This window comes from Anabrus simplex, chromosome 1 (assembly GCF_040414725.1).
Source record: "Anabrus simplex isolate iqAnaSimp1 chromosome 1, ASM4041472v1, whole genome shotgun sequence".
Classification (NCBI taxonomy): Eukaryota; Metazoa; Arthropoda; class Insecta; order Orthoptera; family Tettigoniidae; genus Anabrus; species Anabrus simplex.
This window is the reverse complement of record NC_090265.1, coordinates 1,617,492,854-1,617,637,032: the sequence shown is the minus strand read 5'-3', so window position 1 is coordinate 1,617,637,032 and position 144,179 is coordinate 1,617,492,854.

Below are 144,179 nucleotides of genomic sequence, written 5' to 3'. Positions count from 1 at the left end.
CCGACACGTGATTTAGAAACTTGTGGCCATCTCGTGACACATGAGTAAGTGTGTAGATGACATGAAAATGAAATCTAGTTATGAATGAACACAAACCAAAACTCAGGTGAAATATGAGCCCAGAAATGTAAATTGATACACAAGACTGTGTCAGTATCCGGTAATTTATTTGGTTAGAATTGCTCATCAAAATCCAGATATGACCTAAATACTTTTATCTCTATTTAGTTGGCAAATTCTTAAGAATTATAATCTTACCATAATAAATGATTTGTAACAGTAAAGAGTTTTGTGTTTAATGATTTTCTCGATCCGTCTAACATACTCGTGTCTTCTTGCAGGAATCTTTGCAAGCAAAGCTGATGGTACATGTTGTACTAAGTGCACACCCGTCTAAGGGACACTTTATGGTACAGTGTCTGGATGGAATGCAGGTTCACCACTTGACTTCAAGCTGGTATTAAACAGCGAACGGGTAATTTACATTGCTTGGTATTGCACTAGCATTCCTTCACTGAGAAGTACGAGTATGTGCCGACAAGTTTATGAGCAGAGCCAACTTGTAAAGTTATGTTCTCCCTATATTATGCTTCCTTCCAGGATAAGACTACTTCCATACAGGGTCTGATGTTTCCTAGGCTCATTAAAAAGAAAAAGCTGGTACAGCACAAGAACATGTACAAGGCATAGTTATAAACATACAATCGGACTGAAGGGGTCAGATGGTTGAGGCACTGGCCTTTGGACCCCAACATGGCAGGTTCGAACCTGGCTCAGCCCGGTGGTATATGATGGTGTTCAGATATGTCAACCTCGTGTTCGACTTGTTGGATGAATGGTCAGCGTACTGGCCTTCAGTTAAGAGGGTCCCGGGTTCAATTGCCGGGGATTTTAATCGCTTCTGTTTCATTCTTCTGGCTCGGGGACTGGGTGTTTGTGTCCGTCTCAACACTCTCCTCTTCATATTCACAAAACACACTACACTACTAACCACAACCGAAAAAAGCAATATTGATTATATCCCTCCATATAGGGTTGGCGTCACGAAGGGCATCCGGCCGTAAAAGAGGGCCAAATCCACCTGTACGACCTAGTTCGCACCCGCAACCCCACCGGTGTAGGAGAAACGGTAGGAAAAGAAGAAGAAGATACGTCAGCCTCGGGTTGGTAGCTTTACTGGCTCGTAATAGAACTACTGCGGGACTAAATTCCGGTACATCGGTATCTCCAAAATCCCTAAAAGTAGTTATTGGGACGTAAAATCAATAAGATTATTATTTTACAAAGATACAAACACAGTTATAGACATAGTTACCTTAGAGGCGTCACTCACGACCTTCACGAACTTACAGCTACCACATAATTGTACAGTGAAACCTACCCACTGGGAAACCTGTATACATCCCAAACCTGGTGTGAACCATGAACCTCTAAGTATTAAAACAAATGCAAAAGTACCTGTACTTATCGGAACGTGCCCGACTCGGAAACAAAAATACAGGATGCGCTGATGTCAGTGCGTCATGGGTTCACGCATGTATTGGTGCTAACGGAGGGCATTTTGAACAGTTTATATAATAAAGCGTTTCATACGATATTCTAGTACGTTCTATTCCTGTGTGTTTCCCATCATTAATGTACACTGACTGACAGAGCAAATGCAACACCAAGAAGGAGTGGTCAGAACTTTATGACAATTGCAGGGTAGACTGACGTCACTGAGGTATGCTCATGATGTGAAATGCGCCGCTGTGCTGCGCACGTAGCGAACGATAAATGGGACACGGCGTTGGCGAATGGCCCACGTCGTACCGTGATTTCTCAGCCGACAGTCATTGTGGAACGTGTTGTCGTGTGCCACAGGATACGTGTATAGCTAAGAATGCCAGGCCGCCGTCAACAGAGGCATTTCCAGCAGACAGACGACTTTACGAGGGGTATGGTGATCTGGCTGAGAAGGGCAGGTTGGTCGCTTCGTCAAATCGCAGCCGATACCCATAGGGATGTGTCCACGGTGCAGCGCCTGTGGCGAAGATGGTTGGCGCAGGGACATGTGGCACGTGCGAGGGGTCCAGGCGCAGCCCGAGTGACGTCAGCACGCGAGGATCGGCGCATCCGCCGCCAAGCGGTGGCAGCCCCGCACGCCACGTCAACCGCCATTCTTCCAATATCGACCAGAACAATTTCCCGTTGATTGGTTGAAGGAGGCCTGCACTCTCGGCGTCCGCTCAGAAGACTACCATTGACTCCACAGCATAGACGTGCACGCCTGGCATGGTGCCGGGCTAGAGCGACTTGGATGAGGGAATGGCGGAACGTCGTGTTCTCCGATGAATCACGCTTCTGTTCTGTCAGTGATAGTCACCGCAGACGAGTGTGGCGTCGGCGTGGAGGAAGGTCAAATCCGGCAGTAACTGTGGAGCGCCCTACCGCTAGACAACGCGGCATTTTGGTTTGGGGCGCTATTGCGTATGATTCCACGTCACCTCTAGTGCGTATTCAAGGCACGTTAAATGCCCACCGCTACGTGCAGAATGTGCTGCGGCCGGTGGCACTCCCGTACCTTCAGGGGCTGCCAATGCTCTGTTTCAGCAGGATAATGCCCGCCCACACACTGCTCGCATCTCCCAACAGGCTCTACGAGGTGTACAGATGCTTCCGTGGCCAGCGTACTCTCCGGATCTCTCACCAATCGAACACGTGTGGGATCTCATTGGACGCCGTTTGCAAACTCTGCCCCAGCCTCGTACGGACGACCAACTGTGGCAAATGGTTGACAGAGAATGGAGAACCATCCCTCAGGACACCATCCGCACTCTTATTGACTCTGTACCTCGACGTGTTTCTACGTGCATCGCCGCTCGCGGTGGTCCTACATCCTACTGAGTCGATGCCATGCGCATTGTGTAACCTGCATATCGGTTTGAAATAAACATCAATTATTCGTCCGTGCCGTCTCTGTTTTTTCCCCAACTTTCATCCCTTTCGAACCACTCCTTCTTGGTGTTGCATTTGCTCTGTCAGTCAGTGTATAACGTCGAGTTGTAGAAAATGAGTTCTAACGTTGAAATAAACGTTTCCGGAATTCTTCTTCTAATTGTGCGGAATGTGTTCTGAAATTTCGCCCATACCTTACATAGCGTGAATACTAAGTAGCCTAACAATATAATTCTTTATTTCATGATGACAATGGTTTACATGTTTTGGGTTGGAAACCATATGAAAAGTAACACTATTAGAAGAAAATCGCGAGTTTAGTGCTTAATTTAATTTGATAGCGTGTGGCCTCCAAAGAGGTCTGTTGCAGTCGTTTCTAATTGAGACCTATAAGTGACCTGCGCGCTTGTGGGGATGAGACACTGTATATGATAAATTCTATTTATGGCAACGACACACACACCCAGCCCCCAAGCCGGAGGAATATACAAATTAAGGTTAAAATCCCCTACCCAACCGGGAATCAAACCCAGGACCTCTTGGAAGGAAGGACCACACGCTAACCATTTAGTCATTGAGCCGGACGCGACTAGTATTAAGAGTCATATCCAAAACTCAATTCTTGCATATTTAAAACATTAATTTACGCAACAATTTCCATTAACTGATATTTCCTTAGCTTAATTATCCATTCTTCACACGGGTTGTAGAGATGGATGAAACTCATAATTTTAACTACAGTAGTATGTAACCAGTGCTTACAAGCAGAAGATACTTTGTAAAAATAAATTGGAAAATCGTAGTGAACATGCAAATGTATCTTATAAATAAACCATTCACAGCGTCGACATTGTTATGATACACTGACTGACAGAGCAAATGCAGCACCAACAAGGAGTGGTTCGAAAGGGATGAAAGTTGGGGAAAAAACAGAGACGGCACGGACGAATAATTGATGTTTATTTCAAACCGATATGCAGGTTACACAATGCGCACGGCATCGACTCAGTAGGATGTAGGACCACCGCGAGCGGCGATGCACGCAGAAACACGTCGAGGTACAGAGTCAATAAGAGTGCGGATGGTGTCCTGAGAGATGGTTCTCCATTCTCTGTCAACCATTTGCCACAGTTGGTCGTCCGTACGAGGCTGGGGCAGAGTTTGCAAACGGCGTCCAATGAGATCCCACACGTGTTCGATTGGTGAGAGATCCGGAGAGTACGCTGGCCACGGAAGCATCTGTACACCTCGTAGAGCCTGTTGGGAGATGCGAGCAGTGTGTGTTCGGGCATTATCCTGCTGAAACGGAGCATTGGCAGCCCCTGAAGGTACGGGAGTGCCACCGGCCGCAGCACATGCTGCACGTAGCGGTGGGCATTTAACATGCCTTGAATACGCACTAGAGGTGACGTGGAATCATACGCAATAGCGCCCCAAACCATGATGCCGCGTTGTCTAGCGGTAGGGCGCTCCACAGTTACTGCCGGATTTGACCTTTCTCCACGCCGACGCCACACTCGTCTGCGGTGACTATCACTGACAGAACAGAAGCGTGACTCATCGGAGAACACGACGTTCCGCCATTCCCTCATCCATGTCGCTCTAGCCCGGCACCATGCCAGGCGTGCACGTCTATGCTGTGGAGTCAATGGTAGTCTTCTGAGCGGACGCCGGGAGTGCAGGCCTCCTTCAACCAATCGACGGGAAATTGTTCTGGTCGATATTGGAAGAATGGCGGTTGACGTGGCGTGCGGGGCTGCCACCGCTTGGCGGCGGATGCGCCGATCCTCGCGTGCTGACGTCACTCGGGCTGCGCCTGGACCCCTCGCACGTGTCACATGTTCCTGCGCCAAACATCTTCGCCACAGGCGCTGCACCGTGGACACATCCCTATGGGTATCGGCTGCGATTTGACGAAGCGACCAACCTGCCCTTCTCAGCCCGATCACCATACCCCTCGTAAAGTCGTCTGTCTGCTGGAAATGCCTCCGTTGACGGCGGCCTGGCATTTTTAGCTATACACGTGTCCTGTGGCACACGACAACGCGTTCTACAATGACTGTCGGCTGAGAAATCACGGTACGAAGTGGGCCATTCGCCAACGCCGTGTCCCATTTATCGTTCGCTACGTGCGCAGCACAGCGGCGCATTTCACATCATGAGCATACCTCAGTGACGTCAGTCTACCCTGCAATTGGCATAAAGTTCTGACTACTCCTTCTTGGTGTTGCATTTGCTCTGTCAGTCAGTGTATTTGTGTTGCGCCTTGCACCATACATGGCAGTCCCACCGTGCTGAATGACAGAAATGTTGCTGAGATATGACCTAGCATGCGGAATTTCACCTTGGCCATACCATATCTTTACCTTGGTAAAACCTAGAATTAAACATCCTAGAACAAAATTTGTTAGCTCTCACTTCCATACTTCAGCTGTTAAGAGTTCTAGTTGGAGGTAATACCACTTCATGCAAAAGAGGATACCTTCATTTCACTAAAAGAATGTACCTAGGCACTTTTCTAAAAACAGTTCATAATATATAATGGTAATAAATCACTTTGGGAGTGGCGACCCCATCGTACTAATAGCCTATATCTGCTTCATTCTTTCCATTCCTGACCAGGTCAATGACTGGAAAACAGGTTATAGGTTTTCATTTTCAATATATAATGCTTTTAATTGTATTGTTCTTGTAACCTTTATCTCGTGCCTATTTCAGGCTTCAAAATTCGGAGGACAACACGACAGAACTCAGAGAGGGACGTAGTTAGAACTCACGCCGAAAATGGAAGCATTCTGTATACATTTAAAAAGGTTAAAATATCGCAAATAGTGGATAACTTTGTCCCACCTTAGTAATTATGCAGTTAACGAATCCCGTTTTAGAAAATAAGGAATCGAAAGAAGATTTTTTTAAAATTTGGCTGAGTGCCGGCCACTGGACTGTGTACACCGGAGGGAGAACCAGTGAGAAGAATAACGAAAGCAGTCGGGTTCAAATAAATTAAAGCAATGCAGAGTCAGTGCACAATCACTTTGCGAAATAACGAATATCGTGTAATATAATTATTAACTTCAATGACAATCTTATTAAAGAATAGATAGAGCAATGTCTATCCATTTTCAACGTTAAAAATGATAGTTATTAAATCCATGTTTCTAACAAGATACTTCTAGCTCATCTACTTTTGTAACTCAAAGTTGAATATGATGAGGTTAGCAAAATTAATATTGTAGGCAGCCAGAGTCTAAAGTTTGTACTCTAAATCTTTCGTCAGCATATCCAGTAGTGAGGGAGCGAAAAGAGGAATTGCGCTGATGAGTTCCCTTTGTCGCAGAACATCAAAGTAATACAGTACCACAAATAGCGACTGGAGGAACGCCTCATATGCGCAACACGCAACGGATGAATCTTAATAGCCTCGTCTATGTGCCCCTAAAGCACATGACTGACGTATTTAAGATTGTTTCCGAGGCAGTAGCAGGAAACTGTTAAATATATTGTAGGAAGAGGAATCAGAAGGGGAAATGCGTGGTGATGATGATGATAATGATAATATTTTAAAGGGACGTAACATCTAGGTCATCGGCCCCTAATGGTACGAAATGTAATGACAATTTAAAATTCCAATATTCACCCACTGACCAGAATTCCAAACTTGATATAAAATAATCAGCGGATTCAACTCACAATATTCATAGTTTAAAATAATTCCAAAATCAATCCACTGACTAGAATTCAAAAAGACGATGAACAATGATTATGAACTTGAAACAATCAGTGGACTCGACCGGCGATCCAGGTCAACGGCCCCTCATCGCTAGTGAAGTAGAACCATGGTATTTCCCACGTAGCGGTATTAATCAGAAGTAACCGGGCGAGTTTACCGTGCGGTTAGGGCGCGCAGCTGTGAGCTCGCATCCTGGAGATAGTGGGTTTGAATCCCACTGTCGGTAGCCCTGAAGATGGTTTTCCGTGGTTTCCCATTTTCACACCAGGCAAGTGCTGGGGCTGTACTTTAATTAAGGCCACGGCCGCTTCCTTGCAATTCCTAGGCCTTTTCTATCCACTCGTCTCCATAAGACCTATCTGTGTCTGTGCGATGTAAAGCAAATAATAATAATAATAATAATAATAATAATAATAATAATAATAATAATAATAATAATAATAATAATAATAATAATAATAATAATAATAATAATAATCACAAACCAGAAGTAACATACACTCGCGGTGTTTCTCACCTTGTAATGTACTACATACATGTAACGAAGATCTATGGTGTTTCTCACATAATGGCGCCACTCATAGGCAACGCAAACCAATGGTTTTCCTCACTAATCACAGGGACCCGTACTATCCCGTGACGTTCCTCACTAATCTCAGGGACCCGTACTATCCCGTGGTGTTCCTCACTAATCTCAGGGACCCGTACTATCCCGTGGTGTTCCTCACTAATCTCAGGGACCCGTACTATCCCGTGGTGTTCCTCACTTAGCGGTTACTATTCACAGGCAACGCAGATCCACGGTGTCGCTCATATAGTGGCATTAATCACAGGCAATGCCTAGACCCGTGGTGTTGTTCAAAACGCAGACCCATGATGTCCACAACCAGATAATGAGACACTCCAGCCAGTGTAGACTCATTTTTTCTCTTTGGGGTGTTCCATCCGAACCTGGACAGAGGGGAGCCTCCGTCGCAGTGTCGGATACTATACACGGGTACTGCACACCCATATTGATCGACCCTCAGACTCACGGTATTTCTCACATAGTGGTACTAATCTCAAGCAAAGTCGACTCATGGCCTTCCTCACGTGATGGCAGTAATCACAGGTAATCTCATGGTTCAAAATTCAGCATTCGCTCCTTTTAGCCGCTTTTTACGACAGGCAGGGTATTCCGTGGGTGTATTCTTCGTGAAGGAATGACAGCGATAATATGTCATAAAAATTACAGGTTTAATATGCTTCTTCTTTTTATTGCCAGCCTTTTCTCAATTACCTGGAATCGGCATTTTTTATTGATTTAAAACATTTTTACGGCCGTGGGCCTTTCCTGACGCCAATCCTAAGTGGAGGTGTGTATTCGCTATTGAGTGTTTCTATAGTGGTTTGTGACGTGATGTGTTGTATGAAATGAATATGTGTATAATGTGCCATTTCACTGTTGTCAATGAAGTCTGATTGGAACGATAATGGAGTCTAAGCCGTGAGAACGTCAGTAATAAAACATCAAAGCATTCCTAAATGTCAAAGGAATAATGTTTTCGTCAGGTACTCGAGGAGATAGACGCATAGAAGGCGGTGACAAAGAAAGGCGCTAGATGATTGTTAAAATTTATTATTGGAAAATAACATTCGATTCGCACTGAAGGTATAGAAGTAGAACGTCACTCAAGACTGCTGAAGAGGAAGGATAATTTCAACGAAGCGAAAGTTAAAGACGCAAATATAATAAAAATAATTGTCTACGAGTTATTTGCGAGACACTGACGTTGAAGGATATTCAGATCAGTAAAAAATAAAATTATTCCAGCAGACAGAAAGACTTCCGCATTACTACGTCACATTATCCTCGCAAGACGACGTGTTAGCCGACGGAGCTTATTTTAGGAAACTAAATAATAATAATAATAATAATAATAATAATAATAATAATAATAATAATAATAATAATAATAATAATAATAATAACAACAAGAGCGCAAGACAGAGAAATCCTAATATCTTAGTCAAATTGAAATATTCACATACATACTGCAAATCCTAAAGCGTTATAAAAGATTATTTTAGAGAAGCGGTATTCTTATATTATCCATATATTATAGCAGGCTGTGTCCGTAAGATGACGAAACTAACTATGCTGACGTATTATTCTGTTCTAACTGCGCAAGAGGCCGAGGACATCATGCACTAAAGAAGTGGAGGCAGAGCTACCTAGGTTATGGCGACACGAGATGACAAAACCAGCCTATGATGACCGGCAACGACCCGAGATTGTCCCAGATGTTCCCAAAAGGATGAGGGAAATGCCGTGAACCAAGCCCGCATGTCTAACCACCAAGACATGTGATGACAACGAGGGAGAACGGAGAAATTAAGTCATTATAGTCATTAATGTAAACGATATTTGTTTTCTTTCGGAGAGTACTATGCTATATATTTATTGTCATTTATCAAAATGTGAACGAAGTGCTATCTTAAATATTACCAAATAAGTGATATTACATGAGAAAACAACTCACATAGGTATGTTAGAGGTTAGTAGGTATTCATCTGACATGAATATCAAATCCATTATGTAGGAAGCAGTTAACCAGTGATGATTTACTATTCCGTTCGCAATGCTGTTAGTATTGAGTAAGAGAAGGTTAAGATAATCTCAATGTGAATACAATATGACATTGCAGTAAATATCAGGTTTATTTTAGAACAGGTGACGTGAAGTTAAGAAGAAATGATATCGTATGTTGTATTTTGATAACTCACTAGAAAAATACGATGATATGTTATGGAATTGTTGAAAGATTGAGAACATAATAAGATAATCGAATGGATGATTAATGATGATAGTATGTTATACGTCAAGTTGAAATGTATTAATGTGTTTATGGTAATGAGAAGTGTAATATGAGATGAATAATGTGAAGTGAATTATTTATATGCGATTAATGGTATGAGAATATGATGAATAATGTTGTTGATGATTATTGCTTCGTTGTAGATGAAGTTATGGTTTAGTTTAGGGGCGATATTATTTCAATTTACGTATTTTGAGATGGAAGAAGGCTATGATTTGTTCTCAATTGCCCTTAATCTTTGGATAAGCCATATGTAGCGTTGATTATGATCTTAATAATGTTCCTATGTTGACGTTTACTTAGTACATCATCAAATAATTCCTGATAGGAGTGGCACAGAATTAGCCTATACTTATATGTTTCTTCTAACCACAAGTATTCTCACTTAGATTAGGAAAGCTAGGAAGCTTACTGTAGTACATTAATTGATACCACTGGTAACTGTTCTTCAAAATTGAAGGCTATTAGTAATTGACAGTATTTTCTTACAAGCTAGATCACCTGATATCCAGCATAACGGTGTTAAATGATCGTCAAATATGGATGATAGCACAGTATTACGACATGTATAATCACTATAAATTAATGTATAGCCACCTCAAGTGAACAATTTGAGTAAATATTAGTCATGATGTTTCAGTCATATCATTTTTAAGGATATAAGGACTTAATGATTTACCTTTCTTCCCGTACGAAATGCGACACCAAGAATTTTGAAAGAACGTTGGGAGAGTGTAGCACATGCGAACCATGTTAAATAATTTAATTTTTTTTTAGAAAACATTTTCTCATAACCAAGTTGTTGTCAACAACTGAGCATGAACAGCTACATCCAAGTGAGTCTATCGTACTGTGAGGTAATTAATGAATGTTCCAGAGAAAGTTAGTAAGATTTTAGGAACAATTTCATGCGATGATTGATAAGATGAAAGATGAGATTCTAATTTTATTTGTGATTTAATCAGACCTTGGAATCTGCGTCCGACACATTTAATAGCTCTCAGTCAATATTGTAAATATCATAATATGATGTAATTTTCTTTATTCAGTTAGAGATCTCTAATTTTAATGCATTTCGAAGATTAATTGATGAAGCACGAAGTCAACTATTCCTTATTTATCTTTTCAAGAAATAATTCACAACATACCAAGTATTTTCTTCAATTTCTAGTTTAGTTTTAAATAAATATTATATTGTAAAACTTTTTTTTTTTGCTAGTTGCTTTACGCCGCACCGACACAGACAGGTCTTATGGCGACGACGGGATAAGGAAGGGCTAGGAGTGGGAAGGAAGCGGCCGTGGCCTTAATTAAGGTACAGCCCCAGCATTTGCCTGGTGTGAAAATGGGAAACCACGGAAAACCATTTTCAGGGCTGTCGACAGTGGGGTTCGAACCTACTATCTCCCGAATACTAGATACTGACCGCACTTAAGCGACTGCAGCTATCGAGCTCGGTATTGTAAAACTTAATTCCTCTTTTAATGACTTCCTAGGATAAGGATCTACTTATAAGTGATGATTGTTTGAATATTATTGTAGTTGTAAGTGATGATTATTTGCATATTTTGTGAGTCGAATGCGAAAACTAATCGAATTACGGGTAGGAGACGCCCACTACGTAGGTTAGGGTTTTCTGCTACTATAATCTGGTGATCTTCTCTCGAATGCAGCACCCATAGCCCATAAAATTTGAAGTATCGAGAAGTTAATAGAATATTCGAACTGGCCTGGATCTCAAGCGACTCGACCTGGACGCGGGAACGGCGCAATAAAGACGTACACAAACACCTAGTTCCAGAGCTGGAGGAATTGACAGTACAAAGTTAAATCCACGACCTTTTCGGGAATCGAACCCGTATTCCTCTGAACCGAACACCAGTACGCTGACCATTCAACCAAGGAGCCAGACAAAAAACGAGACGTGTAATGAGCTTATTAATTTCATTACAGAATCTTATGTTCTCTTTTTAAGTGCTTCAATCTAAGATCAACATAGGCTATATTTACTTTTTATGACTTCGGAGTGACCAACTAGGCTACGTGAAACCAGCTGTAAAATAATGTCCTGGTCTCTAAATATTCACAGAATGTCAATATGAACATGGAAAAATAAAACCACACTATTTTGAACCCCACAAGACTACAGAGTTATATAATATAATTCCGTATGGCTATTTCTAGCCGAGTACAGCCCTTGTAAGGCAGACCCTCCGATAAGGATGGGCGGCATCTGCCATTTGTAGGTAACTGCGTGTTCTTTGTGGTGGAGGATAGTGTTATGTGTGGTGTGTGATTTGCAGGGATGTTGGGGACAGCACAAACACCCAGCCCCCGGGCCATTGGAATTAACCAATAGAGGTTAAAATCCCTGACCCGGCCGGGAATCGAACCCGGTACCCTCTGAACCGAAAGCCAGTACGCTGACCATTCAGCCAACGAGTCGGACACTACAGAGTTAAACAGCGCCGAGGAATTACCGGTCTGTAAAGAAATTGTTCTATTAGCCAAAACCAATATTGCGTATGTTACGGTGTTAATATGAAAGTTATATTGCTATGTCAAATGATATCGGAACCACGTGTTGTCATGAGATCCAAAATACAACAAACGAAGTAAGGGGATGTGTAACTGTCGTTCATTCATTCGAGAACCTAATTCTTGAAGCAAAGGTGCTTAATATAGTGTAATATAACACAAGTTAGCCGGAGAAACGAAAATTTTACGAGGAATCGAACCCCGTGAATATACGTTTATTCTTATCATAAGAAATTCTTATCATACAAACACGTTATAAAATGTTATTGATACATGGACAGCAACCGGTCGTAAAAATCGTGTTTTATACCATCATTACTTTATTTTTGTACGTTGCACTGATGCAGTTAGGCCTTAAGGTGATAATGTGACAGAAAAGAGCTAAGAGTGAGAAGGAAGTGATTTAGATACAGCCCGGCATTTGCCTAGTGTAAAATAGGGTTGCCAACAGTTCGAATCAGCTATATCCCGAATGCAAGCCGCTAACTACGTGACTCGCTCGGTGTTATATCACCATGTGCTGTGAACTGGATAAGAAACAAGTTCCCTGAACCTGATAAACCTCATATCGTTGCTCCTGCACCAAAACCGCGAATGTGACAATGTTCTTCCTCTCCATTATTTTCCTTAAGACTGGTCACGCCTCCTAGCCACATATTGATATATAGTCCATCAGAACAATTTTCGTAGAGTTCAGTTTGCTATGCGCGTGATAAAGGAAAATTAACCTTAAATAAATCATACTCTGGGAGTGGGTAAATATGTAATACACACATACATTCTTACAGTAGCCTACGGTACAGCATGGTTCATTTTCCTTTACACATTAGCATAGGAAAATGAACTCGACGGCAGTAGTTCTGGTGGGGTGTATATCAATATGTGGCTGGGAGGCTTGACCTGTCATAATATAAATAATGGATAGGAAGATTATTGTCACATTCGCGGTTTTGGCATAGGAGAGACGATATATTAAGAGCTGCTTTGTTGGCCGAAGTTGCCATTATTTTGTTTAGAATAATATTATACCTACATTATTCAGATTTGATAAGCCAACTGCATTTTACTGTCTTTCACATTTGAATGTACAATTAAAGGACTATACTGTAAAAGGTTTACGGGTAACAGAGAGAGGAGTAAGCGACGTCATATGTATTTTTTCCAAGTGTCTGATTACCGCTTCTCTTAATCGCATCGCGTTCGAACAAATGTTGGCTTCCTTGTAATTATTCTTCTAATTTGCATTCATTCATACCGACAAGTACGGGGCGAGTTGGCCGTGCAGTTAGGGCCGCGCAACTGTGACCTTGCATTCCGCAGATAGTGGGTTCGAAATCCACCGTCGGCAGCCCTGAAGATGGTTGTCTGTGGTTTTCCATTTTCACAACAAGCAAATGAATTATGGCCACGGACGCTACCTTCCCAATCCTAGCATTTTCAATCAATCAGTCAATACTGATCTGCATTTAGGGCAGTCGCCTAGGTGGCAGATTCTGTATCTGTTGTTTCCTAGCCTTTTCTTAAATGATTTCAAAGAAATTAGAAATTTATTGAACATCGTCCTTGGTAAGTTATTCCAGTCCGTAACTCCCCTTCCTATAAACGAATACTGGCACCGATTTGGCCTCTTTAATTCCAGATTGATCTTCATATTGTGATCTTTCCTACTTTTAAAGACACCACTCAAACTTATTCGTCTACTAATGCCATTCTACGCCATCTCTCCGTGTGTTGATCTCTGTGGTGTGGCAGTTTTTATTTCAGAAAATAATCTGCACTTCGTTTTAAAATATAGTACTTTAATAATGCCACGGTCATTGGAATTAAAAGTCCTCTAGTACATAGTAAAATTACTTGAACTGGGTAGTTTCGAGGTAATAACTTAGCAGCTATTGAACAACTAGTAATCTCGGTCGAAGGTTAGGAGCATTGTCACGACGTGTCAGGAAAGAGGAACATCCAGTTGTGTAGTGCTTGAATTAGTAACTCTGTCTATACCAATATTTTGCGGAAGAATAAAGGGGGAATATTCACGTATGTATAAAGCTGAGGATGGCTTGAAATAGGGGTAAATTTCGTGGAAATGTATTTTTTGTCCTTTTGGTCTGTGGGGGCTACAAACATATATTTACACATGGAGAGGAATCGATCTCATAATCCATTCTCTTTATAGGATGAACGTTGGTTGAAACATGAAAGCACTCTGGAAAATGGCCGAACAGTCAGTCAGAGTCCCGCAAATATGCAATGGGCCACTTGGTTATCGGCTGCGTATGCATGTCCAGGTGTTCACTCTTTGAGCGCTTCGTTTGACAAGTACGTCGCCTGATTCATGAGCAGCGTTATAACCTAATTTACGCTAGTCTATGTTAAACATTTACATTGTGCATGTAGTCATAACCTTGTCCACAGTGCACAAGTCAAACAAGCCAGCTTTATTCCAGAGCTACGCTAGCAGGCATACAGCACAGCACAGGTGTGGCCGACGAGAACTGCCTTCTCATTAACACACGCACACACACTGTGGTTTCATCATGGCGACACAGATGGCGCCTCAGTCATGCACACTACTACTCGTTCTTGTTCTCTATGTGCACAATACAGGCCTAATTGTGAGTTACTACACCGTTACTTCTTATCTAGCAGCACTCAGAAATTTTACTATGTAAAGCTGCTGAAATATATACCAAGCCATCAAGAACAAGTAATTCATTACCATTGTTGTTAAGTCGTTATATACAGTATACCGGGTGTTTCAAAAGATCGGACAGAAACTGAAGCAGCTCATAGAGGGGTCGAAGTAAAACTTTGAGATACTGTAAGTTCGTATACTCTTGTCTAGTGCCTGACACTCAGGAGCCAGCATCGGTTATATTCGGTGTCACTCGGCTGATAGTGCGGAACGCATCGTGTCGTCACCAGTCCCGCTCTCGTTTCATTCTTTGAGAATCTTTGAGTGAAATAATTAAGGTAGTGTATTATTTAATGCTATCGTGTCGTCACAAGGAATTTATTAAGGTAGTGTATTAAATTTAATTCTAAAATAGTGATAAATAACTTTGTGTGTGCAGTATGTTCTTTTATATCACTGAGCCTGTAATTCTGTTCACAATACACTCAACTCGAGGAAAGTGTTAAACCTTACTTTTAAAACGCTCAAGCAGATAGAGAATGTAGCTAAACATCGGACAACGACGACCATGCACGAACTTAGCCGATGATGGCTCCTGAGTGTCAGGCGCTAGAACCACAAAGTAGTTCGTATGATCTAAGAAGGAATCCCACGTCGAGGCTAGTCTGAGAGAGACAGTTCGAACGGTCTTCATAAATAACATTCGCCGTTGAGTGCCTAACTTTGTTGCGTGCACAAACGATTATAACTTCCTTGCTTTTGTCAGTTAGGAGTTGTTTAGAAATGTAAAGCATTTGGGGAAAATAAATAACATTTTTATGCAACAGTTACGGAGTGAGATGTTTAGAGACAAGTAAGGTAAACTTATCACTTTAGTGACTGTTGCGTAGGATATTTTATTTCATACTATAACGAATTTAATTATTTAAAATTAAATAGTTTATTTAAAATCATTTTGCGACCCGTCGCCACCCAAATCATGCACGATTGAGGTGGCCGTGGTTAACACATTAAGTACACTCGTACATGGAAAAATTATGAAGCGGCCAAATAGTGAACATGAAAGGAAATTCAGAAAACCAATACTCGAGAGGATATTCGAACCTATAAGAGGAGCTTATGGTAAGTAAACCAATCAGAGAAGCTTTTCTAAATAAAATTGTATGGAAAGTACGTACAGAAGCGCAAAGTCATTTATTAAGTACTATGACTTAATAGCCTTCTTCCTGGACACGTTTTACAACCCGGCACATTATCTTACCGTAATCTCTTTTCCCAATGTTTCATTAGAAATTAAATTGTCTCTGTGGATCAGTGGTAGAGTGTCGGCGACCGGATCCTGAGATAGTGGGTTCATACCCGGTAGAGGTTGTCGGATTTTTGAAGGGTGAAAAAAGTCCATTCGACACTCCATGTCGTATGATGTCGGCATATAGGCATCTCTGGTGATTCAATTTGGTGTTTAACCGACAACATTCAATAACACTCAGCCATAAACGCCCAAGAGGGATTCGGTTCACCCTGTCATCTAGAAGGCTTGGAGTAAAACTAACGTCGAAATTGACGAGCAGTAAGCCAGTTGGCGTCACATTTAAATGCCTGCGTGCGGTGCGGTGGACGAGGCAATACGTTATTATTATTATTATTATGATTATTATTATTATTATTATTATTATTATTATTATCTATATATTAAAAAAATTATGAAAACTTAAGTCAGTCCGGCCATTCTATCCGGTCGATTCCTTCATTTTTTTTTTACTGAAAGGTATTCATGCACAGATTTATCATCAGGTACTATCAATCTCTTAACTTCCGCCTTCCTCAAAGTATTTGATTTTTTCAACTTTTTGTATCTTTGAAGCAATCATATCTTTGGTTATAATTGAAGTACGGAGTTAGTTTTGGCCTAATAATACTCAGTGAATGAAGCTCTTTTATTTCAGCTCTTAACTATTCAAATTGGTTGATTCTGAGGAAAGTTATGAGTGCACATTCAATTTAACATCTCACTTCTTCAACTTATTTTTCTCATTGAAGCAATCATATCTTTCGTAGTTAATTGAGGTACGCAATTTGTTTTGGTCTAAAACCACTTGGTGGATCAAGCGCTTTCTTGTGAGGTAAAAACTACTTAAATTGGTAGATTCTGAGAGAAGTTATGAGTGCATTTGTCTCCATGACAAAGATCTTTGAATTACATTTTAACAGTTCGGCGCGTAGTGTTGTTCCAAGGAACATTTAATTCAATTTCTTTGTGTGATGTATTTTGAAGTGTTTTGTTGACATAATATTACATTCTATTACCACAGAAGATCATGTGCTTTATTTCATTAACTCGAAACTTTGCTAATACATCCGTGAAGATAGTAACGAACAACACCATACTTTGTACATTGCGGGCGGAGCCAGCCGGAAATTGCTAGTTATTATGATGATGATGATTATTATTATTATTATTATTATTATTATTATTATTATTATTATTATTATTATTATTATTAGAAATCCTCTCTGATGGGTTGAACTTTGCTTCACAGCAATGTGAACACCGATTATCAGAGAGATTATAAATCAGAGAACACCTGAATTGTTTCTCTGCCTGATTGCTACACTGAGGTTCCGTACAAATCTACAAAGAGAATAGCCTCTCTTATTTCCCAGTTCAAGTAATCTGCCGCAATCACCACGTTGACTAATGTGCCAGTTAATCCATTTCAGACAGAAAAATATCCCATAAATAACAGAATACCTTAAATTTCGTACTACCTCCATTAATCCATGACCGGATTACTATGTTTACGACTCTGGTAGCTTAGTGGACTGCTTACTGCTAAAAAATAACATTAATGTTGATGTTTTATATCCACATATGTACACCTCTTATATCTTCCTTACCGAGCTCGATAGCTGCAGTCGCTTAAGTGCGGCCAGTATCCAGTATTCGGGAGATAGTAGGTTCGAACCCCACTGTCGGCAGCCCTGAAAATGGTTTTCCGTGGTTTCCCATTTTCACACCAGGCTAATGCTGGGGCTGTACCTTAATTAAGGCCACGGCCGCTTCCTGCCCATTCCTAGCCCTTCCCTGTCCCATCGTCGCCATAAGACCTATCTGTGTCGGTGCGACGTAAAACAACTAGCAAAATGTATATATATATCTATATCTTCCTTAGCAACATACTCATAATAATAATAATGTTATTTGCTTTACGTCGCACTGACTACTTTTTCGGTCTTCGGAGACGCCGAGGTGCCGGAATTTAGTCCCGCGGGAGTTCTTTTACGTGCCAGTAAATCTACCGACACGAGGCTGACGTATTTGAGCACCTTCAAATACCACCGGACTGAGCCAGGATCGAACCTGCCACGTTGGGTTCAGAAGGCCAGCGCCTTAACCGTCTGAGCCACTCAGCCCGGCCATACTCACAACAACAACAAAACGTCAATGTATGAGTCAAACATTGATGATTTGCGTGACATGTTAAAATTATAAATAGGGACTAAATGGTTAATTCAAAATAAGAAAATTCACCATAGTATGAAATAAAATATGGAACGCAATAGTCACTAAAGTGATAAGTTTTCGTTAGCTGATTCAAAATTCGTGGAAGATCACATTCGGTGGCAGTTGCATAAATAACTATTTCCACATACTTTGATTGTGGAAAGAAGTGCAATTTATTTGTCTCTCTATGGTAGAAAATAATATCTCGTTCCTGTTCATAAAATAGGAAACGCCGGAAAACCACCCTTAGAACCTTACCTTTAGAAACTTACAATCTTCCATAGCTGCACGATGCCAATTGTATAACTGACTCGGTCAGTTAACCCATTTGAGGGGATTGTGGAACATTTTAAAACGGTTGTTTTCCTTAGAAAAGCACAAGTACGCACCACACTTTACACAGCGAATTTGATTCCACTTTGGCATCGATATATTGTGGGCCTAATGCCTGCTGGCCAACAACAACAACAAAAACAACAGCAGAACCATACCGTCTTTGTGATACGAGCTGATGTAGCAAAAGGAACTCGTCAGTGCGATCAGACTTTTTTTAAATATCTAAACCATGCGATTGCATCAGATAGGAAAAGGTTATTTCAATGAGAATGTTGCGTGTGCAAGACGTATGATAATATTATTGGAATATACCTTTCAACTCACCCATGGCTACATAATTAATTTTCTACCGAGCTACTGCATGATGTGTGTTAGGAGTAGACTCTGACAGCTGCGAGATGTATGGTTAATACCTGCTGAGCCGCCTCCTTACCAAAAGATCTATCCTCGTCTAGGGAAATTTCACCTCTATTTCTATGCTAAAAGGCAAGCACTTCGGTTCAGGTGAGTGGTTCTGCGAGCAGACAGGGAGTTGTACGAAACTGCAATTACTGCTCTAGATATAAAAGGAACACTCTGGAGGGTGACCAGGTCAACATATTACGAGAGATATTCTACCAGTTTAGCACTAAAACGAATACATAGGCTGCATTTATTCATTCATACCCCATTTACTCTCTCTCACTCTCCATCTTTCAGCCATCACAGCATCACAACTTTTAATCTTCACCGATTTAGGAATTCTGCCATCATCACGTCTCTTAAAAATACCCAGCGACCTGCTTCCTGGATGAATACAACAAATTAATTAAGAATTCATTTTCCATAGTACGTTCGCTAAATCGTCTAATTTCCCATAAGCCTTTGTTTTAATATTCCTGTTGTATTTAGTTTTAATATTAGTAATTTCAAGCCCCTGTAAATTTATTCCTCCCTTTCGGCAGCATTTCAGGTAATTACACTGACTCTTTGTTAATCAAGAGCACAGCTCCTTATTACAACCAAGTTAACCAATTTCATTATTTGTAATACTTAAGGTTATCCGCTGTATATTATTTTATGCACTGCAGTTTATAATGCTTGAGTATTAAGTTTTCAAACTTCAGATTTCAGTTTAATTTTCTCCCTCTTTCTTCTGTATCAATTGTTCTGCCTATTGTTTTCATTGTGGATACTCTATGAAGGTTGTCATTAACATCAGTGGCCAATTCTAACCAATAAATTCAATTCAATTCAGTATATTTGCAGCCGTGCTTAGTAGGGGAGAAAAAGTAAGTTGGTTTTCAGAGCCCTTGTTGACCAGCTCCATGGCCCTCGAGTTTGGTGACCCTTCATGTTCAGCTGAAGGGCAGTCTTTGCTCCTGAAGTCTCACTGCTACGGAGTACATGCCCATACCATCACAGGCGTGATTCACGCATTTTCTCTGTGATTGGAGCAACCTTGAATTTCTTCCGCACAGCATGGTTCCTGATTAGGTCTAGTCGAGTCAAGCCATTGGACCACGGCAGCAAATTCATTTCCTTTGCATGAAGTGCCTGTTCATGCTTCGATGTTGTAGGCCAGCATTAAGATCCATAAAGGGCCACTGGTCTGATCACTGTGAAGTAGACTTCAGATTTTAGGTGCAATGGAATTTTCTTACCACACAGGATTCCAGTTACTTGGCGCCAATTTATCCACGTGGCACTGACTCTTGTCTTGAGATCGGGAATCGTACTTCAATCCGAGGTGATGCATGACTCTAGATATTTGAAGATGGTCTCTTTAGTAAGTTGTACCCCGCACACAGTGATCGTACCATCAGTTTGGCTACCGCATTCCAGGTACTCAGTCTTCTTCAGATTTAATTTCACCCCAAATTCTTCAAGACGCACCTTCCACACACATATACTTGCTCTATGAGGCCCTCACGTATCTCGTTAGCTAGCATGACATCGCCTGCGTGTAATAAGGTCCACGGATGTCTCGTCCGTATGACATTTGTGATATCGTTCGTACAGAGTACATAGAGCAATTGGGAGAAGGCTGATAATTGATGGACACCAACGTTGATTTGGAAGGTATCGGACATTCCTGCTACACACTGTACTGAACGTGTGGACTTCCTGTACAGAAGGTTCACCAAGATGACATAGGTTTGAGGTACATTGTTTAGTCCCGTTGCCAGACAAATGATACTATGTGGTAGGGCCTACCCTATCGAACGCCTTTCCAAATAAAGAAAGGTCAGGTGGACTGTCTTCCTTTCCTTGCGGTGTCTTTTCGTCAACTGATGAAGTACATGAATGGCATCTCTTGTTCCTCTGTTGCTAACAAAGCCATACTGGTTAGATGAGACAGTAATGATGTTCCGTAACCTGGAATCAAGAACACGTTCAAATATTTTCATAGTATGGTACAAGAGGCGGATTGGCCTGTAATTTGAGCAATCATGTATGTCTCCTTTCCATTTCCAAATTGGAATTGTGATCCTGGTCTGCCAGACCTCGGATACCGTGTCCTCTCTAATAATCATGCTGAAGATCTATAAGTTATGCGAGTGTTACACCTTGTTCTTCAAGAAGATTCCATACTTCGTCCGGGATATCATCTGCACCAGGGGCAATCTGAGGCTTTATTTTTTGTTGATTGCAGGGGACCTTCTTCCGTAGTGATAAGGGCACTGGACCGTGAATGGCATGATCTGTATTATTATTATAATTATTGTTATTAGAGCCTAAATGGAGGCGTCGATCCCGTTTCAGTCCAATGGCATTTGAATGTGAACAAGTAGTTTAGCCTCGTGTTGGTAGATTTACTGGCACCTAAAAGAACTCCTATGTGATGAAATTTCGAAATTTCCAAAAACCGTAAGGGAAGTTTTTCAGCCAACATATTCGTCTAACCTCCATAGTTTCTTACCCTCTTAGTCTCCACTTTTAATCATTTAACATGCAATTTTGCCCGATTTTGCACACATAGTCTCAACCCAAATATAAATTAGACACCTTACGTATGGCTCATTTTTAAATACAACCTGCTTTACGTTGCACCGACACAGATCGATCTTATGACGACGATGGGATGGGAAAGGGACAGGGATGAGAACGAAACGACCAAGGCATTAATTAAGGTGCTTCCCCAGCATTTACCTGGTTTGAAAATGGAAAACCACGGTAAAAGGTTTTCTGGGTTGCCGAGAGTGCGGTTCAAACCCGCTATCTCCCGCATGCAAGCTGATAACTGCGTGACCCAAACAGCACAGCCACTTGCTCAGTACGTATGGGTCAAAGCTGCATTACTAGTACCCTCTGTGGGCGAGGGCGGCCAATACATCCACGATATGTCCTGTGTGTCGTGAGAGGCGATTAAAAGAAAGACCCGCAAACAGCGTGGATTGGCAACCATTGGCCAGTAGCTCAGCCTGGCATTGTTTCCTATTACTTATGCCGATCTCTTCAACTTCGTATTTCCTATCCGATACCTACTAGTCAACCCTTGTTCTCTTACAATACAGACGGTATTACATATGCGAGGGGGTCTTTCATTTTCATGCCGTTCGTGACCCTACTTGTTCTTTTGCCGATAACGTCATCCTTTGAAATGTCGGAACTCTTCCATTTTCCCTTTGATTTGTGTTAGGAGAGAATTGTTGCCCAGTTGTATTTCCTCTTCCAAATTAATACCACCGTCAATATTACAATAACATTCGGAATTAGTGAAAAGTACAGACACCGCATTATGTATCTCAGCAAGCTGATTCAGATGGACTAAGTTCATAGAGCTATTGAATTTAACTTCCCAAACCCTGAATTTTAATAAACTATTCTTCCGTTCTGACACTTGTGGAGCAACAAGTTTATATGGCACTGAATGTAATTATTCCTATATGCTTCTTCATCATCTTCTGCCAATTCTTCCACATCCTCGTGGTGACACGGGTTGGAACTGCGTCGCAAATGGCGACTTGGGCCTGTTTCAACACCCGGTTCCCTTCTTTACGTCAACCCTATGTGGGGAGATTATTCAGTACGGCATGTTTATGTAGGGGTTGGTACCGACTTGCGTTTTGTGTATATAAAGAGTAATATGTATGGGCAAATACAAACATCCAGTGTCCAAGTTTAAGCATTTAACTAGAGGCGATCGAAATCCATAAACCTACCGTGAATCAAACCAAGGATTTCCTGAAACGAAAGCCCTGACATTGACCAGTCATCCTAACTGTCGGACCTTCTTCTTCTTCTTCTTCTTCTTCGTCTTCTTCAGATTATTACTATTATTATTATTATTATTATTATTATTATGGGACAAAGTGTCAGAACCACTGGCTTATCCGCTCTTTGTGCCAGGCTATTATTGCCCGGATACAAATTCCGAAATTCTGAAAACTACAGAATGGATATCTCCCGAAGTCTCATTTTGATAATGCTTCGAATCTATTATTATTGTACTGATACTTGCACCCCTAATGTTCGAACTCTGTCCATCTCTTCATTGTAACGCATTTGTGAGTGTTTTGCTAATAAATGGGGACTTCCGAAAATATTGAGTTGAGTTAGTCCACATCACTCTCCATTATCATTACACTCACACATATTATATATATATCGTGTATAGATATATTATTCAGTACGACATGTTTATGTAGGGATTGGTAGAGTCTTGCGTTAATGATATATATATATCACAAAATTTCGTTTTACGTTCCTACTTTTGTGGGTTTCATACTGTATAATCCGAGTGATCGGAAATTTTGTCTCACAGGAATTTTTTTCCTTTGCCAGTACACCTATTAACTCGAGGATGGTGTATCCGAGCATCTTCAAGCACCAGGGGAGTGAGCTATGATCTAATCCACCGTCTTGAGCTCAGAAGCCAGCACTCCACCACTTCAGCAACTCAGCCCGACAGCGAAAAATAAAATAGACGAAATCATTGTTTTAAAGTTTTCATATGAATGTGAACATAAGCAAGGATTTTGTCAAAATATCACATTCCGCATAAAATTTTCACTAAGTCTAGGATTTTTAGAATATGACATGACATGACGGTAATGAAGACCATTTTGATAACTGAATGAGTTATGCAACAACATTGAAACATTGGCAATAAATACACGGCGTGGAACAGATCCATATATCTGGTGTGAGATTTAATTACAAGCAGAGAGCGTCACAATTGAAAAACGTAAATTGTGGAACAGTACAAATTACTAAGTTTGATCCATGCATACAGAGCAAAACGGCAATGGCCTCTACGTCTACTGAATGATTCACTATTCAGGCCTACAAGTAATCGAGATACCATTGATCGGAATTTTGATGATGCAGTTTTTCAAACCATTTCGTGTTCACCAGCGGTATAGACCTCACGGTCATCATCACAAGTCGTTTCACTCATTTCTAAACATCGTGACCGCATTAACAAGTTTCTCCGTCCTTCTTAAGATCTGTCGAAAATGTAAACCAGTGAGTTTCTTAATATGATTAGTAATCTGCATTTTGTCCTTTCCTATGGACTTGTAACTTTGAACTTTCATATTTTTTTTATATCTTTCTCCATTACTTCTCGAGATGTGATCAAGGAACTGAACGATTAATTGAGTGTAAAGTGATAAAAAGGCGTTTGGGGAGGTTAATATTTGGCTGATTATTAACACACTGGTTATTTTTCAGCTCATTGTACATTTAACATTTTATGCCAGCACCGCATCTCCAACGCACTGATACGTGTTTTTTTTTTTTTTTTTTTTGTTTTGTTTTTTTTGCTTTAGCATTCATATTTTACAACCATAAAGAAGGCAGGAATAAACAACAACTTCAGCGTAGTGAATATTGCTTTTTATTGCCGTGTTATTCCAGATACTGGTGAGTTCCTTCGAGGTAATACTTCACAAAATATGACAGACAGCTATGTACATTCAGATCTTTTAATAAATGGTGTACAGACCCCTTAGATATTAGCATTCTATCTCGTTCTGTTTTGTGTTTACTGGAAGGATATTTTCAGATTATTTTTGTTATTAGAGAGTTGAGCAATTTCTTGTCCAAAACGAACGCTAGATTTCACAAGGAGATCCAGGAATATTTTCAGTGCCGGTAAGTCACCTTGCAGATTGATTACGACCATTATGATTTACTGAAAATAAGTTTACTGTACTTTGTTTCTCATATTTCAGGGCTACAAAATGTGCCTTCCACAAAAAATAAGAATACTGTCAGAAACATGATGAAAAACAAAAATAAATTTGACCACAATATTGTTCTAACGGTTTTAAGTAAATATTTGGTAGCGTTCTCGTTTTTTTTCTTTTATTTTCTAGCATTCGATTCATGGACTCCACTAAATGTTCGCATATTACCTTTGGAATATTGTTCCAAACTTCCTGGATTATTTTCCACAACTGATTTTTATTGGTAACAATTTCAAATATTTTCAATGTGGTTTAAATTCGAGCGACTGTGCTCACCAAGACATAACAGCAACTTGTCTTGAAACCATTTTTGTATGCCAATTAAAAAGTGGGTTTAAGATCGTTGTCCTGCTGGGTGGCATGTTTTACTTGGCATATGGTAGCATGGTAAGCCCATTTAGAATTTCTCTAAAAATCTCCTTTGTAATCACGTTTTTCATCCAAGTATCCGTAATCTTACACCATTACGGGGAAAACATCCCTACACCAAAATGTTTCCTCCTTCAAATGTAACTGTCTTCTTTGTATGTTTGGGAACGTCTTCGGCATTTCAGATTTTCTCACGCTTGTTTTCCCGTCAGATTCAAATAAATTGACCTCGGACCCATCACTCCAATTAAACTGAAATTGCGAACACTGATAGTGTGTCTGTTATTTCTGCCACCATTTTATACATACATATAACTTTCATATTCTGTATAATTCCATTATAGGAAGATTCGATAGTACAGGGTCATTCTTTTAGCTCGCTCCGAGTGTCAGTGGATCATGCACGGAAGGCGAGAGCGCGTTTGGGCCTTTCGGTCAGAGGTCCCCGGGTTCGATTCCCGGTGGGGTCGAGAACTTTAATTGCGCCTGGTTAATTCCTCTGGCTCGGGGAGTGAGTACTTTCGTATGTCCCAATACCCCCTTCTCCATCCATTGGCAGTGCATTATACTACCAACTACGACAGAAACCCGTAGGATTAAATACTCCCTCCAGATAGCGTTAGCAACAGGAACAGTATATGGACCTAAAACAGGACCAAATCTACATGCAGACACATTTTGCACATGCGAACCCAACAGGGCGTTGCAAGAGCAGAAGTAAAATAAGGAGAAACATATTTTTTTCTAGAAAAGTGAATGTTGAAATTTTCATAAGATTCTTCTATTTTTATTGGTTTAACGTCGCACTAACACAGCGAATGATTTTGGCAACGCAATGATGCGAGAGGGATAGTATTCGGAAAATAGTTTCCGAGGCCTTAATGAAGGTACAGCCTCAGTATCTGCCTGGTGTGAAAATAGGAAACCACCAACTGCCGTATAAAAACATCTTCAGAGCGGCCGACTGTGAAATTCGAACCTACCATCTCACGAATGCAAGTACTCAGGTACGGATCCAAACCGCACGACCAATAAATACTTACTGCTTGAAATATCTTTTCTTGACATCCATAAATTTAGATTCAAACCATGAATATCCGAATAAAGTTCTATCGGCTGAACTATGGTATGAGTGAGGTCGTTTAAATGAAATCAAAAGTTTATGTCGATTAACACGTTTCAAATAATCTGTAGGAGAAATAAGTTTAGTGATGTAAACAAGCAGAATATAATCTTTGTATAAGGCGGAAGATCATTGAACAGTGATATTGTCTCGGCAGTATTTTAATCTAAAGGCTCCTTTAGCGACCCTTGTAATACAACATCCACGAGTAAAGCAAAACGGCGACGACTTGAAAAGAGATCACGTAACGGCAGTAATATCCCAGGAAAGCAGCTCGATAGAACAGCTCCCGGAAACAAAATCCAATTCTACGACGGTATTGCTCATGAGCTCGCTCTAATGGCCTTTCTAGAGGATGGAGGCACAGAGAATGCTCCGTATATAATACGCTTCTTCGCATGCCTTGCCTGCATTTTTAGTTAAAAAAAAATAGATTTGAAGTTTTTACAGCCAAAGGCTGAAAGCCACGTAAGTTTTGAGGTAGAGAATACTGCCTGTCTTGTACGTCTTCAGAGCAAAGTGAAATGAGCAATGGTAATGCAAAAGGTGTAAGGAAGTACAGAAGTAAGATCAATGGGAGAATAATTAACTGTAGGCGTAGATGCATTGAATGTTCATTTCGTCTCCTCGCCAATGGGAATTAATCTAGTCATGAAAGAGAAAACAATTCATTCGTATGATAATGCACCATCTCCGGACAGGGATATATTTTACTTCAGCTATGTCACGCCGCAAGAAATGATTGACTCAATAAAACACATCAGGACCAAGGCTAGGGGCGTAGACGAGGGAATGTTAATGAAAGCTCTGCATCACATCATTTATCCATTGGGGAATATATTTAGTTACTCACTTATACGGAAATGTGAAAAATTGCCATAGTTCTCCGGCTTCCGAATATAATACCAGCAAAGGACGTCCTGGACAATCAGCCGATTAGCATCATAATTACAGTATGTAATTAAACTGTTAAAAGCTTTAGAATCCATGGTTCACAAGAACATACAAACTATCTTATTTAACACAATCTCTTCAATATCCACCAGTCCGGCTTTAGACCAAGGTACAGTATTTGCAGTGCACTAACTTATGACTAGGGCTAGGAATTTTAGGTGAAAAATTGGTGTCATAAAGTTGCAAAAATAGGTGTAATAATTTTTAAAGATGTTAAAATATATGCAAAATTGAAATTTGAACATTCATCACAAATTGTACCAAAGTCGATAACATTACATATTAGGACAACATTTCACACATACTGTAGACTATTACATGTAATAAATATCATTTTTGGTCCGTTTTGATGATATTTGATTGGAATAATAACAGTAAGTTATTTATTAAATTTGTATTGTTTAGGTGGTCTATTTAATAAATAACTTACTGTTATTATTCCAATACTGTAGACTATATCAAAAAGGATGCCTAAAATAATTTGTTTTGGTAACACAAATGTTACTGCTATCTCGGTTACTTTAGCTGTAAACAAAGTTAAAAGCTTCTACTCGCGATGGTGAATACGGGCCTCATTGCGACGGCCTTCAAAGTATTAAGACCCAAAACTAATGAACAATAACGTTACACTGGCTGTTGTTGGTTGAGGAGCTCTCTCTCTCTCTCTTCCATTCATCGCTACTGTATGGCATTACTGCTGCAACTATACGAAAGATAACCCGTCAACAATGGGAAAACAACAGTTGTTTTAGAACAGAACTTCATGTCCCTATTATTAAGATGGACAGTTAGTTATGTAAAATAGAATTCCATTCATTTTTTTCAATTTTTGCTTTACACGTTCATAATACGACTAGCAGATTCCATCCGTCGTTGACGAGCCGGTAGCTTACTATTTCACTGACGGATGGCTCACCAGTCACCACCCTTGGCTCCGAGCAAATACACTTCAACTTCTTACCCCTCCCATAGTCATTCTGATATTCTAAAAATCATGGTATCAAAAACTTGCACTGAAGAAATTTTCCTTTGTATTTATCGTATTTAAACCCTTTTTTATTCAATATAACTTCTTCGCTAAACCAAATTCAGCGGAGATATTATTTCGCAAATTTTCTCCCGTATTTCCTGAAAATATCTAGTAGTTTCAGGAATTTTGAAATGGTATATACTTAAAGTGTATACTTGAGTAGGAAAATTCTAAATCTAAGTTTTAGTTAAAATACACCCAGTAATTTCGCGTTATAAGGGTACCAAGGGGCATATTTTTTCCTCTTGCTTGTTAGTCTTCAGACAGTCTGAAACGTATAAAGGAATACCAAATCCTGAGTCTATTCCCAAATGAACATCTTTTAATTGTGTTTATTTAGTTGTTTATTTCTTTACGGTTGTTTCTGTTGCTGTAAAGGTCTTGGGGTATCGTGTTCACAGTTTTGTGCATATTGTGCGTCTGTCAGAAGATGTGTATATCTGCCGTGCCTGTCCTGTCAATTGTAGTTAATTGCAGCTGGCATTGAAAATTATGGTGGTAGTTGTAATAATCATTATTATTATGATAATATTATCTTTATATCCCACTAACCTCCAAGTATTTTGGAGACACGAAAGTTCCCGGATTTGATCCCGAAAGCGTTCCTTTGTTTGACGGTAAATCTACCGCCAGACAGAAGCAGAATCGAACCCCTCGATGAAAAGAAACAGTTAGTGTCTTTGGATTAGGCATAGGTACCATAAAGGCAGTCCGCTGGAGGATGGCGGAGGGTGTGCTTTTAACCCGGGATTATTAAGGAGGGATGCAGTCAATTACTGCTACATTTTTCATCTTAGGTGCATTAAAGCTAGTAGTAACGTTTACTTGTCTAGCTAGAAAGTAGTCAATGCCACGGCGACATTGGTCTACGTGCATAGGCCTATCAGTTGCCGGGATCTTAAGCTTGGAAAACATCTCACTCTACCTTATTTATAGCGCTACTTTTATTCCTGTCGTACAATTTGAATGAACTGTTAAATTACAACAAAATTTTGTGGACTGTAATTACCTTACACTTACATAGGCTATTCCAATGGCCGTAGCGGTGTTGAAACACTGGTTCCCGTGAGATCTCCGAAGTTAAGCAACATTGGGCGTGGTCAGGAGTTGGATGGGTTGCCACGCGCTGTTGGTGGGGGGTAAGGGAATGGAGGAGCGGAAAGGAACTGGCCACACTACCGCACGTAAACTCTGGCTCAGGAATACCTCTGCGGAGGTTCGGACCTGCCTTCGGGCAGAACAGCCCTTACCTTACCTTACATAGGCTATTAATGTTTAATGGTGTTTTGGTTAACAATGCTGTCATTTGAGCTACGCAGTGGAGGTATATAGAGGTAAAAAATAACTCCGTGTCTCAGCCAGAAGCGAGTTATTGGCAGAAGAATCTGAAGATGGTGTTATTAGCTATTAACATGCTGAGATTAGAATTAATGAAATATAATCGCATACGAATTCAACTGATTAAGAACAGATGTGCCTGACAAATGATGAAGTTTCCAGCGCTGGTGATGGGACACGCCCACCGCGAAGGCAAAAATTATGCAGATCACTTACCATAGGAAGAAACTTCGTCATTAATTGCGCCTGCATCCGGTAATAAAAATATATTTTCCTAAATCAAAAGTAAAATGTACGTAGATAATCCAGCAGATCATCCTATAAATAATGTCGAACTCAGCGACGTACCTTGAATACTCAGGAATGTGTGAATGGCTACTTCGTCTTTCACCATACCCTATTTTCAGGAGGTCAAATGTCAGCAAGTAAAGACAAACCTTTTTAATATTGTAAGCGGAACTGATGCCTTTGCTGGCAGGATGTAGTATTTAGAGTTCACTATGTCTTCAGATATGGGCTACAATAAATTTGTTACTTTCATTGTCCTGCCTTAGTCTCATTCTTAGCTTTGACAATCTGACAGTGACCGAGGTATGAGTGATGCTATCAATACCAGCACTTATGCACCCAGTCCCTGTTATGACTGGTGTTAAAATATCGCTCATGGGGTCGGCTGTTTCATGCATTTCAGTGGACTTGGAAGACTGATATGTCTTATCAACGTCTGGCCTGGGTGAGGAAAGCAACGGGGAAACTACGTCACTCCTCATTTCCCTAGCATGCCTTCTCAGAGTGACACCTAGGCTATGTATAAAACTGTTGGCTGAGCTATGGAGGACCAAACTATCCTTCGGGCTGTATACGCATAAGCGCAACTGATGGTTGAATGAACTGGAGGAAGATTTCTGATTAAAACAATCTCAAGAAGTGACAAAACACCATTTGCTGTGCAGTTAGGGATGGAAGTTCCAATAAAAGCTCCACCCCTGTAGCCCTCTGGATCTCTGGTAGTTCCTATGCCTGTTCGAGAAGTAAATACTGCAACCAAGCTTCTCTGTGTTATTTGTCATAGACAAGTACCTATATCAAGAACACAAAATGATCGCCTGGAATGACTGCACTTGTTGAAACATGAGAAAAAAATTTTTAAAAATATTTTGTAGAGCATTTGTGACGGCTATACCTTTTCTTTATATTACGGCGAGAATTTTGGACGACAATGCTCTTCCTAGCATTAATTTCTTAGTATGATACTAGTCTGATAATTAAAATACGTAATTAAAATTTGAACATTATTTTTAATCTTCAGTGCGGCACTAGAATAATGGCGTGAGGCCTCGGAAGAGGATGGGCGCAGGTCTTTCATGTCGATGCCGTATAGAGGTGGAGTCGGAAAATACTATTTGCTGTTTGTTCGGGGCGTCGACCTACTTGCCACTACTTGTACCATATGTTATGAACCTGCGTGTATTTGGAATTTGTGGAAGTGTAAAGCGTTGAATGTGAGGAAAGGAAGGTTAAGGACGACACAAACATCCAGTCCCCAGGCCAGGGATATTAATCATTTACAATTAAAAACCCCTGACTTGGTCGGGAATCGAACCCGGGGCCGCTGGTTGACAGGCGGATGCGTTGCCCCCTACACCGCGGGGCCGGGCTGACAGCATCTTAGTAACTATGCCTTATTTATTCAGACTTAATCCAGTGTTATTCTTAGTTGAATTCCCAGAAATCAAAAATAAATAAGGTGACAGGCTGGATTCGAGCCAAGGTCAGCCTGGAAGCTTTTATGGTAATTGGTAGACCACGGTGGCGCCACATCTACAAACAACGCGGCAAACAAACGTTTCCTTTTTTCTTAAATGTTACCATAACTTCACCCCACACCTCACCCCACCCCCACCCGGAGGCCAAGTACACGAAGGTAAATGGGAAGCAGTTGACCTCGTAGATTTTGTCAAGTCGTAAGAAAATTGCAGGTGGTGTTGTGCTAACAAGGAAGCGGCTTTGTTTGTAGAACGTGCTTCTCTCCCCCAACCTGCAGAGCGGGATTATCGAGCGGTCGATATTAGCTGCTCAGTCGGTCTCCAGGCCAGGCAAGGTCACTGGAGGTCAACCTCCACGCGTACGAATGTAGGGTCAACAGTGCCATGGAGCAAGTGAGGAAGGTATGAGGATGGACCGTGCAAGGTAATCAGTCTTCATTTTACAGGATCGTGAGTGTGTGGTGGGATTCAAGTTATAACATCCGTAGTGGCTGTGCGACGAAATTAGTAGGTAGAAAGTTCTGCATGATTAAGGGCATTTGCAGTTTCTTCTCCTTGTGGTCTACCTGAAGTAACTTATTTAATGTCTACTTGTGTCTATATTGTTTAATACTGGTTTCAGGAAATTCAAAACGGAAGTGAACCGGGTGGGTTAAAATCACATCATCGGCGATCCTAGATGCTTTTCCCTTGGTTGCGCATAGTTACTTCACGTGAAGAAGAATGCAGGACATGAAATGTAAGTTAACATTAGCGAAAAATCCTTCATGGAAAAGGCTTATCACAAGCATTTCAGATTGACCTTTCTGAAAGTATTTATTTTGAACGTTTCGTTAATGACTGACTGTATATCTGTTGGAGTCCATACCTGACTGTACGCCAAGTACAGCTTCCAAAGAGTAAAACATCGTTGAACCTAGAAAAAGCGCTATGTGATATATTTCAGTTTTGAACGTTGACCAGAAAGCCTCATCTAAGGTTTAGTATTGCATGAACTAAACCAACGGAGTTTGGTTCTAAGTGATGCATGTGCTGCTGGTCAGTATATTTCCGAAACATTGTCACATAACGGTATTTTAAGTTGCAACAACAAAAAATTACCATGGGGAGATAAATAATAATTCTCCCACAAATCTGACCTTGGGATTTATTTGTAGCAAAAGAAAAGTTATAGAAGCCTTCGAAATGAGGTGTTTGAAGAGAATGCTTAAGGTGAAATGTGTCGATCGGATCACAAATGAATATTCATTGAATCGAGTAGGTGTTGAGAACAATTTTGTGATATTTGATTCAAAGGTAAGATAGTCATGTTCCTAGACATCCAGGATGTGTGTAATCCCATCTTCGGCCATACAATATGTATTTTACATGGTTGAGACAAGCAGGGCATAAACTGTAAATTAGCATCAGCAAAGAAATCCATCATCGAAAGGAACAAAACAGAATTAAAATGGCCAAGGGAGTCCTAGGGTTTAGTTGAATTAGGACGGTTGTAGAATGTGCTGATTGTGTGGCGGTGAATTGTTTGTCTAGGATAGGTTACCTTGGAAATTGCATCAAAGCAGGCCAAGTGCGCAATACCTTAACGTTAACGATATCTCCTCAGAAGGCTGGGGAATGACATACATGGACATTCATCTAAGTCATGGATGACGATGACCTAGGTGAACACGGAGATATGACTCAGTTTGCTAGAGAGACTGACAAGTAAAATCTACACGGCCGAGTGGTCTGTAGTGGGAAGATTAGCATGTAGATTCATTGGAGGATTGGGGTAGTGCAGACTAAATAGAGATGAAATAGAGAACTGAATCTGACTAGTCCAAGGACTTATGACAGAACAAAACTGGATTGTTAGGGAAACTACTAATTTATTGAGAATCTTTCAACATTTTTCAACGAAGAGAGCAACCAGTTCCTTAGTACTTGGAATGCATCCTAGGTGGTTGCATCTTACTGTAGCAGTATTTATATGTATGCAATATCCTTTCTATATGCTGCATCACCATCCCGGCCTCGCCCATTCGTTTCATTAATGACAATCTGTACATATGTTGGAGCCTAAACCTGACCACACGCCATATACGGCTTCCAACAAGTAAAATTATTGGCATTTTCTAAACGACTGGCCTTATAATTCTTTTAGTTATAGCATATGTTAATGGGAACTGAAAATTTCACATATAGAACAGCATATTTTGGTCGGCTGATATCAGTTCCCTTCTCGGTGTGGAAACGATATAACTTCTTCCAAGTCCTAAAAGAACTTTCAGTTTACCTGGGCTTTCCGGTAAATCACGGACAACTACATGGCCACCATTAGCGTTACGTTCCACTAACTACTTTTACGGTTTTTGAAGACGCCGAGGTGCCGGAATTTAGTCCCGCGTGAGTTCTTTTACGTGCCAGAAAATCTGCCGACACGAGGATGACGTATTTAAGCACCTTCACATACCACCAGACTGAGTCAGGTTCGATACTGCCAAGTTTGGGTAAGAAGGCCAGCGCCTCACCCGTCTGAGCCACTCAGACCGGCACTATTAACTAAAACTCAAGTTCATACATCCTATAATAATTACGCCAAACTGATTTCAAACCTGCAAACATCACACGATCCAGTGATTCCAGTTCGACAGTCACAGGAGTTGTTGAACTAACAAGTCAGACGAATTTTACAACCCAGTACTCGAGCTTAAAAGTATGCTTGAACTGCTACTGAAATTCAAGGTTTTTGTTGAAGGCATCAATAATGGAATTCAATTCAGTGGTTGTCACATATTTTATGTATTTAAGGAAAAATGGCATAAGGACTTCTTAATTTTTTACGAGGATTGACATCGAGACACATTGTCCTAAAGCGCGCAGCCTTGGACGGGACGGCGACCTATGCTGACGTTCTGTTTAGCAGGAAGGAGTATTCAGTGCCCGTTGTCTCCTCAAAATCATTGCCTTTGTGATATATTTTTTCCTACACTAATTAAGACAGGAGCAATTCTTTCGACAATGTTTGCTTAGAATATTATCTTCCAACACTAGTTTCATGTGAAATCTCCATTAGTGCCTGCTGAGGGTGCAGTGACTGCTTAGCAATATGTTGTCAGGATTGTCATTCCAGTGGTTGACTCTGTCTGCCTTATTTCAATTTCAACCTGTATACTGTAAGGTAGGGAGCTGAACGTAGTAACAGAATTCAATAAGAAATTCTCATAACTATTGTTATCAATAATTAAATGGTTGAGATAAGAACTTCTCACTCTTATTTGATTCCACCTGAATGTTCAATAATGGTTTTCCATGGTTTCCCATTTTCACAGCAGGCAAATGCTGGGGCTGTACCTTAATTAAGGCCACGGCCGCTTCCTTCCAACTCCTAGGCCTTTCCTATCCCATAGTCGCCATAAGACCTATCTGTGTCGGTGCGACGTAAAACCCCTAGCAAAAAAAGAATAAATGTTCAATATACACGAGAGAACATGGAAGTACGAGGATTGGGGCAAAAGTCATGGCAACTATTTATTTTTATGTAGATAAGTGAACGGATCACAAACGTATATGTGTCATGTGGAAGTTCTGCAGGTATAGTTTGTATGCAAAACAACAGATGGTTCTGTGATAGCTGGTAGTAGCGCAGCGAGGGCTGTGGAATCAGCCAGTTGGTGAGTGTCATGCGAGATGGGAGTAACCCGTGTTGAGCAGCGCGCTTACATCAAAATAGCCGTTCTCCGAGGGAGAAATGCGATGGAATGTCACAGTGAATTAGTGGAAGCCCTTGGAAATAATGCCCTACTATGCCGTACAGTAGCACGGTGGATTGGAAAGTTTCAGCAAGGACGTGTGTCAACCAGTGATGATCAACGTTCGGGACTACCTGTCAGTGTGCGGACCGAGCGGCACGTGCCATCATCGAGCAGCTCCTGTATGCGAAGTGCAGTAGAGCTTAGTTACATTGACGTGAAGTGTTTGCTCGTGAAAAGTGCCTCGTGGATGTGTACGAGTACTGCATCAACAATTGCTACTGATTGTGAGAGCCTAGACAATAACTGGTTGACCTGAGAGTGGGTAATCTGTGCGGGTGGTAGCTGTACAGTACGTTATGGTCGAAATGTGTCTACGGAACAAATGAAACAGTGGTCTAATGAACGGGCACATGCTTTGACACCGAGGACATGACCAACCTGGTGACGGACAACAGTGCGAGAGGATCACTATTATTGGGATGTCCCGGACACACCCCGAACAGCAACAGGGTAAATTTGAGTTACTGCTGCATCACATATTACTCAAATAACAATCAGTAATCCTTTGCGTGCAGCCAGATTATGATCCAATGTTTCTTGAGCAAGTGTTGCACTGACGCCGAGACATCGGTGTGTGAGGCTGTCTTGGTGTCGGGAATGGCGCCAGTACAGTAGGCCGAGAAATGACACAGCGTCGTCTTTAGTGACGAATCACACTTGATCGTTGCAATCGCGTTCGACAGTGTACCTGGGAGAGGGGCCAAACTGATCTTATTGTCGAGAGGCATACCGGACAAACTCCAGGCATTTTAATCTGCGGAGTTATTGGCTTTTATATGAAGTCACCATTAGTGAATGTTGAGAGTACAATGACTACTTGAGAGTATGTGGACATGATTGTCAATCCAGTTGTTATCTTCCTGATGGCGACAGTTGCATATACAATGTTCCTGCAGGACAATGCCCACGTTCACACTGCAGACATACTAAGGGAACTCTCTATGTAATTACACTTTTACAGTGGCTCAACAGGTCCACAGCTGTAAGCCCTATTGAAGATGTATGGGACACGAGAAGATATCTGCACAATTATTCTCCATTACCTCGAACTGTGAATAGGCTAACCATCACGATGCAGCTGTCGTGTGCCTCAATTCCGAAGAACGAAGTCCAAGGCCTTACTGACTCTACAGCGCTCAGGATTCAGGAATAAATTGCAAGTTAGTGTGGACACAGCTTGTGCTAACCTATGTCCACATGTGCATCAAAGGTACCTGAACGCATTAACATCACATCTCTGCCTCACATCCGTCCACCATGCACACTTAGGGCGTTGTAGGCACACCGTTTCATTGCGTTGCAATCAAACAGGTTTAGCTGTTTGATGTTGAATTGATTGTCTACAAGGACGTCTGTCGGACGACTGCGCTACTAACGATCCTGTTGATGACACCCTGAGCGCCCTGCACGTCATAACAGAAAGTGACTTAATTTTTTAACCATGTCATTAAAGTGATTGGTGCCGGGCTGAGTGGCTCAGACGATTGAGGCGCTGGCCTTCTGACCCCAGCTTGGCAGGTTCGATTCTGACTCAGTCCGATGGTATTTGAAGGTGCTAAAATATGTCAGCCTCGTGTCGGTAGGTTTACTGGCACATAAAAGAACTCCTGGGGGACTAAATTTCGGCACCTCGGCGTCTCCGAAAACCGTAAAAGTAGTTAGAGGTACATAAAGCAAATAACATTATTATTATTAAAGTTATTGTTTTTCCATCCCGTTAACTACAGTAAGTTTACGTAAATGAACATCTTCAAATATCGCCGAAGTGTGTCGGCGTGGAATCTGCCAACATAGATTCAGAAAATCAGCTCTCTATCATTTAAGTCACTCAGCTCAGTGAAACATGTGCAGGGCGCTCAGGGTGTCATCAGCAGGATCGTTAGTAGCGCAGTCGTCCGACAGACGTCCTTGCAGACAATCAATTCAACATCAAACAGCTAAACTTGTTTGCCTCAACACCATAGACTATTTGATTGCAACGCAATGAAACGGTGTGCCTACAACGTCCCAAGTGTGCATGATGGACGGATGTGCAAGTAAACCTACCGACATGAGGCTGACGTATTTGAGCACCTTCAAATACCACCGGACTGAGTCAGAATCGAACCTGCCAAGCTGGGGTCAGAAGGCCAGCGCCTCAATCACTGCAATAGCGGCAAACAGTAAATCTGCAATATGATGAAAGAATCAACAATCGGTATTCAACAAAAATTCACTGCTACAATATAACACCCAGTAATAACTAAATAACCGATTTTCGATATAATTATAATACATAGCAGATGTTAACTGTTATCTTTGTGGTTCCAAGAGCTGTATTTGAACACATCCCTTTGCTCTTCTTATTCTTGGCCAGCTGTGGAACACGTGAATAGGATTTAATTACTCTCCTTGACTCATTGCTTTCAGTACGTTACTCACTTCTTTGCTCCATCAGAGAGATTTTGCTTTTGATATCCTAACATCTCGTTTCTTGTAACACTCAGCTCAACCATATCCTGTTTAGCTTCGATGAACCATCAGATTCGTGTTGTTTTTTTCCATCGAAATAATAATGGCGTGTGGCCTCCGAAGAGGCGTGATGCAGGTCTTTGGACTTGACGCCGTATTGGCGATCAACGCATCATTGAGGATGAGGCCCTACCTATCATGAATTCTAAAGCTGAAGGCGGCACACACACCCAGCTCCCGAGCCATTTGAATGAGCCAATGAGGGTTAAAAATACCTGCCTGGAATCGAACCCAGGACCCTCTGTACCAAAGGTCAGCACGCTAACAATTTACCCATTTAGCCGGACATTATCGAAATGATCAAATATTCTCTTCGTTGGCCTCTCTGGATTCGTCCGGACCAAATGGTCATAACAGGTACTCCCCCATTTTCTAATACCATCTTAAAGCTCATAACCCATATTATTATTGACCAAAACTATGGCTTCCGGTTGAGATTTCCTGAATGTTGTTTAGCTATCTCAATCGGAAACCATATATTTGATCATACTAGCCCGGGCGGGCATATATAGCAAGTGGAGATGTAATTTTCCCCTAGTACGTCGGCACGAAGTGCTTATCACATGTTTAGCTAGCAGTGGTGTCGCTCCGGCCAGTGTTTGGGAAGGTGCAGTATCCAAATGATGAGCCCATGCCGCACTGGGGCGAAACACTGGTAATTTTTAGCGATTGGGTTTCCTGAATGTTATCCATTATATTATTATTATACATCAGTCTTCATTATAAACAGCCATGCCATTCAGTGTTCAGTCTAAAAGACTAATTATATAAGCGATTCCACAATCCTCTCTTTTCAGTGAGTTCTGTAGCCTCGTTTATTTCCAAAACACTTGTCATTAAAATAATCATTAACAACCGAACCTAACCATCATAGCTCTGGTTGGTCTCTACTTCTCTTAGCCTCCAAGGCCGAATCCATTAATATCCTAATTGTCATACACGCTATTCGCCTCTCATACCATACCATACGAAACTAGTTAGTACGTCCATTGAGTTTATTTCTAACTGCTTTAATCTCTTGATAAGTTTCTTAACATTTTACTCACGTATCACCTTTATCATCACCATGCAAGTATTTTAGTGTTTGAGAGGTGTTCAATTATATTGCACTCGCATTCTCACTGCGCCTAGTGATATTCTATTGACATTTCGATTTACGTTTGTCATGAGGACTTCAAATCTCTGTTCATAACATTCCGTATAATGCTGCTGATTACTGCAGACATTATCTCCTACCATCCAATGTAGATCAACTTCGTTAGGTTTAGATGATGAAGTGAATCATATACCAAGTGGGGAATTTGTCCAAGTGCTCTCACCACTGTTGAAATAGCAACTTAATTCCGATGCGAGATCTCTTACATTTCAGTGGCTAAGGTACTTGTGGACCTCTTCTCTGAGTAGCTTTTAGATGTTCTTGGAGCTGAGATTGTAAGGTAGACTAGAAATATAAACCTTGGCGCCTTGTCTATCAGTGCAATACTTAGTTAGTTGTGACGTCACATTCTGTATCAGATATAAGTTTGTATTATTATTATTATTATTATTATTATTATTATTATTATTATTATTATTATTATTATTATTATTATTATTATTAATATTATTGATTCGTTATGCCCAATTAAGTAGTGCGTATGAATTTATTAGAACAGTTTTGTTTTTCCTTCTTCTCTTCCCGATATCTCTTCATCCTTTTGCCGTGCTCCTTTTTACGTTCTTCAGTCCATTCCGTACTTAGTCGAGTGGGCTTTAAAGAAAATTCGTGTTTGTGAATTAAGGTTCTAAACTTTATTCTATACTGAATGCTTTTCATAAAGACATTTTAATTTAGGTCACTGATTTCTTTTAGCCAATTATTGTCATTTTTCATTGATAATGCTGTTTAAAATTTTCGTTGTGTGCCTGTTACAGTATTATCCATGCAGTATAAGAGACCATAAAATTGTAATCGCCGTTTCCTGATTGTATCTGTGACTTTCCTGTAATTTGATAGATGTCATGTGATTTTTTTCATCCAAATTCCATTCTCGCATTTTGGTCCTAATATTTTCCTAAGATTTTTCTTTTTCCGATCATCTGTTTTCGAAATTTGCTACCAATTATAATAGTTTCAGATGCATACAGTGCTCCTGTTTTTAAACTACTGTGTTATAAGAATGTAATTTTGCCTTTTTTATAGTAATTTTATTGTATCTCTCCCAAGTAATTCTGTATGATCTTTGAAATTTTGCAACTATTTATTAGCTTACTGATTTAATCCCGATGGTTCAATAATTTCACATAGATACTTAAATTTGTCTACTTGAGCGATTTTTCCATACTTGGTGATTAATGATTGACTGTTGAAATCCGATTTAATCCCTTCCATATACTTCGTCTTTTCATAATTACTATTATTATTTATTATTATTCGTGTCGGATGTACTTACAATGATTGAAGTAATATGGTAATAACAATGCATAATATCTACATGATACAATATAACGTTAAATTAACAGTTTGTTTACACTTTTGCCACCCAGAAGTTAGCAACATCGATTGCATTTGGTGTAGCACTAATCAGGCCCTCCAGAATACACGATGTAGGACACTGACTACACTGGAGCAGGTGGGAGGATGTCTGCACCTCGCCACACTCACATAGCGGCGACTCCGTACGAAACTCCAATTCACCAGGTCATTCTTGCATTTAGTAACACCTGATCTTAATCTATTGAGCAATCTACTGTACATGTGGTCCATTTCTCTGTGTATCCAGCGGGAAGTTTTTCATAGGGTGTGAGCCATTTCTCAGGGCTGTTAAACCTTGCACGCCAGAGATCAGTTCGGGAATGAAGTGGTGTCCCAATAAGAGCCTCTGTTGTTCCAAGAAAGCCGTTCCTTGATTTTAGTCGTAGGGTTTCTGGTTCATATCCATGTAAAGGATGTGATTAAGAAGTTTGCACCTTGTACATCTCACGTTTTGCCGCTACCTCTCTACGGATGTCAGGAGGTGAAATACCAGCAAGGCAATAAAGTTTGTCAAGCAGAGTGGGCTTTAAGCACCTGGTGATGATCCGTCATGTATCGTTAAGAGCAACATCTACTAATTTGGCATGACTAGATCGCGACACCACTAGACTTGCATATTCCCAGCAAAGTAAAAGAGTGCAAGGAAAGATGTTCTTACAGTGATAGGTTTAGCTCCCAATGTTGTGTCTGTTAATTTCCTTATAATGTTGTTTCTGGATGCCACGTTTTGTTTGGTATTTAGGCAATGCCTCCTGTAAGTTAGAGCACGATCGAGGGTGATTCATAGATATTTTGGAGTTGGGTGGTGTTCTAGTGTAATTCATTCCCAGGTCATATTAAGGGTTCTTGCTGCCTGCCTGTTTTTAATGTGGAAAGCGCAAGTCTGAGTTTTACTGGGATTTGGTCTCAGCTGGTCCTCCCTATAATAGACAGTTCTGTCAAAGCTCTAGTAAGTGTCTGTTCAACATTTTCAAAATAATGAGCTTGGACAAAGTATGGAACAATCATCTGCATAGATGAAACTCTGCGTTCCATCAGGTAATTATTGATCGTTGGTATAAACGTTGAATAGCGCTGGAGTAAGCACGCTACCCTGGGGTAATCCGTTCCTCGGCGATCTCCATCTGCTTCTTTGTCCTTGAAATTCAACAAAGAATCTTCTATTTTCAAGGACATTCTTTATGAAGCAAGTTAGTTGATAAAGTTATGTAGCATTATAAAGTTTCATAAGAAGTGGACTGCGATTTACTGTATCATAAGCCTCTGTTTGATCTATAAACACATCTCCTGTAAACTCTTTCCTTTCGAAATCATCTTCTATGAGCTGTGTTAGTTTCAACACCTGAGACGTGCAACTTTTCCCTTATCTGAATCTAGCCTGTTGTGGTAAGTAGACTGCCTCTAGCTTCTCCGTTATTCTGTTTGGAATGAGCCTTTCAAGTACTTTATACAAATGACAGAGGAGAGATACAGGATGATAACTTCTAGGACCATCCTTATTCTTTCCTAGTTTACGAATAGCTATAACTTTAGCTTTTCTTCAAAGTTTAGGAATCTTACAAGACTGGACACAGATGTTCATCAGATCTAGCAACCAACACTTACTTATCGGCCCAAAGTTCTTAATCTGCTCAATTCTTACATCATCAAGGCCTGCAGTCTGCCCATTTTGACATTTACTCAGGGCGAGATCTAACTCAGCCTGGGTAAAATGTCGTAGCAAGGTAGTAGTTTCTTGGTCGGGTTGTCTGTCAAATTTCTTCCTACCGGACTTGGTTGTAGAGGGTGGTTTCCCATTTTCTAGCAGTTGACGGGTAAATTATTATTATTATTATTATTATTATTATTATTATTATTATTATTATTATTATTATTATTATTATTATTATTATTATTATTATTATTATTATTATTATTATTGAAGCCTTTGATTAGTTCCGATACTATGATATTGCATTTCGAATTATTCAAGGGCTTTTGTGAGTTACAGAGTATAATTACCTGCGCTAGTCATTTACATACTAATTGATAACGAAATCTATTACAAATGTAATTTGTTGTTGTTATTATAGTAAAGCACACGAACTGCGCCGTAAACCCGTAATGAATAATCAGTGCCTAATCCAAACAATGTAGTAACTAGCATACATCCTCTGCAAATAGAAAATAAACACTGTATTTTTGCGTTGAATACTCCACGGACTGTTGAACTAAAAATTCATCATTGGAATTAGACATTTTAGTTCTACTTTTATGGAGGCTACGTATATAGCCCCTTCCGATCCAAAATGATCAGCCTTCAGAGAGTTAAAATTCACTAATCACTTTTGATCGAGTAGTCACCTTGGTGAAGAATATTGCAAAGTACTTCAATCGCTGGCAACCTATACCTAATGCACACTTTTGTGTGATAGTGTGGCCCACAGTCACAGCCGAAGAATCGGCTCTCTTGTGTGGCCCCGAAGTGGCTCGTGGATGATGGGACCGCCGAACTTGTGTGGTCCTGTATCCCATATCAACGGTGTGGTTTACTGCCTTGTTCAATTTGCTTCTAAAATTCGTCATTTGCGACGTTTCGACGTTGCGACTTTAAAAAACTATATTCCAGTACTTCTAGCATGCGAGAAGCGGAATAACTGGGGTGGGTATTGAAGAGTTTTTTAAAAGTGGTTGTGGCGAGTTGTAAATACAAAAAAGTGTTGGATGTGGTTTAGAAGGAGTTTGGTAAGGACCACTAATGACGAGGATGCTTTTGACTGTCCGGCATTCACTATTGTAGTGGGGGCGGCTTTGTATTTTGGAGTGGGGAAGGTGGAAATTGGGAACTTGACTTTTTTGGCTCGTCAATTGTAATCACTTAGGATGAGCGGACCTCCAAACAGCCCTCAGGTCCAGATAAAACTACCTTATCTGGACAGAAATCGAACCCGGGGATCCGTGTAAGAAGCAGACACGCTACCCTTGGACCGCGGTTAACTTCTCTTTACATGTTTTAAATTTTAATAGATAGTGTTGGACTTCCGCCCCGATCAGTTCTACAACATGCTGAAGCCCACGATAATACAACGTACGTTGGCCAGGCTGAAATCCGCTACAGTGAAACGACATCTTAAACATCGTTAGCATCGGCTGCAGCAGACAATTTAAAAATTTACGTACTCATTTCTGCTTCTGAATGCTAGCTTTTATATGCTAAATTTAGAAGAAATATAAGGAAAAATAAAAATGTTAGTTTTGTTATGACACGCGTATTCTTCCTCAGCGAGGGCAGCTGTGGGATATCTAATAACTCAGAATGACAGAAAACTGACGCGCTGAGCTCACCGCACGTGCTGCAAGCATCTCGTTGGAGAATTCGGCTGGCGACATGCCACGACTTTTAGCCTGGATGAATAAGGATATAGTGTTCGATTAAGAGAGGGAACTCGCCATAGAATATCAAATAGGCATGCGCTTGTGGATGGAAATCGATGGCTGCTTCTTTATATGAAAGACCAGGGTGAATATTATGACCTCTTTTGGGTATTTACAATCGAGAAACTTTTCGGACTAGATAATGGGTTAATTTCCTTCCTGTATCTTCATTATAACTGCGTTGGTGAATAAGTGATCTCAAGTGCGGAGTTTGATTGTTCCTGAGGTCGGCGAAATTTTCATTCTTAAAAGGAAACTCCATGTCGTCGGCTTCCAGCACATTAAATAACTCGCGTGGGGTGAAATTTTATGACTCAACACCCCAGAATGCCCTTGGCGTACAAAGCAACTCCTGCTCAGCTACAATGTATGCAGTTTACGAGGAGATTCCCATTCGTGGATAAAAATAAGTTCACAAGGCGTTTTATATATATATAATACTACCCTTTTTAAGGACGCACTATCGCAGATGTAGTTCTGAGCCTCACCTGTGTAGGCTGGGTTTCGCATTGTTTCGATGGCTGGACTGCTGGGTTTCAAAGGTTTTGAAATGTTACTTGGGAGGCCTAACGCACAGGCCACTCTCCAACCATACCTAATGACTCTGGTGCAGAGTTCTCGTTTAATCACATAGATTAGTGTTCACTAAAGCTAATATGAAGAAACGATGATCCGTAATGAAATATACGTAAATATTAAATGCTGCTGCTTCTGATGATGATGTGTATTGCTTAAAGGGGCCTAACATCCAGGTCATCGGCCCCTAATGGTACGAAATGAGATGAATTGCAATGGCAATTTAAAAGCCCAAATCTCATTCACTGATCAGAATTCAAAACGTGATGATGAAGAATGAACATATGGATATGAATATAAAACAATCAGTGGACCCGACCCGCAGTGCCTCACCTTCCCAGATACTGTATTACTGACCAAGGCACTGCTTCCAAAGCACATTCCTGTATCGATGATTCCTGTTGTCTTAAAGGGGTTCCAAATCCAGGTCAATGGCCCCTCATAATAGTACTTATCGCTAGTAAAGTAGAACCATGGTATTTCTCAAGTAGCTGTACTAATCAAAAATAGCGTAAACTCATCGTCTTCGAAATATTATTGTACTACTCAAAAGTATTGTACGTCGCACAGGTAACATAGACCTATGGTGTTTCTCACATAATGGCGCCATTCGCAGCAACACAAACCCATGGTGCACCTCGCACAGGTGTACTAATCACAGGGACTCGTACTATCCCGTGGTGTTCCTCACATAGTGGGTACAAATCGCAGGCAACGCAGACCAACGGTGTTGCTCATATAGTGGTACTAATCACAGGCAACGTAAGCCCGTGATGTTCCGCTTTTAGTGGTACTAATCACAGGTACTGGAAACCCACAGTGAACCGCTCTCTGCTGCTCCTAATCTCAAACCTATTGTGTATTTAACACAGTGGTACTACTCGCAAGTAAACGCGACCCATTGTGTTCCCCGCGTGATGGTACTAATCACAAGTAGTTTCATGGTCCTAATTCAATCATCCCTTGGTCGCTTCTTTTAGTCACGAGGTAGGGGAAACCGTGGGTGTATTATTCGTCTGCGTCCCCCACCCATAGGAGGGAGAGAGAAAGTTTCTCTAGGCCTCCAATGCTCTAATACCATCGGGTTCTGGAAAGAACAGGAATTGACCAAGGGAGGTCGGGCAGGATAGATGAAAGTGCGGAGCCAGGTACAAGGAAGTGGCAGCAATATTGGGACTCAGCTAAGGGCCTCGTGGCCGCCAACCCACACTCCCAAGTTGAGAGCCCCTTGGACCCCTTTTAGTGGTCTCGCACGACAGGCAGGTGGATACTGAGGGTGTATTCTTCATCTGCGTCCCCCACCCACTGGGGGATAATATTAAATGCAACAGGAACAATTAATGAATCAAAACTACCGGTTATGCTGGTGATTGATGTATGGGCCCTGCAGATCCAATAAGCCGTAGCCTTAATTAAGATACAGCACCATCCTTTGTTGGGTGTGAAGAGAGGAAGCTAAACTTTATTCAGTACTGCGGACGGTGGGAACCAAACCCACCATCTCCGCATGCAAGCTCATAGCTTCGTTACTCGGGCTAGGTAGCCAACACGTTTGCTGCTTAAACAAAGAAGTCTACATTTAGTGATACGCTCGTCCGTCACCAGACAGCTTACTGTACGCTATTATACTGTGTATGAAGTACTGGACAGTAGTTCATGTAATCATATTTGCATAGAAAAGTGATGGCAATTTGGAGGACACATACATGCTAATAAATTAACAAGGTTATCAGCTCAAAGAGAAAAATATTATTAAAAATAAGAACTATAACACAGAAATGATTTTCATCAATTGAGTAATGTTGAAATTCAACTGAAACCTTTAAGCCTTATTCGGATAGTAGTGGTTTACTTCTGCAGATGCTCCACAACATCATTCATAAATGTCACGCTTGTCTTGTTTTATTGGATATTAATCCAAATGACTACAATGCCTACTATTTCAGGCCTTGAAAGCAAAAAACCGAAGTTGGATTACCTATATGTGTTGTTGATTTACATTCTAAGTTATTCCAGGGAGCCGTGTCAGTTATATTGTTTGTCATAGTGAGGTATGACATTGGAAGACCTTCAGAAATAACGGAGAGGTCTTTGCAATGATCAGTTTTCTACAAGGAAAAGAGTTACGGGATATGTCAACATTTACAGAAGTATTTTGTCTGTGTGTGGATAGTAAGTGATATAGGTCCAATAAGTACGGAAATTGTCGCAGGCGAATGACTGTGGTATACGAAAGATAGAATAGCCATCTATCAACAACAGACGTATTTCGTGCGATTCGAATGATTTTGAAACTATCAATTTAAAATTAGTGGAAGAATTTACTTAATTGACATAACATTAATAATAAATGTTTCTAACCTTATTACTTAGAAGTAGTTTAGTAGAAAGCGGTGCAGGTACTGGTTGAAAAATATACCCTACCCTCTCTTCGGGGATTGCTCACGCTGGTGCCTCTGTTCATTTAATATATAATACAATATAATACATTTAAATGATACAGAACAGCAGAAGTGCGACTATGGCTCACGGGGAAACTGTCTGCGTTAAAACAGACCAATTTCAATGAAACGTCGGTGAATAATCAATTAACATATTCTGAAATTATTGATAATGATATTTTTGTTCGCAAAATCTCTGGTAGTGGGTGTCTCGAAGCAGTTATCTAATGATGAAACACTTTTACTGAAAATTAGATCTTGTCAGCATGAATAAAATATCACGCTCTACAATCTATTTTGCTAAAAAGTGCTCTTTATGCATACAGACATGGACAAAAGTATTCATACCGCTACCCATCCAATATAAAATGCTTCATTGCTGGACCAATACGGAGTACAGGTCAAAAGCTCAAACCCAAACGTATACCTTGTACAATAGTGGTGATTAAAAAGCACAAAATAAACTGGAAATAAATAACAGTACATAACAAATTCGTACTCCATGACACTACTTGTCTGGATATAAGTATTCATACCGTATCCCAGAAGAGTTTACGACTCAATAAAGAGACAGATATTACCAACTCGATCAGTAGCGCGTTTGTTTGCCATTCCTGTATATTATTTCTTTTAACCTGCTGGGCATTGAGAACACCAGTTTCCGTGTTGGTTCAGTTGAAATTTTCCCCCATTCTTGTTGTAGTAACTGTTTCAAGTGTGCTTTACTTGTTATGTGGTGTTTTCTTAGTCTGGACTCCAATTAACTCCATAGATGTTCAATGGGTTGGTATACGGCGATTGGGGAGTTGTTTTTAATGTGTGCGGCGTTTTGTAGAGTACCCACAAACGAACAATTTCCGCCGTATGCTTGGGGTCACTGTCGTGTTGAAAGTAGAACTCATTAGCAATCCCAAGCTTTTTGGCACTTTTACGAACGTTTTCTTTCAGGATGTTTAAATATTGAAATCTGTCCATAGTCCCCTCAATAAATACCAACCACCCGACACCTGAAGCGGCCATTGAGCCCCACACCTTAACCCCACCCCCACCGTACTTCACAGTGGTAACGAGTTTCTGCTCATGGAGCTCTGTGTTAGGGCGTCTCCACACCAAAATGCGTCCATCACTTCGGAAAATATTAAATTTACTCTTATTTGTAAACATCACTGTCGACCAAAACGCATTATCTTTCGCCACATATTATTTTGCAAATTGTAGTCTCTTCCGTCGATTCACTTTCGTTATGTGCGGTTTCCTTCTTGGGACCCTAGATCGATACCCAGCACGATGAAGGACCCTCATTACTGTTTTGAGTGATACTGCAGGATGGAAATATTCTGCCAGCTGCGATGCTATTGCCGAAGATGTAGTGTGTGGTTGTTTTTAATTGTGGTTACTATGAACCTTTCTCCTCGTGCGGTCAGTTTCTTCAGACGTCCAATTCATTTCTTGCTTATAAGAACGTCCTGTCCTTTTAACCTTTGTACGATGCTTTGCTCAATCGGTTTACTTCTTCCAATGATGTTTCCGATCTCGGAATACGATTTCCCTTGGTGTCGAAGGCACAGAATAAGTCGTCTCTCTTCAACAGATATTTCCCTAGTTTTCCTCGCTATTGGACTTATTGGACTAGTACCGTCTCTGACTAACTGATCAGTCCGTCTCTGCCTGCATCTACTACACAACTAACGCCACGGAACAACGCGGGTTTCTGTTTACTCGTTCAAACCCCATTTTTACACGTAAGGTAATGAATACTTATGTCCAGACAAGTAGTGTCATGGAGTACGAATTTGTTGCTTTGTTATGTACTGTTATTTACTTCCAGTTTATTCTGTGCTTTGTAATCACTACTGTTGTACAAGGTATACGTTTTGGTTTGTACTTTTGACCTGTACTGCGTATTGGTCCAGCAATAAAGCATTTTGTATCGGATGAGTAGGGATATGAATACTTTTGTACATGTCTGTATATCATAATACTGCGATTTTAATACTTGTACAATGTTCATAACAGAAGCTAAAATATTATGTAGTGTAAAATCTTGGTGAATGCTATTAATGTACTGTATGCCTGGAAAGAGCTTGAAAAAATGTGGGATTGAGCGCTTTCTGAGGTAGGGCGTGCGTATTCCTGTGGTAATCCAATTGCGTACGGTCTATGTTGAGCCTGGGGTGAATTATGCATTTTCAGGTGAAGACTGGTAGTAGTGTACAGTGTGCGGCACGAGCTTCAGCTAGTATTTATGTTTCATGTGCAGTGCGTATTTCCAACTTTGCCCGAGCTAGAATTGTGGCTTTGATTCAGGGTAGATGTACACAAGCAACGGTATCACGCATAGTATTGGCAGAATCAAAAACGTGGAAAAGACACCGTGAGGGCCGATGTTATGAATGACAGACCGAGAGGGACAACGCCACATAAAGATCTGTTTACCTGCACAACAGGGCAGAGGAGACCAACTTCGACTGCTCAACAATTACGAGATGACGTCTTGAGGGCAACCGTGGTCTGTGTATCTACAAAAAATCTACGCACTCGGTTGCATAGTGCCGAAATAATTTCGACCAATTCGACGTTTTCCACTAGCGAATCGTCATAGTGTTGAGACATCGAACATCTCAATTGGAGGTTGAATGAATGGCATAATGCCATATTTGCATATAACACACGGATATCAGATATACGACGACGAAGAGTGTGGAATCGTGAATGACGCGGTAGAAATTACTAGCTTGTTCAAGAGGTACATGCATTTCGAGGTGGTTTCAGGATATTTATGGCTGGGATATGCATAGACGTCGTACACGATTGATAGGAATTCGGGGGACGTAAAATGCCCTGCAGTATACCGGTTAAATTGTTCGACCATTTTTACAACCCTTTAGGGATTAATATGATTCTAAGTGCATTTTCTCTGGAAACAATGCTCGCCCTCATCGATGTGCATCGGAGTTCACGAGAGAACCATATGAATTGGTAAGGTAATTCCCCAGACGTAAATGCATTGAGCATGCATGGAACAGGTTGATAACAGCTGCTTTTGATCCTCCACAACCTTCACAGACACTCCCAGACGAGGCTAGACTTTCGCATTGGAACGGGACTTTCCTCAAGAGGACGTCAACGTAGTGATCGGAAGCATGCCACAATGAGTCAGAGACTTGAAAAATACCAGAGGAGGTCATGCTCTGGACTAAGGCAGAGTGAATAAGAGGCAACCTTCACTAAAACAGTACACAAACTCTAACCTTTCCATTATTACTGTTTGTTTGCGGTAATATTTGAAGAAAAATCTTTTAATTTTGTAAATGTGTACATTTCCAGGTTGTATGTCTGCATGTTGCAGTGAACAACATTTAAACATTATTATTCCATTGTATCCTTGATATTCCAAATTATCTTTTCCTTCTATATACCGGTACTCTTGAATGATCATAAATGAGCAAATTGCCAGATTCAACTCCATTATCATTCATATTGTTATGCTGTAAACAACCTATGTAACATGGAAAGGCCTGCAGACTTCTTCTGATGTCTTATATTGATCATTTACTCATGTTTGATTGCCATAGATGCCTTCGAATTTAAAATTTCATTTAAAACTGCAGTTACAAATTATTAGTTTTCAAATAAGTATTCTAAAGTGTACGTGGATTGTAGATAAATGAATGCACGACTGGTAGCGCTTAATCTAAGATTTATTAACTAACACTATTGCTATAGATTTACACAGGCACATGACCAAGTTTGGTCTCTCTCACTCTCTCTCTGTTCTCACTGTTGAAACACAAAAGTTATTCGCTCTGACACAAACTAAATCAACTGCATTACACACACTTATGCAGCAGTCACTTGGACACTAGGGCAGTTCATGATTAAAGTCATTATACAACTACAGCGGCCGCAGAGTCCACGGTTTGCACGCGCAGAACAGTCTCACATTCACACTCACAACGGTCCCTCGTCGCTCAGCTGTACTGTTCCTCATTCGCTGTCGGTTCACAAACAGCACTCAGTCGAACCTGTCCACTCGCTCATCCGGTATTCTACAACAATACACTCATTTCAGATCACTGTCTCTCTCTGACTGTATCTCTTAGCCCAAACTGAACAGCTGGAACGCGTCCGGCCTGTTTCAAATAGAAAGACGCTTCGGACGAGTAGAAATCCTGGAGCTCTCTAAAATTGGAAAGCTCTGGCTTCACCCTTATAGTTGTTTCTTACACCGCCGGGAGGCACGGAGAGACGACATTAGTGTTTGGCAGTAGTGATGGGACATTCGATTCATTTTACTGAATCGATTCATTTGATTCCGTTCACGTTACTGAATCGATACAGTGATCCGATTCACGGCTCATTGGTCACCGCTCCTACTGCATCTGTGTAGTATGTGCTGAGACAGCACCAACAGCATTCAGTGCTCACAGCTGCCATCTGGTCTTCATACTATGAACTCCTTTCTTAGAAAAAATGCTAGTTACTTTAATACATCGAAGGTTTCTGGCGACGCAGGGTGGGAAAGGTTAGGAAGGTAGCAGCCATGGCCTGAATTAAGGTACAGTCCCAGCATTTCCTGGTGTAAAAATGGGGAAACTACGGAAAACCATCTTAACGGCTGCCGACGGTGGGATTCGAACCTACCATCCCCCGAATGCAAGCGCATAGCCACGCGATATTAACCGCACGACAACTCGCTCAGTCATTTTTGAAAATATGTATTTTTCTATCAGCTGAGGATTTTTTTAAATCGTCATATTTTGTATAGGCTACCCGAGATGTACAGTAGCCCGCTGGTTTTCTGATTCAACATACTGTTATTGCGTCTGTCCACATATGATTGAAGTCTTGTGTAACGATGTGACATATGAACTGAGAAAATACTAAGCCGTTCTTCCCAGTATAAAACAGGTACTTTTGAGTGGTCATGAGCATGACTCATAGTCATAGGGCAGGCTAGAGTCGAGTTTAATTGTCAAATGTCAATTAAGTTATAATACTAAGATTCATTAAACTAATAAATAGTATAACCTAATAGCCTACCTACTTACTAGCTACTTCAGAATTATGTTGTGACTACCTTTTTAACACTGCAAATAAATCCATCTATTATTTAAACCTCCCTGTAAGAAGAGGACAGTGAATGCAAATGGGTATTATTTTTAAATGAGCTGAGCTCGAGAGTCCATTATAGCATACGATTGTTTCAGTGTAGCGTGGCTCACTGCATGTCTAGCTGCAGTGAGCCGATAAAGAGCCGTGCGTATCTTGTGTCTCACTGAGCCGGCTCGTTCACGATTCTTTCCGTGTGCCATGGCTCACTGTATGTCTCGATGCAGCGGAAGCTCGGCTCTCCGCGTGTCCAGTGAGCCGATAAGGAGCCGTGTGTATCATGTGTCTCACTGAGCCGCGTTCGTTCACGATTCTTTCGATGTGCCATGATTCAATGTCTCGCTGCAGCGGAAGCTCGGCTCCCCGTCAACGTCCAGTGAGTGCGCCACTCAGCACTGTCCGCTAGGAGTAAGCTGAATCGTGTGCCATGAGCTCGCCGTTCCTGTGAATCGATTCACTCGGACACTTGAATGAATCGATACACTGCTTCGAATCATGCATTCAGTAGCCAACACTATTTGGCAGAGGGGCTGGCCTTGCACGCTTGACTTGTCTTGAATGGCTGGAGGATGGCGCCGTAACTCGGTGACAACACTCGCGGCCGGTTGAGGCTAGTATCCTCCTCTCTAGGCCTTATAGCTAAATGGAGGATTTATATATATATTTGTTCGGGGCGTCGACCTATGAAGATCTTTTGCTCCTACCTGCAACATGTATGAGGAACCTGCGTGTATTATGTAAATAGCGGAAGTGTAAAGTGTTGAATGCGAGGAAAGGAACGTTAAGGACGACACAAACACCCAGTCCCCAGGTCAGGGATGTTAAACATTTACAATTGAAAACCCCTGACCCGGCCGGGAATCGAATCCGGGGTTGCCGGGTGACTTCTACCAGTGGGTATATAATATTTTAATTCCATATCCTAATAAGTTGCATTGTAATCAGTCTGGTTCAAACTAAACAGTTCCCTTGTAAATTGGAGATCTTCAACGAACAGGAAACAACTTTCCATCACGGATTGGTTAAATTTCGTGCTGTATGAAATGCCTGCATGACTTTGATGATCATAGAGGGAACTAAAGTACTGATGATGAAATTAATAATATCATGTTTTTTCCCTTGAACGAATTTTACTTCTACATACATACATACATTATCATTATAGACTGTTATGCCTTTCAGCGTTCAGTCTGCAAGCCTCTGTGAATTTACTAAACGTCGCCACAATCCTCGATTTGCAACTAGTGTTGTGACCTCATTTAGTTCTATACTTATTATCTTTAAATCGTTAGAAACCGAGTCTAACCATCGTCGTCTTGGTCTACCTCAACTTCTCTTATCCTCCACAGTAGAGTCCATTATACTCCTAGGTAACCTATCCTCCTCCATTCGCCTCACATGACACCGCCACCGAAGCCAGTTTATGCGTACACCTTCATCCATCGAGTTCATTCCTAAATTAGCCCTTATCTCCTCATTCCGAGTACCCTCCTGCCATTGTTCTCACCTCTTTGTACCAGCAATCATGCTTGCTACGTTCATGTCTGTTACTTCTAACTTATGAATAAGATATCCTGAGTCCACCCAGCTTTCGCTCCCGTAAAGCAAAGTTGGTCTGAAAACAGACCGATGTAAAGATAGTTACGCCTTGGAGCTGACTTCCTTCTTACAGAATTCTGTTGATCGCAACTGCGAGCTCACTGCATTAGCTTTGCTACAACTTGATTCAATCTCACTTACTATATTACCATCCTGGGAAAACACACAACCTAAATACTTGAAATTATCGACCTGTTCTAGCTTTGTATCACCAATCTGACATTCAATTCTGTTGAATTTCTTACCTACTGACATCAATTTAGTCTTTGAGAGGCTAAATTTCATACCATACTCATTGCAACTCTTTTCAAGTTCCAAGATGTTAGACTGTAGGCTTTCGGCACAATCTGCCATTAACACCAAGCCGTCAGCATAGGCCAGACTGCTTACTACATTTCCACCTAACTGAATCCCTCCCTGCCATTTTAAACCCTTCACCAAGTGATCCATATAAACTACGAACAGCAGAGGTGAAATATTGCAGCCTTGTCTAACCCCTGTAAGTACCCTGAACCAAGAACTCATTCTTCCCTCAATTCTCACTGAAGCCCAATTGTCAACATAAATACCTTTGATTGATTTTAATAACCTACCTTTAATTCCATAGTCCCCCAATATAGCGAACATGTTTTCCCTCGGTACCCTGCCACATGCTTTCTCTAGATCTACGAAACATAAACACAATTACCTACTCCTCTCGTAGCACTTTTCAATTACCTGCCGCATACTGAAAATCTGATCCTGACAGCCTCTCTGTGGTCTGAAACCAGACTGGTTTGCATCCAACTTCCTCTCAACGGCTGATCGCACCGTGCCTCCCAAGATGCCAGTGAATACTTTGCCTGGTATACTAATCAATGAGATACCTCGATAGTTGTTGCAATCCTTCCTGTTCTCTTGCTCATAGATAGGTGCAATTACTGCTTTTGTCCAATCTGAAGGTACCTTCCCAACACTCCATGCTAATTTTACTACTCTATGAAGCCATTTCATCCCTGCCTTCCTACTATTCTTCACCATTTCAAGTCTAATTTGATCTATTCCTGCTGCCTTATGACAATGGAGTTTATTTACCATCCTTTCCACTTCCTCAAGCGTAATTTCACCAACATCATTTTCCTCCTCCCCATGAGCTTGGCTGTTCACAGTACCACCAGGATGATTTCCTTTTACATTGAGAAGATGTTCAAAATATTCCCTCCACCTCTCCAGTGATTCCCTGGGATCTGTTATGAGTTCACCTGAATTACTCAAAACACAGTTCATTTCCTTTTTCCCTCCCTTCCTAAGATTCTTATTACTGTCCAGAAAGGTTTCCCTGCTGCTTGACGTAGCCTTTCCAGGTTGTTACCAAAACCTACCCATGACTTCTTTTTGGATTCAACAACTATTTGTTTTGCCTGTTTCTTTCATCTACGTACAAATCTCTGTCTGCCTCGGCCCTTGTTTGGAGCCATTTTTGACAAGCTTTCTTTTTACGTTTACAGGCTGCTCTCACTTCATCATTCCACCAAGATGTTCGCCTTTTCCCATCTTTATACACAGTTGTTCCTAAGAATCCCCTTGCTGTTTCTATTACAGCATCCATGTATGCTACCCATTCACTTTCTATATCCTGAATCTGCTTACTGGTGACTGTTCGAAATTTCTCACTAATCATATCCATGTACTTCTGTCTAATTTCCTCGTCCTGGAGAATTTATACCCTAGGCCTATAGATACTTAGTTCACTAGAAATCAGATAGTGGTCTGTATCATCGAAAAATCCACAGAAATCTCGTACATTCCTAACAGATTTCCTGAATTCAAAGTCGGTTAGGATATGGTCTATTATGGATCTGGTACCTCTAGCCTCCCGTGTGTATTTGTGAATAGCCTTATGCTTGAAGAATGTATTCGTAACTGCTGAACCCATACTTGCACAGAAGTTCAGCAAACGCTTCCCATTGCCATTAGCTTCCATATCTTCCCCACATTTACCAATCACCCTTTCGTATCCATCAGTTCTATTCCCAACTCTCGCATTGAAATCGCCCATTAGCACTATTCTATCCTTGCTGTTGACCCTAACCACGATGTCACTCAATGCTTCATAAAACTTGTCAACTTCATCCTCATCTGCACCCTCACATGGTGAATACACGAACACAATTCTAGTCCTAATTCCTCCGACTGACAAATCTACCCACATCGTTCGCTCATTTACGTGCCTAACAGAATCTATGTTGCGTGCAATGGTATTCCTTATAAAGAGCCCTACTCCAGACTCTGCCCTTTCCTTTCTAGCAGTCGTCAAGTACACTTTATAATCTCCTATCTCTTCCTCGTTATCTCCCTGTACCCGAATATCACTTACTCCTAGCACATCCAGATGCATCCTCTTTGCTGACTCAGCCAGTTTTACTTTCTTTTTTCCATGAGCCCCATTAATATTGATAGCTCCCCATCGAATTCCATTTTGTTCGCCAAGTTGTTTCCAATGAGTCCCTCGCCTGTCAAATGGGAGTGGGACTCCGTTACTCCCATAGGTCCGAGGCTTGCTTAAAATGTTCTGAGCTCGGTAAATTCATGAAGCAGGATGCTACCCTACTTGCACATAGTCCAAGTGAGGATCTCTCCCCTAACGGGTTATGGACCACCGGTGAATTGTATAGTCCTAGCCACCTGAGCACAAGGAGGGCCATGACTCAGAATATGTCCGAGATGCCCAGTCCTATTCCATAGCAACTGGTATCCCGACTCTCAGGACCACTTACTAGGCCACTCAGCCGTTGCCCATGGTTCATGAACTAGGACGTGACTACAGTAACCCACACCATGAACTACTTCTTATTTTTTCCTGCCGCTTTTTCTCACACCTGTGAGATCGCGGGTGCGAACTGCGTCGCATTTGTAGATTTAGCCCTGTTTTACGACCGAATGCCCTTCCTGACGCAATCCTATATGAAGGGATGTAATCACTATTGTGTGTTTCTGTGGTGGTTGGTAGTGTGGTATGTTGTCTGAATATGATGAGGAGAGGTTGGGACGGACATATACACCCAGTCCCCGAGCCATAAGAATTAATCAGAAGTGATTGAAATCCCCGACCCACCCGGGAATCGAACCAGAGGCCCTCTGAACCGAAGGCCAATACCTTGACCATTCGGCCAACGAGTCGAACTTGAACGAATTTTACTTGTTCACCATTAAACAATTAGGGAAACGAAGATATTGATTTTTCCTTGTAATAGTGGTCTCGGAGAGCACAATCTAAGTGCTTTATATTGCAATTTTCTCTGTGGCTGATGGCGATTCGTATCTCTGGACAAGTAATCTCCAGCTTCGGGAAATTAGTTGAGTGCGCAGTCAATAATTCACCTGAACACTGCAACAGAAAGCTTTATATTCAGAATCACGCACCCACTATAACACACCTATGCCAATTAGTTTATGCGAACAAATCCTTTTGTTTGCGGTGGAATACATCTCGTTCAGGTAATTCCAGACTAAGCTCCTATAGCCTGCAGCCAAGTTCGAGGTATGGCACAACGACGTCGAGGCTTTGTTTTCGAGTGAATTGTTGGCGAGGTCAGCTTCGGCTTTACAAACATGTCTAGCTCCCTTCAAAAATATGCGTGCAATTAAGTTTTATGGTCATGTGAGATCATATTTGGGAACAGCGAAGCCTGGATTCACAGCTTCTTGCAATTACACTTTTGTACTAGTTCCATAGTTCATATTCGGAAATCATTATTTTCGTTAATAAAGTGTAACTATCACCATGTCCAGTAGTGTTCCTTGTTATTTCGATTTTACGTTGACTTTAGATTTGATGTCTGCAGTTTTTATTCACAAGTCTGTGATATTTAAATCGACACCGTGTCTATGTGGAAGTTCAGTCAATTATTCCCGTACGACCGTGTGAGCTGTTCTTTACAAAATTTATTAATATATGAGCAAGCTCTCTAGAAATTAGTGACCTTTGAGACAAGATTTGTCTAGATGCATACATTTCTCGTACTTAAAAAGGTCAAAATCATATTCTGAAATGTTGTCTACTTCAAACTTTTCAAAAGCATGTTTCTTGTCTTCTGACTGGAATTTACCAACAAAGAATGCCGAACACGTACAATAACGGTACTTATGTTGAGAAATTTTAAACTGTGATCACCCTTGAGACTGACAACAAAATGTTTCTACCGTGGAGTGTACAGTATGTCAACGGATTCTCGAATGTCTTCGTAGACAACAATCGCAATACTGCGATATAGTTTAGGGACATGAGCGTGCTCCATGTCATTTATCGAAAATGTATTTCATGTTTGGATTTCTCCTCTGAATGGCTCATCTGGCGATTCAACACATATACACGTACTTAACATGGAGTTGAAAATATTTTTAGTATAATGAAACTTTTTCTTTTACTTTCTTTCCTTTCGATATGTACGGTTCATTAGAGTTGCAAGAAACGAGCACTGTATTAGATGTAAAGAAATACCATGTGAAAATACTTGGTGTGCGTGGAATTTTTATGAATAAAGAAACTATTAATGATAAAAATGCAACATAAGTAATCAAAATACTCAGCCTGCTTCCAGTCATTCGACCCTGGAACAATGGTTAAAGACTGACAGATGAAATGAAATGAAATTGGAGTGTGTCGCTTTAATGAAAGATGACAAGCAAAACCAGTGTACCCGGAGAATGACCTGTCACGCCTCCAATTTGTCCAGCACAAATTTCACATCGGGTGACAGGGATCAGAACCACGGAACCCAGCGGTGAGAGGCCGCTGCGCTGCCATCTGAGCCACGGTGATCTAATAATAATAATAATAATAATAATAATAATAATAATAATAATAATAATAATAATAATAATAATAATAATAATATATTATCATTTTAGACTGTTATAGACCCTACTTTCCAGCTCATTCTTCAAGACTCAGTGAATCTACTATCCACCGCCACAATCCTCCTATTTGTAAATATTTATACGTTTAAATCGTTAGAAATTGAGTCTTACCATCGTTAATTTTGACATTCTGACTGTGCTGCCCTCTAGTGTGTAAATTGGAATAATACTGCACAGCTTCTTCTTCAACTGCTTTTCCCATACAATGTTCGAGTGCGAACTGTATGTCACATGCGAAATTGTCCCTGTTTAATGACTGAATGCCCTTCCTTATATCAACCCTATGTTGAGGAATGTGTTCCTCTGGTGGTTAGTACTATGGTGAGTTGTGTTTATGTGAAGAGGAGTGTGTTGTGACGAACGGAACCACCGAGATTCCGAATAGGAGAAATTAACCAGTCCGACCCTGCCTGGAATCGAACCTCAATCCTTATGAATCCGAGGACTCGATGTGGACCATTCAGCTAAGGGAACGGATACTAGAAGGCTTCTACGGCTGCGTTAATGTAAATGTGTCAAATGACATCGTGCACACTTACCAGAGATGGTTTACATGTCAGTAATGACATTTAATCGCTCTACAATTCTACTACGTCGGCCAGGATCGATGTTACGATCAGGATTTTATCAGCTAGTATGATGTCAAACACATCAGTATAAATATAAAATGAAACTATGTCTGTCTGCCTTCTAAAGTTACATCACATCTAAACCGCTGGTCGGAATTTCATGAAATTTTGTACACACATTCCCGAAAGAATCTGTCGTATGATAAACTAGGTTACATTTCAAAATTCGGATCTGAACATATAATATTGGCTAAAAGTCGTGTAAAAAGTTATTCCTAGGCCAGGTACCATAGTTACATGAAAGCGATTGCCGACATTTAGTCGTCTGAGGTATACCTTACTACAAGACCAAGTACAAGGCTCAATCAATCACCTTTGATCTGCATTTAGGGCAGTCGCCCAGATGGCATATTCATTAACTGTTGTTCACCTAAACTTTTCTTAAATAGTTACAAAGAATTTAGAAATACAGCGAATATCTCCTTTGGTTAATTATTCCATTATAAAATAACCCTGTGACTACCTGGTTGGATTCCTTCTACCCATCGGCAGTGCAGGAGAACTGCGCATGACAGATGTAGTACGACTCTTTTCAAGTGGTGATGGAAGGACAATCTTCAGTGTGTCTACAGAGAAGAAAAGCAGACGGTAGAACATACTGCCTCTGAATGGCCTCTCCGTCTGTTCAGATGAAAGGTAAAAGCCCTAAACAACGTGACAGCTGAAGTTCTTCATTGACTTTCTGACCTTGATTTAGAAACGCGAGTGCGAACTTCCAAAAAGAGATATACAATAATTATGTTTGTATATCTGTGTATATAAGGAAATTATTCAGTTCATCATGCGTTATCAAAGTAAATATATAAACTGCTATGCTCACGTCTATATTTCTAAGAAACAGAAATCAGAGAATTAGAGTAAGTGAAACATTATCTTATCCTGTAGTCTTTAAAAGGGGAATTCCTCAACGCATTCCTTATTTTTCAATCACTTACGAAGTTAAAATTTCTCATGATGGTTGCACTCTTGTGTCTTCGCGTTTAAATATGAAATGGTCATCAAACAATACACCCCTAAGTGGGTTTCACTAGGGAGGCGGAGTTAAGGATGGGGACTCGTGAAACATTACTCACTTCCCTGATACGTTTTGATTTACGAAGTTAACATTTCAAATGATATCCTACGTGTTAAATAACAAAAGGGCTGCCTGGCCGACGCGGTAAAGGCGTGCTCGGTTCACACGGAAGGACGTGGTTTTGATTCCCCGCCAGGAAGTCGTAAAATTTAAGAAACGAGATTTCCACTTCCGGAGGTGCGCATGGCTCTTAGGTTCACTGAGACTACACCAAAAATGAGTATCAGGTTAATTCCTGGGAACAAAGGCGGTCGGGCGTAGAGATAACCACTCTACTCTGTTTCTAAGAAACAGAATTCAGAGAATTAGATTAAGTGAAGCATTATGTGATCATGAAGTCTTTGAGAGGGGAATTCCTCAACGCATTCCTTATTTTCCAATCACTTGAAAATGAAAACCTAGAACCTGTTTTCCAGTCATTGACCGGGTCAGTGATGTAATGGTTGAAGCAGATATAGGATGTTAGTACGATGGGGTCGCCACTCCCAAAGTGATTTATTAATGAATGATAGATGCTATGAAATGAGAATGGAGAGTGTTGCTGGAATGAAAGATGACAGGGAAAACCGGAGTACCCGGAGAAAAACCTGCCCCGCCTCCGCTTTGTCCGGCACAAATCTCACATGGAGTGACCGGAATTTGAACCACGGTATCCAGCGGTGAGAGGCCGACGCGCTGCCGTCTGAGCCACGGAGGCTTTTTCCAATCACTTACGAAGTTAAAATTTCACACCATGGTTGCTCCCCTGTGCCTCTTCCAGGGCCTTCATGGCCTGTACGGAGATGACTGACTTGAAAAATTAACCTCTCGCAGAGTTAAATGGGGGTTAATATCAGAAAATAACATTTTCTTCCTAAACATTTTAACGTACATAGACAAAATTCAAAATGGTGGTATGTATTTTAAATTCTAGGAGTGAAATAAGAATTTTTTTTTCAAACATTCCATTCCAATGGAGTTAAATGGGGTTTAGCTCCAGAAACGAAATTATTCATCCCTACCAAAAAACTTTTTACGTACAAGCTTGTAATTTTATAAAAAGGTTTTTTTCATTTTATGCTTCAAGTGTCAAATATAATATATTTAAAATATTTTCCCTTATGGAGTTTAGATGCGGGTCGACTCTGAAAATCACAATATCCATTCTTCCAAAACCGTTTCATGCACGAACTCAAAATATTTCACGAATGTCGGTCTTCTATGTCCTGGAAATTGAGAAAGTCATATTTTAAAAACATTGCACCTTAACACAAATCATCTATTCCTCCATTACTATTCGACGTATGAAGTCAAACTTTCACAGACTGGTCACTTTTACGTCCTAGGGTTTTGAAATATTCCAATTCAATGGGGTTCAAACGAGTGTTGGATCCGAAAATGAATCATCATTCCACCAAAACTGCTTGACATACGACCTTACGTGTATTTTTGCAGCCTCAGCCGTCTGTGGATTTTCCAAAATTGAAAAATGTAAAAGATAACGTAATGTTTAAAACCGTAGCAAGGCACCAGTTTCTTTTTCTTCTTCTTCATCTTAAGACCTCGTCTCCAAACGGAGGTAGACGATCCACACGGCCAGCTCTGATCTTGTGTTGCACCCATGCCATGTGAATTTATTGGAATATCTCTCAGGATCTATAATGAAGTGGTTTCCCGTTGCATTCTGCATCCTAATGCCGTTGACCAAACTAGTTCCTCCGCCTTTGAGAACAATTTCTTGTCCCCAGGACAACAGAGTGCCCTTACCCATACTCGCTCATCGACTCTCAAAGAGACTGTTGGCACTTGGTATAGGGCAGTGATGGCGAACCTATGCCACGCGTGTCGCAAGGTGACACACGAACACGGTTTCGGTGGCACGCCATATGAACATAATGTTTTTATGTACGTTTTGTACTACAGACAATACATAATATCGAAAATCTAAATACTAGTTCCATTCGGACGTTCAATATGGCAACACAGCTACACTGATACGGTACCGGTACGTCCGAAAGTCTAGTGAAATAACAGTGTCGTTTTCTGGTGGTTTCGTATACGGACATCGCAAACATGTTTTCGGTGCCGAAAAGAACAGAAACTTAAAGGTAGTGACCGTATTTTTCAAGAACAGTGGACAAGGGAATTCGGACTGACAGAAAGATGTGTTGCCTGTGTTCGAAAACAATTGTATCCCTCAGATTTAATGTAAAGCGCCGTTTCGAGACTAATCATTCAAAAGTTTGTTCCATGCCAAATGAAGAAAGAAGCGAGTTCGTGTCACAAAATATCGAATATTACACAAAACAAACAAGTTCTTTCGTATCATCTTTTCCGCCAAGGAATAATATCAGTGCAGCTGTTTATATCTGTCTCACAGCACAGTACGACATGCACGGGATAATTTGGAATTTTGTGTGGAAGTCGCCGGGAAGGGTGGGAGGGAGGGCGGGGTGTTGTAGGGTATAGCCATTCCTTAAAGGAAAATGAGAAGGGACACAGTCAACAGTTGAGAATAATAAACCAGACTTAAAATGGCACACTAGTTGGAAAAGGTTCGCCATCCCTGGTATAGGGGATCTCTTAATACCGGGAGATAATCGGTCCCTTCATTCGTTAGCCGCCTGCATATAAAATATTATTTTTATATGCAGTCGTTCCCCCTCTCTACCTCGGGGAGGTGAATGTCAGGATTTCACCCTCATTGAAACAAGGACCAAATGACATTTTCTTGTTTATTGCTAGTAAATAAATAAACGACTAATAGGGAACCAACCAACTGAGTGACCGCTCTAAATGCAGACCAGTATTGATTGATTGATTGATTGATTGATTGATTGATTGATTGATTGATTGATTGATTGATTGATTGATTGATTGATTGATAATGGACGTCGAAAATTGACACACAGCCACCATAGATGGTGAAAATCAAAATGTCTGGAATCTGTAGCTGAAACTAAACGATTAACAGTAGTAGTTGTAGTAGTAGTTGTAGTATACATGTTGTAATCCGAAACAGACAGCCTCGTTTCTAAATTTCTTCCATTCGTGGCGCGGACTATAATAATAGCGTGTGGCCTCCGATGAGGCGTTCTAAGCGTTAATGACGACGTGGCACTGTTTATGATGTATTCTATTGATGAAAACGGCACGCACATCTAGCCCCGAGCCATCGGAAGTAACCAATGAAGATTAAAATACTTGACCCGGACAGGAATCGAACCCGGGGCCTCTTGGTCCAATGTACAGCACGCTAACTATTTAGCCATTGAGACGGATGTCACGTACCAGAACCGAGGTCCTCAGGGGAGAACAGATCACGTCTTTACCGTCTCGCCAAGGCAAATAAATTTGGAATTAAAAAACGAAGTCTATAAAATACATTCTAATCGGAGCAACTCTTAAGAAACGCCATTCTGTTTATTGAAGATTGAATATTTCCACCCGTGAAACTTATGTTCAATTAGGGATGCGAGAAAATCATGCACATGTCAGTGAGGAGGTTAACAAGCATGTACATGATATATACATATTGTACACTGAAGAGAGAAATTCGCTGCGTGCTTGAGAGGTATGTTTTGTTTGGGTGGACATTGATGGCAGGGTGCCCGATTTATCGCTGCAGGATGGCTCTTGGGTTAGACAAAGCCGTAAAAGGTCAATCATGGCCGCATAAACTGTCCACGCTATTGTATGTGGACCGTAATAAAGTACTGGTATGCATGGTTTGGGAGGGGCCTCTCTCCGGGAGGGGATGTAAGCGACAGACTGAAAACCACATGCACACTTCCACCCCATCTGCAATAGCACACATTACTTTCAGTTTCAGGAACGTGTGATAAATGCGGCAATTTTTACAGCCTGCTTATACTAAAGGAATTATGGTATGGTGCCATTCGGTACCATACATAACTTCTGGGGAGCAGAGAACCCACGAATGATCACGCAAGACACACGCCGAAAACAGTAAAAGAAAGGACTTACGTGAGGCAGTCAGTAATAGCTGAGACCAAACCAAGTGGGTTGGCTGCGTGGTTCGGGCCAAATAGCTGTGAGATTGCATTCAGAGGAAAGTGGGTTCAAAATCCACCAACAGCATTCCTGCAGTTAGCTTTCCATAGGTACCCCATTTTCATACGAGGCAAATTCTGGGATTGTACTTTCATTAAGATCACGGTCGCTTCCTTCCCAGTCTTATCAGTTCCCTGTCCCAATGTCGTCGAAAATCTAATCTGACTTAGTGCGAGGAGTAACTACTAACGAAAATAAACCCAGGTCAACTGAGACAAAGAGAATGGTGACGATAATAAGAAACCATTACGCCATAGGCTGATCCACACACTCCATGTAGGTCAAAGGCTAGGTTTACAATAGCAAGTGTTCTGTGCATGTTATTGCTGTAAGTCACTTGCTGCTGGCTTTACACTTCATGAAAGAGAACTAAGAGAAACGCACAAGTTTTCTTTATTAAGAAGGAAACTATACTTTCCAGTGTCGACTTAGTAAAATGTAACAAAAACTTTACAGTCTGTCGAACACACAATAATTTCATTAAAAATTATTACACTGTAAACATACCTGTATAAAAAATACACAATATTATACAAGGAATGACATGTTTCTTTCTATAAGAACTTCCTCAGATGTTATCAAATCACTTAAAATATAGTATGATAGTATGAACAAGTGGTATGATATACTTAACACTTGTATATTATTATTTGTCAATACGTGTTGATATTATCACCTAACTCTATATCATTGACAAGTTTACACAACGTAAGCAATACTTTACATATATTCGCATGTTTTAAGTGATGTGATAGAGTCTGAGGATGTTCTCATAGAGCGAAACATGTAATTCTTTTTTTTTTTGCTATGGGCTTTACGTCGCACCGACACAGACAGGTCTTATGGCGACGATGGGATAGGAAAGGCCTAGGAGTTGGAAGGAATCGGCCGTGGCCTTAGTTAAGGTACAGCCACAGCATTTGCCTGGTGTGAAAATGGGAAACCACGGAAAACCACCTTCAGGGCTGCCGACAGTGGGGTTCGAACCCACTATCTTCCGAATACTAGATACTGGCTGCACTTAAGCGACTGCAGCTATCGAGCTCGGTCTGGTAAGTTAAGCAACAGTATACTCTTTAGCGCAGTTTCGGACAGACATGTATCCTAATAAACCTACCTCATCAATCGAAATTCAAACCGCAACAGTCTTAGTGAGAGGATAGTGATTTCGTGTACATGCCGTTTGCTACGTAAGAATGCTGAAGGTGATAATGGCTTGATTGAGTCACAAATAAGGAGAAAGTGAACCAAGTATGAGTGAGGAGAATAATTTGGCGATATTTGACTGGAAGAAGAAATAGTTTGGCTTGTCACGTTCTGAGACATGCAGGAATGCATTCAGCTTTGCTGTTTGGGATGAAAATGGTCGAGGAAGATCAAACAATCACCATGACAAGCATATTAGGATAGAGATGAGTTGTTATATACAGTATGAAACGATGGATAGATTGGTCCAAGATAGGGTGGTGTTGAGCGCTGCATCAAAGTAGGCCAAACGGAAAATAAAAAAATTGCTCTCGGTTTCTTCTCATAAGACCCGGGAGCAATATACATTGGTGTTGACCTAATATGTGGTCTCCATCTTACCCCTGTCCAGTGGCTCCCTTCATTAAGCACTAGTATGACTCTTCGAATGACGAGACACAGGCAGCTTACCCAATTTGATCGAGAATACTGTAGAAAAAGGCACTCCCTATTAATAATGGTACTGAGCTCTGTGTTTCAACTTGGCTGAAGTCTCTTCGACTTGTCTGGAGAACTGCCTTGAGTTTGACATCCAGCGGTTTCAACTACAAGATTGCTATAAGGACAGAGCGAACACCATCACCCAACAAAGTTTAATGGAAGGTACCAATCGCACTGCAAAACTTCCAGGGTTCAATCTTCCTCGTGCTACATGGTGCAAACTTAATCTAATCAGCTGTGGGACGGGAAGAGCTGCTTCTACTTTTCACGTGTGGGGGAGGAATGATTCCCCTAACTGTGGCTGAGGTGAGGTAGCACACTTAGTTCAGCATGTCGTGCAAGAATACCCACTGCAGCTTTCTGAGGATCCTTGATTGGATTACTGGATGCTAGCCTACGAAGTTGTGGTTTGGTTTGAAAATCTGACCATTGAGCTGTAGATTTTACTCATCTATTTTATTTGATATGATTCATCCATATATATAAGTTTTTAGTTTAAATATGTATAGTAACTTATCTTTAGTTTAGCCTTTGGTATACATTTATGATGATCAAAGTGATAAAGTTAATAATAATGGTGTTTTGGCGTCGATAGATGTCTTTCGAGCTAACTCCTGATAAGTGACCTGCGCCTTTAATGCTGAAGACGACACACGCACCCAGCCCCGCAAACTATCCGAATTAACCAATGCAGGTTAAAATCACCGACCCAGATGGGAATCGATCCCGGGCCCTTGCACAGAAAGTCAGAAAGCTAACCATTTAGCCATGGAGCCGTACACCCAAAAAGGTTAATATGTTCAGTAGGTTAATTGGAAGGAATGGGATATAATACCGTAACAAGTTTCTGTTCGATAGATTTTAACCTACTTACTGCATTTCTTGCCAATATTTCATTATTGTGAATTACTGTCCAATATACCCGTTATTTGCAAAATCAACCATTATCTTTACCTGGAATCAAGCGTTGACAGCATAGGTCTAGCGAGAGAATATCAACGTTAGGCCAGTTATGGATGACTGGCAAAAGTATCTTTGAGTCGTTCTGAGCGTGACACAGTTCCGAATTACAGGTTCAATCATTAATGAGTTCAAATACTTAATTTATATTTAGCGTACGGTTTTTAGTACTGGCATATGAATTACATTAATTAATATTAAATGGCTCACCAATCCTTTCAACTCAATGACTTTACAATCTATTTACTTATTTTACATTCCTCGGAGTGGTAACGTAAAATTTATCATACAGAAGTTACTGCATATTTGAGAAAGTTCAGATACAGCGTGCTGAGTCGGGATCAAACTCGCAGAGTTGGACGTATCTTCCATAGTTCTCGAAAATTCCTCGTTAACGTCAGGCACGCTTTTGAAGTCCACACTACGGTCCACGTGGAGGCTGTCATTTACCAGGAAAGCAAGCTATTAGTCAAGAGTCATTTTGTATTGGTCAACTGTCGAGTTACTCCTCAGACAGCCGTATATAAGCCATCTGCTATTGGTCATCAGATGAGCAGGTGGGTGGTCCTGCTTAATTTCCCTGAGCGTCAACGAAGAAACTGCGAAAACTATGCCTTCTTAGCTGTTCAACCCGGCAAATCTAACGTTGTATTACAGGAAATATTTTAATCATGACTTAGGTTAGTATATCGTTGCCTACTTATGAATATGATTTTCTATTATAAGCATACTCTGTCGGTAAACAGTTTACGGGCATCAAATATATTTTTCTTGTTGGCCTTATATATACCCGTAATATTAAAAGAAGCGTTTTGGTAGATAGGGATGGAGGGAGTAGCATTGAACGTGCCATTGCACGGTGTTGTTACATACCTGAATTGCTTTCTCCTTTATTTCGCTTCCTGTTCACTTTTTCGTTTGTTTAGACCGCTGTCTTCTGTTGTACATCACTCAGAAGTGAGAAACTTGGACTCCAAGCAACTCGAGCCGGCCTTCAGGCTTATTTCCATGGCAACCGCAGTGGATCCGTCCACGTTTCCATGGCAACCATACTCCTACTACTTACTCCCCACCCAGGGATGTAGTAAATATAACCTCCCTCTAACAATTGTCAGAACACATCTTTCAGTATTACGACTATGGTATAGTGTCTGTTTGTATATTCTGTTTGTCACGGTTGTGTGTTGATAGTTTACACGATTTAGGCGATACCTGTACTATTGAAGTCTTATCTGTCTAAACACAGTAACTGCTCATCTGGTTATTATAACTTACCAGTAATCAAGTAGAGACATTACCAAATTTCCCTGCCTTTTGTTTTATGTTAATCAGTTTTATTGAACATGAGAAATTGAATTTCTTACGTCGGGAATACCGCCACTCAATCTGAGAGTAACGAGCAAATACTTAACCTCAAAAACTTAAGAACAACATTGCTCTTTCCTATTATTATTATTATTATTATTATTATTATTATTATTATTATTATTATTATTATTATTATTATTATTATTATTTCATTGAAGTATGCTGTGTATTTTTGGTTCCAATAATCTCAGGTGGATGGCATTGCGGTTACAGATACTTAACAGCTGGTTAATATACAAATAAATCTCCAGATTTCTATATTTTACTGTAATTCAACATTATAAAAATATCCAATCAGTTTTGATGTATAAATCAGGTTTCTGGATCAAGGTGAGTGTATCCCATAGATTACCTGTTAAACGTTTAAGTTCCCTTGTTTTTAATGTTCTTTACTGGTGGTTTAACTTCGCACTAACACATCGGTCTTTGGCCATGCAAGGATGGGAGGTGGCTAGGATTGGAACTGTAGCTAACGTGGCCATGGTTCAGCCCCAACATTTACCTACTGAGGAAATAGGAAAACGCGAAAAACAATCTTCGGGCTGCGCAGTGTTGGATTCCAACCCACCATGTTCCGAATACCAGCTTACAGCTACGGAACCCTAACTTCACGTCTAATCCGTTAGATAAGTTCTCTCTTGAAGCTGGGGATGTTTATCTAGATTCACTTCCCCTTAAAGCGATACTCACCACCACCTATTAAAGTTCTCTTACTCTAGTACGTCTCTCGGTACTAGTATGGGGCTGAGAAGAAATGTTCTCCGCTCCAGGAAGCGAAAATATTATCGTCCTTTCTTTAAAACTAGAGATCTCAGTTTTTTGAATTGTTACTCTTGGATGTCCTTCCAAGGTAAGTACTACGACCATTACCCATTACTCGGCGTAATAAAAAATACCTGATTATTTATTTATTTATTTATTTTTAATTCGTTAGGGCCATCTATGGACCACGGTGCTTGTGTTTTAGCTGTTTCTTGAAGTCATCGTCGTTGTTTGCCACAATTGGTGTTCTTAGCGGCTGGTTTGGCAGCTGTTTTCTTGTTGGTACCTCGAGCTTTCCTGATGGCCCAGTAGTCCTTCATTTTCCGGCTAAATTCAATCTTACGTTCCTCAGACCATTTCCTGGTCTCGTCTTTTGGTCTGTGGGTAACTTCTGTGAGGGATGTTACAAAGGATTTAGTTTTAAGAGTTGTATGATAGTTACTCCGATCAGCTATGTCGTTTTGATTTATGTGGAGTTCCGAAAGGTCCTTCTCCACTTGCTTCATCCACACGAACCCAGTAGCTTTGCCCTTGTTAGCAGCCTTGAAGATCCTATGAGATAATCTATTTGAGTCCATTCTGGATAGGTGTCCGTAAAAAGCCAGTCGCCTTCTTCTGATGGCATCTATGAGATTTTCTTGGTGTTTATATAGCTCACGATTTGGTTGATACCATCGGCTTCCATCTGGTAAAATTCTTGGTCCCACTATCCGTCTCAGGAACTTTCTTTCTTGTACCTCGAGGGCTCTTAGTGGGGTCTTCTTAGTTAAATATAGACACTCTGCTGCATAGAGGACTGACGGTCTGATTACTGCATTGTAGTGTCTTAGTTTGACATTCATCGACAGATTTTTTGAAGCATACAGCTTTCTACAGGCATGGTAAGCCTTATCTAGTTTGAGTCTCCTGTGTTCAAGAGCCATTGTTTCACTGAGGTCCTCTGAGAACCATTCCCCAAGGTACTTTACACTTTTGACTCTCTTGATGTAGATATTATCACTGACTCTCATCTTTCCAGGGGCATCTTTGATGTTAGTAACAAACTCGGTCTTTCCTATGTTGATCAAAAGACCCGTTTTAGCCGCTATTGAGTGCAGTGTTTGGAGCTGAGTAGTAGCCTCCTGTATGTCATTTGCCAATAAAGTCAGATCGTCTGCAAAGGCTAGGCATGGTATCCTCAGGTTGTCTGCTTTAATCCCCATCCGTAATCCAGTGTTCTCTGGAAGGAATCTCATCCACTCTCTAATTATCTTTTCCAGAACGCAGTTAAATAATATACATGAGATGCCATCTCCTTGTCTCACCCCTGTTTTAATGGCGAAACTCTCCGAGAGTTGTCCTCTAAACTTTACTCTGGCTGTGGTATTGTGCAAGGTTGCTTGCACCAGCCTGTTGATCTTGTCGTTAAGTCCTAGTTCTCTTAATGTATTGTAAAGAGTAATTCTATCTACTGAGTCGTATGCTTTCTGGAAGTCGACAAATATAGCTACCCATTGTCGAGCTCTTGATTTGCTGTATTGAAGGATGGTCTTCAGATTTTGTATCTGCTCGGTACAGGACCTCGATGCTCTGAACCCTGCTTGATATTCTCCTAACTCTTTATCCAACTGTCTTGTGACATGGCGTTCCAGAATCTTGGAAAATATCTTATTTATTTATTTATTTATTTATTTATTTATTTATTTATTTATTTATTTATTTATTTATTTATTTATTTATTTATTTATTTATTTTACTTATAGCTTTTAATGCCGCATATGTCTGAGGAAACGTTCGGCTCGCCCGATGAAGGTCTTTCGATTTGACGCCCACAGGTATGAGATGATGATGATGATAATGATGATGATATAGGGACAAGATCAAACCCGGTGTCAGCACACAACCTACTCCTGTCGAGTAACACCAAGGTGTTACAGTATTGCCAGCCTATCGCCAATTACTGCTAAGGCGTCAAGTATATATGGTCTGATACCGTGGTTAGCCGGTTCAAGTCCTGTTGTTGAAAACAATTTTCGCAGGTGATATACGATCCCGCTAGGTTATCTTGATAATGCCGTGCAACGTAAGTCTCGCGGTGGGTAAAATATTGTGATCTGGCTGGCTTCCTAGCAATAAAGATGGCTAAATGTATAGCTCGGGCATGCGTAAACCATACCACTCCGCATCTTTCCGGACCAGTCAGGTCGTGTGCTTATATAAGACGTGAGATTCCATAAATTTGTAATTTGCGAACTTGAATCCTGAGGAGAACTATAATGGCCCAGTTCAATCCTGTTCAAATGAAAATACACGGTAATGTTTCATATACATTAGATAATTTTAAAAATGTCCTTCACTAAGTGACTCCTGCTTTAATTCTCGTAACTCTTGGCACAGGCCAGAGTAAAGTGTAGCTTTCACCGAAGTCACAGTCTCATCCATGGCTGTGACAATATGGAAGCTGCTGGGGTATGGGTGGTGCTGAGTAATGACATTCGGAGCACGACTAGTGCATCTGAGTGTTATGAAAGGTGTTGCTCATAGGGTCAGTCGTGCTGCAATAGCACTTTCTGACCCAGTGAGGAAAGCAATGGCAAACTACCTCACTCCTCGTCTTGCCTAGTACGCCTCATTTTGGTGCTGCCTTTGGTTTTTGCGGTTTCCTTATAACCGCATAACCTATGGTGGTGCTATTTGAGGATCCAACCAGCCTCTGGGCTGATGACCTAACAGACAAGTATACCGCATTAGCAAGATCGGCCGTATCTGTTCATCGATACAAACATCACGGACGGAATACACATTTCAAAGTCGATAGTGTATGAAGCAAGTTATGAATTCTCATATGTTCGAACCGCACTTAACTTTGTCTGTAAGATTCATAAGACAACCATTATGGTACAATTATCTCGGGCTCAGAAAAAATCCCACATCAGGACTGATATTTTTATACGGGGACATCGGAGATTTTTCATCTAATTTTCCAATATTTGGGATTGTAAATAAAGGGTACAGATCTCTGCACATGGTTATGAGGGTGTTTAGGGGTTGTAGTAAGGATGTAAAGGAGAGTGCATTTAAGTCTCTGGTAAGACCCCAACTAGAGTATGGTTCCAGTGTATGGGACCCTCACCAGAATTACCTGATTCAAGAACTGGAAAAAATCCAAAGGAAAGCAGCTCGATTTGTTCTGGGTGATTTCCGACAAAAGAGTAGCGTTACAAAAATGTTGCAATGTTTGGGTTGGGAAGAATTGAGAAAAAGGAGAAGAGCTGCTCGACTAAGTGGTATGTTCCGAGCTGTCCGCGGAGAGATGGCGTGGAATGACATTAGTAGACGAATAAGTTTGAATGGCGTTTATAAAAGTAGGAAAGATCACAATATGAAGAAAAAGTTGGAATTCAAGAGGACAAACTGGGGTAATATTCATTTATAGGAAGGGGAGTTAGGGATTGGAATAACTTACCAAGGGAGATGTTCAATACATTTCCAATTTCTCTGAAAACATTTAGAAAAAGGCTAGGAAAGCAACAGATAGGGAAACTGCCACCTGGGCGACTGCCCTAAATGCAGATCAGTATTGATTGTATTGAATGATAATTTCTCTTATGTTTCACATTTTAAGTTAAATCGTATCTTAACCATTTGGATCGGATCTTTAGTTCGGGTGTTATAAACGGTAATGTAAGCCCATGATACCGTTACGAATTGCTTCGAATGTACGTAGCCAGGTTTAGGGACATTGTCAAGTAAAAATAAAATTGGTGAGGAACAACCTATGTTACAGGTTGAAATCTATCAATGACAGACTACTAAATACACTTTGCAAAACTCTGATTTGCGGTATTTGTTGAGTTATTCGTGCGTTTAGGACAGTGTGCTCAACCTGTCATCAGCATTCTAGCACTGACATCGCTTTATCGCTAAACTGCACCACGTTCCAAATAAACGTGAAATGAAAGCCTTGTTATGATCACCGACTAGCATTTATAAGTCAAATTACTTAGCTGATATTAAGGGTTTGAGTGTAGTTGCTGTTCAAATTTGGATTTTCGTCTATTTCTTTTTCTGTTACCAACGTAATTTTTAGATTCAATTTGACAAATTTGTTGATGCCTTGTTTGTTTATGTCGTATGCCGCAGATTTATATTTCATTTAATTAAAGGCAGGTTTAAGCATAGCTTCTGATTTTCTGAGGATATTCAAGAGAATCTACTGAAATTAGACTCATCACATCTGATTTTTCTCCTTCTAGTCCTGTTTTTTTTTTAATTTATAGGCCTTCTTAATCCAAAAAATTCACAGCAAACCCTTTCATATTTACCTTGGTCCCCTCGCGTATTTTGTTTTTACGGTCATTCAACTCTCTCCCTTCTAAATCTATCCATTCAATTACTAGTGAAACGGGTTGGATTCTCTAATTCTTATTTCCTTTTGTTTCTGAACAGTAATGTAGGGTTTGCAGTTTTCATCACGACCTTATTCCCACAACCAGTAGCCGTTGTTGAGTGCGTGTTTCACCTCTTTATAATATGCATCTGATTTAGAATGGAAAAATATACCTGTATACGAAATTGCAGCTACTAAGCGCAAGAAAGAGGATCAGGACGGATAGAGGAATATTTTGATGTAGTGAGCATAGCGCTCGACGGATCTAGGATGGTCAAGTTGCAGTAAGGGAGAAAGGAAGTTGCCTGTGGTTTACTGCGAAAGCTTGAGTTGATATTAGTATCAGAAGAAATCACACTAAGTCCATACGGACGTCATCAACAAAACTACCAGTGAAAAGTTATATCAGTGCCAACAAGTCGAAGGATGATACAGGGGTTCTCATATAAACTCAGGCCGAACGCACGGTGTTAGTACTCTGCGCTAAGACAGCTGCCTCAGCTGAACTTGCGTCGCGCGCAGCCGCCCTTTAAGCAGTTATGAAATTTTACCTTATAAAAGATGCTCAAAGTGTCGTCCTTCCTCACTTATACAGGAGTCCGACTCGTTGGCTGAACGGTCAGCGTACTGGCCTTCAGTTCAGAGGGTCCCGGGTTCGATTCCCGGCCGGGTCGGGGATTTTAACCTTCATTGGTTAATTCCAGTGGCTCGGGGGCTGGGTGTTTTTGCTGTCCCCAACATCCCTGCAACTCACACACCACACATAACACTATCCTCCACCACAATAACACGCAGTTACCTACGCTTGGCAGATGCCGCCCACCCTCATCGGAGGGTCTGCCTTACAAGGGCTGCACCCGGCTAGAAATAGCCACACGAAATTATTATTACTTATACAGGAATTGTATCTGGTAACCACATTATGGCTGACACGAGTGAGTTCAGCCCACTGCAATATGTCTGATTTCATACGTAGTGTTTTATTTCTTCTTTTCTTTGCTATTTGCTTTACGTCGCACCGACACAGATAGGTCTTATGGCGACGATATGCAAGGAAAGGTCTAGGAATCGGAAGGAAGCGCTCGTGGCCTTAATTAATGTACAGCCCCAGCATTTGCCTGGTGTGAAAATGGGAAACCACGGAAAACCACCTTCAGGGCTACCGACAGTGGGGTTCGAACCCACTATCTCCCGGATGCGAGCTCACAGCTGCGTGCTCCTAACCGCACGGCCAACTCTCCCGGTGTGTTTTATTTCAGCTCCTCCAATGTCTGAAGATTTGTTCAATACACTTTTCATTTCAGTTTATTCCACAAGTAAATTTCACACACTATTAGATCTGGAGAACGAGGGGGAAACAGGCCAGCACTGATCACTTTATCTGCAAACACTTCCGAGATTGTAAGAAGGGAATCTTCTGCTGTATGAAGACGGGCTGAATCTTGTTCAGACCACCCACGTGATTCTTCTTCTTCCATTAACTGATGTAAGAACGGCGTCAAAATGTAATCTTTGTATCTCTCTGCATTTGCTGTCGTCTCGAATAATAGGCTCAATTATTCGCCTTGCACTAACAGCACACCAAACACCAACCTTCTTCTGAAAATGAGGGACTACGTAAACACCATTAGGATTTTCTGCACACCAATGGCGAGAGTTATGACTGTTCACACGACCATTACGATGAAACCAGAACGTTTCCATACGAAAATACGGTGTTTCAATGATAACTGTCTCGCCATGTTAACAACTGAGATTCAGACCGGCGACTCATGCTTGCCAGGTCGAACACGCGCAGGCTGCTTGCAAGGTCAACAACTATAAGCACGCCTCCCACACAGCAGCTGCCGTATCGCAGAGTACAAATACTGTGCGTTTTGTCTGGGTTTGTATGACAGACACTGTATTTCTCCAAGACACATTTTAGCCAAATATCTTATCCTCGTCGTTGGTTCATAGTCTCTCATGAAATTATAAATTCTAATGTACAAAATTGTGTTCAGTATCAAAAATGTCTATATATCTTAAGTCCATGCTCTTGACGTTGGATATATTTGGTATACTAGCTGATGTACCCGTGCTTCGCTACGGAATTCTACATTGTATACGGAATTCTAGTGCACACGCTGTGACTAGATTGTATTAAACTGCATTGCTCTTAACGTTACCCTAGAAACGCGACGGGGAAGTCGCCAAACATATTTTCTCATATGAAGATATAGTTAGGGAATTTTCACTGTAATGGTAGACCCTCATGCATACCATCAGTCACAATCAGGTTGGGGAGTTTTCATTATAATGGTAGACACTCTCCGCCTGCCTTTTTACATCCTCAGAAAGACTGCCTTAGTAGTTTTCCCGACTGAAATGAACATACATTACAATGACGTCGGAAGGAATGGCGCGATTAAAAGCAATGTTTTTATATGAAATACGTGATCAAATGAAACACCGCACATTTTCTCACTTTTAACGAACAGGACTACACTTCCGCCGATCTAACAGTCCAAAGTTCCAGAGCTAGAATGACCAAGCCGCAGACAGCCGTGATCCGTGAACACACTTCTTCTCTCTTCGGCGGGGAGAGGGTCGAATAGTGTTGTCTCCCAGGGCAAAAATTGCCATTTTACTAATCTGTTTCCTAGGAGTACCCGATGAGTCGGAAAATATCAATTCACTACACTGGTGGCGGAAAAATCTATCTGATTTGGAGGCAAATACTTCCTGCAAGCAAGAGGACAAACCCCCTGTTCTCTGTTAATTTGGAATAAAATTAATGTAGAATTTAATAAAAGTGATGAGAAAGAACCTTTTTTTAAGAAACGGCTAATTTCAGTGTTGAATTTTGAGTTATTTAGTGAATTGTGGTGCTATAGTTTGGAATAGGCTTAAATTGTTGTTTTAGACCAGGCCATACTACTATTACTGCTGCTAAGTCAGTCTCTGCTCATTCAAAACAGTGCGTCAGAGTAGGGATCGAATAACTGGAATACTATGAAGAACCAGTGTGTTACGTACCAGCTGTATCAGAAAATGTATGGACCAGAGGAATGGCATGCTAAAGAAGAAAGTTTTCTAACTCCCCGTCTATTTCCCGCCAATATTCAGTCAGGCTGTTATACTCGGTACGCAGCAGTAATCCCATCTATCGGAGTTGAAAGGCAGTATAAGACACAAAGAAAATAACAACAAACAATGGTCAATGTAATGTTATTGCTGATCAATGTTATGCGCTTTCGATATTCTAGGCTTTCAAATTTAGTTTTCTTCCGACTATGAAATACCACTCATCATAGTCGGTACGGTAAAACTGAATAAAACATAAATGATCGGAAATTGTATTCTCTGTAACTTTTGTTATGTAGTACTATTCGATAGGACCAAAAACATAGGTATTTAAAAATTTTAGGCGCCTTCCCCTAAACTACAATTTAATCCAGGGTGAATAAAATTGTTTATAGCTTACACTGTACTTCCTTGTTCTCCGACTCTATATACATATTTTCATTAAATTCTGTTAACCCATTTTCTCGTGGCTCGGAGTCGATATGGACTTAGCAACAAATATACAAATTCATGGATATCTGTGTTATAATTGCCGGTATGGTAAAAATGTATAAGATATAAGTGGTCGGAAATTTAATTATGTATAACTTTGGTTATGTGGTCTCCATCGAAACGACCACTAATGATATAAATATTAGAGAATTGAACTTTAGGCCTTCCCCTAAACTACCATTTCATTCCGCGTGAATAAAATGATTTATAACCTAGATTGTGGTGGCTTATTCTCCAACTTTGTATACCAGTTTTCAATGACATAGGACCAATAATGACGTAAATATTTAAGAATTAAATTTTAGGCCTTCCAGTAAACTACCATTTCTATCAGCGCGAATAAAATTATTTGTGGCTTAGATTGTAGCGACTTATTCCCCGACTTTGCATACCGATTTTCATTAAACTCTCTTTAGCCGTTTTCTAGTGATACGTGTACATACATACTTAGAGATAGACAGACAGAAATTACGAAAAAGTTAAAAAAAAGTGCATTTTCTTGTTACTGTGGACATGACCGATACAGAAATACCACTCTTTTCAAATTCTGAGCAATGTACAGACAAAACTCTTATTTTATATATATATAGATGTAAGACAAAAGCGGGCTTGTATTTTTAAGTTAATGGTGATTTATTATTGTGTTATGCATGTGTGTAAAGGAAAATTAACATTACCGTACCGTACTGCAGGAATGTGTATTTGCGCGCCGTATTTTCTCATCACTACAATATACTGTATTTGATGTTCATTTTCCTTCATATATTCTCACAGGAAAATGTACACAACAAACATTGTTCTGATGGACTTCATATCCATATGTGGCTGTGAATCATGGCCAGTCTTAAGAAAAGGAATGGATAGAAAAAGCATTCTTACATGCGAGGTATTGCTACTTCACCGACGATATTTTTCTTCTTCTACATGTGGAGAATGTGTCGTGATGGTTTTAATTAAGTTAAAATATGAAGTTTCCAGAAAGAAATCATAATTCAATTTCATCGATTGTAAACGTTAAAAACATTTACCCTCTTTGGGCACTTTCAATCGTGAAATTACCAGCGTTTCGCCCCAGTTAGCAGTGGCTCATCGATTGGATTGCTACACCTTTCCAAGACGCTGCTGGCTAGTGCGCCATTGAGACACCGCTGCAAGTCTGCAAGTGGAGGCACATGCATCCCCTAGTGAACCGTCACTGCATTGTCCTATATAGGAGACTCGCAGTGGTGTCTGAGCAGCGCACTAGCTGCCAGCGTCGTTGAAAGATGTGATCCCACTGCTACACTGGGTCCAAAATCTGATAACTGAACGAATGAAAAGGCCTAAATTACTTAAATATTTTAATTAAGTTGTTTCTGTTTCAGGTATAATACTGCTACCAAATATTTTCTTTTGCACGTAGTTTATAAATTTATTACTCAAAATTAGTTTCGGCAGACTGAAGAAGCTAACAGTAATAAATTCTCTTTTAGTTTGGCCGTACGTTACGGTTACATCCTGTATTACGTAAGAACTGTTACTTCAGATTGCTCTATCGGCTTGTTAATGCTTTACGAGACTTACGAACCGGATTTTAGCGTGTTTAATACTAAGGATATAAACACTACCAATAAAATTGTAACTTATATACATGATGTACATTGTTCAGTACTGGTTGACTGCTCGCTATATAAAGGAGATAAAACTTTACCGCTTTTCCATAAAGTGGAGGCATCTATTTCATTTATTGTTCCCGACATAGTATCGGAGACATTAAGTAACGAGACCTTGCTGCATCAATGGCTGTAGGAAAGGAATTGGGAATAAATAATGCGAGTTTTACAACCAAGAAAGACATAAATTCTACTGCTGATCAGAGAAGAAACGATATAGATAGGCAGTCGAAAATATCTTGTAAGAGTGGAAATAAATCGAACAAATGGCACACTGGCCTAAATCGCAGAAGACTGCCAGTGATCTTTCACATTAGTAGCTGAAGTACTTCCTGTCTTCATTCAAGTCCTATAGGGAATATATATTCTTGTGGACCGAGATCTTGGCAAATGCAACAGAATCGTCGGAGTATTATTGCAGTCAATATCATGGTAAAGCAGTCCAATTTAGGTACTGGAGTGAGTAGCTTACACAGTAGAGGTTCTAACATTCTCTATGTTGGTGGTTGCGATCGTGCATTGAAACCAAACCAAGCCCTATGGCGCAACAGCCCCGAAGTGCCATTGCCTTCCAAGCGACCACTATTTCAAATTACGAGGTGTCATGTGGTCAGCACGACAAGTCCACTCGGCCGTTATTCTTCACTTTCTAGAACGCGGCCACCATCTCACAGTCAAATGGCTCCTCAATTGTAATCACGTAGGCTGAGTAGACCTCGAACCAGCCCTCATATTCAGGTAAAAATCCTTGAACTGGCCTGGAATCGAACCCGGGGCCTCCGGATAAGAGGCAGTTACGCTATCCTTGCATCGCGGGGCCGGCGATCGTGCATCTGTTTTGAGGTACTTGAATACCATATGCCAGCGTCGTGTCGGTAGATTTACCAGGACGTAGAGGATCTCCTGTGGGACATAATTCCAGATCCATTGCTGCTCTGAAAACTGTACAAATAGTTAATAAGACATTAAATTAATTACCCATTATTACTATTATTATTATTATTATTATTATTATTATTATTATTATTATTATTATTATTATTATTATTATTATCTTTCAGGGCAAGTAGTTTCCGGGTATAAATAGCCCATTTAATTCCACTGCCACTTAGGCCTATATGGTTTTGTGCTTCATATTATTTTTCTCATATAGCATCCCAACTGTAAAATGATTAATCTGGCAACGGAGGACTTATCCATTGTACATGGAAACCATGGTTTAGCAACTCGATCCCATGCAACGGTGACTTATTCTAGACACATTCTAAAAAAGGAAGCTATTCATATATTATTTTTTTAAAGTTCCTGTACATTTATCCCATTATTATGCCAATTATTTTTCTAATCGTAATACGTAGTATGCACTACTACATACACAGATTACCTTAAAACAGACCGTTACTAGATTGGAACTATAAATACTCGGAGCTGATGACGAGATGTCCTTAGTGACGGCCACGTGTGGATGTAACCTGCAATTGACATCATAGACATCCTGGAGCCCGGTAAGGAGAGGTTTTCCGGAAACAAAAGGATTTTGCTTTTTAGTTTTTAATTTTGGGATACAGAGTCCCATGAAACCAGCAATTAATAATTATACAAGATTATACTATAACAGACATAATAAAACTGAAAAGTACTGAAGCGCTATTTGCATAATATTACATAATATAACAGACTGAACAATACTGAAGGAAATTGGTTTTACAAGTGTAAATTAGGCTGTCATAAGAAAGAAGAAATGGCATTTTGAACCTCAAGGTCGTTCAAGGAAAGTAAATCCTGAATGTCAACTGAGAACTGGAATCCCAACACACCCAAGCTGTTAAAAGAATGATCGTCCTAGTTCTCAGTAGAGATCGCGCGCAAAGAAAATGTGATTTAAATTTTGAATTAGTTGACTATGGCATGAACACTATGGAGTGAAAATAACTCCATTGTGACATAAGCTTCCAGGATTTGAGTCTTATGCGTATAATATATGTTATGCATCTTCTGTTGGCGTTAAATCTGGAGAACCAAGGTTTTGTTGGCAGGTCTGGTTGATGTGAAGCATAAAACTCTCCTTTATCCCTTTTGAATTATTTTTCAAAGTAGAGAATATTCTCTCAATTGTGGTGATGAAACAGTGGAAGGAAGTCTCTACCCGGAAGAGCAACAGCATCAAAAGTTATTTCCTGTTTAGGCTCCATGTTCTTTAATCCAAATGAAATGAAAGTCAGTCGTGAAGATCGCACAGTTCCCGCACCATTGGCCGAATTTCATAAATGTATCTGTTACAGTTCAAAGTCCGATGTGGGGTTCGTAAGGATTGTAAGAATTGAAGAGGAATTTGTGAATCTGAGAGAATAAGTTTTCCGAACCGACATGAACGACCATATCGATGGACTGGATTGAATACCTCGTATCTCACAAAGTTCTTCCTCTCCATTATTTCCCTTAAGACTAGTCACGCCTTCCAGCCACATTTGGGTATGCAGTCCATCAGAGCAATGTTGGTTGGGCTTATTTTCCTATCCTTATGAGTAAAGGAAAATTAGCCTTATAAATATTAATCTCTAGGAGTTAGTAAATACGTCAGGGAGGCGTAACCAGGGAAATAATGGATAGGAAGAACTTTTTGAGATACGAGGTATTCAATCTAGGCCATCGATATGAATCAGCGGTCCGAATAGCCAAAAAAGTTCAGCGGAATATTGTCGCTTAAGGAGCAATACCGCGTATCTGATAACGCTCTTCCTCTCAACCACATGGATATGCAGTCCATAAGAAAACTGTCCGTTATGTTCATTTTTCATATCCCATCGTGTAAAGAAAAATGAACCTTGCCGTAACGTACTGTACGGTATGTTTGAATGAAGTATTTGCGCACTTCTATCGTATACTGTATTTAAGGTTCATTTTGCCTTAACCGTAAGTATAGGAAAATTAGCAGAACGGAAATTTCTCAGATGGACTGAATATCGTCGTATCACCGGTAAAAGGTTGTAATCCACAAAGCTCTTCCTATCGATTATTCTCCTTAAGACTGGTCACGCCTCCCAGCCACATATGGTTATGCAGTCCATCAGAACAAATTGTGTTGTGTTCATTTTCCTATGCCCATGTGCAAAGGAAAATTAACGTTACTGTACCGTACTATACGAATATATGCTTGCATTACGTATTTACGCACTCCTATTGTATAATGCATGTTAGGTTCATTTTCGGTTACGCGTCGGCATAGGAAAACGAACACAACGGACATTGTTCTGATGGACTGCATATCCATATGTGGCTGGGAGGCGTGACCAGTCTTAAGGAGAATAATCGATAGGAAGAGCTTTGTGGATTACAACCTTTTACCGGTGAAGCGACGATATCCATATGGGAATAGGAGGCAAGACCAGTTTTGAGGAATATTATGGATAGGAAGAGCATTGTCAGATATGCGTTATTTTATATTATAGGGGCGACATATTGATATTTGCCCAGGTAAGGAGATTTTGGCGGATACACCCAGAAGAGTATAGTAATATGCATACCCCACTCTATCTCATGCTTTGGAGCCATCGATATAGATGTGACAAATTGTGATGACGTGGAGTGTAGAAATGATATTGCTCTGTTATTCAGGTTAGTTTCATTGCGTACAGGCTTGGGTAAATAGTGCACTGGTATTTGACAGAGTGACCGTTCAAAAGGGAAGATGGATTCGAGGAATAATATATAACACAATTAAACAAAAATAGAACTTTAAACATGTAAAAATTAAAGGCAGACGACGCTACATGAATACTAATAGATGGTGACAATGAAACAAAATGTCAGTGCTCATACTTGCCCCGAATCTTGAACGGAAAGTTAATTAGGGCTAACGACAATACTTCAATAGTTACTCGTTTCTGGGCAATGACTATCTAGAATAGTTAATATTCATTTTCTGGTGTGTATACAGTAAATATTATGGTTCTACTTTCTTGATTAGTTTCTCCATCCTTATTCAATATATATGTACATGAACTTTGTAAGCTTTTGTATTTGACAAAATGTCTCTCTAACTCCCCTATTCCGAGCAAAATAAATCATTAACAGCAGTACTTATCTAATATAGGTCGCTGTTTAAAGGGCTTAACATCTAGGTCATCGGTCCCACAGTACTTAGTGTTGATCACGTAAAAAATAGTCAAGACAGAGAAGGCCCGTTTGACCAATCGAGTTGGCTCCGCATTTCAAATCACGATGCTGTGTGATAGCATTCGCGAAGTACTATGTTCGAATCCCCACCATTGGGGAAATGAAGATGAATTTCCATAATTTCCTATTTTCTAATCAAGAAAATGCTGAGGCAATACCATAATTAAGACCACAGCCGCTTCCTTTCTAGTCCTAAAACACTCTATCCGATTGTCCCCTAAAGAACGGAGGAGGTGCGACATCAAAATACTTCCACAGCAAAGAGGGCGTTTGTTTTACCTCTATTTGAATCCTAGAAAAAATTGAAAAGACGACGATTCTATTTTTACTCATGCTATAGCAGAAGTGAGTTTAATGTTAAATACTGGCATCATAAGTCCTTTTAAAACTTGGCAGCCCTGTAACAGAGATGACTGCATTGCGTTTGATCACACTTACTCGTTAGAAGCACATTACTTCGTTAAACATATTACTTCGATAAGCATAATGTTACCATGTTTGATTGTATTCGTATAATTTGAGACTAATATTTACTTTCCTTCAACCCTAGAGAGGGCGCGTAAAAATAATCCCGTGAGCAGGCACGCACGGTGTTTTAGACCGGGTTATGAACAAATAGCGCGAATTAAGCAAAAACGACGTTTTTTATGTTACAGAACCAGTAAATAATTTTGTACAAACTTGTAAATAATGTTCAAAGGCATGTTGACAATACAAAAATTGGATGTTAAAAAACTGACGTTCATTCTGCGCCATCACTCGATTCTTGACTTCCCGTACTTGCACCGAACACATGTCACTGGCATACACGGCATCTAGTCTTGGTTTTTCTGTTGGTTTCCTTATTTATGTTGCAGTAGGCACATGTTCCAGGCCCTTCTAGTCCTTGTGGAGCTGCAAAGGGCTGCTCTGATGATAATCCTAACATTTAGCGAATGTAACTTTTTTCAGCCCCATTGGGAGCATTTGAATACCATTCTTGCAAATACCTCACACATAGCTGTTGGTTTAGTTCTTTCAAATAATTGCGCCTTTGAATGTTACAGTTCCCTTTCGCATGCTTGTAATAATATACGAATTAATTCGAGTAATGTTCAAGATAGTAAAAAACAAAGTCATTGGCCAACGGTTGGTCGCGCGTTAAACTGAGTAACGCTCCTTACGAGTCCTTCGATTTCTCTTTCCCTGTTTTTATCCCTATGCGTTATACTTCACTATATATGAAGGCACTATTTTAGACGAAAATAAAAACTGATGTATTCTTGGCATATTAACTGAAACAATGAAATAAAACTTAACTCGTAAGCACGCATACGTCATGGGGCGCTCCAGGAGTTTTAGGCCGGCTCCGTCAAGCAATGTACTTTGGCTGAAACTGAGGAGCGTGAGGCGTGATTTGTTTACGCACGCTGATAGTGGTCGGGTCCAATGTAAGGTACTGAGGGGATGGGAGCTAGTGGTTCGCTACGTTAAGAACTATAAACATTTATCTCTGAACCCGGTGGAAAAGATAGTGACGCGCCCTCTCCAAGGTTAAATTTAAATGAACTTCATGTACATAAAGATACTTTATATATGTACAGACATTATAAAGCAGTGTGATACTGAGCTAATAATTACAACAGTCGGGATCTGGAAACTTATTCTTTTCTTTCTTTCTTTCTTTCTTTCTTTCTTTCTTTCTTAATCTGCTTACCCTCCAGGGTTAGCTTTTCCCTCGGACTCGGTGAAGGATCCCACCTCTACTGCTTCAAGGGCAGTGTTCTGGAGCTTCAGACTCTGGATCGGGGGGATACAACAGCGGAGGATGCCCAGTACCTCGCCCAGGCGGCCACACCTGCTATGATGGGATGGGAAGATTGGAAGGGATAGACAAAGAAGAAGGAAGGAAGCAGCCCTGGCCTTAAGTTAGGTACCATCCCGGCATTTGTCTGAAGGAGAAGTGGGAAACCACGGAAAACTACTTCCAGGATGTCTGAGGTGGGAATCAAACCCACCTCTACTAGTTGACCCTCCGAGGCTGAGTGGACCCCGTTCCAGCCCTCGTACCACTTTTCAAATTTCGTGGCAGAGCCGGGAATCGAACCCGGACTTCGGGGGTGGCAGCTATTCACACTAACCACTAGACTACAGAGGCGGACATCTGGAAACCTACTTGATAAAGTTCACTTGGTACAGTTGTTGGATTAATGGAACGGATGGTGCTGTTCTCCAAAGACCAAACAATTTACAAGTGTAGTCACCGGAACTGAAGGACAGCCTCAACATAAGTTCCGTTTCTGCACTTCATTTTCATTTGTGTGACAGCAGAAGAGGTATACTCACACAGGTATATTGTTACGAAAAACATTAAACGCTACATTTCCTTTCTAGGAATTGTAGGTTTGTAGGAGATGTCATCGATCCAAAAGTCGATCAGAGACGTGGAGTTGTGATACTAGGTCTTTACAAGATACTGCCGACTTGTACCAATTATCGGCCAAGAATTGCATATACTGTATGTAAGTTGTACAACTGTGAATACATATGTTCCTAAATTTCGAATAATGGTCTATGAATTGTGTTTGTACAATGAAATTTCGCTTTTTAAATATTAACAACTTACATTATTATTGCCGACCCCTCCTTTGATTATCGTCGCGTGTATCGCTAAAAATATTATTACTTTAATTAACCGTGGCCGGATAAGAATTGAATAACCACACATTTTGGCGCAAGTACTTTACAGTGAAGTCAATACTGGATGGCGAGAAATAATATTAATCTGGTAACGGGTCCTTTCAATGCTGCTCTGCAGATATTTTTCAACTGAAGAGTTGTGTGTTCGCGGAAAACAGATTGGGAATGACTTCTAGATGATTATTCGTGCTTTTGTAGATCCCCTTAGTGTGTACATCACCTGCAGTTTGAATGTCCTCTACATTATTTTAGGTGCCTTACATACTCTAGACTGTCACCTGAACTATCGCGACAATGAACTATGGAAACCTCGGTACCTTTTAATAAAATAATAAAATAATAAAATATATTTGTTGCTACTCTTTTCTAACATCCACTCATCAAATTTTTAATTTCATTATAATATTTTATCTCTAGTGAATCTTATCTAATTGGAAGAAGGAATTGAAATTGGCACGTGGTTCTCTGGTGGCCCATTCGAAATAATAATAATAATAATAATAATAATAATAATAATAATAATAATAATAATAATAATAATAATAATAATAATAATAATGCTTTCATGAAAGTTAAGTATCCACATGAATTCGCCAACAACTGGTGACAAGCGTGCACTCTACAGTTGTGCATGCAATAGTGCCAGACAGGTACATCAGATCCTCTCCAACAGAAAAAATATGTCCTAGGCTACAAAACCTCAAATGTAAGGGCATTCGACGCGAAATCATAAAGTTGTGGATTCGCATCTAAATGGTTTCTGGACCGGGCGAGTTGGCCGTGCGTGTAGAGGCGCGTGGCTGTGGGCTTGCATCCGGGAGATAGTAGGTTCGAATCCCACTATCGGCAACCCTGAAGATGGCTTTCCGTGGTTTCCAATTTTCACAACAGGAAAATGCTGGTGCTTTACCTTAATTAATGCCACGGTCGCTTCCTATTTTATTGTTGCCATAAATCGTACTGTATCTTTGTCAATGCAGCGTAAAGCAAAATTGTAAAACTGTAAAGGAATATTAATAATAATAATTGTACCGGGCGGTACACCTCCACTCTGTTTATTTAAAAGTTGCGCCAGTTGAAACTCCTCTTCTGGAGGAAGGTTGAACTTTATCTATTCTATTAATTCTCTACTTTCTCAGAAGATGTCACCACGTGGAAAATTTTGAGTTTTTGAACTGTGTCACTTTTGATGTGTTTTTGTTTCGCTTGAAGTAAGAAGTGTGAACTTTCTCTTCTAGAGGACACTACTGAAGAATTACAATAGTGCAACCTAGTGCGAAATCAAAGAACTATTTTGTTGGAGAAATTTTTATTTCAAAAGTTTGTTTCTTGTTAAATTTCTTTCTGTTATTGTTTAAGTTGGCTGTATACCCCTCTTTTTCCCCTTAGTTTGGATCTAGCCAATCCCGAATTTCTTTAATTAATTTTCCACCAATAATGTGTTTCTTTTTCCTCTATGTAGGGGTTTCTTTTCCCGAACCAATAAAGATTTTGTGGGAGGGTGTTTTATTTCCCCTAACGCCTAGAATCTTCCGCGAGAGGATATAAACTGCTGATTTTGGGGTCTCCGGGCCACTTCTGTTCCATCTTTCAGTGTATTAAGTACATAGCAGGAGGCGGGAAGCGCCTCTTTCCTCGGCAGCGATCTACTACCAGGTAATGGCCTATTAATATCTTCTTTTCTTGCTAGGTCGGCAGTTTAACTCTCGCGGCGGGTTCGAAGCATTTCCATCATGTAACCTTTTCCTAAAATGTAATTACTCTTTTCATCTTTTTCTTGTAAAGCTACATATTGGGATAGAGAGTGCTAACCCTCTCGAGCTCCCACTCACATTTGTTTTGAGGTGAACTTATTTTCTCAAACTTTTCTTCGTTTATGTAATGTAAAGTGTTCTTCTCTAAGTCACCTCTGTAGTATGGGATTAGCCCTTGCGTTAGTGGCCGAGAGCCAGATTAGGTTTTAAAAACAAGGTGTATTAGGAGTGCAAGTTCGCCTCCTCTCAAATTGTTATTTTAGAGGTCATGTAATCAACCTTCTTTTCATGTAATAGACCTCTGTAGGTTGGGTATTTTACCCCTGTGAATACGTCCTTAGAGGACAGCTTGAAGGTAGAGTTTGGTTTGGCCTTTGAGAGGCTTAAATTTTGAGAGCGGATCGCTCTTTTGAAATGGAGTGTCATATGCCTCGTGGAGGCTTTTCTGTGTAATTCGGAGCCAGGGGCTCATAGGGATGAACGAGGTTTTCTGCCCCTCTGTTAAAACTTGTGTTTGTGGTAAAACTGAGCTGATCGCTGAAGTTAGGGCGTGAAGCCCAAAACCTGTAAATTTTGTAACTCCCCTTGTTTTGCTACATTGTACCTGCCATGTCTGTTATTGCTTTGTTTTTGAAAAGAAAATATAACCTTGTTAAATTTTAAAATTTAATTTCTCTTTAGTAGCTTGAGACCTATTCACCACCCAGCACCTTCTTTCATGCTTAACTACCACAAAAACTCGGTAACAAGTGGTAGCAGAGCGTGGTTGAATGGGTCTCAATTTAGCCCCTTTTGACGGCTAAACATTGCTTTGATTCGAACTCTAACAATTTTCTCAGTTGCTGGAATTTTTTGAGTTTTTCAAAATTGTTCTGTCATCATGCCCGGCCCTCGCGATGTTCTCCTCCTTAACTACTTGCGCAAAGAGGAGTTGATATATGAGTTAACTATCAGAAACGTTCAATCTGGAGGCACGGTTGCAATAGACACTAACAAGCTTAGAGAGTCCCTTGATTTGCCCATTTCCATCCCCAATTTGGGAGAGAAAGAAATTGACGACTCTCTTTCCACGATTGTCGAGAATATTACTGGGCTAGCATCGGTAGTCAGCTTTTTTGATGAAAACGATCCATCTCCTAATCAAATTAAGCGTGTGCAAGGCAGGCTGTATCACTTTGCAAATAGAGTTAATGATCTATTGTCTCTAAAGGCGAATGACGTTCAGAGGAAGCAAGCTAATACGCTCCTTGAAACTATTTCTGAATTGTCTAATAAGGTCACTCAATTGCTAACCGGCGAAGCTCCTCCCAAAACTGATCAACCCGCCACGGTGAATGTAGGTAACGAGGAAGAGCCTCCTCAGGGAGAAGTCAATAGGATAACCGTTGCTGCTCAAACTATCTCTGCCCCATCGAACAACGAATCTGAACGCCGTGCGTCATTGAGTAACATCCGCTCTGAATTAACTTCTTTGCCATTGAAACCTTTAACGACTATGTCACCTGGGTTCAGCAGCTTGCCTCATCCGTTGGCAATGTTGCTTAGAGGTATCTCTAAGTTTTCCGTCAACACCACCAGTGACGTAATTTCATTTTTAAGATTTCTAGTGGAATTTCAGGATCATGCCCTTGTGTTTTCTCTTTCCCCATGTCAAATTTTGCAAATTATCTATCCTTATGCTATTGGTGTTCTATCTGACAAAATAGTTAGAGCCATTGCCGAGCAATCTTCTATTGAGGATTTCCATGCCCATTTGCTAGCTAACTTCATCCCGGCTAGGGCCAGGTCCTCCCTTATTCAGAAATACTATTATCGGGTACAGCGCTTGGATGAAAACCTGGCAGACTTCATCCAAGATATTAAGTTTTATACTAGGGTGTTTGCTCTCCACTTCCCTGAGGATCAGATCGTGCAAGCTATTGTCGAAGGGATTTCACCACCCTACAGGTCATATTTGTGTTTCGCGGCGTGCCCGCAAACCTTCTCTGAACTGGAAGCATTAGCCGTCTCTGCGGAAGGAGTTAGGTATGCCGATTCCTTGCGTGTGGCGAAAGAACCCCCGCCTTCCTTTAGTAGCACTCGGCCTCCACCTCGCCGACTAGTCAATCCCCGTAAATGTTATGCTTGTGGGTCGCCTGACCATCTGCGGAATAAGTGTCCTCTGATCAAGTCAAGTGGGACAAGGAATGGAGCAGGGTCATCACAAGGCTGTTTTAAGTGTGGGGCCTTCTCACATATCGCCAAGAATTGCCCAAACTCAAATAGCACCCCCTCCTGCTCAACTTCTGGTGCAAATTCCAGCTATTCCAATAATAAAAAGTGACTAGTGGCGTCGGCTGAGCCGACTAATCCATCTTCCCGAGACTTAGCCCCTAGTAAACAGGTTGTAAATGCAGAGAACGACCAGCCTTCAAATTCATCTTTTGAATGCCCTAAAGAGTGTCTTAGGATTGCGGCGGATACCCCCGCACCTGTTCCTTTTCTTAAGATTGAGTTAAATAACGAGCCTATAACAGCTCTATTAGATTCAGGCAGTGTTTGTTCCATTATTTCGGCTGATTGGTATTCTAAATTGAAATCGGTTTGTAAACTCCCTGACTATGACTCATCTCCTGTTAAATATGTTTCGGCTAATTCATCTCCATTAGAAATTCTAGGTTCCTTACATGTCAAAATTCGGGTTTTTAAATTTACATGGAAGATCAAATTGTTTGTGGCCAAGCGTTTGTCTTGCCCCATCATATTGGGAGCGGACTTCATTTCTCACACTGGTCTTGTGCTCGATCTCAAGAGTAGGTCGTGCACATTCAAATTTGCGTCCAATTGTAGAATTCCCTTGTTAAAGTGTAATTCTGTATCATGTTCATCTATTTCGCCTACCCAGGATGAGATGTTGTTAGACCTTAGACATCTACCTGAGGAGCAGGCTGATAGTATTCGGAAACTGTGTCAGTCGTTTCCCGAGGTGTTCTCTGATACTCTTGGTGTTACTGACCTTATTGAATACAAAATTGAGGTCACGGATTCAATTCCTGTCCGTTTTCCACCGTATAGACTATCTCCACCTAAAATGAAGGCTCTGAAAGAAATCATCGATCAGATGTTGAAGGATGGTATTATTAGGCCCTCTAAGTCAGCGTATTCTTCGCCTATTTTTCTAGTCCCGAAACCCCAAGGAGGCTTCAGGCCTGTCATTGATTACAGGGCTCTCAATCGGAAGGTGGTGTTGCAATCTGTGCCCCTTCCCGACCTTCATTCTTGCTTTTCATGGTTTCGTAAGGCCACGTTCTTCACCATCTTGGACTTGAATCAGGCCTATAATCAAATTCCCCTTGCCGAAGAGTCTAAACATCTTACAGCGTTTGCCACGGACTGGAATTTATATGAATACAACCGCGTGCCTTTCGGGCTCCCCACGGGGGCAGCTGTGCTCACTAGGCTACTAGATAGGGTCTTTTCCGACATCAAATTTGAGTACTTATATCACTACTTGGATGATGTCGTCGTATTTTCCGAAACCTTTGAAGAACATCTAGATCATTTGCGAGAAGTTCTCAATCGCCTTCGTAAGGCTGGGTTAACTGTTAAGTTGTCCAAGGTTGCCTTTGCTAAGCCCTCTATGTCATTCCTAGGGCATATTGTGTCACCTGATGGTGTAGCAGTCGATCATTCTAGAACACAGGCCATCCGTGATTTTAAACCTCCTAAGGACATCAAAGGTATCGCTAGATTCATTGGTATGGTGAATTTCTTCAGGAAGTTTATTCCTAACTTCGCTAATAGAGCGGCGCCCTTAAACCTTCTTCGTAGGAAAGGCATCAAATTCGAGTGGGGACCTTCTCAACAAGCCGCTTTCGAAGATCTTAAATTAGCTCTCTGTAATGCCCCTGTACTTGCTATGCCTGATTTCTCGAAGAAATTCATCGTCCAAACGGACGCGTCGTCGTCAGCTGTAGCTGCAGTCCTTCTTCAAGAGACTGAACTAGGGAGGCGTCCCATCGCCTATGCATCTAGGACTCTATCGGTTCAAGAAGCCAAGTATTCCATCTATGAGCTCGAAGGTTTGGCAGTCTTATTCGCCTTAGAAAAGTTCCGTCTCTATCTGGAACACGTCAAATTCGATCTGGAGACAGATAATCAAGCCTTAAGCTGGGTCTTAGGTAGGCCGCGTCGTACAGGTCGTATAGCCCGTTGGGCCATCCGTATTTCTGCCTTCCAATTCGATGTACGGCATATCAGAGGTACTGAAAATGTTGTTGCCGATGGACTCAGCCGTATGTTTCATAACGACGTAGAGACCCACGAACCGGTCGACAGTTCATCACCTTCCGAGTCCATACTATCTGGTGTTAATGCCATCTTAACAGATGCTCCCATGCTTTTTAGGGATATTGAGAAATACCAACGTGAAGATCCGACGCTGGCTCCGATAATGGAAACCCTTTCTTCTGGGGAACATGCTGTCCCTTATGTTCTGAGGAATGGTGTTCTATGTTGCCCTTCGAGGCATGATAAGTTGATGAAAGTTGTTGTTCCAGCGGTTCTTGTACCTATGATCTTCAAATACTATCATGAGACCCCATTGGGGGGGCATCTTGGAATCTTTAAAACTCGTGAAAAGATTCGTGAAATGTTCATATGGAAAGGTATGGACGGTGAAATTCGGGAACTTGTAAAAGCTTGTAAATCTTGTTTGATCAGTAAACCCACCATGTCCACTAAAGTAGGCCTTTTGTCTTCTCATCAAGCGTCGCGCCCCATGGAACGCCTGTATATCGATTATGTGGGACCCTTCCCCCAGTCAAAGGGTAATGCCAACAAGTTCATCTTTGTGTGTGTAGATGGTTTTACAAGATTTTCCTGGTTATTTCCGACTAAGCTGGCTACCGCTCAGTCCACCATTACTTGCCTAAATTCTATTTTTGCTTCTTTTGGTCCGTGCCAATACATTGTATCTGATAATGCTAAAGCTTTTACATCAAATCTGTTTCGTAAATTCTGTTTTGACTTGTCCATCTCTCATGTAACTACATCTGCTTATTACCCTCAGCCATCTCTGGCTGAACGGGTTAACCGCAATCTCAGGTCCGCACTTATTGCCTATCATCATGAAGATCATTCTAGGTGGGACACGTCCCTGCATTGGTTAGCTTTTGCTTTGAATTCGGCGGTTCATGAATCTCACAAATTTACTCCAGCTTCTTTGATGTTTAAGTTCGTTCCCAACACGCCGCTCTCTAACCTCTGGTCTCTGAATGACATTCTGCCCGAGACAATAGATCCGGACAACATTAAAGATCTTTGGAAGAAGGCTAAAGCTAATCTTAAAGTGTCTCATGAAAAGGTTAGGGAAAGGTATGATCGTGGACGGAGACCCACCACTTTGAAGGTAGGTGACCAGGTTATGGTCAAAAATTTTGTTCCCGCGGGCAAGCTTGCCCCCAGATTTCATGGGCCTTGTATCATTCTCGATTTTCTTACGCCGGTTACCTTATTGCTAAGTAATCCAGCCACCGAGAGGATATTTAGAGTTCACCTGTCCCAGGTGAAACCGGTGTAATTTCTGTGTTAACTTGCTCCATATTATTTTGAAAGGATATGAAGGTTATATTTTTTTTGAGTTTCACTTTTAAGGCATTCTGCCCCTTCTGTAATATTTTGGTTTTAGATGTAAGCCTTATGTAAAACCTGCCCCGACCCGTTAAACTGCCATCCTGTTCTTGCCACGGCCATTACCACGCTCCCGTCTCCTGCTCCACTCTACACAGTGGCTTAATGAATACCATGAATATCTGCACGCCGCTGGCCCCTCACTCTCTCTACAAGCCTGTACCCTCAAAGAAAATAATTGTCCAACACAATTCTGCCGCCTAGCTTTAATGTTTCAGCGCCCCCGCAGCCGCGCAGCGCCGTGCAGCGACTGGGGAGGGGGATGGGCCCCCTCCTCTCCAGCGAGGACGACATGTGCACGGCGAGCCGGAGCTCACCTCCCGGCCAAGGCTGATGTGCGGCGCACGATCTGCTACATGCCCGCAGCCTGCATCTGTTCACCGCGGGCGCGGCGTACTTCAACACCTCTGCTCCCCTCATAGTGCGGGCGAGCGGTATCTCAGGGTACTTGAGGGGTCCGAGCGGCCTCCGTTGGACGCAAGCTGCAACGGCCGGTCTGGCCATCCGACTCAATCTACATCAACTACATGGACAGTCACCATAAGCAATAATTACATTTGGGAATTTAACAACAATATTTGGTGGACATTGCAAAATTTTTCTTCACCTTTAAGTATTAAAAGTTTATCTTCAGAAATACAAATTCTACAAACATAAAAACTTTACTGCACCGGCAACAACAAAATTTGAAATTGCAACCAACCAAATTACTAAAATCTTATAAATGCTTCCGCAATTAATCTTAATATCAACATCAAAACTTGGACCTTATTTTGGAAACAAAGCTTATGTTCTTCTGTGTTACCCCTTGGAGGAACTTTTGGGGGGGGAGGTCTGTACCGGGCGGTACACCTCCACTCTGTTTATTTAAAAGTTGCGCCAGTTGAAACTCCTCTTCTGGAGGAAGGTTGAACTTTATCTATTCTATTAATTCTCTACTTTCTCAGAAGATGTCACCACGTGGAAAATTTTGAGTTTTTGAACTGTGTCACTTTTGATGTGTTTTTGTTTCGCTTGAAGTAAGAAGTGTGAACTTTCTCTTCTAGAGGACACTACTGAAGAATTACAATAGTGCAACCTAGTGCGAAATCAAAGAACTATTTTGTTGGAGAAATTTTTATTTCAAAAGTTTGTTTCTTGTTAAATTTCTTTCTGTTATTGTTTAAGTTGGCTGTATACCCCTCTTTTTCCCCTTAGTTTGGATCTAGCCAATCCCGAATTTCTTTAATTAATTTTCCACCAATAATGTGTTTCTTTTTCCTCTATGTAGGGGTTTCTTTTCCCGAACCAATAAAGATTTTGTGGGAGGGTGTTTTATTTCCCCTAACGCCTAGAATCTTCCGCGAGAGGATATAAACTGCTGATTTTGGGGTCTCCGGGCCACTTCTGTTCCATCTTTCAGTGTATTAAGTACATAGCAGGAGGCGGGAAGCGCCTCTTTCCTCGGCAGCGATCTACTACCAGGTAATGGCCTATTAATATCTTCTTTTCTTGCTAGGTCGGCAGTTTAACTCTCGCGGCGGGTTCGAAGCATTTCCATCATGTAACCTTTTCCTAAAATGTAATTACTCTTTTCATCTTTTTCTTGTAAAGCTACATATTGGGATAGAGAGTGCTAACCCTCTCGAGCTCCCACTCACATTTGTTTTGAGGTGAACTTATTTTCTCAAACTTTTCTTCGTTTATGTAATGTAAAGTGTTCTTCTCTAAGTCACCTCTGTAGTATGGGATTAGCCCTTGCGTTAGTGGCCGAGAGCCAGATTAGGTTTTAAAAACAAGGTGTATTAGGAGTGCAAGTTCGCCTCCTCTCAAATTGTTATTTTAGAGGTCATGTAATCAACCTTCTTTTCATGTAATAGACCTCTGTAGGTTGGGTATTTTACCCCTGTGAATACGTCCTTAGAGGACAGCTTGAAGGTAGAGTTTGGTTTGGCCTTTGAGAGGCTTAAATTTTGAGAGCGGATCGCTCTTTTGAAATGGAGTGTCATATGCCTCGTGGAGGCTTTTCTGTGTAATTCGGAGCCAGGGGCTCCTAGGGATGAACGAGGTTTTCTGCCCCTCTGTTAAAACTTGTGTTTGTGGTAAAACTGAGCTGATCGCTGAAGTTAGGGCGTGAAGCCCAAAACCTGTAAATTTTGTAACTCCCCTTGTTTTGCTACATTGTACCTGCCATGTCTGTTATTGCTTTGTTTTTGAAAAGAAAATATAACCTTGTTAAATTTTAAAATTTAATTTCTCTTTAGTAGCTTGAGACCTATTCACCACCCAGCACCTTCTTTCATGCTTAACTACCACAAAAACTCGGTAACAATAATAATAATAATAATAATAATAATAACAATAATAATAATTGTTACGGAGTTATCCGTGGACTGCAGAGGTGAAATAAGGTGCGGGCTGGAATGGGTCTAACTACAAGTCCGAAAAATGAATTAAAATTTCAATAAAGGTTATATTTTCAATAGACAACAAGATTTAACAAATTTTCACTAGGTGAAATAACAATGAAAAATCAGGTACAAATATAACTTTACAAACGAAAGCACAAGTTAAGGGATCTTTACAAATTCTGGGCTACGAGCCCCAAGATCAATAATTCCGAAGCTCTCAGCTCACAACCACAATTTACCAAAGGGCAGAAAACCCCTAATTACATGGAGCACTTGCTCCCACCAAGTAATGTCAAGCCTCCTAGAGGCACCTTTCAAAATACCACAAAGAGCTGACCCGCTCTCAATCCTTCAGGCCTATTAAAGGCAATATAATGCTTTATAATCACTCGCCATAGAGGCGCAACTTACAAGGATTAAACAGGGGTATCTCGTACCCAGCCCACAGGGCCTTAAAAGAAAATAGGTTAATTAAATGGCCCAAAAATACCAAGATGAATGGAGGCGTTGCTTGCACTCCTACATGAAACCTTATAAAACCTAAGGGGCACTAGGCCGATGACACAGGGGCTATTCCCAGACTAGAGAGATGACTCGTATGAAAAACTTGAGAGTAGAAAATCGGTTATGAAAACGTAGTCACCTCAACACAAAATGAAGGGGAGCTCGAGATGGCAAAGCACTCTCTATCCACGATTTACAGTAGAAGTAATAAGAAACTTTTACATAAGCCGGCACTAAGTTACATTTTTCGAAAGGTAGGTTACTTTGAAAAGGTTTCGGACCTTCCCCGAGGGCTAAACTGCTGAGCTAGCAAGAAATAAAGATGTTAAAAGGCCATTACCTTGTAGAACAGCTGCTGGCGGATGAAAGAGGCACTTCCCGCCCCCTGCTATACTTCCATACATTAAGCTAGATGTTGTACGAGTGGCCGAGAGACAAGAAAATCAGCAGTTTTATACTCTCGGGGAAGATTCGAGACCTTTCATGAATAATTAAGACACACCCACATGCGTTTATAGGCTAACTAAAATTTATGCATCAAAAATTGGGGAAGAAGGACACAATAGGCTGAAAATTAATGACAGAAATATTTGATTGGCTAACTTCAAAACTGGCGGAAAGAAAAGATTTATATTGCCAACCCACAAATGAAAGAACGAAATTTAGTTGTAGGAAAACTTATGAGTATAAAATATCTTCAAGAAAAGTTCCATCACTTCGCACCAGGGTGCATGATCATAGATTTTTGGTAGAGACATCTGTGAGAGAATGTCCACACTTCTTGATAAATAGTAAACAAAAACAATTCGAAAATAACACAGTGACATCTTCTGATAAACGGTTGAATTAATTCAGTTTTAAAGTTCAGAGTTTCAGCAGTAGAAATGTACTTTAAGGCGGAAAATTCAAATGTGCGGCGTAGAGGTGTACTAACCGGTATAATAATAATAATAATAATAATAATAATAATAATAATAATAATAATAATAATAATAATAATAATTTGAAAGCTCATTTCAAGTAAAATGCTGGCGTGAAAATTGTTCTCATGTACGAATAAAATGTAAAATATTAAAACTGCGAACGTCATTCATTCGCCTAGTTACGCTAGCAATTAACATTCACGAAATGTACGTGTTGTACTATGACTTAGATTATCTCGACAATTGATCGAAGAGCACAATGCTCAAATATGTACCAGGAATATGTACAATCAGTACAGGGTTGTTCGAATCACTTTCAAACCTAAATTTCATTTGCAAGCTTCCATGTATTTGCCAATTATTTCATTGAGGGCGCTTTAGACAAGCAGAGATTTAAAACGAATCAATGAGGAGATATATTGCTAGCTAATTTTAAAATTTGCTTCAACATTTTTAGTATTCATGACGGTATAAGCTTAAAATCGATCTAGGATTACATTTTTATTTATAGAGGTTTGGAAAATCTGTAACTGCTGGGTGGTTATGAATGTGAATGTTCGTACTTTATCTGAGCGCAAATCACTAATGACGTGTGTAGCAGTTAAAACTGATGCGAAAGGCTGCCAGAAGATACAGTAGCAATTCGTTCAATTAAAATCCTGACCCGCTCCCGTCTCCCAGCCCTCTCTCCACCATCGCAATCACTGTACAAAAACGTTAACGAATTCTTGTGATGCATACTGAACTAATGGCGTTAATGGCAGTATAATAGGGCGAGCTTGAGCAAACATCAAATGCAACGTTACTAGTGATTATGTTTATAATGACAGTGGGCAAACGTATATACCGCAGCGAAACAAGAGGGGGCAAAACGTAACTCACCGATATAAATAAATAAAGTACCCTCACCCCCCATTGAAAATAAAAGCAACAACATAAAGCCTACTTCGTAATGGTGCTTTATTGCCTGCGGTTCTAGTGAATAGATATTTATAATGAGTATCGGAGTGCGTGTTCGAAATATAAACTGCAATTACGCGATATAAACTATTGGTTATGTTTTTACTTTAAAATATTACATTCACACACCATTGATCCACTGATGTGGATGCAGCAATACAAACTGCCGCTATATTAAACACTAGACTTAATGACGATTGGAATAAAATCAATAAAAATACTAATTAATTAAAACTGGAAAAGTGTGTTTTTCATCCCTACATGTCCACTGTAACCCAGATGGTGTGGACACTGCGAGAGTCATCGAGTATATTTTTCTTTCCTAGCGTTTAGTGCAGGGTCCGCTTTTAAACATGCCATCTTCCACTTCCTGCGATCAAGGGCGTTAGTTTCACTGATGCCCAGAAGACGCATGTCTTCATTGATGCAGTCGAGCCATCGCTTCTTGGAACGACCTCGAGATCGGGAATCTTCGGGATCAAATTGGAGGGCTGTATGTATCATTGAGTCTGCAGGGTTCGGACGACATGACCATACCATCTATGCCGTGCTTATCGCATCTTCTCTCGGATAGGTGCCAGTCAACGAGTATGAAAAGCTATTTTATGTGATAGAATATTCAATATTCAACATGTCGGATTCTAGTTTTTTAAAGTGAGAATCTATGTGTGGCTGCAACTGGATTCTAATAGCACTGGTGAAATAATGTTAGCATAGATTATGTAGATATACAAATTTTTCATTGTGTCTGTTCTAATTCTTTCTCTGGTAAACTTTTAAAACAGTTGTACAGAATTATGAATGCAATGACCTCCATTTTAGTTTAAAACAAAATAGCCACCAACTCCATCTGTGGGTAGCTTTGTTAAAAATACTGCATGTACCTTCATATCAACTGCCTCTTCGTTGTACGTTGTTGAATCTATTTCTGATGATGATGGTGATGATGATTATCATGCTTGTTGTTTAAAGTGGCCTAACATCTAGGTATCGGACACTAATAATACGAAATGAGGCTAAATATAATAACAATTTAAAAGTCCGAAACTCATCAACTGACCAGAATTCAAAACGTGATGATGAAGAATGAATGGATGAATATGTATTTAAAACAATCGGTGGATCCAACTCGCAATACTGAAAGATAAAAGTAATTGAAAAATCCATCCACTGACTACAATTCAAAAATATGACGATGGACAATGATTATGAACGTAAAACTATCAGTGGAACCGACCCACAACGTCCCGCCTTCCCATAAGCTGTCTTAAAAGTGTACTGTTACTGACCAAGGGACAGCTTCGAAAGCAAACTCCTAAATCGATGTTGCTTGTCTAAAGTGGTCCAAAATCCAGGTCAACGGCCCCTCATAATGGTACTTATTGCTAGTAAAATAGAACCATGACATTTCGCATGTTGCGGTACTAATCAAAAGTAGGGTAGTCTCACGGTGCTCCACACATTATGGTACAACTCACAAGTATTGTACATCGCACAGCCCTATGGTGTTTCTCACATAATGGCGCCACGCATAGGCAACGAAAACCCACGGTGTTCATCACCTAGGTGTACTAATCACGGGCGCCGGAAATCCCGTAGTGATCCTCACGTAAGTTACTGGGTATTAATCACAGGCAAGGCAAACCCACGTCGCTCATATAGTTCTATTAATCACAGGCAACGCCCAGACGCATGGTGTTTTCTCACATGATGGTACTAATCATAGGAAACATAAGCTTAATTACAGTACCGAAAACCCACAGTGAACCAGTGTCTGCTGCTACTAATCACAAACCTATTGTGTACCTAATATAGTGGTACTAATCGCAAGTAAAGGCGACCCATGATGTTCCCCGCGGGATGGTACTAATCATAAGTAGTTTCATGGTTCTATTTCAATCATCCCTTGGTCGCCACTTTTAGTCACCTCCTACGACAGGCAGGGGATAGCGTAAGTGTATTCTTCGTCTGCGTCCCCCACCCACTGACTTGATCTATTTCTTGAAGCGCAGATCCCTCTTAATTATAGGGTCTCCGTTTCTACAGTTTCTTTCCTTTTCGTACGATCTTTGGAGTCATTTGGAGTGACATACACCAAGTAAATATCGTCGGTGAAGAAACAGGACGTCGTACATCAAAATGCTCTTCCTATCCATTATTTTTCTTAAGAATTGCCATGTCTCCCATCCACATATGAATATGCAGTCCATCAGAAATATTTTGATATGCTTGTGTATAAAGAAAAATGAACCTTTTATACAGTCTACTGTACGAGTGTGTAAATACGTCATACAAACATACATCCCTACAGTACTATATAGTAAGTTTCATTTTCCTTTATACTTAACCATAGGAAAATGAACACAACGAAAATCGTTCTGATGACCTGCATAGCCATTCGTGGCTGGGAGGCGTGACGTGTCTTAAGGAACATACAGTAACTGATGGGAAGAGTCTTGAGCGACGATATCCTCTCATTGTTCGTCGATCCGTTGTTTTCTCGATCTACCTACTGATCGACGGCCCTCAGGGTTACAATCTAGCACCGTCTTCGCATTTGATACCTTATTGTGAAGTGGCCATTGTCTCTTCCATTTTAAAGAAGTGTCCTTCATTTTGTTAGAAAAAGACACGACTCCAAATGCTGCTCTCATGAGACTCACAAGGGAACTATCGATACGGTTATACCGTAACCTACAGTGCAATTTTGTAGAGAGGATGCAAGAACCATAAGAAAGCAGTGTACTAAAAGTTAGCTGCCATTTCGAGCTATTAGGTCCTGAAATCGATACGAAAATGTATAATAAAATTGCACGCCTTAGCATACAGCTAAACGCGGTAAGCCGTGGTGAACAGTTGAAGCAAGCACGTTACTTTGAGCTTTCTGTGCCAGGCAGTTAACACATGTTTCTCAACAGGGGCAGTCAGGAATCCGGCTAATATTCTAGAGAATGCGTTACGTTGTTTCCGTGAAAAATGTTTCTCTTCTTCCCGTGAAATAACTTAGGAAGAAAGGTAGATGTGTGGCATGTGATTGAAGTTGCTCAAAATCATACCATGGGTGTCAATATTGTCTCAGAGTTGCGTCTAGAGAGCGAAATTTATAGTGGAAGCAGCGAAACAGCATATTGGATATACAGTTCTTCATTAAATTTCAAGTTTCTTCCACACGGTTCAAGGACACGATTAAATATCCTTGCCTTCAAACAAGTAAGGAAACTGTGAAGAACAATGTGCACATTCGTTGTGCGTGGTGCCAAAATATTTGTGTTTTTATCGTGCAATAAACGCACCTCATTTACGTTTCAGATTTTTCCCTAACAAAGAGTATCCGTGGTTCAGGCGGCAGAGCGCCGGCCTCTTACCGCCGGATACCGTGGTTCAAATTCCGGTCAGTCCATGTGAGATTTGTGCTGGACAAAGCGGAGGCGGGACAGGTTTTAATCCGGGTACTCCGCTTTTCCCTGTCATCTTTCATTCAAGCAACACTCTCCACTATCCTTTCATTTCAACTGTCAGTCATTAATCACTGCCTCAGAGGAGTGCGACAGGCCTCGGAAGCTGGCACAATTGATATCCTCCCTGACCCGGTCATTGACTGGAAAACAGATTGTGGATTTTCATTCATTCGTTCCCTATCAATAAATGGACCTTGGTGCGCGGTAACCTGTCATTTCATTCTTCTACTCTCTCCAGCACAACTGAAACTCCACTCTGCTTTGCACCGAGCGAGCCAGCAAGATGCAAGGGTTGTCCAGTAACTGCATTGTCACACGGATTTTAAATTAAAACTTCGACATCTTCCATTTCGGAATAGTTGCTAAAAGTTGCACGTCACGATTTTATGGTCTCCTCATCCTCTCCGCGAAATTATATTGTCGATTTCGATATCAGATTATCGATAGTTCTCTTAAATATGTAACCGTGTCCTTCTTTTAAGGAACTAACTAAGAATAGACGTTCTTCGTATAGATTTATGAACAAGGATTAAGGTGGTTAAGGCCGCAAAAAGAAACTGTGAATTATAAACCTTCTAAATATGGATTTTGAAGCTATACAATATTAAAACAATATAAACACGATAATACTATGATTACGATAATGAAAATGACCGTTTAAATAAACTACAGTGCACAGCAGTTTTCAAATATGCATATGCACGCTTAGCATTCTCAAGAATGCAACTAGAGACTCCAAGCGCTTTCTGCAGAATGGTGCGCTCATTCTTCAGCTGACCTGATTACAAACGAACACTGCCTTTACACGAATGATGAACAACATGGCTTCACCCTTACTTAAGCACAAAATCCGTAGCTTGTTCATTAGTGAAGGCGACAACAACGAAGGAAAGAACACAATAAAGTTGAATTTTCTTGAAAACCGCTAGAGTTCTGAATCGTCTACTAATGTCATTCCACGCCATCTCTCCAATGACAGCTCGGTACATACCACCTAGTCGAGCAGCTCGTCTCCTTGCTCCCAAGTCTCCCCAGCCTAAAAGATTCAACTTCCGGTTACACACCTCGCAGTTCATGTCCGTGCTTAGAACGTGTATTAAGTGTTGATCTGTCGCTCCAACTGTTCTCGAGTTGTAAAGTGTTACTTCGGGGTATAATTCTCATAATGCCTCCACATGTGTAGACGGTAGAGGGAAGGGTGTTTAGGTACGATAATTATGTGAAAGCAAAGTCATGCAGGGAAGCCGTCAGGCGATTTGTAACACAATTTCCAAGTGTACGCCCTCCATATAGAAAGACCATGTGTAAACTCATAAACAAATTGAGAGGAACTGGCTCTTTACTCAATAAGAAGCGAAGTATTAGAAAACGTGTACTTAACGAGGAAAAAGTAAATGAAATCGCACAAAGATTAGAACATACGTCTACAAAATTCCTAAGACAATTTTGGCAAGAAGCCGGGGTTTCAAAGAGCTCAGCATGGTGGGCTACGGAAATGTTAAAATTGAAAGAACATATACGGAGAAGATGAGCCCCAGTTATGGGAGACGAACCCATGTGAGTGAATCGGAGTTTCCTAAGACGATGCCAGAAATGTGTGTATTGAGGAGGAGAATATTTCCAACATCGTCTGTCATCAGGTATGAGCTTAGGTTTTTAATTCTTAATTACTAATTGTCTTAATGCTTATTATCTTACAAGGGGGCATTCCCTACTTGTCACCACCGATTTCGCTCAAATTTATAGAACATGCAGGGCTTGGCTAGAAAGGAAAGTGCCCGAAGCGGGAACTCCAGATGGCCAAGCGTATAGAAAATAAAAATAAAAATAAAAATAAAAATGTTGATGCGGCTCTCGCACCGTATAAGCCACTTACCTTAGCGCGCACGCCGAGCAGTTGTTGGCGTAGCGGTAAGAGCTTGGACTAGTAATTCGACGGTCGTGGGTTCGACTCCCTGTGTGGAGACTGGTTTTTCCTGTCAAATTTTATATCATTCTTTTCAATTAAGCAAATAGGTGCATAATTCATTTTATTTATGTATTTATTTAAACGCAAAAGGCATAGAAAAGGTAAGAAATTGGGATTTCTTTGTCAGACTTTTTTCTACCTGCGCCAAGAATATATTGTTTGTGTACAGCCGCCAGGAGTAAAGTTCACTTGTCAGGTGGAAACGAATCTTACAGAGAAACGATTATTCACGTTTATGGCACATTCACCATGGCGGGGAGATAGCCAATAAAGGAGAAAAAAGAAGAATTTCTGTTTGAACACGTCGGGAAATTACGCAACTCCATTAAAACATGACGTCCTATATGTCCTTTGCATATAAATAAATAAGTAAATAAAATAAATAATAATAAATTAATAATATAAAGATTGAGAAAAATGTTCCCCACACGGGGAGTTGATCCGTCTAATCCACTTTTACCTTACTCATGTGATATTCAATACTTTTAGGTTTCCTCTCTTAAACAGAAGTATCATTATATAAATTGGGGTATGTCCTGGTGGTAATGCTTAGTTGCAATATAATAATGCTTTTCTAAATAAATGAATAATACAGATACGTAATTTGCTGCAAAATCTATGACTACACGCTATCAGCTGCACACAATTTCGATAACCACATCAATTTAGTGGAATTGTCATTTGCCAACTGTAAAAGCTTCAAAGCGTGTGAGGTTGCAGGTTACCCGTCCCACTTTACTGCAGTGCGGGGTGTCCTAACGCTGGGCTCCAGGCGCCTGGCCAGCTACACCGAGCGAACGTGTTCGAGAGGACTTCCCGATATTGCGGACTTCCGTTAAATCACTGTGTACCATGAAATATATTCAATAAAGCTTAAGATATATGAATATTAAAAATGAACAATTTTAAAATAATGTTTCCGTTTATGTTGCACGTAGTTATGAAGAAGCAAAATACTATATTTCATATCGCAAACCAAGGATTTACGTCATCTATTCATTTTATATGAAAAAAATCCCCTTTCATACATATTTTTGATAATATCATAGTTAATGCCAATTATCATATTAATTCATAGTTAGTAAAACTTGCAATTTTTTCGCTACAAAAGCAGAATGCACTTTACAGCTAAATGAGCCTTACCGAACCTTACTGTAGGAATGTACAGTATGTTCGGATGACATATTTACGCACTCCTAGAGTATGACGTATTTAAACCTTACACTTTATCGTAGGAAAACGAACACAACGAAAATTGTTCTGACGGACAATTCTCTGGGAAGCATGTCTGAAAAGCTCAACAGACTCGTTCCTACAGCAGTCTAGTAACACTGTCTGACACCCTCCTAGCGGTGTAAATCACCTGTGCCGTCTACTTCATCGTACAAAACTATACTACCTGGCAGAAAATTCAAACTCAAACTTTTACCAGAATATACTGAAAGGCTACTTGTAGCATATTTTAACAAGCCAAAGTAACCAGTGATTTACACAGTTCTCTCAGTGCTAGGGTTTCATGACGTTGGTAGAATATACATTTATTGTAAAAGTATCTTAATTTGCTATCGTATTGTTAAATATAAAGCCGGGCTGAGTGGCTCAGGCGATTGAGGCGCTGGCCATCTGACCCCAACGTGCCAGGCTCGATCCTGGCTCAGCGGGTGGTATTTGTAGATGCTCAAATACGTCAGACACTTGTTGGTAGATTTATTGGCATGTTAAGGAACTCCTGCTGGACTAAATTCCGGAACCTCGGCGTCTCTGAAAATCGTAAAATATAGTTAGTTGGACCTAAAATCTAATAACTTTATTAAATATATACTTAAGTTAATCTAGAAAGGCTTCTTTAGTAAATATTGATTTAAAATTGCTCTGAACTGTTTAGGGATGAATGTATTTTGGCTTTAAAATAGGGAATATATTCAAAATTTTGAATTTATTTAATATTTTGGTACATATATTTTCTCTTAGATAAACATTCTTACAGCCAATCAGTAGTACCAGAATAAACTCTCACGTTAAATATTAACTTAAAGTGATTGAATGATTGTGCTTAGAATGTACAGTGTTACATTTTGTATAATGACTGGACTACACTAGACTAGACTAAAGTATAATGTTTTGATCAGAATAAATGTGCACTGAAGAAGCCTTTAAACAAGGCTTACGTAAATAACAAATATGTAACAGTACTGATTAGTTGTATGAATATTATTCTTTATCTAATATTAATTGACAAATATTGATAAAAATGACTTTCTTCCATTGAATAATGTCATTGTTTGGCAGGTACATGTGAGCAATTTATGATATAGGTTGGAGTGCACCACGGCTCAGGAATCAGCCCCTTTCTTTTCAGTGTAGTCATGAATAATCTAACAGCTGGAATGCAGCGCTCTTCTCCGTGGAACATACTCTATGCTGATGATATTATCCTTCTAAGTGAAGAGGACCTGAAGCGAATGAAGGGAACCACTAGAAATAGCTGGCCTAATAATCATCCAATAGCAAGCCGAATATGTGTACTGTGACTTCGTCAACACTAATGCAAATTGGATGGTTCATTTGCAAGAGATGTGGACACATCAAATATCTCGAACGAATTATCTGCAGTCCACCTCCGTAGTGTAACGGTTATCGCTATTAGATGCCATACTCGGAGGCCCTGGTTTGATTCAGGGTACTGTCAGAAATGTTTGATTGGCAGGAGGGCTGGCATGTGGTTAATATTATACATGTAGCTCACCTCTAATTAGGGGTGTGCCTAAAAAACTGCATCATCTCGGGATAAGGACATAAATTTACTTTGTCCGGCACCATGGCTAAATGGTCAACGTGCTGGTCGAGAGGTTCCGGGTTCAATTTACGAGTGGATTAGGGATTTTAACTTCCATTCGTTAATTATTCTGGCTCTGGGGCTAGATGTTTCTGACGTCTTCAGCATTAGATTTCATCATAGGTAAGGTCACATTCTCAAGGCGCGCAGGTTCCCTATGTGGCATCAACTTGAAAGACCTGTACCAAGCCTCTCGGAATTTACACGCCATCGTCATCATCAACCCTTTTCAAAGGTGAAAATATTGCCTCGGAGATAAATCATCTCCCGAGTAATGTGCGATAAGATAATATCGGTGCGTACGAAGTGAATAGTCTACAAAACAGCAGTACGACTAGCCATGATTTACGAGGGCCATTCTTTGATTGAGGTCAGTTTTTCAATAAAATAAGAATCACTAAACGTGACTAGTTAATTCCCCATTGATGCCATAGTATATACCTTAAGTTACTTTTTCACATAATTTCCTATGTCAAGGCGTGGACACTTTTCTATGTACCCTCAACGTAGAAGTTTGCCACCTGCGACGAAAATCATTTTTGAATCGTCGTTATCACTTCATTGTTGGTGTGCAAACTCTTAGCCGCCGAGAAATGTCTTTATATGCAGAACAAATTGGCAGTCACTATGCGCTGTTCAAGTGTTCTGGCTGGCAGCAGCACGACCACCCTCCCTACGGCCCCAGTTTTTAGCCTAGTGACTGCCACCTCATTTTGCGTCGGAAGAAGTTACTCCGCATCAATCGTTTTCACACCGACCTGACAATGAAGTGAAAACTACGGTTCAGAAAGAGTTTTTCTCGCAGACAGCAGATTTCTACGACATGGGTCTCCATAAACGTATCCCTCGCTACCACTAATGTTTCAATAAGCTTTAAATGGTGTGAAAAATAGCTGAAGCTATGCACAATGGAAGAGGGAAGAAGTCATTAACCAATAATTCATGGTGATTCTTATGTTATTGGTGAATAATCCTTAATTAAAAACTGCCCCCGTATATGGTGCAAAGTACTGGGCTGTTAAAGAACTGCACGTAAATAAGTTGCATGCTGCTGGAATTAAAATGGGATGTCACTTTACTGGACAAAGTGAATAATGATGACATTCGTGGAAGTTTAAGATCAGGCCCACAGCAGAGAAGCACTCAAAGTGCACGTTAAGACGGTACGGACATGTAATGAGAAGACCAGGTGACAACATGACGAACGAGTGACGGAAATGAGAACTAAGCCAAACGGAAGAGGAAGAGGAAGACCCCGTCAAACGTGGAGGTCTGTAGTGAACATCCCCGGAAGGAAGCTGAGTTACGTCCAGCATCCACCCAGGAGAGACTTAGCTGGAATATCCAAACTACGAAAGCCGACTTCAAGTGAAACGGGATAATGGCTAGTAACACAAGAAGAATAAGAATAAGATTAATACCAGTCTCTAGTTATGTGTTTATAGAGTTGGTTTGGATGATAGTGGTATTTATGATTCATAGAGAAAGAGTACAGAATACTAGTTCATCTGAACACTTTATAAGTCACTGGCAGAATAAATTTCCGCTCTTGCAGCTTATTTTAATTATTTTACCACTTGGGTACTAAAGGACAGGCGTATATCAGTCTGTTCAGAAAGGTTGATAATGAAAACGGCAATAATGATTTTCCTTTCATTTTATATGATTTGGAAAGTGTCGGACTGAAATATATTCCATAGAGTTGTGGCGTATCTTTCGATGTTTGTGTCATTATCTTTCTGCCTGGTTTTTTGAAAGTTTCAGGAAATTTATTCGTTAATTTCAGTAATAGGTCGGTTATTTGTTTCCATTTTGTTGGTAACTGAGTATAAATTAGCTATATTTGAGCTATCATTAAATGTTTTTCTAATAGCTATTTAGTGAGAACTGATTTCACTAAGGCTATGACGTATTCCTTTACAACTCAGCTAACTTATAAAATATGTTGATTGGATTATTATGAAGAGCAGTAAACAAAATGTGTAATTGATATTCCATAAGAATATATTTTCCATATAAAAGGATAACAAGACCAAGGGCTACATAGTCGAGGTGATTAAGATGTATCGGTCCATCTGGAAGAGCGTGTGTTCGATTTCCTGTCAGGAAGTCGAAAATTAGAAACGATAAATCCACTTCTGGAGAGGAAACTTGGCCCTAGGTTCAACTTAGCCTTGGAAGTGAATGGAACATGACAATTCCTCAAAACGAGAAATGAACTTCATAATTAATCCGTATTGTCAAGCTATACATAAGCTATAATGTGTCCTTTTAGTAATTCCACCCTTACAATACTTATAAACGTTTATACGTGTTTTGTTTCTAAAATGGACATGTTTCGTCTCCAATTCGGAGACATCCCCAGCCGAAAGACAAAAATGATAATAATGTCTAGCATTCGTACTGAACTGTTATAAACAAATGACATAACCATAACCATATATCTAATTCTAACAATTTATAGTTATGTCATTTGTTTATAATAGTTTATTAGGAGTGCTAGTCATTATTACTATTTTTGACTTTAGACTGAGGATGTCTCCTAGCTGGAGAAGAAACATGTCCATTTTATAAACAAGAAAGGAATAAAGGTTTATTAGTATTGTAAGAGTCGAATTGCTAAAAATTACTCGACAATTCTTCTTCAAATAAAGAACATGTCAGCTGGAAATCTGTAAGGTAAATGCAGGAGGAGAAGATGAAAAAATAATTTGCCTCGAAAACATAGTACTTTCACAGTCGGAGGAAGAAAATTGGTTATCAAGGGAGATCGTGTATGAAAAATGTAACAGAGAAATCTGGCAAAAGTAATTGTAAGCAGTGTCAGGCTCGCTGGGATCATTACAGAGATATGTTTTAGAGAACGGTTTATCTCATCCTAAATGTGTTAACTTACCCAATTATTCTACTTATAGCCCATTTATATGAGATATTAATGCCTTTTCCCTCCATACCATTGTAAATAAATTTTCCTTTCAAGATTATTTCAAAAAAGTACCGAGAGGAAGACACATTTCGCATATCACATGGCCGTTAGGCGGTCCAACTATACAACTGAACATTCCTGTTTGTAGCCAATACCATTCGGATATAACAGACTAAAACTGCTACATAGATAAATACAGCTAGCAAAGAGCACATCTGAGTATATAACTCCTTCTTTCTCTCTGCAATAGAAAGGGGATAGTTTCGTACCATGATTTCCCGAGAGGCTTCCCACATACGTCTACCACAGACTAATACACTACGAGGGTATTTTGTAATCTCCTTCTCAGTATTAAAAGCAACGGTATTCGTATTGTAATTTCCTTCCGTATTTCTTCAATCCGTCAGGATGATTCTAGATACACCATTTTAGGTCTCTGGATACTAATCTCAATCTACGTGTGCGATGTGCAATAAAACTCTCGTGTGAATGGATGACACGGTTATTGTGAGTCCTCTTGTTCATGAAAAGGTGACAATAATGAAATCCTAATGAATAAATGTTTCTGCCCTAATGAGTATTTTCGAAGATGGGTATTGTAAGCACGACATCTGAAGGGCCTATTATTTTTATGTGCTTAGGTTATTAAAATATCTAAGCTATATTTCATTTATGATTAATAAAACAAAATAATGTGATCGACAAAATATTCACCTCAAAGGAATACTACTCTGTTGAATCTAGATGGAATTATTTCCCAGGTTTATAGGACGTGGTCAAATTGTGTCGAAAATTAGAAACGTGTTATCCATTTTCTTGTTTCTTTTTGTTTTGTTTTTCAAGCTTCTTTACGTCGCACCGACACAGACAGGTCTTATGGCAAGGATGGGATTGGTGAGGGCTAGGAGTGGGAAGGAAGCGCCCGTGGCCTTAATTAAGGTACAGCCCCAGCATTTGCCTGGTGTGAATATGGGAAACCACGGAAAACCATCTTCAGGGCTGTTGACAGTGCGGTCTGAACCCACTATCTCCCGAATACTGGATACTCGCCCCACTTAAGAACTGAAACTATCGAGCTCGGTGTTATCCACTTTTGGGGATGAACATAGCCGTAGGTTTATTCTAGCCTTGGCAGTGAATGGTACACGACAATTCTTCTTCAAATGATGAAGGTATCGGCTTGAAAACACATGAGGTCCAAGTGGGAGGAGAAAATGAAATAATTTGCCACAAGTACATAATACCTTCACGCGTTTCACGTTTCATCGGAAACTGCGCCAAGCACTCTTCGCTCTCTCCAGAGGTGTGTAATCGTTACGACATAGAAACCCAGAATATTATTTTTTTCTGTATTCATCGAGAAAAAGGACCTTCAAATTCAAGCTGTTCTTTTAAACCTTAACAGTATTTCAATGCGAATGGAATGAAGCAGTATTCATAACGAAAGTTTCCTCCACCACTATTCAGAAACAATCGAAAAAGTTGCGCCATACTGTCAAAGAACGTATACATTTCATTTATTTTCATGCATAATTCAGATTTATGTATGCATATTGTTCAATGAAGTGAAAAGTTTATTGTAGGAAGCATTTTTCAGATGTATCTAGAGGAAGAAAATTCGAGACGATATGCTGCGTGAATGACGTGCAACGACAATATCTTCTTCATACAAGTCATGAAAGCCACCCTAGGTACAAAAGGTGAAGGTTTCACCTGTACATAATCTCGACACTATTACGCCTTTCTCTTCTGGGATGAGCGAACATCAGGCCTATGAGTCTCTCACAGAATGTGCAGGGCTTGATTTAATATTTATACGCTTTCTAACGGAGAAATGAAGCCGCGTCCTTCCGAGTAAGTGAAGCACAACTTTACTACCGTAAACAGGAAGTTTACTTAAAATAATGGAATATGCGTGATAATTTCTTCGTGCTGAATGTACCACTTCGTGAAATTGATGTTTGTTAACTGTTACACAATTTACCTGAAAATCAACTCTTATCCGTTCGAATTTAGTACGTGACATGCAAAATATAGATGGTATTTTGTTATTTGGTTACATTTTCGCAAAAAGTAGCAGTTATATTGTTGAAGTAGATCTTAACGTGAAGAATAAATCATTTCAGTGTAATAACGCTTGCATTTACTGTATAATAACTGTTATAAGAAGAATCAAAGAACGTGTTCTAGACAAGAAGCTTCGTAATTACATAAGTTTTTCATCATGTAAGAGAGGATTTGTTTCACCTTCCGGTACACATACAAATATATCTTTGAGCAGAGAATGTTTCAAGAAAGCTAAGTATATGAAAATTAACTGCTGCATTGATTCTTTAGATGTCACTAAAGCCTTCAATTTTGTCGGCCACGGTCATATTCACCGATCATAAGCTTCTTGCGAAATGCCTGAATATTTAAGGACTTTAGTCGTTAATCTGTTAGTCGATAACCGAATTCAAATTGAAGTAGGTCTGAATAAGTCCAAACCTATTCATCTAAACATACGAATTTATCAAGGCATTTTTATATCCCCTTGTCTGTTTAATATGGCTATTGATAACATGTAGTGGCTGCCTGGCGGAGGTGGTAAAGGTGTCCTCGGTTCTCCCGGAAGGACGTGGGTTCGAATTCCCGTCAGGAAGTCGTAAAATTTAAGAAAACGAGATTTCCACTTCCGGAGGTGCACATAACCCTGAGGTTCACTCAGCCTAAACGAAAAATGTGTACCATGTTAATTCTTGGGGGCAAGGGCGGTCAGGCGTAGAGCTAACCACTCTACCCCATCAAGTGCCGAGTTTACGGATAGTGGAAGCCTTTACCTTTCACCCCCACCAAGGACCTTCATGGCCTGTACGGAGATTGCTTTTCCTTTTTTGCTTTTACTGATAATACGTTAAAAGAGCTTTCTGAGCATGACGTTTCTGATATTCACGGTTTTTCAGTAGTCGACGAATTACAAAAACCATCTTGTTTAGCTTTTGCTTATGGCATAGCCCTGATATTAAAATACGAATACAGTATAAGCAGCCTTGACTTCCCAGAAAAAAACTCTATAGCATCAATTGACCTAAGAATCAATCCAGTTAAAAGCTAGTTAATTTGTATTAGCAGTGGAATATTGTCTCCTCTTGAAATCTTCACTGTGTATGGGTTCAGTATACATATACAGTATACATACGTATTAAATACCTTGGAGTTAATTTCAATAATGGGGTTGTATTTGACGAGGTAATTGTAATTGCTGACTTAACTAAAAACATTATGAAGTTATACACCTTTCCTTTGCTAAAATCGGATCAAGAGATATCCATAATTAGTTAGTATACGGTATATGGTCCAGTCTCATATACATTAGACAACGTGCTCCATTAACTGAAACCTAAAATATCTTTCTGGAAGATGTTCATAAGCTATTCTTTCTGGAAGATGTTCATAAGCTTTTATAAATGCGCAGTCAAAGAAATTGTTATTTTCCCTCATGTGAAATGGAATGATCTACGCCCCAAAGCATTTTTGAGGCTTAGGTCTTATGCGAGCCAAGTGGGAAGCTCCTATACAAAACTTCAATATATGCAGCCATCTTGTTCGTGTTAGAGATGATCACCTTTACGCTATATGCGGCTTGCGGACAGAAAAGAAGTAGGATTTGGAGAAGTTAGATAGCGGTGATACAAATAATTTAGTGATTGGTCGGTGAATTCGTAGACTTCTGCACTTGGACGCTACACCTTTAAGAGGAAAAGGCATTGCAGTTTATACTGATGACCCTAAAGCAAACATCTCGATAAGTAACAGGAAATACCTGTCAGAATCTGAACTGGTAAAAGCTCTCAAAATATCGTACAACATCTCGGCAGTTCGAGCAGTTTCTGGTAGATGTCCTGGCACAATCCTCTGCCGTCATTCAGGCTGCGGCGAGAATGAAACTCTTGGTCATGTGTTAGGATACTCCCGCAAACGAGAACTGCTCAGGAACACCCGTCATCACAGAGTGAGAGCAATCTTAACCTCATCACTGAGAGATTTGAAGTGGAGAGTTTATAAAGAATTACACTGTATCTATTCCACGGGGTCCAATAGAAGAATAGATATGGTTGCCATCCACTAGAAGATTCCAACGGCTGTTCCTTGATCCAACCATCCGGTTGGAGAGCGACTTGTCCCAGGACAAGGAAGTTGACCAGGACACGAAGAGTATTTATGAACCATGGAACCATATCTGAGTGAGAGACATAACATTCACCCAGAAAACTAGTCCATGATGTGTCCGCTATTTGAAAGCAGAGACGGTATACTAACCATACGTGGGAAATCTTGAAAAAGCTTAGAATCCAGCACACAACTTTGGAAAAAAATATAGTGGAAATTTTAAAATATTCGGTGACAATTGTACATCATCACTCACACTACTGAGCGTCCGTGGCTCAGGCGGCAAAGCGCCGGTCTCTCACCACTGGGTTCCGTGGTTCCAATCCGGTCACACCATTTTGTGCTGGACAAAGCGGAGGCGGGACAGGTTTTTCTGTTGGTACTCCGATTTTCCCTGTCATCATTCATTTCAGCAACACTTTCCAGTACTGTATCATTTCATTTCATCTGTCAGTCATTAATGAATGCCCCAGAGAAGTGCAACTGGATTCGGCAGCCGGCACAATTCCTGTCCTCACTGCTAGATGGGGTTTCATTCATTCCATGCCTGGGCTGGTAGAATTACTGGAAACAGGATGTGGATTTTCATTTTTTACTTACACTACTTCTAAATGATAAATGATTTAATGTTTCTTTCCTCTGCAATAACTTGAATACTTTCGGTTATCATCGACTAAATTTTAAAACTTCAGGAAATTTGCGATCATTCAACATTTAGAAATATTATATTGACTTTTACACGGCAGTTTGTGCTCTATTTATAGTTTAGAATAAACGGATTTGATGTTAGATAAGCTATAGTTACATTTGCCAACCCCAGAAATTCTCTGGCATTAATGTTTGAGTTCCCTTTAATAGTTTACCTAAAACACGTAATAATTTTCCTTCATTTTATTTGATTATAAATCTTCAACGTCTCTCCATCTACACCACGTCGTTCATTAGTTAGATGACGCTAAGAAATTTTGATGTAAAACTCTACCCAAAATATGTGAAAATGTGTTATTTTTATATAGTGGATCTACCGAGATCGATAGCTGCAGTCGCTTAAAATGCGGCCAGTATCCAGTAATCGGGAGATAGTGGGTTCGAGCCCCACTGTCGGCAGCCCTGAAGATGGTATTCCGTGATTTCCCATTTTCGCACCAGGCAAATGTCGGGGCTGTACCTCAGTTAAGGCCACGGCCGCTTCCTTCCACTATCTAGGCCTTTCCTATCCCATCATCGCCATAAGACATTTCTGTGTCGGTGCGACGTAAAGCAAATTGCAGAAATATATAGTGGCTCTATATTCAGGTTCATACCTTGTACAGTACATCAAAGAGCGGTCCACTTTCTAAGTTTGGGGCAAGAAGTAACTTCAATAAGGAATTAAAATCAGGGATTGGTGAAAGATTGTCATAGGTGTGGCATATTTCTTATTTTGTTGTTGTTGCTAGTTGCTTTACGTCGCACCGACTCAGATAGGTCTTATGGTGACGATCGGGTAGGGAAAGGATAGGAGTTGGAAGGAAGCGGCCGTGGCCTTTATTAAGGTACAGCCCCAGCATTTGTCTGGCGTGAAAATGCGAAACCACGGAAAGCCATCTTCATGGCTGCCGACAGTGAGGTTCGAACCCACTATCTACCGGATGCAAGGTCAAAGCTGCGCGCCCCTCACTGCACAGCCAACTCGCCCGGTAGCTGTGGCATGTAATAGGAACTAAAAAGTGTAGAGTAAATTTTAATAGAAAGCCTGGAGGCAAGATAAAAAGAATGCAGAGTTCGGAACAATCTGCGTGTAAAGGGAGAGGTAAGCTAATCTGCTGGTGGTGCAGTGGAAACATTAGAACGCCCTAATTGCTAAAGTTTCGAAACAGTGGCAAGTTGTAGCAAGTGTGTCAGGTCTGCCTAGTTCTTCCACATTCACTTCTACAGTTCACAGATAACGAGGGGATTTAAGATCACTAACGAAACAAACTAATAATAATAATAATAATAATAATAATAATAATAATAATAATAATAGGAACCTCCCTAACTTAAAAGTATCCAAGATAAGGGGAAAATACATTCATCAATTCGCTTAATAATTCATTAATTATTACCTGCACATGTACGCAAATGAATGCATAGTTAGGAAGTAAATTCTGTAGTGTAAATTCAATGTCTAATTTGAACCCGTATAATTTAAAAAATATGATTTTATATGTATTTCATACTTGGAAATACATTGATGCAATTTTAATTATATAAGTCAGAAAGTATAAATTTGTTCCATTAATCGAGGATATTTTACATTCATTTCTAACTTTATGCTGTAGTCCAAATAGATTTCCAATTATTGCTGGGTCAGAATATAGCCCTTAAAACTGGTAAGTAGAGGACTACGGTACAAGCGATTATACGTCTGAGGTAGAAAATTGTCCGAAATAACGGATTATATATGGTGGTTAAAATATACTACAGAGGTTTGGATAGCTTCAACATGATGCTCTGAACATTGGATAGTGTCTGAGATAAAAATCTCTTGAACATACGAAGTTTTATTGTAATAGAGAACGTAAGAAACTTCCATCATACGTTGAGTTACAAGGGATTTCAGCTAGATAGTGTTAACAGTTTACAGGTCTCCCGATAAAGGCTAGAACAAGTTCATTCCTTTTAGAAAACCAATTATAAACACTTGCAATGGTATGTCGCAGACATATATTTAGGCTGGCTAAAGCCAAATTTCTTACTTAAGGAGACTTAGTGGATTCGAAGAAGGAATGTACTTGAGTTATCATGACAATCTGTGATAAGGTGTTCATTTCTTTAGGACCTATTTGTACCAGGGACTAGGATATTGTCAGCTGATCTCTCCTGCTCTCAATTGATACTGTAGTGTCTTATTAATGCATATAGCACAAACACAGGGTGTTACAGGAGGAAAATCAAATTTTCTGAAGGCAAGTGTACGGGACCTTTCTAATAAACAAAATATAAAGGTCATGTGTCAATTATACGATGTGTGTGCAATGCAAAACAAAAGCCGACAATAATAATTAAAGACACAGAAGTGACCTCCAAACAGCTACACGTGTAATATTATGGCCAAGAAAGATGAAAAATTACACTGAATTCGGTGGTGGGACTTTTGAACATATACTGTGAACTGTTCAAAGACAGTAGGTTTGTGAAATAATTACCACATCCGTAAGTCATTTCTGTGTCTTTGCCAATTGTTGTAATATTTTTCTATCGTGTACCGTACAAACATCAGTAATTCCACATATTCTGTAATCTGGAATCATGTTGTTTGATCTTTCGTACTTGAAATAATTCCGCACTACTGCCCCCTGAAATATTTACTGTTTATCCTGTACATTTTTTGTTTAACCTGTACACATAAAAGTAGTTGGCAAAACTGTACAAGCCGTGTAGTAGTGACCTTGCTTTCAAGGGGAAGTGGATCTGAGCCCCACCATCTATATTGTTATGAATAGAAATCCATCAGTTTTATTACTCTAATTTATTTCAGGATAATCCAAAAAATGCACACACACACGCACACACACAAGTCTATTCAGCTATGGATTGGCACACTTACTAATTACTCTCTGTTTACAAGTCTCTATTCCTTACAGCACAGCAGGTGGTCCAGCCCGCTGCTATACCTGCGGACGGCTAATCCTTACTTTCACTTCCCCAAGTCCAGTCACCTCATACAGCAGCTGTGTGTTGGCAGCTGGATCTAAACACAAGACTACGGCCCACTCAACACACGATGACGGTTCGTTGTTTCGACTCCAGTGACAGTCCAGTAATTCACATATTTACATGCAGTGAACAACCAAACAGCAACAGCTCAACAGTATTCGAGAGCATGATTATACTCACAACAGCGAATATTAACACAGTTCCCTTTACTCTCACACTCACGATAGCGGCTCCTCTCGCGATCCTCAGTCCACAGACATACACAAGCACACAGTACTCTCAGGTACTACACGTCTTCCGTTCCGTCGTCTCCAGCCCATCTATTCACTGGATTCTCCGACACGACAACAACAGCTCCTCTTTTAGACCTCGGTGTGACACTAGCGACAGCCAACACCTCTATAGCCCTCAGCGCAGTCACCGAACCCCAATGCATGATCTCACACTGACTCCACCACAGAGTCCAACACCGACTATTGCTCCACTACGGAGCCAAAATCTGACTGTAGTTCCACTATGGAGTCCAACTCTGACCGACCGCCCGCGGCTAGCTTCCCTTTTTATAGCTCGGGTGATTTGAGCCACAATTTTCGGGAGTTGACTGGAGGCAGAACATTCCCGTTGAAACTCCAAGAAACTGACCGGTAAGCCGGCCGACGAGAACAATACACGGCCGCCCCTCCCCCTCCCCCACATAAGCCGACTGGGAGATTCTCGGTTGTCTGAGTCACTAGCCCCATCCTGGAAGTACCGAAAGGGGCTGCCACGGGGCTGGCACCTAACAGTATATCGTCGTTGCCGGGACAAAACCTCCTATGTGATAATATTTTTGGAGATATACTGACCCACAGCACATACTTTATGAAGAGCGAGAATGCCTCGACAGTACTCACATAATATTGCACCTTAGATGACAGAACCTTACCGGCCAAAGTTCTAAGTTAAATATTTCACATAAGAGGCTTTGTCCTGGCAGCGACGGTATATGTTCAGTATTCAGCCGAAGGCTTGTTTGATCCTCAAATGTTCCGCCATCAGGTGTCACAGATTGGCGAGGCGTCACTTAAGAGGCACACTAGGGAAATGGGTGAGATAGTTTTCCGTTGGTTTCCTTATCGAACAATAAGTTGTTATTGAATATCAGTCAGCGAAGTCCACTGAAATACATCCACCAACACACTGGTTCAAGAAAGAAGTAAGTTCAGGACCAGAGTACACGGGGTTTCTTCCGGAAAGTAGACGACCTGATGCAAAGCGATCCAAAAGGCAAAGAAGAACTGCATTGTCAAACAAGATAGAGAAGTACTGGAAATCCGGAAAAGCTGGCAAATATGAACGCTGGTCCTAAGAGACCGGAAAGTTATTTTGGAATTCTTCTTCTTCTACTTCTACAACGTTTCCCACACCTGTGGTGTCGCGGGTGTGAACCTCGTCGTACATGTAGATATAGCCCTGTTTTACGCCCGGATGCCCTTCTTGACGCCAACCCTATGTGGAGGGATGTATCCACCATTACTTGTTTCTGTGATGGTTGGTAGTGTGGCATGTTGTCTGAGTACGAAGAGGAGGGTAGTGGGACAAATACAAATACCCAGTGCCCGTGCTAGAAGAATTAATCAATCACGATTAAAAAACCCCACCCGACCAGGAATCGAACCCAAGACCCTCCGAACCCAAGTTCTCAACTCTTACCATTCAGCCAATGAGTCGGGTGATATTTTGAAATAACAATAAAGTAATGCCTTTAACGGCACATTAATTGCTACAGATTTTGAGAGACGCCAGAGCGTGGATTTATCGTCCTGTGGGAGTACTTTTATTGTGTTACTGAGAAAATGTTTTACTGTAAAACCAAATTCTATTTAGCCGGTACATTAGGAAGTAAGCAAATTGAACATAGCATACATCGATTACAACATGCAATTCGAGATTGTGGTACTGTACATACGGGATGGTAGACAAAAAGGGATAGTTACACCTGCTGCCATCCATTTATGTATTCGCAAACCGTATGTGACGAAATTAGCAAATTTGTTTCAGTATGTGCTCACTGTAGCCAATCAATTTCATTCACATGTCAGTTGAATAGCAAACGTTTGAGATGGCGTTGAAGTAATTCTATACCCCTCGGAACACCATCCTTCCAATTTGGATATAGCCCTTGTACACGGAATTTCGAAGTAAATTAATTGTGGACAAGCCAGAAAGAGAAGATAAAATTTGTCTCCTAAATATTAAAGTGCAGTCCCGTGGGATGTTTTGAAGAGGTATCGACTTTAGTCTAATTTCGGGTATAGGCTACGAGCAAAGCCATCTCTATACCGGCCATGAAGGCCTATGGAGGAATGGAAGATATAATTTTCCACTATCCATATCCTTGGCGATAAGTGGGGATAGAATTGTTTGTTCCACATCCGGCCGCTTTTTCCCCAGGGGTTAACATGGTACTCAATTTTGGCGTAGGCTGAGTGAATTTGATGATCATATCCCACTACAGAATACGAAATCTCGTTCATTAAATATTTCGACTTCCTGATGGGGATTAAAACCACGTTCTTTCGGGTAAACGAGCGCGCCTTTACCGCCTCGATAAGCAGGCCCTCAAATGTATTAGCTATGAAATTTAGCACGACAAGTAATATGATTGCTGTGTTTACTGAATTATTGACGAATATTTGACGGAAATTTATTCCTCTCATTTTAAACATTTGTTGATATATTATAGTTACTGAACCACCCTTCGTTTGAAAAATAAACGTATCAGTATTTAGCACTGCTAAAACATAAGGCACGCACTTCGTGTCATGTGACTCATATACAAGGGTGATTTAATAAGAATGTCCACCTGTACTGTATTCAGATCCATTGCAAATATCGACATTCTACTTTCATATACTTGAGTTGTATTCACGGGCTCCTAAAATATTATGCTTCCCTATTATACTGGATTATAGAGATATTAATAATGCCATTGATTTCATGTCCCACAACCTACATGTTTATGGTTTTTGGAGACGCCACTGTGGAGTATTTTTGCAACGCAGGGGTTTCTATTACGTGTCAGCAAACCTACCGTCACGATGCTGACGTTTTTAGGCACCTTCAAATACCACTGGACAGAGCTAGGTTTGAACCTGCAAAGTCAGGCTTAGAAGGCCAGCACCCTACCGCCTGTGCTACTAAGCCACGGTGATAATGATGCAAAATAGGTTTCTTTAAATGAACTAAACAGTTTCTTTCTATCACCATCTGTTAGATTAGTGGTACAGGTTTGCCCACCGGGTCAAAAGATTAAGGTATCATATCCCTCAGAGATGTTCGAATTTTATGAAGGACGGAGAAACGTCCATTCGACACTCCATGTTCTACGATGCCATACATGATCTCGGGAAATATACTTGGTGTTCACCCGACAAAATTATTTTAAAGTCAGTCATAGATCATCCAACAGAATTCAGATTTACATTTTTTTACAATCTACTTTACGTCGCACAGACACACCTACGTCTTACGGCGGCGGATGGATAGGAAAGGGCTAGGGGTGGGAATGAAGCAACCGTGGCCTTTAATTAAGGTACATCTCCAGTATCTTGTGGTGTAAAATGGGAAACCACGGAAAACCATCCTCTGAGCTGCCCACAGTTGGTTTCGAATCCACTATCACCCGAATACAAGCCGAAAACTACGTGTTCAAACCACACAGCCACTTGCTCGGTCATTGATTTACTCTGTCCCCCTGTAGGTGGAGTTGTAGAACAGCATCCACCGTACACTCTGCCTGTCTTAAGAGGCGATTACAAGGGTCCTAGGGGTCTTAACTTGCAAGCATTGGGTTGGTGGTCATGGGGCACTTAGCTGAGCCCTGAAATTGCTTCCATTTAGTTGTGCCAGGCTCCTCACCTTCATTTATCCCATCCGACCACCCTTTGTCAACTCTTGTTCTTTTCCGACCCCGAAGGTATTCGGATTCCGAGGCCTAGGGAGGCTTTCCTTTTTCACGTCCTTCGTGGTCCTTGTCTATATTTGGCCGATAGCTTAATTTTTTAAATATCGAACCCATTTCATTTTTTTCTCTCCATTTAGTGTTATTAGAGAAGGGTTTCAGAGTTCTACACCCTCTTACAACAATAATCATCACCACCAACACATGATTTAATCTGCCATCTTCTAGTAGATAGTGTAGACTGTAGATGGTAGCATGTAGTATGTTTTGTCCAGCTGGGGCAAGTCTAGTTAGATGTGTCATAATATTGAACACAGAATTAATACGACGAATTCCTTTACTACTGAGTTCGCTCATTGTAGTCTGCCGGTGGCTACCTGGAAACCGAAGAATTAGGGACACGACAGCAAATAAAAGGTTTTTTTCTATGTGATTATGATGCCCGGCAAGAGATCACGTGTTCGAATCCTGGTCGGGTGGGGGATTTTAAACTTAACTTGTTGACTCCTCTGGCTAGGGAGATGGGTATTTGTGTCGTCTGCTACATTATAATTCATCTTAGGTAGAGCCTCATACTCACACACGCGCAGGTCGCCTATATTATTATTATTATTATTATTATTATTATTATTGGATTAGGTTATCTTAAGATCACATGAAACTGGGTTTCTAAAACTTCATCCCTTTTCGGTGATATAGTTTCCTTCCTACCATCCATTCACTCCCTAATTTCTTCTTGCTTTCTCTGGAAATTTACCATCAAATATTGCTTTACTAAATCCTTTTTCATTTCAATTTGTTCTTTTTTAATGTTCATTTGGGTTTTTATTTGCATAGTATTCAAAAATTTGTTTTGTTCATCCTTGCCCATTCCGTTCAGGGGACGAAAGTATCTTAATACTTTTTCTCGTAAACATGTTTATGTGATGTTTTGTATAAATCTTGTTCCGGTCGCAATTTATATAAGCCATTCTCCCAAATATGTCCCATAATTTTTTGTAAGTTTCTCTTTTCTCTTTTACTTGTCCTTCTGTCTGAGTATGTATTCAAACACTTCGTAGCATATAAAGATACTGGAAGGATTGCAGTTTTGTATTCCCTCAATTTACCATTCCTGGATATGATTTTTGTTGTATATATTAATCGTTGCGTGATAAGCTTTCTCCATTTTATGAATTCGTGCTTTAAATATCCAATTGGAATTTTTCAAAGAAGCCGAAGTGTATATGAACCTACTCCACATTAAAAAAGAAAAGAAGCAAATAAATAGGAATTTAGGAAAGCAATGTTTGATCGTTGAATGTGATGTTCGAATTTGTAGACCTGCTAAATATTTTCTTGTTGGATATTTTAATTTATGCATTACTATTATTATTATTTACTAAATTATTGGCAAAAATTCACTCGGGCTTAAAATGCAGTGTCTGTTACTTTGTTAATCAATCACTCCAAAACTACAGAAATTCAACATAAATTTAGTATAGATCTATCTCAGAGCGCCTGTTTACTCAATTTCCTGACACAACATCATATCGTATCTATAAGAGTGGAAGTAGAAAATGTACAGAAAAATGAAGGAACTTTAACCAAATAACATTACATTATTTAGTAGATCCCATTTTTCTTAAAATACTGCCTCCTGTTCATACCTGCGTGTCCATGTGTACGTTGACAGAATTAACATACTCAGATTGCTTCCTGAAGTTGAGGACATATTTTGAATATAAAAGCGAGGGGCCTGCTATCAATACCGACTTGATGAAAGTTACTGTATCTGTTTTGAGCGTCCCGTCACGTGTGCATGCAAATGAAGGAAGGGCGCCCTGTGACAGGTGGCGGGGCTCTCCAAGAAGACCTGCCTGCCGCCGTATTACAGTAGCCAAAATTACCCCGCTCCGTAGTACATCACACGCTAGCTTGGCCTTGGGACGTGATACATTCTGCAGCTCCTGAGAACAGAGTTCCCAGGTCTTCGAAATGTATAATAATGGGCATGTACCAGAAAGTAAGAGTAGATAAGCAATATAATAATAATAATAATAATAATAATAATAATAATAATAATAAAGATTTTGAACATCTTCTCAACGAAAAGGAAATCTTCCTGGTAGTGATGCGAACGGCCAAGTTCACGGGGAGGAGGAAAATTATGTTGGTGAAATTACGCTTGAGGAAGTGGAAAGGATGGTAAATAAACCCCATTGTCATAAAGCAGTAGGAATAGATGAAATTACACCTGAAATGGTGAAGTATAGTGGGAAGGCAGGGATGAAATGGCTTCATAGAGTAGTAAGATTAGCATGGAGTGTTGGTAAGGTACCTTCAGATTAGACAAAAGCAGTAAGTGCACCTATCTATAAGCAAGGGAACAGGAAGGATTGCAACAACTATCGAGGTATATCACTGATTAGTATACCAGGCAAAGTATTCACTGGCATCTTGGAGGGAAGGGTGCGATCGGTAGTTGAGAGGAAGTTGGATGAAAACGAGTATGGTTTCCGACCACAGAGGGGCTGTCAGGATCAGATTTTCAGTATGCGCCAGGTAATTGAAAAATGCTACGAGAGGAATAGGCAGTTATGTTTATGTTTCGTAGATCTAGAGAAAGCATATGATAGGGTACCGAGGGATAAGATGTTCGCCAAACTGGGGGACTACGGAATTAAAGGTCGATTATTAGAATCAATCAAAGGCATTTATGTTGACAATTGGACTTCAGTGAGAATTGATGGTAGAATGAGTTCTTGGTTCAGGGTACTTACAGGGGTTAGACAATGCTGTAATCTTTCACCTTTGCTGTTCGTAGTTTACATGGATCATCTGCTGAAAGGCATAAAATGGCAGGGAGGGATTCAGTTAGGTGGAATTGTAGTAAGCAGTCTTGCCTATGCTGACGACTTGGTCTTAATGGCAGATTGTGCCGAAAGCCTGCAGTCTAATATCTTGGAACATGAAAATAGGTGCAATGAGTATGGTATGAAAATTCGCCTTACGAAGACTACATTGATGTCAGTTGGTAAGAAATCCAAGAGAATTGAAAGTGATACAAAGCCAGGTCGATAATTTCAAGTATTTAGGTTGTGTGTTTTCCCAGGATGGTAATATAGTGAGATTGAATCAAGGTGTAGTAAAGCTAATGCAGTGAGTTCGCAGTTGCGATCAACAGTATTCTGTAAGAAGGAAGTCAGCTGCCAGACGAAACTTTCTTTACATCGGTCTGTTTTCAGACCAATTTTGCTTTACGGGAGCGAAAGCTGGGTGGACTCAGGATATCTTATTCATAAGTTGGAAGTAACAGACATGAAAGTAGCGAGAATGATTGCTGGTAAAAACAGGTGGGAACAATGGCAGGAGGGTACACGGAATGAGGAGATAAAGGCTAATTTAGGAATGAACTGGATGGATGAAAATGCATGCATAAAGAGGTTTCGGTGGTGGTGTCATGTGAGGCGAATGGAGGAGGATAGATTACCTAGGAGAATAACGGACTCTTTTATGGAGGGTAAAAGAAGTAGAGGAAAAGAAATACGACGATGGTTTGACTCCGTTTCTAAGGATTTAAAGATAAGAGATATAGAACTAAATGAGGCCATAGCACTAGTTGCAAATAGAGGATTGGGGCGACGTTTAGTAAATTCACAGGGGCTTGCAGACTGAACCCTTAAAGGCATAACAGCCTTTAATGATAATGTATGTATGTATATATAATAAAGATTGCTTCAATGATCATTAGGAAAGCCTCGGTAAACGAAAGACGTGCCTATCTACTTGTCTATACAAAGGGGCATTTTGACATATTCTGCTCCTAGTGCACTTACTCTGAAATAACTTAGTTGTCATTCCAGTCGTCCTCTTTTAAGACTCCTTATTTTCCTCGCCTTCCATGGTCACATACATTATGCTGTTAGGTAGCCTATTCTCATTTGCCTCACATGGCTCTTCCAGTGAAGCCAGCCTTTGCATTAAGTTGCATCCAACGTGTTCATTTATTACTACAATAATACTTTGGTTCCGCAGTTCCTCCTGTTGTTCCCTCCCGTTTCACTGTAGTTCATTGAAGATGACGAATGATGATCAAGGATCTCCTTGATTCTTGATATCGTCGATGAAGAAACCAAACCGCGTATGTCACAATGCATTTCTGATCCATTATGTTCCTTAATACTAGTCACGCCTCCCAGCCACGTATGGATATGCAGTCCGCCATAACAATGTTCGTTGTGTTCATTTTCCTATACGACAGCGTAAAGGAAAATGAACCTTAAATATAGTACATTGTAGGACTGAATAAATTTTTCGCACAAACATCAATTCCTACAGTACGGTACGGTAAGGTTAATTTTCCACTACGAAAAGCATAGGAAAATGATGGACTCAATACCCATATGTGGCTGAAAGGCCACTATATGTAGGCGTACTAGTAATTGGGTCATGTTAGCTGAGTCAACCCGTCGCTGAGGCACATAAATACACTTGAGATCACGCGCAACGAATACGGAATTTTGAAACGAAATGTGATTCTATCTCCACGTGGGACTGGATCCCTTTGTTTATGATCCAATGATTGACCGTGCCTTGAAGGTGGTGTTGCAAAACAAAATGAAAGTTTAGCAATGTGACTGTGATTTACAGCAAGGCGTAATATGACTCCATGGATGACATGTGCTGTGATGATCATCACGTTCATACCACTGCCTTGTGAAGGACGCTCCTTCGTTGGCTGTGGCGATCCAGCGGCGACTCTTGTTGACAATGCACAGTGATTCACTACTGAATGACTGACGATGGGAAGTACTGGAACATACTGTGTAGGGATGAGAAGAATGCAAGAATGAGGAATGTGGCCTGCAAGGACGAACTTCCTGTTCTTCCCAGACAGATCGGCTCATCTGCTCGTATCTGCTAAACGAAAACATTGACTGACAGTTTGCAGTTTGCTGGATTACAACAGACAAGAGCGAAGAGCTACAGGTAGAAGATAATATAAAGTCGCCTGGATAGTAGCGGAGTTGCTATGGTAACCATTGCGTCACTGGCTCTGCTAGTGAAAACCCCTTCGTCCCGTGCCTCACCGGGCATGTGCATTCTTCTGATCTCCCAACAGTACTTCGTAATTACCTGATTCAAGACTGAGCGACTATGATCTCGCACAAACCGGAAGCACGTGGCACGAGGAAGGATGTCATCCGTGTCGAGGCCTCGAACCGTGCCATAGGACTGTCACCGTGGGATAACTCAAATATGGATGTTTTAACGGTGTATGAGGCCTTGCACACGTGCGGTAGATGGTTGTCAACAAGGGGAAGGATATATTGATGCAATGTAATTGGTGTTTCCTCTGCGAATGAAGCCTCTTAAGAATTATACCGGTGATCTACTATAATTACATGTTATCCAACCTATGTGGATTACCAAGCGAGTTGGCCAAGTAGTGCATACCATGTAGATGGAGCATGAACTACAATCGACGATCTTGATGTCACGTTCCAATTTTCACACTATTCGAATATTGGAGTTGTACCTTTCTGACCTCCAGGGTCACTAACTTATCAGTTCACACACATTCTATCCCAGTATCGCCGGAAACCCACATAAGGTAATGAGACCAACAGATAGAAAAACTTTAAGAAAAGGTCTGTTTACAGACTAATACGTATTTCACTCTTATCTAATTTTAAAATACCTTACGAAATCCTAAGTTACAGGAAGCCTCACCTCTATAAAAAATCATTATTTAGGGTTGAATTTTGTTTATTACTCCTGAATTATGATACCACGTTCTGCTTTCCTTTCTCGAAAGTTCTTCAAACGCGATCATCCTCAGTAGAAAACTATTAAACATACCGATATGTTTACCACATAAGTGGTGCTTAGGTATAACCTACAATAACTTCACCTAACTGATTCAAATTAACGTAATTATTTTGTTTTCGTCTATTTTAAGGTTTTTATTGTCATCTAGAAAAATTTCCTGCTTATTCATCTAGTCATTTAAGTTTGACCCCACAGTTAGTTTTGAAATCTCCACAGATCATTCAGAAGACGTTGATAGGGAAAACAAGCTTACCTAAGAACCGGTTATAATTTATTATAAAGATAAATTTGGACTGAAGGACATTAAAATGGTAGGATTAATGATAGGAGCTCGAGGGATTGTGCCTTCTGGGAAGCATTTTAATTTAGCGGTTATAGAACTACAAACTATGGTTTTTGTTAGCTTCACAAGGTTCCATTTCATTACTTAATTTAATTTAATTTCGTGTGGCTATTTCTAGCCGAGTGCAGGCCTTGTAAGGCAGACCCTCCGATGAGGGTGGGCGGCATCTGCCATGTGTAGGTAACTGCGTGTTATTGTGGTGGAGGATAGTGTTATGTGTAGTGTGTGAGTTGCTGGGATGTTAGGGACAGCACAAACAACCAGCCCCCGGGCCATTGCAATTAAGCAATGGAGGTTAAAATCCCCGACCCAGCCGGGAATCGAACCCGGGACCCTCTGAACCGAAGACCAGTACGCTGACCATTCAGCCAACGAGTCGGACATTTCATTACTGTGAAATCATTGCTACGTGTTATAACCCTTATAGTTTAAAGACATTATGAGAATTAATTTAAACCAAAATTGTGATTTAATTTTTTTCGTTATATTTTGCCCTTTGAGGCAACCTTCGACCGAGGGAAGTTTTATAAATAATAAAAAATCCAATATTTTCTCACGTTCCGCTTTTGGACGCTAGACTCCTTATTTTCCTATAATATTTATTTCATCTATGCAATATCACATACGTTTAGTATCACTGATCAAAGTCATTTTCTACATGATCGTCCCCTACATTACATGCTACATCTACTTGATGATACTATTTTTTTCTTGTTTTACATCTATCGACACAGGTAGGTCTTATGATGACAATGGGATAGGAAAGAGCTAGGAATGGGACGGAAAGGGCGCGGCAGTTTCTTGGTGTGAAAATGGGAAACAAAACACTATTTTCAGGCCTGGGAACGGTGGGGATCGAACCCACAATCCCCCGAATACAAGCTTTCAACTACGTGATTCAAACCGCGCGGCCAATCACTCGGTAATAAAATATTGAAAGATATCAAATCTATCAACTATCTGGGTTTTCCTTACATTTCCTATATTAGATAATATTTATTCTGGTCTCACCAAGAAACCAAAACTAATCTCACTAACAATCTGGGCAGATAATCTCATTTTCGGAATTCCATTCATGTTAATGACAGGAAATTGTGTCGAAAAGTTTGAAATATGAACTGGACATAATGTGAACTAACCGAAAATGCAATTGTTCCTGCTAGATACTCCCCTATGGTGACTAGAACAAATTTCTGCAGAGATGCTCTTTTCTAGTACATGGAATAGTCTACGTTAAATAGAACGTAACACAATCTCAGAAAAGTACTTACATTCACGGTTACAGTTGTATTCGGGAGCAGAGGAAGCAGTGGTGACTTATAAATTGGAGTAATGCAGGGTGCGTTCTCTTACCTGCAACAAAAGAAAATCAGTTTTAGTTTGCGAAAGAACAATGATCAAACCATATTGCACATTTATTTCTTGAGTCCTCTTGCATCGTCGCTGCGGAGCCAAACCGATAATGTGACAATGCTCTTCCTATCCGCTATTTCCCTTAAGGCTGGTCACGCCTCGCAGCCACATATTTATATGCAGTCCATCAGAACAACAACCGTAGTGTTCATTTGCCTATGCTAAAGTGTAAAGGAAAATGAATCTTAAATGCTTCATATTCTAGGAGTACGTAAATATGTTATGCACCAAGCTAGTTGGCCGTGCGGTTAGGGGCTCGGAGCTGTTAGCTTGCATTCGGGAGCTAGCGGGTTCGAGTTCTACAGTCGGCAGCCCTAAAGATGGTTTTTCGTGATTTCCCCATTGTCACACCATGCAAATAATTAAGACCACGGATGCTTCCTTAGCACTTCTAGCCCTTTCCTATCCTATCGCCGGCATAAGACCTATCTGTGTCGGTTCCACATAAAACAAAGTGTAAAAAAAAATGTGATGCAATTATACGTTCCTACAATACGGTACGGCAAGGTTCATTTTCTTCTAAACGTCTGCGTAGGAGAATTAACCCAACGAACATTGGTTTAATGGACTGCATATCACTATGTGACTGGGAGGCGTTACTAGTCTTAAGGGAAATAATGGGTAGGAAGAGCATTGTGACATATGCGATTTTGGCTCTGTAGCGACGACATCACGGTTGATCGACAAAGAAAAGTAACTTTAGAGGTTACTAGCAAATGTATCCGTGCTTCGCCATGGTATTCTACACTGTATACGGATATCGAAATAAATGACTGTACATGCAGTGAATAAGTTTCTTTTAAAATTGCATGTCTCTTAGCGTTATCCGAGAAACAGCATGGGCAGGTCCCCATACGTTGTTTCCAATGTACAGTGTGAGTTGCGAAGTTGTGATGTTAACGGCAGGTTCACTTGCCTACTGTCATTCACAATCGAGTTGGGAAGTTTAGATTATATTGGCAGGCCCCATTGTTTACTGCGCTGTCACAATCAATTTGGGGAGTTTTCGTTACAATGGCAAGCCCCCATACTTACTTCTAAACAGACTCCAGTTGACGAGCTTTTATTATAATGGCAGGCAACTTCCCTACTGCCAATCAAAATGAGTTGTGCTGTTATCATAATGGCAGGCCCCTTTTCCTACTGCCAGCCAGCTTTCTCCCTGCCACACCGAGTTGGTGAGTTTTTATTAAAATAGTAGGTCACTATGCCTAATGCCAGTCACATTTTAGATGTGTACATGAATTTATAATGGCGGGCACCCTGAACAACAGCCAAACACAATCGAGTAGGGGAGGTTTGAACAAAATTGCATGCTCCCTTGCCTTCAGCAAGTCAAATCGAGAAGGGAATTATTCGTTACAATGATGGGCCCACCTTACTAATGTCAGTTACACAGGAGTTGGAGAAAGACCCCAATCGTACCGCCAATCAAATCGATGTTTGGAGATAACTGATTACAATAGCGGATACGCCCTTTCTCGATCGCTACAAATCGACATCAATGAATGTATATAGATCGTCATACGAAAGTATATGCAGATTTACAATATTGCATACTTTCATTTATAGATTATCTGATGGTGAACGGTACGTCATATCGAGAAACGGATTTTTCCGTAAGACGCCGTATTTAGCGGTCTAAATGAATGGTCCTATGATATTTTCTTGTATCACATCTTTTCTCGGGTCAGTTTGCGTTAGAAACGCTGAATAGGATGAAATTTTGCTGAGATTGTCTCACATTGCATTACCTTTCGGATAATTATGTGACAGCTACAAACACAGTATTTGGCTCACATATGGCTAGTGGGTGGGCCAATGTCCGTGTAGCATTTGATGATTCTCTCTTTCCTATAAGTGATTCAAAGTATGAATTATGTGTGTAAAATTTACAAAACTTACCTACAATCGAGAACTAAAGACAAATCTAACGTATAAGGAATGGAAATACGGTCAAAAGTTATAGGACCTAAGTTGTAGGTCACCCCAAATTGAACTGAGATTGGGCCATCCCTTTTGTGATAGTACTTACCGTTTAGTCACGAAACACCTCGAAACGAAGGTCTGCACCGTCATTAGAATTGCCTTCATTTTTTTTAATTCTTCGGGGATAAATAATGATAAATTTGTACATCTTGGAAATTTCCCGTCGGTTACAGGCTAAAACGTTTAATTTTGCCAAGTTTCAATTCCCTAGTTCGTCTAGCAGATTATGTCGCAATCTCGATTTTGGGGGAAGGGGGTAAAAATTATAACTTTCAGGAAACTAAAGCTACAAAATAAGCAGATTGTCATTATCACCTCTTAAACGGATAGCTGTACGAAAATTTCACAAAAATAGTCAATGTACAGACCTACGGGAGTTACGATTTTTATTTATATTGATGGATAAAGAATCTGCTTTGTGGGCTATGTCCGCTGGACTTAGCCTTCACAACCTGCCGTTTTTGTTATCTCCCTTTTAATCCTCCTGTCGAATAAATGCATGTCAGAAAAAAGTTATAGAAATGGATTTCCATCAAGGTTGGTCGATTTCCAGTCAGGCTAGTCTTGTGTATATTGTGGGAGAGTAAAATCACTGTTTCGGTTCCCTACAAAAACCCAGCCTATTCCGGGAATGTGAAATAGTATGGACTTTTAAACCTACCTTTGAACAGGCGGATGTTAAATATAAAGTTTGGTTGGAACATTTTCAGTAGTTTTCAAGTTATCCGAAGTACGCTTTAATCGCACCCACTTTTGAGTGAAGTCCGTTGGGACTTGTGCTGAAAAACCGCATGTTAATGATATCTCTCTTATTAATCCTCCTATCAGAATGATGCCAATGAGAGAAAGGTTTTAGAAATTGATTTCCATTAAGGATGGTAGATTTACATTAAATTTGGATGTGCATATTTTGTGGGAGTGCAAAATCATGGTCTCGGTTTTGGATAATCCCCCGGTAAATTTAGGTATTAAGAAATAATATTGGCTCTAAAACTTACCCAAGGACAGGTGGATTCTAAATATCAAGTTTGGTAGAAATACATCCAGTAGTTTTCAAGTTATAAGAACTAGAACAAACAAAATGGCAAACAAACAGACAGATATCAAAGCCAAAAAATATGCAGATGATCATTATTACACCTAAAACGGATAACTGTATGGAGATTTCACAAAAATAGTCAATGTACAGACACACGGTCGTTACGATTTTATTTGTATAGATTAGGTTTTCCATAATACACTTATTATACTTGATGTTCGTTGCCCCGCAGGGAGGCTTTGGTGTAACAACTCGAGCTACAGGGTTTCCGTATAAAACCTGACGGATCATGCGCGTCTGTCTCTGGCTTTCCCCACACCCACAGCCCACCTGACTGTCTGGCTCGCTTCCTGTCCTTCACATCCAAGGCGTCGGCGTTTGTTTGCGAAGACGAGAAAATTATCTTTAGAGCAGCGCATTATTTTATGTAAATATCATTATAAGTACGAATCTGCTCATCGCGTTCGTACGAAATATTTCATGAGGTTTACCGGACAATTGCCTCCTTCACTTCTTCAATTCACGATCCTGTGATTAACCCTCAACAGCAGTCGACAATTGTTCGCACACATTTACAGCTATGCGGTCCTCTAGACAACGTTTGGAAGGTGGGTAAAATATGTAAAAATCAACTTCCAACACAATATTTTTGCATTTTGTACTACATATGTATTCCTTTATTCCTTAATAAACCATAAAGTGCATCAGGTTTTTACAAACTGTGGTTTCACCGTTTCGAAAGTAATTTGTTCATGTTACACTCAAAATTCGCATCAAAATTTGTACACATGGACACAAATAATAATGACTGGAGGCTTTTCCTTCCTGAAAACTTGAACTGATGTTAAAATGATAAGTGTTCTGTATAATAAGTGATACAGAAGAAATCTGAACTACTGAAATTGACCATATTCAACGTCACATTACACGCACTGCTGACACATCTCATTTGTGCATTCCAAACAAATTGGAACATTACATTAGCGACGAAAGCAGCTTGTTTTTGTCCGCCTTTTTGATGGAAAAATGGACATGTCTTCCTTGCATCCCAAGGCAGTTTGTCCTCTTGGCCTAGGTTTTCATGGAGATGTACTTCGGCTCTAGTAAGTTGACCAACAGAAATCTGCACTTCTCGTGTAAGGCATTTGCCCTTTATTCTTTCTCGCCGTGTAAGTTCAATCAGTTGTTACGCGAGAGATTTTCTGCTAAGTGGATTTCTTTCATTAAAGGACTGGTGGACAATGTATGCACTGGTAACCCTCATATGAAGTATCCAGCCATGTGCGAGCGCTGTGTACGGCGGCTTGAAAAGTATTTGGTACTCTCGTCATCTGCGGTATCAACACCACATTTTGTGTTATTATACTAGGCTATAATTTAAGATTTCCACGTTACCATGACGCCTTCGCTGTCATCAACTATTACGAAAAACAAATATATTGAACGCAAAAACAAATGCTCAGTCTGTCACTGACTTATACACTCATAGGAGTTCCAACTCAAGGACCCAATTCACCCATCACACCCAAGGATGTCACCTCTACCATCAAATTCATGAATCCTCAGGGCCAAAAGACCTACCAGCGGACATTTGGAAGCTGCAGGAACTACAAGGTTGACTGGTTGACTGGTCGTGCGGTCTCCCGGACGTCGCTTTAATACTACGAGAGACAACATAGCACCTCCAACACTTACTAAAATGATGACCGTCAGTAGACTGAGAATGAGGAAGCTACTGAGATGCGCAGTTGTGAAAAGTAGTGCGGTCCCTCGGATCCCACGACTGTAGTTGAGGGTTATGTTTGAGCCTACTGGTTCAGTGCTAAACCTGATGCAGTGTTAAGGGAGGAAGAAATACTCGAAAATGGCGCAGAACAATTTCAGTTGTGTTCATTTTCCAATGGTTAAGAGTAAAGCAAATTTAATCTTACCGTACCGCCTTGTAGGAATGTATGTTTGCTGACGTATTTACGCATTAATCTAGTATAATATATTTAAGGTTAATTTTCCTTTACATGTAAGCATAAGAATACGAACACAACGAACATTGTTCTGATGGACTGCATATCCATACGTGGCTGAGAAACGTGAATAATGGAGAGCAAGAGGATTGTCAGATACGAGTCATTAGAACTAGGTCATCGATATACTGTACTTCATCTTTGGACACGAGAACACAAAAGTGTATATTATTGTTTAGGCCTGATCATGGTGTATTCTTAAGGCGTAATGATCATTTTGAGGAAAATGAAAATAAAATTTTAAATAAATCAATAAAAAATATACGTTAGGAAATTCCTGCTCACTCAGCAAAACTGCCAATATTGAAAATTAACCGAGCCACTAACGCAAATAAACAAAGAATATGTTTTTATTATTTGCTAGCAGTTCTCGTTGATACACAATCTCACTAATATTTTAGATATTTTTTTTAGATTATTGGACCTCTACAAGAAATAAGGCACCTAAGTAGACGAGAAAAGTATCTACCACCTTGTAAAATCTCGAACCAAATCAGCGCATGATATCGAACGTTATTTATGCACGAAGAACAAAAAACAGGGAACGACTGAATGATTGTGATCACATCCTTAAACGAAGACGGTAGAATTTTGATGATATTTCTAACATTTAGTAGCCTCCGTGGCTCAGACGGCAGCGCGTCCGCCCCTCACCGCTGGATACCGTGGTTCAAATCCCGGTCTCTCCATGTGAGATTTGTGCTGGACAAAGCGGGGGCGGGACAGGATTTTCTCCGGGTACTCGGGTTTTCCCTGTCATCTTTCATTCCAGCAACATTCTCCAGTCTCGTTTCATACCATCTATCGTCATTAATATAAATCACTTTGGGAGTGGTGACCCCATCGTACTAACAGGCTATATATGATTCATTCATTACATACCTGACGCGGTCAAAGACTGGAAAATGGTTGTATGTTTTCATTTCTAACATTGAATTCCCTCACACATCCATTCCAGAAGGAGTTGCAACCCAAGAACCCAACTCACCCATCACACCCAAGGATGTCCCTCTACCATCAAATTCGTGAATCCTCAGAGCCAAAAGACCTACCAATGGACATTTGGAAGCTGCCGGAACTACAAGGTGCTGCAATTGACTGGTTGACTGCCTTTTCTGACGCCGTTTTCGATTCCGGCCGTATCCCCGCAAACTGGACTATGAACCATCACAGTTCCAATCTTGTAGTACATGGGTGATCCACCTGAATGCTCTAATTACCGATACACCTGACTGTTGTCACCTATATTAAAGAACATCGAATGAATTCTCGATTGACGCCTGCACAATATAACTAAAATTAACACCGACCAGCGTGGCTTCGTCAGCGGTTCTGGAACAGCTGACGTTATCGCAGCCCGAATCCTAATTTAGAAGTATTCAAAGGAAGTACAACGTCTTCTCATCACTTTCCTCGACACCGAGAATTCTTTCGACCCTGTACCACATCAACTGACATGGTATGCCTTTCGCAATCATTGCGTGTCTGAGCTGCTCATCAAGTCGAGTACCTTGTGCCGTCTCGCCTTGGAAAATTTCCCTGTGAAAGTTGGCCTTCATCAATTTTCAACATTTTCACCGCTCTTCATCCTTGTCTTGAACACCATCACTAAGGACCTATAAAGGAGAGTTTTCCTTGTAACCTTCTTTACGCAGATGTCGCCTTTCACTGAAGCGCCTCCCAAACAGAACTCCAACGATGGCCTCAATGTGAACGTTAAGAATTCAGAATGCGCGTGAACTTGGCCGTACGGTGGCATCATCTAATTCGATGGAGAAAACCTGGTAGAGACTTAGAGCTTCAGGCACTTCGGGGTAAGACAGCAAAAAGACGAGGGCATCACCACGGACGTGCGCAGGTCACGAGTGTACTTCGCGACAAAGGAATACCTCGACACCTTATATCAAAGATTCAACGCACAGTAGTACGTCCAGTTGCATTACACGGTATAGAAATCGGACAAATTCAGTGAACGTCAACTCCATGCGATGGAGATGCGAATACTTTGCGGGGTGATGAGCGTCTCAAAAATTGACCACGTCACCAACACCTCAGCTCGGTAATAAAGGGCATTGCACAAATTGTGGAGAAAATATGAGAGAACCACCTTCGATTGTATGGCTATTCCTTGCGGTATATCCAGGCACAATTTCTAAATCGGCTCTTCGCTTTGGAGTCAGCTGCCAGCGCCCGCGTGGATGACCGAAGTGTCGCTGACAAGACAGGATAAATGTGGACAAGAAGATTGTCGGCTGGAGACCAAACGATGAACAGGACCGTGTGAAATGGCGTATGAAGATCTAAGAAGTGGACCCTACACCACTAGTACAAAGTTAAGATGGAGATGATGACGATGATGAGTGATATTCAGACTGAAATAGCACAAAGAGATTAAAAGTATTTTAATTCCAAAAGACATACATACTTTTTTCAATTATAGTTAAGCCGTTCGTTATAACTGATTCAGTGTGATGATATTAAATATAAAACTTGGAGGGCTGAGTTATAGAATACTTTTTAATTACCGGTACTTTTCTGCTGAACATTTTGAAGCACTGGAACCTTATTGCTAAATAATTCAAAAATCTTCATCAATATTTCATTATCTACCCGTCGTCCGTCTCTCAAGTTGCCTGTCACACCTCGTTGGATATCTCATTATTTATTACCTATAATTCCTTTAAAATTCGAAATCCTATTCCGCCGTTCATTCACAATGTAAGTAATGGCTTTAAAGATACAGACTGATTGGCAGGATGACGTATACAATTAAGTTGGCCTATTTTTAACCTTTCAAAAAATATACGTAACTGTTGAAAGAAACAGATCAGTGACTTTGACATGAAAAATTTTGCCGACGGCTATTGTCGCTCCAGAGAGAAATTATATAACTACCACAGTCTCCGAATCAGTGGTAGGGTGCTGGCCTCCATATTTCAAGATCGCACTGTAAAGCAGGCCAGAATTTTGAAGGTCAGTACGATGTCCACTCTAAATTCCACGTCGTACGATATCAGCACATGCAGATCTCTGACAACACATTATTAATTTGGTCTTGAACTGACAAAATTAATTTAAATACAGGGATATATCGCACAGACGAGAGCCAATTTTCTGACAACAGAACGTCGAAATTGACAGTCGGGCAACCTAAATGGCGTCAGATCAAAATGCCTTCACATCATTATTATTATTATTATTATTATCATCATAAGAAGCTGAGTGGTTCGTACGATGGAAGGCTTTAGATAAAGAAGAATGATGGAGGGTTGTGCATCAACAAATCGCAACACCTCAACAATCAGGCCGGAATAATCATATTAAAGAGCATATAAAGAAAGGATACAGATCTCTTTACATGGCTGTGTAGGTATTTAAGTGATGTAGTGTCTGACTCGTTGACTGAATGGTCAGCGTACTGGCCTTCGGTTCAGATGGTCCCGGGTTCGATTCCCGGCCCGGTCGGGGATTTTTACCTTAATTGGTTAATTCCAATAGCCCGGGGGCTGGGTATTTGTGCTGTTCCCAACATCCCTGCAATCACACACCACATAGAACACTATCCCCCACCACAATAACATTCAGGTACCTACACATGGCAGATGCCGCCCACCCTCATCGGAGGGTCTGCCTTACAAGGGCAGTAGTAAGTGATGTGGTAAGGATGTAAAACAGAAGGCGTGTAAGTCCCTGGTAAGATCCCAATTATGGTATGGTTCCAGTGTACGGGACCAATAACAGCATTACTTGATACGACAACTAGAAAAGATCGAAAGAAAAGCGGCACAATTTTTTTCTTGGTGATTTCCGAAAAGAAAGTAGTGTTAAGGAAATGATGTAATGTTTGTCTGGGAAGGCATGGAAGTATGTAGACGATCTGCTTGACTGAACGGTGTGCTCAAAGCTGTCGGTGGAAAAATGGCGTGGAATGACATTAGTAGGCTAGTCGAACAACCTTGAGGCAAGCTTGTAAAAGTAAGAATGATCATAAAATGAAGATAAAGATGGAATTTAAGAGGACAAATTGACGTAAATATTTTATCGTACGAGGGATATCGGATTTGAATAATTTGTCATGCTCTTTGAAAACATTTAGGAAGAGGCTAGGTAAACAACTGTCATGGAATCTGTACCAGGGTGACAGCCCCAAATGCGATTGACAGATGGTTAGATTGATTGATTAATTCATTGAAATCAATAAGAAGAAGCAACCACGAGAAAATTATACTAAATTAATTGCTGCTCTTCTTGGAAATTGAAGTAAGATAAATACACTTGGGATTAATCCGTGTGGAGTGTTATATATTGGATAACACTAATTGAAGGACCGGGCAGTTACAGAAGCTTGAAACTATGAACGTAACATCCTTGCGAAGATTTACAGGCAATGTTATCTAACACCACAATAGGATAGCAAGCAAGCATGTAGATCTAGTTTTCGTAACAACGAGACATCCAGTTGTACGTTAAATTTGAGCTAAAAGTATGTGGTATTTCACATGAAAAATGTTCATATCTTCTGGCCGGGATTCGAATGACGATCGCCATGGAAATCAACCAGAGGAGATGTCACTCGCCCACCACTCTTCTCCAATGATACGAAATTCATAGGTATGTAGGTCCACTATCTGCACGGCGATCATTAGGGCTGGGAGAGACAAGTAAGTAGGTACAAAGTTAGATATTGCATAAATAAAGCCACCCGATCGGATTGTCTCCAAATCTAACGTTTTGTAAGCCCAATCTACCTTTATAAATGCAGAGTGGTATCTCTACAGCTGTGGTGTTCTCCTGTCACTGCGGAACAGCCCCCCATCGCTGACCGCACTCCCACGCCATGTCCGGCAAACGCGCCGAGTAATTCAGCACTATTAGTAATCGATGAGGTTAAGTTCCATCAGAACGGATTACTATTGGCAACAAGCTTGGTCGCTGCAAACCTCAGCGGTCCTGCAGCACCTCGCCCCTCGTGGTATCGTGTGCTCTACCTAATCACAAACATGTTCCTCTATTTCCCCGGTGTTCTCAATGAGTATTTTATTTCACATATTCTTGCTTCCTGCATAATAATTTTAAAATTAAACTCGGTACTAGGAGAACTGTGTCATGTCGCGTTAAATGACCATTTATTAGTTACTGTAAGGTTTTCATGGTTCTATGGAGAAAATATCAATCTGAATGCTCAATTCTTACCTGAGTCCTTGTATTTTTGTTTGTTGCTGTTTATTAGCTTTGTCAATGCTGTGCTGAAGTTCGTCATAGCTGCACGGATTTGTGAGATGGTGGGTTCGAACTTCACTGTCGGTATCTCTAAAGATTGTCTTCCGTGGTTTCCCATTTTCACACCAGGCAAATGTTGGGACTGTGCCTTAAGTAAAGCACATTACATTCCCAAGCCTACCACTTCCCCTCCTTGTGTCGCCGGAAACCTTTGACGGGTTAGTCACCATCATCATCATCTGTTTACCCTCCAGGTTCGGTTTTTCCCTCGGACTTAGCGAGGGATCCCACCTCTACCGCCTCAAGGGCAGTGTCCTGGAGCTTCAGACTCTTGGTCGGGGGATACAACTGGGGAGTATGACCAGTAACTCGCCCAGGCGGCCTTACCTGCTCTGCTGAACAGGGGCCTTGTGGGGGGATGAGAAGATTGGAAGAGATAGGCAAGGAAGAGGGAAGGAAGCGGCCGTGGCCTTAAGTTAGGTACCATCCCGGCATTCGTCTGGAGGAGAAGTGGAAAACCACGGAAAACCACTTCCAGGATGGCTGAGGTGGGAATCGAACCCACCTCTACTCAGTTGACCTCCCGAGGCGGAGTGGACGCCGTTCCAGCCCTCGTACCACTTTTCAAATTTCGTGGCAGAGCCGGGAATCGAACCCGGGCCTCCGGGAGTGGCAGCTAATCACGCTAACCACTACACCACAGAGGCGGACATGACGGGTTAGTACGACGTCAAACAACCAGCAAGGAATAAAACCTAGTTACACTATTTGACTGGATTGTTAAATCTGAGTAAGGAAAGGGTGTATTCTGCCCGGAAGCAGGCTCGAACCTCCACAGAGGTGTGCCTGAGCCGCAGTTTACGTACGGAAGGGTGGCCAGTTCCTATCCGCTCCTCCATTCCCTTACCCCTCCCCCCAAAAGCCGCGCGTGGCAACCCATCCGAATATTGACCACGCCGAATGTTGCTTAACTTACGAGATCCGGTGTTTCAATACGGCTACTGGCGTTGCCAAAAGGGAATTGAGCCAACGGTACGTGGTGTTCCCAAGCGGTCACCCATCCAAGTACTGACCACGTGCAGTATGTCTCAGTAATCATCCCCAAATACGCCTAACTGTTATCCGTATCGATAACATCCCCAAAAGAAAATCCCCAGTATTCCAAAATAATTCTACGGCAAGGAAAGAATTATGGCATCACGGAAGAAGAGTGATAGTTCGGTTTTATCAGTGTATGGTTCTAAAAATGTACTGAATATATTTAGATAGAACATCATGTGTTCATTAATCACAAGAAATGCCACTAATACCAATTCCGCGTGGAGGAAGCCCAGCGTTATGTATATTATCATATAAACATTAAAATAAGACGTAAGACCTGAAACAAATTATGTTAAACCAATAATACAGGTTTCTTCAGTTCTTTCAGATAAAAGTAAAAAAAAAAGCAAATTTGTCTCCGTACAGGCCATTATGGCCTGAGAATGGTGGAAGGTAAACTCTTCTACTATCATTATTTCGGCACTTAGTGGGGTAGAGTGATTAGTTGTACGCCCGGCAGCCTTTGCCCCCAGGAATTAAACTGGTACTCATTTTTGGAGTAGGCTGATTGAACCTCAGGGCTATGTGCTCGTTCAGAAGTGAAAATCTCGTAGATAAAAATAGGTTAATCCAAAACTAAACCCATGGTGCTCCAACAGTGATTAGCCTTGGAATACCAAACGACCGCTGCACATCCAGAAGGTCTGCAGGATTGGAAGATGACGAGTGGTCAGCGTAATAAGTCCTCTCGGATGTTATTCTTGACTTTCTATACCGATGCCGCTCTAACACATAAGGCAGGTCCACAGTAGTCCTCATGCTGGCTGAGTGTATCTCGAACCAACCCTCAGGTCTTCTCATTATTCTTCCGCCGTCTTTTCCCCCCATGTTATTGGGATCGCGGGTGGAAACACTCACGCATAAGGATTTGGCACTGTCATAAAGCTGAATGTCTTTCCTGACTCCTGCCCTACCTGGAGGGGCGTGTTACTGTGGTGGTTGCGTGTGCATGTAGAGGAGTGTGTTAGGACAAACACAGCTACCCAATACCGATGTTATAGAAATTAACCAGACGTGGTTAAAATCCCCAAAGGGGAATCGAATCCGGGACCCATTGAACAGAAAGACTCAACACTTATCATTCTGGCAAGGATTAAAACTAAATCAGTCCTCGGATCCAGGTAAAACTGCTTCATCCGGACGAGAATTGAACAATGGGCTTCCGGGTAAAAGAAAATATATAGGCTCAATGCCTCAGCAGCGCGAATTCAGAAAACATATTAAATCGCTTCGGAAATATATCATCTCTTAAGATAGAAAACCGCGTATCTGACAGTGCTCTTCCCGTCCATTATTTTCTTTTAGATTAGTCACGCCTCATTGCCATATATTGATATGCAGTCCATCAAAACAATTTTCATTGTGTTCATTTTTTTTACTTTTGTATAAAGGAAAAGGAACCTCACCGTACCGTATCTACCACATGTGCGAATGACGACGAATGAACTCACCCTTACATTATAATATATTTACAGTACTTTTTTTTCGGCTATTTGTTTTACGTCGCACCGACACAGATAGGTCTTACGGCAACGATAGGATAGGCCCAGGAAGTGGAAGGAAGCGGCCGTGGCCATAATTAAGGTACAGCCCCGGCATTTGTCTGGTGTGAAAATGGGAAACCATGGAAACCCATCTTCAAAGCTGCCGCTCGAACCCACTATCTCCCGATTACTGGATACTGGCCGCACTTAAGCGACTGCAGCTATCGAGCTCGGTCAGTACATATTTCTTTATACTTAAATATAAGAAAATGAGCACAACGAAAATTATTCTGATGGATTGCAAATCCAAATGTGGCTGGAAGACGTGACCAGTATTAATGAACATAGTGGATAGGATGAGCATGGTGAAATACGCGGTATTGTTTCTTAACGGACGATATAAGTAGTAATGAAGCATTAATGAACTATAAATTGATGGGAGAAGAGAAAAGGAAAAGTGGTATATGGTTGCATAACAAACGTTGTCGCTGAATTCATAAGTGATAATATCTACTACACGGTGTGTATCATGAATATGAGGAAAAAACAACTTTTTTACAGTTTGTTTTACGCCGCACCGACATAGTTAGGTCTTATGGCGACGATGGGACGGGAAAGGCCTTGGAGTGGGAAGGAAGAAGTGACCGTGGCCTTAATTAAGGTACAGTCCCAGGGTTTGCCTAGTGTGAAAATGAGAAACCACGGCAAACCATCTTCAGGGCTGCCTACAGTGGGGTTCGAACCCACTATCTCCCAGATGCAAGATCGCAGCTTCGTGCCCGGTAGAAGACAAAAATCAGGGATGTTCTTCGTGTTATGTTAAGAACGATGGTGCAATCGGATTTGCGGGAAAATAGTTCTTTTCAAGGAAATGAGGTTACATAAGGACTTCCGGGTGAGCGATTCAAATTGTCGTACTTGCCGTATTTCATAGGCCAGAGAGCCAGCCGGTGCCTGTTGCTGTGCGTCAGAGGAGGAAAGGGAAGGGAGGGGAAGTGGAAAGTGGGGGCAGAGTCAATGCTCGGTGCGAATGCACAAGTTTCCGGTTCGTGTCACATAGTCGCCTCCCAGCCCCATTAAGCAGTGTGCAGTTTGTTCTGCACGAATTGACTACTATGCGGACCTCGCAGAAGGAGAAGATGAACTTGTACCAAGAATACAGACACCTTTCCAGTTCATTCGTGACACACCACACATCCTGAGCAGAATACAAAGGTCACTACTACACCGTTGTGAACTGTGAATCGAAGTAGGAGGGGGACGTATTTAACATCTACTGTAAACAAACCATTGAGCGTATTGTTTCCATCCTTCAGTATTTCATTCCATTTACAAAGTTGTGAGTGAAGGAATAGACAATACTGGGGCGGCAGCGTTGCATCTTCGAGCATGTTAAATAATAAAGAATGTTTCTGCGACCAACAGACGAGAGGAGAAACGATGTGGTGATTACTTGACTGACAAGAGTGTCTTAATTACAGTGTGTTCTTGTACTGTGTGTGCAGTTACGGCTGTTAGTAATGGAACTGTGGATATTGTCTCTAAGGGACAAGGACAATCCTGTGCGAGTCGAACGAGGAAACTTGTGCATACGCGCGGAGCATTATCTCCGTCTCCATCGTACACTCCAATTTCCCCTCCCTTCCTACTCTTCACTGAAGCATGGCACCGGCTTGTGCTCTGGCATAGGAAATATGGCGAGTCGGTCAATTTGAATCGCATGCCCGGAAGTAACAAAATAACCTCATATCCTCGAAAAGAAGAATACTTATCGCCAATCTCATTGCAAACTCTTTTTAACGTAACACGAAGAGCAACCCTGATTTTTTGTAGGTATTGTTCTGATACGAGTGCCGGACTTTTACTGCAGCTTGATGAATACAGTATTTTTGTATCTGTTTCTCAGCACAGGCAAAACAAAGTGTAGATTCCACTTAGCTCTCAGTCTCATCTATGGGTGTGAATGTATGGCAACTGCTGGGGCATATACGGCGCTGAATAATGCAATTCATATCGCAGCTATTGCATCAAAATGCTATTAAAGGTGCTATACTTGTGCTAATTTATGCTTGCTAAAATAACTCAGTGTTTAAAGCAATGGCAATCTACTTCACTGGTTCCTTTCGCCTAATACTACTCATTATTGCACTGCCGTCGGTTTTTAGAGTTTCCTAATTATCACACTACATCTGGTGGTGTAATTTGGCGACCCAACCAGTATCCGCGTTGATAGGATATTAGCAATCAAATTTCCCTTTATGAAAATGGAAGGGAGGAAAGGAACTCATGTCTTTGGCTCGAGATGGAGCAGCTCTTTTCAGAAACACACATTGGGTGTGAGTTGCATGTACTATTCAACTGCACGCCAACCCTCCTGTTATTCTTAAATGTTTGGCAGTACCACGAATAGAACTCGTGGACAGAAGCTAATAGCGCAAATCGTTACGCTACAGAGGCGGACTTCGTGAATATCAAGTGAACACAACCGAGCTCGATAGCTGCAGTCGCTTAAGTGCGGCCACTATCCAGTATTCGGGAGATAGTAGGTTCGAACCCCACTGTCGGCAGGCCTGAAAATGGTTTACCGTGGTTTCCCATTTTCACACTAGGCAAATGCTGGGGCCGTACCTTAATTATGGCCACGGCCACTTCCTTCCCACTCCTAGTCCTTCCCTGTCCCATCGTCGCCAAGACCTATCTGTGTCGGTGCGACGTAAAGCAACTAGGCCCTAGCAAAAAAAAAAAAAAAAAAAAGTGATCACAAATATGTATTTCATTAAAATAAACTCAAATAGGTAACGATTAATTTATTTGAGTCTAACGAATCGTTTTTGAGGGACAGCTGTTCGAAATCTGGATTTGATGAGGGTAGCATTTCATGCGCCGAAAGGACGAAACTGACTCAGACTCCATGAAACTACCACAAATGAAATAATTAGTTCTCTAGTGTGAGATGACATGACACCACTGATGAAAGAGCCTTTCTGCATGTTTCTCAGTCATGGCCATCCATCAATATATATTTACGTAAAAAGTGATGTAATGCAGCCCAGTAGTGTACAGGTAGTATGTATGTCCTTTATTGAGAGTCGATGAGGGGGTCCTCGGTTCATTTACCCACTAGGCTGGTGATTTTAGCCGTATGTGATAAAATACTCAGGCTTGGTGACTGGGTGTTAGTAATGGGTAGTCATTGTTACACATATTATTTTATTCCACACTACTAACCACCAAAGAAACGTGAAATAGTGGAACAAACTCATTCGGATAGGATTGGAGTCAGAAGCGGTATCCTGCCGAAGAAATAGGCCTAGTCCACATGTGCTCTACACCCATGACCTCACTGAAGTGTGGGAAAGCCATAGGAGAAAAGGAATAAGTATTTCAGAATATTCCTGTTCTGACCCTCACCAAGCCCAAAATCCTTGCCCGATTCCAGAATAGAACTGGTCCAAACGTATGACAAACT